Raw genomic sequence first — 131807 nt, forward strand, 5'->3', positions numbered from 1 at the left:
GAATCCCTAATTTAAAATGAAAGTTCTATTATTCTAGTAGTGGTCTTGTAGTAGTCTTGACTACTCTTGACTAAGAAAAATAATCTAAATAAAAAATATATTTTTAAAACCCACGTTTTTTGTAGTGAAGAATAATAATTGAAAAGTAATAATTTTTGAAAAATATAAAATAAAAATTAAAAAAAATTATAATTTAAAATAAAAAAATTCAAAATAAAAAATAATATTTTTAAAAACCACGTTTTTGTAGTGGAGAATAATAATTTTAAAAAAAATTGAAAAACAAAAAACGTGGGGCGCATGAAATACATAACAGTACATATACACATACATATGCACATTTTCTTACTCATACACATGCACAGCCACTTATACATCCACATACATATGCATATACACAAACATATTCCACATCCACATTCAGATACAATTACAATTACAGATATACATACACATATTCTCTTGAGCACACATGCACACACTAATATAACATTACTGTTATGTATTTCATGCTTCCCACGTTTTTCGTTTTTCAATTTTTTTTAAATTATTATTCTCCACTACAAAAACGTGGTTTTTAAAAATATTATTTTTTATTTTGAATTTTTTTTTCTATTTCCTTTCAGATTAGTTTCGGAAAATGATTTCTAAAACTATAAAAATTAATTCTGTATTTTTTTCCATCGACCAATGAGAGTTTTTAAGTTTTCCATTGAAGTTAAATGACGTTCAGGGCTGAATAGCATTGGGGGTCCCACGAACTTTTTTTTTTTGATCGAATAGCGCGTGCATTTTTATTTTAACTGCAGAATGATTGAGGTCCTCTTTATTGTAGTACATAAGATAACTTGGTAGTTATTACAAGTCTATTTTAATATTTTAACTCATATATGAGCAATTATAATTGAATTTATTAGCATATACAAACACATACATTATTTATTTAACAGCAAATTAAAAAAAAAAAAAAAAGATTGACAGAACAAACTTAGTTCTTCACTACTTCCAAATAATTTGAAAATCGAATTCTTTACATTAAACAGTGTGACGTTTAACAAAACAATTTTCTTTATTGAATGCGGAGAAAGTAGGCATGCATTATAGTCAGTTATTAAAAAGTGTGGTAAAAAGTGAAGTAGGAGCTAGGACAGTCTTCTTGTCTCTCCCTATCCCTCGTGGGTGTTGAATAACTTTCCATATGAAAACAAACAAAAGACTTGTCCCTCAGAATTTTCTGAGGACATATGAACAGGAAGTTGGTGGTAAAGTACAAGTAAAAAGAACACATTTTTATTTATTCTCTTTTACGAGAAAGGAAAAAAAATTAAATTAAAAAACTAGATTTTTTTAAGAATGTAATTATATTTCTTTTCAAGACGGTAGCGTTTTCCGGACAACATTTAAGTTCGTTCGGAGAGGCGGGCAAACGATGCCCGACAGGGGGGCAATTGCCCCCTCTGACCCCATACTGGCGCCACCCTTGCTTTTGGATAGTTATGGGAAGTATTTTAGTTTCTGTCTTGATTTTTCAATCAATTAAATTCTTTTATGTTTGGAAGCTACAAGGAGTTCAAAAATGCATAAAATATAGTGCTTAATGGAAACATCATGAAATTTTTAAAACATATTTTTGACAAACCTAATGCGAAAAATATTATGCAAGAGAGAAATATCGTAATGCATCTGAGCAGAGGAGGAGAACATGGAATCTGTCTTCTCCCCAAGAAAGTTTCTGAGTTAGAAACAATTTATATAGTGCCCTAGCCGTGCGTATGAACGTTTAGAAATTACCTACCATTCTCAATGAACGCGATTTTTCCTTACGAATGAGACCAGATCGGTGGAAAATATTGATCTGCGAAAACTTGCCAATCAAGTTCTCGTTTATGTGTGAAAAAACAGCATTAGTGAAAATGGTCCTTAAAGCAACTTTCTTTTGCATGCGTGAATCGGTATTGTTAGGAAGCATGCACATTTCATGTGATCACCCTGGAAGTGCGGGCGAATGTGTATAAAATTACATACTAGACGAACTGTTCTCGCATGCGCGTACTATTTTGAAATACGATCACATTTGCGAATTTCATGTATTGACAATGCTCCGTTACATTTTCCGATTTATTCACGATATAGCAAAACATAAAGCTATATATTGTATTAACTTTTTAAGAAATATATTCATTTTCTAGTGAGGTTATTCCTTCATAATTTTTTCTAATTTTTCCAATACATGCACTAATATGGAGTAAAAAAAATTAAAGGAATAATTTTAAATATTAAAATAAATAGGAGATACAGTCACTCGAAAAAATAGCACTAAAAAGATAGCTAAGCGAACAATTTTCACCGATTGTTTCCATTATTTTTTTTCAATTCATGCCCTATGACTTGATTAAAGTTACAAAATTTGTGTGCCATTGAGTCTAATAATTCACATTAGAAAAAATATATAATTTTTCATGATATACCTTATATTAAGTTATTTTTATATATTAAAGTTATAATTTTTTTTTTTTTTTTTTTTTTTTTTAAAGTAACGAAATTTTGCAAAAGGAATTTTATTAACGTATAAAGTCTTATACATTTTGGGAATACCTTTCATATTATTTAAAGGGTTATTTATGCACATAATAGATTCTAAAATGTTAGATTTGAGTTAGGAAAAGAGAAGCTTTCAACAGTAACAGATCTTCTTCAATGTAGACTTCGAGTGCAACCGATAATAATAAAAGTGTACAGTCATAAGTAATAGTTCGACGAAAAAGATTTCACAGTAAAAGAGCTAAGTATTAAGAACTGTTGAATTTGGGCTTATTTTCACCGACATCGATTTCTATACATATTTGCATGCAGAGTGTTCAGAAATCACTACTCTTAACATATCTCTTTAGTTTCCTTGTATAAATGACGTTAAAAAGAACTGTACATTGATGGTCCCAAATTACTATTTAAGCGAGGAAAATACAAAAATGCTATTGGAATCTGACAAATCTCTATCGAAGAAGACTTCCTTTTGCAATAGTAAATTTTTTCCCCCGGATTAAATATTGATTCATAATCCGTAAAGTACATATTTATTTAATGTCATTTTTGAAAATAATTCTAAAATTATATATTAAGGGTAATCATAACGGAACAAACTGTATGCATGAGTTCAATTCAAAAAAGTTAAAGATCAACAACAGCAGAGGGTTTTGAAAGTGCTGACTGAGTCATTATTTTAATGGTTTGTACGTTTTTTGCTTGCTAGTTTGAAGAAACATTACTAATATCTCCTATAATTGGAATTTCCGGTTTATTTTCGTAAAATTGAAAAAGAATAATATTGTAAGTTATAATTAAACCAAACATTCGAAGAATCAGACTCTTCTCAAGTTTAAACAATCCGAATGGTACAGCAGATGTTTTCTTTCTAAAGCGTCTGAAAGTTGAACGCAGTAGCGCAAGATTGGCTACAAGCAAGTAAGAATTCCGCTCAATTTCCAAAGTCAGATCTTCTTCCAAAGATTTAATCTCCTTACTAACATCATTGCTAACATTAATAAAAACAATAAATTGAATTGTAAACACTGCTAAGCTGATCAAAGATATCATTGATCGAACCAGGTGAGAAAACTGACTCAAAATTAAATATAGTGAAAAACATATCACGACGAACCAAATGCCCATCAGACATACAATCAAAGATGAAATCGAATCATTTACTTTCTTTACTGCACTAGTTAAATCTTCATAATCATTTCCAATTTGCGATAATTTTTTAAATGTTATTTCTTTCTTTAGATCTGCCCTAATTGAGTAGTTACAGCAGCGAATGATGTTCAAGTTTTCCAACTGCGCAAAGTATGCTAAGAAAAAACAACTCGATGGTACGAAAGTGACAAAAGCGTAAGACCAGCAGGCTAAAATATTCCATAGAATTCGAGTCAACTTCTTGGTATAAACGGACAGTAATTTTGGTTCTACTATTTTGAAGAAAGCATTTCGAACAATTTCATCGGTGCTCTTCCTACGCAAAATGAATTCAAAAATGTTAGCCAAATAGCAGACGAAGAGCAAAGAATAAATAAGCATAATTAGTTTGCTAGATGTTTGACAGGGTTGCTTTAAGCAAGCAGGTTTAACTTGATGTAAGAAGATTATAGCATTTAAAATTCTTCCTAAAGCTGAACGCATGACAAAACTCATTCCGAACAAAAGTGACGTTTCTGCGCTTTGCATTAAACCAAACATAAGATTATATTTCAATGCTGATGGGGCTAAAGAAATAAAAACGTATATGAATGGAACAATCCATAACATATAAAGCAGTGTGCATAATTTTTTCGATACATTTTTTGAAATATTATTTAGACACTTATATGATTCTGCAATTCCAAAAACGGTTAAAATATTCAGTAAAATCTTCCAGTTACTTGCTCGAAGCATTTTTGTATAGTGATTGCCTTTATTCATGATGGTTATCAATTTAAAACAGGGGAAAATATCAATGGAACAATTTATAACTTATGAAGTCCTGTGTATAGCTTATTTTATGCTCATTTCTGTGATCCAACCCACCAGTGTTACTTGAAGCTTTCCTGTATCCTGATTCCGTTATTCAATATATTTGTCCTTTACCAAAAACATAAAGTTGATGGAACAATCCATAAGATATAATACCTTTCGCATAGTTTTCTCGAAGCTTTAGAAATATTATGCTTACTCTCATGCGACACTATTTGAAATATTCTAATTTTTGTTTAAAAACTTAAAGTCAGCAATATTGTATATTGATTACTGTTATTCATAATCCATTATCAATATCGTAATAATGTCAGATAAATCCACTGCATATAAAGTTTTATCAACAATTTATTCCAAGATTTAGAAATTTTATTCTCACTCTTATTATGTAACTTTTCAATCACAAAATTTTGTAAAATGTTCAGTAAAATCTTCCAGTCTTAGATTTCAAGCAAAGCATTATTGTATGTTATTTATTGTCATCCATTATGTTTGGAATATAAATTAAAAGAACTTTTTTGATATTTCAATCTGCATCTAAACAATCAAAATAATAATGGAAATTAAAAAAAAAGAAGCCATGTTATATCTTGATAAAGAGCAATTTAATTGCAGCGCATTTCATTTACTATTTATGGAAAATATTGTATTATAAACGAACACAGCAAAAGTAAATTTAATCACGCAAAAAGAGAATTAAAGTTTAATTTTTTTTAAAATTCTTTATCAGAAATCGCGCTTTATGTTAATGCAATAAGAATGCATAATTTATTTTAAACTATCCGACAGAAGAACAGATGAATTTAAAAACATATATTATTTATTACAATTATGATTGTGATGAAAATTATTTTGTATTCATTTTTCAATTTCAGCGTTTCATCATACATCATCAAAATTTTTTCCTATTTCCTTTTAGATTAGTTTCGGAAAATGATTTCAAAAACTATAAAAATTAATTCTGTTTTATTTTTTGTTTTTTTTCTCGACCAATGAGATTTTCTAAGTTTTCCATTAAAGTTAACTGACGTTTAGGGGTGAATAGCATAGGGTGTCCCACAAACTTATTTTTTCATCAAAATGTTTTTTTCATTCAAATTTCATACATAAAAAAGTCACATATTCACCTAACTTTTTCTTAGAAAAATTGAAAGATATAGTCTGCCGGAATGGGCTTTAAATTTTCTTTTTTTATTTAAATATTTTTATTAAAAATTAAATTATTTAAATATTTATAAAATTTAAATACAAAGTAACAGTGAAAAAATAATGTAACGGGAATAGAAATTAAGAAAATTTTATCACTGCATCGTGGGCCAGGTATTAAACTGATAAATCCAATTTAAGGGAATAATAGTTTTTTTTGCAATAAAAAAATTAAGTAAAACCGAGCCTGGCCAAAATATCATCCGATATAAGTCCAGACCCAAATAAAAATGGGCATAACCTGTATCCTAAATAAGGAAACTAGTCACTTGTTCACCACAGCAACTGACGGAAATCTTGTCGGTCAAAGAAAACATGTTTAATAGGGAATATGATCACCTCTAATAGCTACACAATTCTCGCATCTACGTTATATACGTCGCATCTACGTCTTGTCCCTTCACCATAATAGTCACCTGCAGTGGATTCCTTCTCACGTCGGTCTCTATGGCAACGACTTAACAGACAGCTTGGCTAAAGAGGGTTACACCCTATCGCACCCTACCTTTTCTGATCTTACCTATCTTGAACTTTACTCCCAGAAGAAATCCCAGCTTCTCATGGACTCGCTGATTCCCCCCAACCACCACTGGTACAAGGGAAATAAGCCTGGAATTTCCTTGACTCTTCCCTTTGAAAGAAGAGTCTGCACCACCCTCTCCCGCCCATCTAAAATGCTTACTTTTTTCTGAAGGAATTATTAAAACCTACCCTCTTTGCCCTAAATGCCATCTACACAGGGCTTCCGCCGATCATATCCTGGACTGTCTTCTCTGAGATGACATCTACTCTACTCCTCTATTGGTCTTCGATTTAATTCAGGTCAACTGGTTCATAGATCTGGTCTGACTTCATCAGGTCAGAAGAGGATAAGCAACAACAACGTTTTATACTGTTTGTCAAGGTACTTATGAATTCCTGTGGCAACCGCCCCACTGTTGCTTATCAAGGCCCTATAGTGCATTGATGGAGCTGAGCTTCGAGCTGCAATTGAGCGTCCAAAGACGCTCCATGCGTGTTTCATGGGATTAAGGTCAGGGGACATCTCAGGCCATTCTAATCGTTAAATATCTTCCGATTGTTGGTATTCGCCTAAAAATTTTAGCCCTGTGTAGACGAGAGTGATTGTCCATAGAGAGAAAATTTGGTCCATATGCTCCGCGGAAAATTCTCACTTAGGGTGCCCTGTATAATGGAATACCGCTATCGAATACATGAAGGTCGGTATGCCAGTCTTGCACAGACCATCTCGGCATCAGTGGTTCTTTTCCCCAATGTTAGAAGGGTTGATATCTACTCGAGGGTTCTTTCCAGATGAGAACATGGCTAGAGTCGCTGTCCAGACTGAATCACGACTCTTCACTAGAGAGAACTGCCCAAAAATCCTCTGTTCAAGACGAGTATTTTCGGTGGCATATAGGCCACCTGCATAAAGTCTCTGGGCAATTGCTATCCGTGCAATGGATGTTCCTGTTGCATTTTATAGGCTGTGAGACAGTTGCAAACCTATACTTTTGCAACTTTGACCTGGTCAGCGAAATATTGTTCTTGTCTCCGTAAACTGTTACCACAAAGAGGACACCACATTTCTCGAATCTCCGAAGTCCCTACAACAGGTTGCCTGTGAATGTCCCGCCTCGTGTTTTTCAACTGTACACCGTTCTATTGCATCGTCTAGAGTAGTGGTTACCAACTGGCGGCCCGCGAAGCCTTTTTTGTGGCACGTGAACTTAAACATATTAGTTGTCCTTTATTTGCGGACCATTTTCGTAAAAAATCTATATGTCTTTAAAATACTTTTCTTTCGTTAAAAAAAACCTAATTTCTTCGCTTCTGTGAAATTTAACATACCAACGGTGCAAAAAAATTTATTTCTCAGATTCTTCTGTTGTTGTAGTTCATTTACGTCGCACTAGAGCTGCACAATGGTTCTATTGGCGACGGTCTGGAAAACAACCCTGAGGATGATCCGAAGACATGCCATCACAATTTTGATCCTCTGCAGAGGGGATGGCACCCCCGCTTCGGTAGCCCAACGACCTGCACGCGAAGTCTAGCACTTTACGGTAGCATAGTTTAAGGAGGACCAATACCGCACAATCTCGGTCCCTACGCAGACTAATCCAAGCAGTCACCCACCCGCACACTGACCGCAGTCAGTGATGCTTGACTTCGGTGATCTGCTGGGAACAGTGTCTTAACGATCAGTCCACTGCAGGACCTCAGGTTTTGCATCCAAGAAAATATTTATCATTGTTTGTAATTCATTACTTTTGTTTTGTACAACTTGTTAAAAATCTGACAATAATACTTAATATTCCTTCAAACATTAAAGAGTCCTATATAAAATTTGGATAAAGTTGCGGCCCGCCATTTGACTTGTGTTTTTAACTGCGGCCCCCGGAATCATGTAAGTTGGAAACCCTTGGTCTAGAGTCTAGACGGGACTGTAGTTGTTTACTTACTTCACACTAGAGCTGCATAATGGGCTATTGGCGAAGGTCTGGGAAACATCCTTGAGGATAATGCGAATACATACCATCACAATTTTGATCCTCTGAAGAGGGGATTTCTCCCAGCTTCGGTAGCCCAACGACCTGCGGGCGAAGTCCAGCACTTTACTGTAGAATAAGGACCGATACCGCACACTGTCTGTCTCTTCGTAGCCTGATCAAAATGGTCACCCACTCGCACATTGACCGCAGCCGGTGGTGCTTTACTTGTGTCTTATTATCAGTCCACAGTGGGATTCAAAAAACAGGGACTCGGCTAAGACGTTTGAAAACGTCCTTACGTTAAGCTTTGAAGAGCAAATGAGGCGCCACTACACAAACACGATCACAACGCTTCTGCAATACGACATCACTGGCCACTACGTAGCAGTGGTGTCCGTGAAGAGTTTAGCTACCATTTGATACGTATTTGTGCACTGGCGCTACCAATTCTTTTTTTTTTTTTTAAAGTTCCTTTCTTTAATTGTTTTTTTATCAGTGTAAAAGAAATTACTAATCCGTAGATATTTCTACTTGCTCCTTTATGTTTAACTTTTTTTAAACATTTTTCTTTATTAATCATTCAACTTTAATCTTCTAAAACTGGTTCGTTTACATTTGGCTATTATTTTTTTGTAATGAACCTAATAAAGAGAAATAAAAAAAATACGAGGCAATAAATAATGTCACATTCGCAATTATGATGATGTTGTTAATTTACGTCGCACTAGAGCTGCACAATGGGCTATTGGCGACGGTCTGGGAAACATCCCTGAGGATGATCCGAAGACATGCCATCACAATTTTGATCCTCTGCAGAGGGGATGGCACCCCCGCTTCGGTAGCCCGACGACCTGCACGCGAAGTCGAGCACTCTACGGTAGCACAGTTTAAGGAGGACCAATACCGCACAATCTCGGTCCCTACGCAGACTGATCCTAGTGGTCATCCACCAAGGATGGTTTGTAAACTTCTTTAATAATGTAATGTGAGGAAATGAAAAAAATAAACAAATAAATGCAGTAAGTAAATATAATTTGAAGGAAGTTTACGAAGGTCAGGCATTCATTATATTTTTGGGATATGCCTCCCCCCCGAAAAAAAAGGAAGTATTAATTTCGAAAATGCATTTAATTGTGAAAAACTTATACCAGTCACAGTAACATCTTTAGTGTAATGGAAACCATAAATGAGGTGAAGCATACTGAGGAAATACTTTTATTTATTCAATTATTTAGAGGCAATGACCAAATTAAAAACAAAATCAAGAGGCACATAAGACAATGTTTTTTAGAATTTTGCAGGAAAAAAAAAGAGACGATAGAACGAATTTAAATTTAAGTGTAATATTCTTTAGATAAAATTAAATAATTCAGATGAAATTAAAAGAATGAGATGTTGCTAAACTTTCCTTTTTCTCAAATCTCAGTTTTATTTTAACATATTTTTGAAACAGATGATGCAATTGAAAATTACACGGTATAAAGCAGAATACAAAAGTACATAAGGAAATTTAAGCACATACAAAATTCTGCTATACAAATCAGCAATTTAACAAAATAAAATAATCTATTAAGGACTTCTATTGCCTGTCTAACTAAAGAACTCCCCTCGCTAATAGACTAGAGCATGGTCAGTGACCGTGTTAACTCTGGTCGGAGAAAGAAGCATCAGAAGCTCCAACTCTTTGAACTGTTCATTGTCTCGTTTACATACAGTAACATGTCAGCTTTAGACTGTTTGGCGGCGAGAGGTGTTTTTTAGTACACGGGCAGTACACTAATTCATGCTCATCACGTATCTCTGTTACCTAAAATAATATATACTACTCTATGTATCACTTTAATTCTCTGTATAAACAAACTTGGCTTTTGGGCAAGTACATCTTGGCTTTTGGGCATCTGTACAAAATGTAGCACTCCTGTCTTGAGACAGACTGCTTTTTTGACGTCATGTGATTGCTTTCGAGTAGCTGATGGCGATGCCCAAAAAACCTATCTGACTTTGAGAGAGGTCATCAATTTCCTTCTATGCATCTACTTCTCTGATGATAGAACTGTTGAGTAAATTAGATAAATTGAACTTAGCTGAAGGAGTTTGATTGATTCGCTTTATGTTTTTATACCTCTTTCTGCATTAACTCTTCCAGGGGCAATGGGAGAAAAATTGTTCGACTTATTTTAACAATATGGATGGGTGGTCTAATGTAAACAATAACAAGCGTCCTTAAACCGGAAGAAATTTAGAAAATTTCCGGTGTAATCCCTCCGCTTATGTTATGACTACGAGGCGATGTGTGAACAAGCCTAATATTCTATGCAGTTTTGTTATTGTAATTTGGGTTCAAATCTAAACATAATTGCACCATTAATAAGAGCTTCCAGAAATGTATTGATTCTCAGAAGTCGTAAGGCCAAAAAAAATTTTGGAAATTTAATATCTCATTATGAATAATTCTCAAAGTTTGCCATGTTTTGTATTTTATCCCTTATTTGGCTACATTTGAATAAAATGTCGCCAAAAATATCTTTTTAAGTTAGCCTAATTAGAAAATATTCTAATGATTATAATATTAATATGATAATGCTGAAGTTTAAAGGCTGAAAGAAAGAACTTGGTACATGTGAAATACTGCAAAAGATATGATGCAATAATATGATGGGGCGTTTTTTCAATCTGCGGCGTAAAAATATATCGGAAGCAGTAACCCGGAAGTCTTGAAAGAGCAATTTTACCACTAGCGCCTCCACCCTTAGCTTTACACGATCACCCATCCATAAACCACTGAAATAAAAAAACTTTTATCTTTTAACCAGCGTTGTTTTTGATCAACCACTTTTTATTTTGAAAAATGTGAAGATAAAAAGCTAATAGCTCCATCGTGTATACACACATACGAACACCATAATTGTCTTTGCATTCTTTGACTTAACTTTGAACAAAATTTTCTGTCCTGCAAATGGTTAAGACTTAACCAACTGATTGATTTTTTTAACCTTCATGCAAGAGTAGTTTGGTTGGTAGCTAGAGAAAAATACTATACATTCATATAACAAACTATTTGGCATGTTGCCATTCTATTTGTGGTAAAAATATGCATAAACTATGTACAGATATTATGCATAAAATAACAACAAAAACATGCAATACATTCTGGATCTGATTGAGAGATCTTCCACAATACCAATAAAATGATTTGAATAAATTTTATATATATATGTATAAGACTTAAAAAATTTAGTATATAGATCTGTTAACATTCTTTTATTAGACAGAGAAGTCTAGAAGGTGGAAGAAAGAAATCGAACACATTTACTTTATTCAAATTACTGATATCTAAAAGTGATTTTCGTAAGGCCAGAAAAAGAGTTAAGCAAGGTGGATTGATTCACTATGTTTCTATATACTTTATGACATTATCGAGAGATTTATTTTTTGCCAACATAATTAGGTTGGTAGTTTAACGAATAAAAACATAAAACTATGTGGCCTGTTGCCATCTCTTTTGTGATAAAATATGCATAAATTACGCACGGATCCATATAAAATCACAATAAAGGCATCCACTCTATTGTGGAGTTGATTGGGTGATCTTCCATTACCGATCACAATAAAATGATTTAAATAAAATATATAAATGGGTTTAAAAAAGTTAAGTCAAATTGCTAACTGTTTACATCCTTTCACTGGATTTCGAAATCCGGCGGATCAAAAACATCAAATGCATTCACTTTATGCAAATAATAGAATGATAAAAGAACTAGATTATTTGAAGGATTTGGGAAGAAAATTTTTCTCTGTTCTTTCTAAATTCCATCGTTTTTTTTAAACCTATATAAAGAAAGGGTGATTGGTAGATTGACAGATATTCCATTCGCTCAAATAAAACTATTTGGTGTAATGCAATTTTATTTGTGGTAAAAATATGCATACATTATGTACACCTGTACAAAAAAATAACAGCAAAAGTATACATCCTATAATGAAGCAGATTGGGAGACCTTCCACTGCAGATCACAAAAAAGGGGAGGAAAAAAAATAGATTTGAGAAAATTTTATAAACTGCATTTATTTTTGCATACAGATCTAACATAATTTTACAAGACTTAGAAATCCACTGTGTGGAAAATATCAGATTTACTGAAGGACTAAAGCAACGAGATTCTCAACGTTTATAAAACTATCTGGCGTGTTGCCATTTCATCTGTGGTTAAAATATGCATAAATTATGTACACACATCAATAAAATAACAACAAAGGATATCCGCTGGAGCAGATAGGGAGATCATCCGTTACAGATCACAATAAAATAATTAACGTACTCTCTATACATAAAACAAACAAAACAAAAGCAACAAGTGTAGAATTGAAGACAAATGCAGGTGGACGGACTAGTCACATTCTCCGGGTGTGAGGATCTCAGTGGGGACGACTGTGGGGCGATTGAGGACATACATGCTGTAGAAGTAATAGCTGAATCCGGCTGCCGTGAATACAGTTATTGCTAGCCAAGCATTGTAGCTCATGATGATGAGCATGAGTAGATAGCCCATAGTGACCTGGACCATGTACAGTAAGGCATGGATGGCATGGATTCTGAATCTGCAACATCAATTGAAAGTATTATAATTAGAAATGCACAAAATAAGTTTCAGCCAAATCTAATGGACAATTACAGTATCTTTTAATTGTTTATTTTTTTTCTTTATTATTTCCAATTCTAGGAAATTCTCACCTGAATCAGAGAATCTGATTTCCCCCAGATATTTATTTTTTCAATTATTTAACCTTTAAATTGCCTAAAAAGGCCTCCATAAGTGATACAATCAAAATCGATTCCTGATTGGTCATAACGTCACACGTGCTAAACAGAAAAGAGGCATCTCTATCCGCTAAGGCTATTTTTCAATACTCTTTTAGTTTTGATATCACTTATATCGTATGATGTTGTTGTTGTTAATTTACGTCGCACTAGAGCTGCACAATGGGCTATTGGCGACGGTCTGGGAAACATCCCGGTGGATGATCCGAAGACATGCCATCACAATTTTGATCCTCTGCGGAGGGGATGGCACCCCCGCTTCGGTAGCCCGACCACCTGCGCGCGAAGTCGAGCACTTTACGGCAGCACAGTTTAACGAGGATCAATACCGCACACCCTCGGTCCCTACGCAGACTGATCCGAGTGGTCACCCACCCGCACACTGACCGTAGCCAGTGATGCTTGACTTCGGTGATCTGCTGGGAACCGTGTCTTAACGATCAGTCCACTGCGGGACCTTATATCGTATGAACATCCATTGTATATTATTAGTAAAAATTTTGCCACTGAAATTTACAATTTTTAGAGTGTGTGCAAAATGGGAGGAAGATTTTTATAACTTCAAACTGTTTATTTATCACTAAAATAGCTTAAGAAATTATTATGTAGCGCTTCACAGCGAATCAACATTTCTTTTCGGCTGAAATCAGTGGTGTTGGAAGTTCGAAGAATATATTATTTTACTCCTCTTATTTTTAAGTGAAAATAACGCTCCATTACAGCCTAATTACTCAATTAAAATCAGGTGCACATTGGATAGAAATAGATATAGGGTGGAAGATTTTATTATTCGGTATCGCATTAAAAAAAATCAGTGTTTTTAAAAATCTAGTCCATAGAAAAATAACATCCATCAACGTTACAGTCTATGGGCTAATGCTCAAAAATTCAGGTAATGTAATTTAATTTCGCCTTATTTTATTTTATTTATTTATTTTAAATTAATTTTCATTGCTATTAAGGATATCTTTTTGAGTAAATAATTTATTAATGCAGTTTATTTCTTCTCTTTTTTTTACTACGCATTAAATATTTAAAAACACATTAACGCTCGCATCTAATTATTCTTTGAGTCAATAGGAATTTCGCTATAATTAGAAATTATTTTTAAATTTATAAATTTTAATTCCTCTTTCTGCTAACTATTTGTCAATGCTTGCCAAGAACAATTCTAATATAGTAAAATTAATGCCTTATAAATTTTTAACGAATTATTTTTTAATAAAATAGTAATAGGTGAAGAAATCACCGAAAACGAATCAACACTTCCAAGAATAATCCATTGAAACATATTTCTGCCCATTATCAACATCGCCACAATCTAGGTGCTTATACTTAAAATTTCCCTTAATGGAATTTAATTTAACCACATAATGTTAACGAATATTGTTAAGCTAGATGTTTTTGTTTCACTAAAGCTAAATAATTAAAAAAAAAAAAACCTATATAACGGAAGCAAGAAAGTAATGGCTTTCAAACCACAACGATTGATTGGATTGATTGTAAACGAACGGTAGATGAGCACGGGTGACGTCAGTTTGTGAATTATCACGTGACTCCCCGTTTCAGAGGAAAACGAAAGTCAGCATTTTTTGCTTAAGGGGGTTCAGTACCTAAAAACCTTCAAAAAATCGAATTTGAGATTTTGATCAATAATTAAACTAGAAACTATTAGCTTTCTAACGATATATTGCTTTTGTTTGAAATCCACGTAGAAGTGCACTTAATCTTAATTTAAAAAATGTAAACAAACCGAAAACACCCATGCCACGCCCACTTTTGACAGACGATTTCGTAAACATTATAATGTCCATTATTTTTTGCATGTGCTATTACCAAGTCATTAAAAAAAATTTTATAATTTCAACTTTACAATATCTTTAGTTGATTGCAACTTTAACTGGATTGTTTGTTCTTTATTTCCATGCGATTTTCGAGAATTTTGAATATAAAACTGAGATTTACATTAGTTTGATTTGTTAAGTCTATTTTTGTTTTGTTCTTTTATTATACTGTTATTAGGTCATTATTTTTACGTTTTTTTTATTCTTCATTACGTTTTTGTTTACTTACGTAAAAGAGAAGAAAATAAAGTACTGAAATGCAAAAAAAACATTGCTTATGGACCAGGATTGTTTTGAAGCTGTCATTACCGGCATAGATTAGGAATTTCGTTTACATTATTCGAATTTACCTTGGACCGGATTTTTTTTTCTCCCTAATTTCTAGTTACATTATTTTGATTTTTTTTTAAATGTTCTTTACATAATATTTCTAATTTTGAAGTAAATTCTTATTTACAGTTCTTTGTTAATTATTTCTGTGCTTAGAATGTTTTTCTTAAAATATGCATTTTCTTAGATTTTTTTTGTAATATAGTTATTTTTTTTAGCAAAAATACTTTTAACTCACTTAAATTTGAGCAAAACATCTTGGTAAGGACTTGAATATTAAATTTTCATGAATAAAATTTATGGGTGATTTATGAATTATACAATATTATAATTATCGCATTCAGTTTGATCATTTTAAGGGCTTTTTATTCGCTCAAAAAGTGAGGAGAGTATAGTATAAAGACCTATTTTTCAATCAAATAAAAGAAACATTCAAGAGTAATTTGTTTGAAATGTAAGCAGTACGAGATTTATAACTTAGAAACAATTTGATTTTTGAATTTAAATTTTAAATATTGTTGGTAGTCTAATATTTACGCTTTAAATGCGAATAACTCAAAACTATGTTTTTTTTGCTTCAATGTACCTTTTCTTGAAAACTATTGATCACAACACTTTGATATTTGATTTAAAAAGTTCCTTTAGTACTGTAGTTTGTGCTGAAGTGAGCAGTTTTTTAAGAGAAACTTAATTTTTTTTTAAATTCAAAATTTTCGGATGAAAATGTGAAGCTTTTAAAATTTTCTGACATGCTGCGTAATTTATTTTTTTAAAATTTCTTTTAATTCACTAAATTAAAAAAAGTTCACTTCAGTATAATCTAGAATATCTATTACATACACAAAAAAAATTCAAAGCTCTAACTACGATACTTTTTTTAAAAAGGTACATCGAAATATGCCATTTTAACATTGTCAACATAGGAGGTACCGAACCCCCTTAAAATAACTTAATAATTAGCACTCTTAGAAAAGTAATAAAATGTTTTCTGGGAGTTTTAAGGGATACTATATGCATAATTATTTAAAAAAAAAATGAATGTAATTGTCCGTTATGATACGAAGCATGGCTGAATCATTTAATGTTTTGAGATGATTTAAAACATTAAATGAATATTAAAAAGTTAACATTACTGACTACTCGTTCTTCGTCCCGGAAGATACCGGAAGTGTTGCTCATTTAATGTTCCCTGTGGGCACCTGCGAACCTAAATCACGGAGACGAGCAACACACGCCACAGGTGCCTCCACAGGGGAGTAAAAAAAAATTAATAAAAAAAATTCCGTTAAAAAATCTTAATTATAAAAATAACACACAATATTAAAAATTTCTATAAGTGTTTAAGTATTTCTGTTTTATGTACCCAATTTATAAAGGAAAAAGAATAAAATTAAAAAAAAAAAAAAAATTGCATGAAATTTTTTGCATGAATCTATGTGTAGCTTATTATTATTACACTTAAAAGAAATTAAAATACGTCTCACAGTAGTCAGCAAAAAAAAAAAAAAAAAAAAAAAAAAAAGTCAGAGGCTGGTCTTGTGAAAACACAGGTGGGAACAATGAACGCTGAGTTAAGTAAGGTGTGTGTTATGAAAGATAGAGAAGCTGGTAACTTGCGTCACCGAACTAAAAACGAATAGCCACTTTCAAAAAGTTGTTTCCTTTTTAGATTAAGGGGACTCTAAAAGAACAAGTGTTCCAGAAAGCTTTGTAACAAAAAAGCTATAAATAACGCGATTTTAACAAACAATGAAAAGGAATAAATCTTTCAGTTTCCTACACAAATTTGTTTTCTCAAATTAGGAACAGCCACTTGTCATAGATTTAATCTTCTCCGAATGCATCCGTTTCCGTTATTTAGGGAAATAACTTTCAATATTTAAAGTTATGAAGTTTATTCAAAAGAGAAAGAAAATGACTTCTTTCTTTCAACAACGCAGTTTCTAAGTTCTTAATACGCCATATTTTCAGAATAAATATTTAAATTTATTAAAAAGTTAAATTATTTATATGAGCAAAAAAAGAAAAAAAAAAATGCGTTTACGGCGTGTACAATTAAAGTTTTTCTCTTCATAACTGATGTTAAACACAAAAACAGAGAACATTTTGTTAATCGTGTCTAAATGAAAGGATACCCGCATTTGAAGAATAATAAACTATATATATATAAATAAAAAAACAACAACTTAGGAATACAAAATGAGTGACATAATTAGAAACAAATGAAAAGTAATTTTACTTGTAAACAAGACTTAAATCATTATATCAGTTCAAATAGGATAATATTTAAGGATCCAAAGTTTCGTGACCAATGGTTTGACTGAGGCAAAAAGGCCAGCATTGCGCACAAGCCGCTTTTATTTCTCAGGCAAGCTAGAACTGAAGTTAAGTAGGCTTAAGTAGGCAACTGAGGATCGTTCCTTTAAAAAATCAGTACCTTTAACCACTGCATCGCCTCGGGTCAAACATTTTTTTAAAAATAATATTACATTTCATTATTTAATTATATTTCTTTCAGCTATCTACGACTTAAGGATTAAAAGAGCACCAGGTTCTGATTCAAATATAAACATTTATATTTTAACGTATTTTGGTAATATTTAATATAAAAAATGGAACACTCGCGCTACCATAGTTTTTTTCTCTTTTAGAAGAACAGAACATCCTCTTTAAAACAGCGTTAGGCATAAATGGTCCAGCTTTAATTTCTTTTAAATATACTTATTGGGGGTATAAGCCCATTGTTGCACACATCTATTTAAATAGCCACTATTAATAGAATTGATTTTTCATTATTAATATTAATTATATTCATGTTTTTATATTCTTCGGGTGTGTGATGCAGTTGTGACGCAACCTATTACCAGTTACGCATACGTGTCCAACTAATAACATTTTTTAAAACAACTTCTGATTTAAAATTGACTCGAATACAAATATTTATATATATATAAAAAAAAACATAAATAAATAAAAAAAATGAAAGAAGCAAACAATTTTTAATTTAAAATCCCATACTTTTATATGGTTCTTTCTATTCTTTCAAATGGAGAAGTTGTTGCCTCAAAAACAATAAATCAAACGCTATCTTTCAAGAAAAATAATTCAGATTACTAACATACTGTCAATTATTCATAGCAGTCAGCATTTCATTTTCACGAATCATTTAAAAATGTCGTACATGGCGGGCGGACAAGCGTTATTTATTTTCCTTCCTTTAGCAAAATTACAAAACTTTAAACACGAGATAAAATCATTAATGTCGTTAACAAGGTATTTAAAAAAACTTGAAGAACATTTATTTTTTGAAATGAACAAGAAATAAAAATATATTTTTTGAGGAAAAACCCATATCTATGCGAAGTGACTTCACGCTTTTCTTCGACAAATTGTAATATTTATTGATATTTGCAAAATCATCATAGAAACTTTATAAGTCTTCTAATTTTTTTTATCTAAATCTTAGTTCAGAGACATGGCGTGAGCGGATGTTCGGGGTTATATGCCTAAGAAAAAAGGGCACTGGAAGGAACAGAAATTAAGTCACTATTAATTTATTTTTATAAAAATTAAAGTAATTATAAAACCTTGAATACCATGTTAAAATTTATGTTTCTGTAAACGCGAGGGCAAGTAATGTTATGCTAAAATAATCTACCATTTCAACTAATATAATCTTAATTTCTTTTTTTAAAATTGAAGAACAGTTCAATTTTAATTATCCTTATTATTATTTATTTATTTATTTTTTGAAAATCATATTTTACACGCCATAAATTATTTAGCTTGAATCCAGTATTAAACTGTTAAAACAAATAATTTCATTATAGGATTAATAGTAATAGATTAATTCAGATAATGTTAGCCGCCAATTAAATGCCCATTCGTATAGCGGAAAATTAACGGACTAAAAATAACAAATGGCTATTAAAAAATTATCGGATTTTACGCCAGAACACATTTCAAATAGGTTTAACTTAGATGCCATCGAAGCTATCTGAAAGATTGCATAACAATCTTTGGGTTGGGAAGCGTCAACGAACAGACAGTGATGACCACTAGCTTTGAGAAATACTTAAAAAGAAATGCCTTGCATTATTAATATAAAATTTTTTTTAATGCATAAAAATGTTCTAATTTTGAAAAAGAGACGCGGTGATTAAGTAGATAGAGCATTCGTTATCCAATGAGGTCACCTAGGTTTGAATCTCACCGGTGGTCAGTTGATAGAAATTCTGCTTCCGGCTCTTCAGCTGTGCTGACGTAAAAATATTTTTAATAAAAGACATGTGTTAGAATCCCCTTGCCGTCGGGTTAGACGTGGGTTGTTTACGTGGTTTTCCTCTTCATGTAACGCAAATGCGGTTTAGCTCTATCAAAAAGTAATTTACGAAGGCTATTTTCTCCCAGAGCTTGATCCAGAAGTACACTTATCTTCCGGGTCGTGTTCAAAATTACAAATATGGAGTTTAACATTGTTAGTCGTTCACTTAGAATTGTTCAATGCCTGTCATAAAATAAATTTTTTTAAAAGTGGCCACTGTTAAAAATGATATAATATGCCACTGGCTGGAAGTAAAATTTACTAATTTTGTCCTATACCTCTCTGCATGCCACTGTCATGGCTGAATGAAGTGACCCATGCAGCGATATGTTTAGTTTACGTGGTACAGAATACAAAAGGTAACACAACATTTGACTAAATAAAGTGTAACAGAAATAAGTGAACTCGAAAAGTTTTTTTTTGTTCAAGAAAAAGAATGCATTCAGGTATTTGATCGTCATGTTCGTGTGGTTATCATGAATTGGAACCGTTAAGGTCAACAGAATTTAAACATTAAAAAAAAAAAAGCAGTCGTTTAATATATGACTCTTATTTGCTTCCAAGTGAGCTTGACATTGAAATTGACCGAGGAAGAGTCGGTCTGCCGATTCCTTATTTTACTACAGTTGTTTATATTCACGTTTAAAAATGCAAAAAAAAAAAAAAAAAAAACTGAGAAAATATGAAATACAGAGGAACTTAGAATGTTTGAATTGAACAGTATTGTATTAGTATCGTAAGTTTGTATTTGTAACGGAATTTTATATTCTATTATAAATTAGCTTACTTTTGTTTCCTTTTTAAGTTCTAAAAAAACAGGGGAAAAAAAACTCATGAAATAAAACACCAGTAAACGCTATTTCTTTTCGTTAAATATAAATTATTCATTTGTTATAATTATAAAATTAATAATTTGTGAGACTTAAGGTTTTCAAATAAAATGTGGTAATTATCAGTAATTATTCAGTAATCATTCTTTTACTACACTAATGAATGCATACAAGATGGTGGATGAAGTAGTCTATTACTTTTAACTATAACCATTTACTTCTTGACCATAAACCACACGTTCACCTAAGATAAGAATTTAGAAAGTTGTGTCACTCATTGAAGATGTTTCACATTTAATTTGTGAGTTCATCATAAAAAAAAAACTTTTAAATACATAATTTCTTTGAAATTTTCTTGAAAACGAAGGAATAAATTCCTGTCGCTATAATGAAGTGAACAGTTTAATTTGGTCGTTTTAAAGAACATTCAAATAACATAACCCACATAGTAGTAGTAGTTCATTTACGTCACACTAGAGCTGCACAATGGGCTATTGGCGACGGTCTGGGAAACATCCCTGAGGATGATCCGAAGACATGCCATCACAATTTTGATCCTCTGCAGAGGGGATGGCACCCCCGCTTCGGTAGCCCGACGACCTGCACGTGAAGTCGAGCACTTTACGGTAGCACAGTTTAACGAGGACCAATACCGCACACTCTCGGTCCCTACGCAGACTGATCCAAGTGGGTCACCCACCCGCACACTGACCGCAGCCAGTGATGCTTGACTTCGGTGATCTGCTGAGAACCGTGTCTTAACGATCAGTCCACTGCGGGACCATAACCCACATAGAGAAATAGCTTATAATAGCTTATAATTGGCTTATAAAGCCGGGCTAGTATCTGTAGTTTTTTCTAAGTGTTTTTCCTTTCTGTTAATATATGGCATATGACATATTATAAACTGTTTTAAATCCAATTAAATGTTTGAAAAGAATGAAAAACCGTACATTTTTTGTCTCTTTTCATCCATTGATTAAAATAAAACGTCTGTTGTGTTCTAAGCTCATTCCGTAATGATGAATATTTGTTATATTAAGCTTTTCTGTTTACAAAAATACAAAAACTACTTAGAAAATTGTTAGAAGCTTTTTAAATTTTCAAGATATTCAAATTGGATTTTTTCATTCATTGCCAAATGCGATGTACTACAAAATTATGAATATTTCTTTTTTTAAAATTTTTTCGCGCATGAAAGAACTAATTTAAATGCTTTTTAACGAATTTTTTTTCAAGTTTAAAAATAATAATTTTGTAATTCATTAAATATTATTCCGAAAATTTTGTATAATTTTATTAAAAACTTATAAAGTGATAGCAAAAAAAAATGTCCACATAACCATAAATATTCTAGTTACGTAAACGAAATTTTATGTAATATCTAATTGTAAATGACAATCAAAGCAATCGATGCCAGTTAAAAGGTTATTGATATGTATTCTGTCATAGGGTGTTCAAAAATACTTGCTTCAGTTCGTAATATAATGGTCTCTTAAACCTTTGAACTTTATGATAAGTATGAGAGATCGCATGCATTAAATCGAATTTTGTATTTTGTCATTTAAAATTGCATACTTTAAAACGAAGGAAGCATTTGTATGCTTACACTTCATTTTTTTTCGATAATTATGAAATATAAATAAATATTCAGTAAAAATTAGTTTTTACGAGGAATTATGTTTGGATAAAATAATTTTATAATTATGAGCACACATTTTTCGATTCACTTAAAAAGTTGTTGATATCTAATGTAATAAGCAAAAATGAAATAACATTCAGAGGATCTCTCAGTAGACGACATTCATAGCACACTATTTTTCAAGATATTTCGTAACTATTTACAAGGAACAGCCAGCTATCGCAAAATCAAATCACATGCTTACAAGAAGCACCTGCGCAGATTGACTCAGCGGTATTTACCATAACGCTTCAATAGCAGTAGACAATGTCGACGGTGATTTTTTTTTTTCTTCAAAAAAGAGTTTTGCTACCATTAAGCTGGATCAAATGATTTCATATCGTGATATGGACTTAACGACCTTTGAGAACTGTCACAACGGTTGGAGAAGTTCTACGATCAACTAAAAACGGTTGGAGGTCAACAAGATAAGCTTCTCTTACGGCTTAAACGCACTTTTTTCAATTCACACGAATTTATCCCCCCCCCCTTCATGCAGAATTTTTTATGAAACATATTCTTCCTATTTTTCTTTTTTTTTTTTTGCTTTCCTAGGATACCTAGGATGGTTCAGGGCAGAGTTGGCCAAAAATGTAATCGATTACATTTTTTGATTACAGTAATCAATTACTTGTAATCATGATTACAATTTTCAAAAATTTTGATTACAGCTGTAATCATGATTACAATATTGATTACAGTAATCAATTACTTGTAATCGTGATTACAAAGCTTGATTACAGCTGTAATCATGATTACATAGTCGATTACAGTAATCAATTACTTGTAATCATGATTACAATTTTCAAAAAATTTTGATTACAGCTGTAATCATGATTACAATTTTGATTACAGTAATCAATTACTTGTAATCATGATTCCAAGTAATTGCGATTACAAGTAATCACAACAAAAACGATTACAAGTAATTATGATTACAAGTAATCAAAATATATGATTACATGTAATTTGATTACATGTAATTTGATTACATGTAATCATGATTACATGTAATCTAATTACACGATTACAAGACTATTGTATTCTTATAAATGATTATATTTTACAGTAGATAGTAGAATGTATTTTATAATGATACATTTTGCACGTATTAACATGTACTGCATTTTGCACGTATTTGTATACGTACAAATGAATGTAACTGAAATGTATGTACATATGATTTTATCTAGTATGTTCAGACATTTTAGTATCACACACATGTACATACACTTATATTGTAGGTATAAAATATATGTACGTATGTATATAGATAATAATTACGTATGTATGTGCAAACAATGTAGGCATGTACATTTATACACAATGAATATATGCATTTTATGCAAATATTTGTGTAAGTAAAATGTATATCTATGTTCATGTACGCATGTATATACAAGTACTTGTGTTTGTACGAACATACATACATTGTCTGTACAATGTATGTCCCATGCATGTATGTGTGTATGTATTTATGCATGTATTTATGAACAGTACAATATATGTATGCATGTACAATATAGGTATATCTGTAGGATGTACAATATATGTATGTATACATGTACATGATATGCATTTCCAGTGTATTTATGTACATGTATATAATATGTTCATGTTCAATGTAAGTATCCAAATATGCATAATACATTTGTGAACTATTGTACGTACATTAGGCGTATTTATATTTCACATATATTCATACATGCATTTGACATGCATAACGTACGTACACACATTTGAGATGCATATATTGTACAGATGAATATACATATAGCGTACAGATGTATATTCATATAGCGTACAGATGTATATTCATATAATGTACATATGATGAAATGAACATATAATGTTCATATAATGTACATATGTGTGTACATATACAGTACGTATGTGCATAAATATATTGGGCATAATTCTTTCGTACAAATTTTACATGTGTACATGCATGCTATCCCTATCTATGCATATGGTGCAATGTATATATGTACAATGAATGTATCCACACATGTACAATACACGTATGTTCCATGTATGCATATCCATATGTACTATATATGCACGTGCAATACATGAATGTATGTACATACATTGTACATGCGTACATACATTACACGTATACATATGTACATTACATTTATGTCTAAATATGTGTACAATGCAATAAATAAAATGCATGTAAGTTAACTTTTAATGACTCAAGCAAGTTAAATGACAAAATCAAACGATATTTAAATTTAGTTTTCAGCTTTAATTGTTCTATATCATTTTGAAATTCTCTGAATAAAAAATTATTTTCAGGTATTTTAATGAAATGTTTGAAAATACAGATTTATTTTTTTTATAACATAATGCATGATTCATAGAAATTTTTTAAATGGTAAGAAAAACGGTAAATTTTATGTGTGGAATTAATATTTAGAAATTCCAAATAAAATTATCGTTTGCTTTCTAAAAAATATGAGGTTGAGTTTCATATACCTTAGAATAATTTTAAAACAAATTTTAATAATTTTACTCATATAAATTTTTTTAATGTATGCACAATGTATGTGTATATTGTAATTACATATATTTAAATGTACGCACGTATTTGTACATTACTTGTAATTATGTACATGTATACGTTGTATGCACATGCATACATTGTGCATATAACTATTTTTTGTACATTCATGCATTACATGCGCATAAGTATTAACAAAGTATGTAGTTATACAAGTACATACGTAAGTTGTACATAAGTACATACTTTGCGTGCACATATATCGATGTACATATAAATATGCATGTATACATGTACGCATTTTATTTACGCAACTATGTGCATATATTGTACCTTTAAATAACACTTTTACATATTGTACGCAAATACGTACAATTTTATATACAAACGTACATTGTATATACGTGCTATTATCGTAAATTTATACAATATATGCACTTAAGTACATAAAAGCATGCAAACGCATAAACATTATTTTCATATACGTTCATACATACATTGTCTATGTATACAAAGATACAAAGCATTGCCTTTTTGTACAAACTAACATACATGCGTACATGTATCATAAATGCATAATTATATGTACTAAGCATATGCGCATTGCATTAAGTATATTACAATATAATTATGAATATTGTACGTACAAACAACGTTTGTGCATACATTGTATGTATAGGAATCGCAAATTGTACGTTCATGCGTGCGTACATTCTATGTACATAAAAATATGTAAACACATGAATACTTACATAAAAAATTTGACTATAGTATACAATCGTAATAACTTGTAATCGTATAGTTTGATTACAAGTAATCACAATTACATGTAATCAAATTACATGTAATCATGATTACATGTAATCATATATTTTGATTACTTGTAATCATAATTACTTGTAATCGTTTTTGTTGTGATTACTTGTAATCGCAATTACTTGTAATCATGATTACAAGTAATTGATTACTGTAATCAAAATTGTAATCATGATTACAGCTGTAATCAAAATTTTTTGAAAGTTGTAATCACGATTACAAGTAATTGATTACTTGTAATCGTGATTACAAGTAATTGATTACTGTAATCAAAATTGTAATCATGATTACAGCTGTAATCAAAATTTTTTGAAAGTTGTAATCACGATTACAAGTAATTGATTACTTGTAATCGTGATTACAAGTAATTGATTACATAGCTGTAATTATCTGTAATCAATTACAGTTGTAATCGATTACTGTAATCAACGGCCAACTCTGGTTCAGGGGATGAAAAGCTTTCCTTCCAATGAGGTGAACCGGGTTCGAATCCCATCGATGACTGGTCGATTGGAATTCCACACCCGGCTTGCACTGACCACAGTGCTGACTAGGACTGGGCTATAAATCGATATATCGCGATATATCGATTTAACGTCTGTATCGGCAGGCCGATACAGCGACTTTCGTTCCAGGCGATGCATCAGAAATCTGATTTAAGCCTTCGAGTAAAGAAGACGAACGATATAGCGATATACGATACAGCGATATAGAGATATACGATATAGCGATACAAGACATGCAAGGATGCCAACTCGCGCTGGGGAAGACGATGTACGTATCGTTATATTGAAACGGCCTTGATTGATGAGCGGTAGAATCAGATTCAGTTTTGAGAATAGTATATATCGTGATCTCGCATGTTCGTTTCCGCACCTCTTTTCCCTTCCGCACCTTTTCCGCACCTTCCGCACCTCTTCTCCGCACCTTTTTTCCCTTCTTTGTCGCAATTTGATATCGTTTCTTGTAGATTATTTTCAGTGGGACTGACTTTGTGATCGCTTGTTTCTTAATTAATTAGGTAAAATTTTTTTTGAAACAAAACTTCCTTTTTTATTTTTAAATGTGAAAATTAATTTTGATATTAAATGTTTAAGTATTATTTTACATTATTGAATTTATTACAAACGGAAATCTAATTTAAGGTGCCCATAAAGAATTAAATTAAAAAGTAATTAAATTTGTTAGGCTATTTTTTTACTTTATTTTAATTTATTAAAAACTTTTTGGATAAAATAATAATTTAATGGGTTTTTATTACTGATTTTAAATTTATAAATCTTTAGTTGTTTTCATTTTTATGAATAAAATTATAACAAAACTTATTTTTCCTCTTTTGGATTTGGACATAAGTCAATCAACTTTGTTTATTCAAAAAAATTAGTAATGTTTGCGATTGCGATTGCGACTTCTTTTTTTAAAAAGAAGTCGCAAGACTTCCTTATTGCAAGAGTATCTTTCCTTGCATGCACTTCGTTTTATAAAAGAGTATAATCTTGTTTTTTAATTTTCTTTCAATATTGTCAGTTGAATATATTATCGAATATCATAATTCTTTTGTTTTTATTTTTAAGAAATTGAATCTTACTTTGTTTTTTCGTTCAGAATTCGGTAATTATTCAATTTAACTTTATTATTTATGTTAAATAATAATGATAAAAAATAGTGTTTTAAAAGTGTTTTTTTTTTGTTTGTTTTTTTGTTTAATTTATTTAGCACTTTGTTTTAAGCATATAATAATTTTTTACGAACTTATTTTTTAAATTTTCTTTCTATATTGTTAGGTAAATATATTGATAAATTTCAATTTTATTTATTTTTTTATTATTTATCTTTAAACTAAGAAATCTTTCGTTATTTGCGCGATCATTTTTAGAAAATATAACATTAATATCTTTCTTAAGCAAAACATGTACATCAAGTTCATAAATTGATTTAAATCAATCTGAGTATGAAGTTTTGATAGAAATCTGACTTTCTGCGCCTTACAATTAAATGAATTTCAAAAATACTATATCGCGATACATCGCTATATCGCGATGCAAAACTGACGATGCATCACGATATAAAATTTCTTATATCGCCCAGTCCTAGTGCTGACGTAAAATATCCTCAGTGGCAGACGGATCTTGGGTTAGAGTTCTCTTGCAGTCAGGCTAAATGTGGGAGGTTTTCATTGTTTTCCTCTCCGTGTAACTCAAATGTGGGTTAGTTCCATCAAAGAGTCCTTCACGAAGGCAAATTTCTTCCAATACTTGATCCAGGAGTTCCCTTGTCTTCTGGATTGGGTTTAAAATTACAAAGTCATGAAGTTGAACATTGGTGGTCGTAAACCAAAAATTGAGTTGGCTGTTCAACGAAGGCAGGGGTCTGTCCAGACATTTTGTGAAAGGTCCGTTTTTCGTGAAATTGTGAAAAAATTACTCACATTCTTTCAACCAGGGTCCGCTTTTATGAATTTGAGCAAATAGGGTCCGTTATTGCAAAAAAAAAAAAACTTTTTCAAGGATTTTTTAAATTGTAAAGACATACAAGATTACGCTCAACACTGTAAAATTATAATTAAAAAAATTAAATTTTAAAAAATAAACAACAATTGCTGCTTCTAAATTAGAGATGCAACATACAAATATTTGGTATTTAGCCTATACTGCTGAACGCAGAATATTCATTTCGGACGAATAATGGAAGAATCGTCTGCCAAAGTGAAAACTTAATTCGTTTACATCCATCTTTCTTGTTTTCTGCCCTTGAAAGGGTTTATTCGATTAACAAAATAATAATGAAGATAAACAAATTTGTGAAGGGTTCGATTAAAAGAAAAATCATTTTGTGAAGGGTCCGTTTTTAAGTCAAAATATTTTGTGAAGGGTCCGTTTTTAAGTCAAAATATTTTGTGAAGGGTCCGTTCTTATGAAAAGATATTTTGTGAAGGGTCCGTTAACGGACCCAAATTTCTTCTAAACAGACCCCTGGAAGGTTATAATTGTTAGGATATCAACATGCATTCGCAGATATACAGTTGGTAGTAGTTTCAGCAGTTCCTGCACTTACGCAAAAAAAATAAAGAAAAAAAAAACTTTTTTAAGAAAACACTTCCAAATACGGTACATTTCCAAACAACAATTTTTCAAAAATGCACTTATTTGTAGTTATTTAGATCTAAGAGAAACATTTATTCATCATAGAAATTTACTTAATTCACGAAGTTAATTATTGATAAATTTTTAAACATGAAAATAAAAAATAAAAAAATTCAGATTTTTAGTAACTATTACACTGTTTTTCACAGTTCAATAAACCCAAAATATATTTTTACTTGTAACAAGAGCGTCAGAAAAAAATAAGATAAAAAGGAATGCTGGCATCTTATCTACATCAAAGGGTTAAATAGTGACTGACATACACTGGAGAAACTTTTTAAAAAAAAAAAAAAATGCTACTTGAAGATCAGCGCGTCTTAGAAATCTGGCTTTTATTTCAAAAAATAAACTAAAAGTATAGTTTTAATTTATAATTTAAAAGCTATAAATGTGTAAATTTCTAGGTATTTAAAATTTAGTTTTATTTGATAATCATTGTATTAAAAAACAAGAAATAATGATCGATAAATAATTAATCTTTGAATAAAATTATTTTATTGTATAGTTGTTTCATTATTGTGGGGAAACTTTGTTTCATTCACTAAAAAACAAACTCTAGACATAAGGCGAAAATTTAAAAAGTTTCGAATGCTATACGCCATTTTGCGAGTCTAACATCAGTAAATAAGAAATATGTTTATTCAGAGAAAATACGCTTTTGGGTTTCATTTCGAATTGTAAGAAATCGTTTGCACAAATTAATTAAATTACTTAAGGTGTATACCTCTCCACGAATTACGATAGCATGTTAGAACCTGATTCTAATGCTCATAAATTATTGTTTTAATAAGTATGATTAAAATTTTATTTTTTATTATTTTAAGTTCGATGGTGAAAAACATAATCATGCCAGGCAGAGTTTCCATGACAATGCTTAAAGAATAACAGTCATTGAAATCACGCTATTATATATTGATTGATATAAATTTTTTTAAAATGAACTTGTTATGTAAGATAATGGCTGTGTTATTGAAAAAAAATTTTTTTTTCTTCTTCTTTCTATTCTCATTTGCTGTCAGTGGAAGCTTTGTTGTTGGAATCCGTGATTGAGGAAAACGACGTATTAAATGAGTTTCCTGTCCTAAGTGTGAGCATTAATAAGTCAAACGAGTATTGTTTTCCAATACAAATTTTAAAATTTATATTTATTTCTTTATCTTGTGATTTATCACTTATTGAAAAGATATTATTATGTATAAAAAATATACTTTCCTATAATTCTCTTATGCTTCAAAAAAAAAAAAAAAAAAAAAAAAAAAAATGGTGTCGCGTCAATCGCACAAACTTTGTTGTGTGACAATTTATTGAGAGGACATTTCGTCCTGGCACAACTGGTCGCAGTGATAATTCCTCGTAAGCACCATTCGTATTGTATAGTTTCTTGTGGTTTGGATGAAATAGAACCACTAACGATGACAAAAACCTTGCATTGTTTACACATGCTAACTAATTATTTATTTTATGACAGTTCAAATATTACGAAAGCAACTAGGGGAGGGGGGAAGGAATTTATAATTTGCTTATTGTTACTTACAAGTTACAAAAGGGTAGAGGAGTAAATACAATGCATCCGTTAGACACTAAAATCTCTTAACTTTAAATTGTTCATACTGCAAAAAGATTGTTATGGTTAGTCCTTAGCGCCCAGCATATTTTCTAGAAAGATATATATTGATTGTAATTTTTTTTTATTAGCATCTATCTTGGCTGAGTAAAATATTTGTATCAGTCTTAAAATATTGGTCGCAAGAAATATATTTTACTCACCGCCCTTGCTTTTGGAAATATTCTAGATTAAAAACAAAAAGAGTAAATTTTTTTTAGCTTTCTAATTTACTACGACATATTTTTAATAATTATTTCTTCTAAACTTCAATTTCTGCCGAAGTATTTTTTCAATTTAAAAAAAAAATACTAAACTTAGCTCTCATATCAGAAAATAAAAGATTTATTACACATACTTGAAGCGTTTCCTCAAGAAAATTAGGGGTTTTTAGAATTGCTCATTGCCCTCTGCCCCCTTGTACGCAGCATTAAACTAATCTCAAACCCTTAGGTGTTATTGTAATATTTGAACTGTCACAAGTTTAAGATTTAGTTTTTGTAAAAAGGATTTTTTGATGGAACTTACCCGCATTTGCGTTATTTGGAGAGGAAAACCACAAAAACCTCCCACGGTTAAGTTAACGGCAAGGGGACTTTGATACATAGCTGACAACGTATATAGGTAAAAATCCAGTAGATTTTACGAAATATGATTTTCATAATTGTTGAATAATGTACTAAATATTTTACACATACGTAATTTTGAGGATTTTTACAGTCATCAAAATAGAAAAACTGCAATATTTTCCAGTTATGATTGACATTAAATTTGAAATGTTATGTATTATGTATAATGCTTACTCATAATTTAGTAATAGGCAATTAATTCATCAAAGGTAGTTAAGATTTTTTAATTAATTTAAAAACGAAGTTCTGAATAAAAACAAACAGAACATTTTAGAACAAAAAAAAAACGTTTTTAACTGATTTCTATAAATGTGGATCGCTTCATTATGTATAATAGTAATACTTATTAAAATATTCAAGCAAGCAATAATCTGTGCAAAAATTTTATATTAATAGGTATTTTTTCAGGAAACTTACTCAGTTTCAGTGAATTTTGTACATTATGTACAAAAACCAAGATAATTTTTATTAAACCAGTAGGCCAGGAGAAACTGGAAAAAACCAGTAGACTAATGGAAAATCCTGAAGAGTTGGCTGCTATGCTAACCTATGATCCATTTACCACTGAAGATTGTTTTACATCAGCTATGTGGTTGTTGCGAGCCGGATGAAGAGTTTGTATACACCAGCCATGGCTGGGATTCGAACCTGGTTCCCATTGGGATGAGAACACTAAGTCCGTGAGCCACCATGGCTTGAACTACACTTATTATGAAGGAAATTGTTATATTTTTCCAATCGTCTCGGGATTAGGGATGTCACAAATAGTGATTTAAGCGAATATTCGGTAAAAAAATATATAAATAATCGAATACCGATCATTCCGTGGCCGAAGAATCAACTATTATTATTTTTTTTTTTAAATCATTAATAAATATTTTTTTTTAATGGAAATAAGTTCAGTCATTATTGAAAAATAATAAATAAAGTTTAGCTGTATTATTGGTATGGGGTAAAGGAAAAAAACTTTAATAGAAATGCTTAAGATAATAAAGAATAAAAAAAATATATTATTTATATGCTGATTAAGTTATATGGTATTAGATACAAGAACAATTTCTTATAATTAAGCACAAAAACTAACTATCTATTCTTTATTTTGTGTGCTTTCCTTTTAACCATTACATCTAGATCATAAGGAACTGCTAAATATATATATTTGGTGAAGAAATGCTTATGTCAAATGAAATCAAAAATTAAATTTTAAATCTTATATAGAAAAAAAATACTAACTTGAAAATTTTTTAAACCAAAACCAGTATTGTGAAAAATTAGTCGTAACAAAAATTTTAGAGTTTTAAACATTTCACGTTTACATAGGATAACAAATTGCTTACATAATAGACCACGCTGAGAAATTTTTAAATCACTAAATACGAATTACAATGACTTTTAAAATACATCGCGATAAGCAATTTTTTAATTCGCGGAAATACAAATCACGATGTTTGATATTTAAATCATGCTATATAAACAGGGATGAGAGTGGTCAGAAAGTAAAAAAGAGGAAATCCAAAAAAAAAAAAAAAAAAAAACATATATATAAATAAATAAAAAATATATCTATAAACAAAAATGTGACAAAAAAGTGCGATTTTTAAACTTGTAAACCATGTGAATATAAATCCCGATATGAGACTTTTAAATCACGTAAATATGAAACTCTACATCGAATTTAAAAAATGCGAAAATACAAATCATGATTTTTAAATTTTTTGATCACGATGCATAATTTTTAAATCACGCGATATTACAACCACAAAAAAGAATCACGATATTGGATTTTAAGCTCGCGTGAATACGAATTGCTACATAGAGCTTTAAAAGCTCGTAAATACAAATCGCGATATTGATTTTTTAAATCTCGTAAGTAAGAATCGCAATGTACAATATTTAAATCGCCTGAATAAGAATCGCAACGTTCAGCTTTTAAATCAGGTAAATACGAAAATCGAGATTTGATAATAAAATCGCGATTTTAAAAATGCATAAATACAAAATACGATATTGGATTTTTAAATGTCGTAAATAAGAATCATAATACATGATATTTAAATAGCGTAAATAAGAATCGCAATGTGCAACTTTTAAATCAGGTAAATACGAAAATCGATGATTGATATAAAATCACGTGAATAAAAATCGAGATATTTGCAGAGTCTGGACTTGTGATTTCTAAAAGGCTTGTTTGTATTGTTTTTGTTTAGACATAATAAATAAAAATTTACAAGATTAATTAAGTGAGCAAATAAATATTTTCACCGCAAATCCACCTCTATTTTTTTTCCTTTTTTTTTTGTTTGTTTTTACGCCAGAATACAAGAAGCAGCGACGTCTGAATTACGAAAATACGAGCTATCCAGCCGACGGATAAAAATTACGGAAAATCTTATTTTCTGTGTGCGAAATCGGAGAAAATAGCTAAAATAAGTAAAAATGCGGGAGGGTTAGCATTTTCTGTTTATCTTCGAAAATCGTAAATAAATATAATTATTTTACTTCAATGACTGAATTTTAAAAAAAAACGGGATATTTATTAAAAAAAACGAAACAAAAATCGGAGTTTTTGATAAAAAGGCTGAAATCGAGAGACAAAAAAAATCTCATTCCTGTATAAAGGTCAACCAGTTTTATCAGGAAATGATTTTTAGAGAAACTTCAGAGGGAGGAAAAGGGACTTCAATAATTTCCCTCCGTGGAAAATTAAATTCCTCATAAAATATTTTAAATTGTGCAAAAAAAAAAAAAAAAAAAAAAAAAAAATTCAGCGGAAATTAGCGGGAAAAATGGAAAAATCTGAAAAAAAAGCGGAAATCCGCAAATCCGCGGAAGAATCTCATCCCTGTATATAAATCACGTTGTGAGATTTTTAATTATTGTGATTAAAAATATCGATGAGTGATTTTTAAATCGTACGAAATCTGATCATATTGTGTTATTCTTTAAATTGCACAAATGCGGATCAGGGTGTGAGATTTTTAAATCACGTGAATGCAAATCAAGATGTATGATTTTTTAAATCATCCGAACAGGGATCTCACTAGGTGATTTTTAAATCCCACTAATACGGATTAAGCTGTGTAATTTTTTTAAAATTGCACGAATGCGGTTCCTGATAAATTTCAATAATTCTTAAATTGCACAAATGAATCTCGTTGTAGCAATTTTTAAATTGCATGAATATGGATCACATTGGGTGATTTTAAATTCATGCGAATAGTGATAAGTAATTTTTAAATCTCACAGATATAAATAACAATGCATAATTTTTTAAACCGCATGAATTCGAATTGCAAGGTGTGACTTTTAAAATCGGACAAATATAAATTACGATGTGATTTTTTAAACCACACAAATGCGGATCCAGATGTGTGGTTTTTAAATTGCACAAACATGGATCGCGCTAAGTAATTTTCAAACCACGTGAATACAAATCGCAATGTGCAATTTTTTAAATGACACAAATACAAATCATGATAAGATTTTTAAAAATAATGAAAATGCAGATTGTGATAAGGGATTTCTAAATCACGTGAATATAGATCACGCTGTGTAATTTTTTAAAATCCCATGAATATGGATCGGGCAGCGTATTTTTTAAATCATGTGAATACATTGCATGCATCTTATATCTATGTATCCCGCTCGCGAAATATCAAATGACACGCTTCTTCTGACTACTCTTTGAAAGCAACAAAAATAATTTTTAAAAAATTCAGAAATCTTTACGTGTTATCAGCTTGAAAATAATAAAAGTAAATTACATTAGTTAGTGAACAATAAATTATTTAGACGGAAAGAAATAATGTAACATTTACTTTAAATAAATAATTATGTAAGAGTTTGATCATATCAAACTACCAAAGAAATGATTTTTTTAAAACAAGTATCATGAATAAATTACCTTCATTTATCATTTTATATGCTTTAATAAAACTGTATACAGTAAACACTTGCGATATAAAATATTTAATACAAAAAAAAAAAAAAAAAATATGTGAAACTAATGCCAAAAATTTAACATTTTTTTAAAATACCAAAAGAAAATATTATATATATAAAATTAGTAAAATTATTTCACACGTATGAGGTAGGTAGGAATTCCAATTCAGTTCACCTCATTGGAAGGCGAACGCTCTATCCCCTGAGCCACCACGACTCAACTACATAGTCGTTGCAATTAATTGTCTAAGCATAATCAATAAACAATCACACATACCTTTTCCATTTGTAATTTGTTTCTTTCATCTCCACAAGCATTGCTCTTTCAGATCTGATCTCCATTGCAGCATATTCTTGCTGGCTTTTTCCCAACGAAGCCACAAGTTTTTGGCGCAGAGTCTTCACCGTTTCATAGATAAAAGTAAATATTGCCACACATATACACAATCCAACCATTCCTTAAAAAGAAACCAAATTGATTACATTTACAACTAAAAATATTTTTAGGTACTTATCGGTTATAGGGATTTATCGGTTATCAGTTAGTAGTGATGGTGGCACTTATTCATTTATCGAATGAAGGCAATAAAGACGTCAATGCAAAGTCACCAGGTACAAGTAAAAAAATTTTTTTTTCTTTTACAATGTTTATTATCCTTTTAAAATTTTTTTTAGACGATTGCTACTTTTTAAAATATAAATAAATAAAACAGCTGAATTTATTTGCGCTGGCAAAATAGATGCCTCCAACATGACGTACTATAAAAAATATTGATATTCAATAATATATTGTGATATTTTTCTAATTTAAATTATTTTTACATTGGTAAAAGTTTTGGTACAAAAATAAAACCAATGAACACTCACACATATCATGTTTAATAATTATCATTGCGTAATATTTAGATTATTATTTTTGGGATAAGTTACCTCATCAGTAATAATCATGATATTATCCTATTAAATAATTATAGTTATCAATAATTATAATGAGATTATCATATTCCTCACACATTGTTGTCTCTAATTATAACATTATTCTTTTATGTCATGCAACTAGGCATATTATCTGCAGCCAGTACCCATGTGTTGGCTATGTTCTCATACATTGGCAAACTTGGCTACTTATCCCTATAGGTAATAAGTACCATTGTTTAGTTATTTATGTCATTTGTTCATAAAAAATCATATCATGCCCACATCAGAGATCGAGCCGGTTTCCTGAAAGTGTCAACTGTTGCTAAGTTACTATTTAGTTTAAGGAAACCATAAAAAATTCCATAGCCAAAGTAACAAAATGGTATATTTACTGTAAACAAAATTTAATATTAAAGAACTAGGTATTTAGATTCTTGCTACCTTTTTTTAAAATCAAACAACCCAAATCTTATCATAAACTAATAAATATTAAACACAAAATTTCAGATGACTTCTTTATTAGAAACAGAGAGAACTTTTCCTATAATAATAACAAGGATTATTAGGGATTATTTCTGTAACCCAATGCAAGGAAAATAAATGCTTAGTCTAGGTGACTGCTTAACAGTGGCTCGCAAGAAACTTAAAAAAAAAAAAAAAAAAAAACAGACACAGAAAATGACTAACTTGAAAGGTAACCTCTATACTTTATATCTAAGAAAAGATTTATAAAACTAGCTAAAAATAGGCTTTTTGTTAATAGCAATTTGACTATTAAAAATAAACATATTCAAAAATTAATTTATTCAATTTCTTATCTGACATTTAAAAAAAAATAAAAATCTAGCTAATATAGATATACGAGCAATAGCCTTTGTTCGTAATAAAAATTCTAAGCATTGCTTAACAAGGATTATTTGTAATAATAATATCTACACATTTTATGCAAGACTTCAAAGAGAATAAACAAAAATTTAAATAGCTATTTGCTATAGATATATTATCAATAAAGCTATGTTTTAACAATATTTAAGCTATGAGTTATATATAACTCGTAGCCAGCCTCAGACTAACTTTTACATATTATTTTTTAAAAATTTGAATGCAAAATTTCCATTTGATTGCTTGGTGATAGTAGATGGCATAACAGATTTAGATACAGAAATATCCCCAACGGAATTTTCTTTAAAGATCAAAAAAAAAAAAAAAAAAGAAATTACGTAAAATAATCTTAATACATTTGATATTCAGTCATAAAGTTGCTCAAATATAGCTTTTTCAACAAAAAAGCAAAATATATAGCAGATAACCATTTAAATTATCGCTAATTTCCCTGGAAGTCTTCCATAAAATGCATAGATATTATCATTGCAATGATCAGAATTTTTATTATGAACGCAGACAAATGCTTATATTTATAATTGCAGAATTTTTTTCCAAATGTGAGATAAGAAACTGAATAAATTAATTTTTTAATCTCTTCCCTTTTTGGTATTAAAATTGCTATTAGCAAAGAAGCTATTTTTAACAAGTTTTATAAATCTTCATGGATTATTTAGATCTTTCATAACATCCAACGAAAATACTAGACAGATAGGTAACGAGACAGATATAATAAATAAACAGCGAGAATAAGTAGAATTTGTGTTAAGTACTCACCACTAACTGATTCTATCGTTAAACCCTTAAACAACAGATCTTCTACATGAAAATCGAATTCTAAATAAGATTTATGCATATTGGAGGATAGAAGGAAATGCAAGTTATTAAAAATTTAATTCATTTAATATTTCAAAAATAAAGTTTTGCATAAAATGCAAATTTCACGTGAAATTATAATGAATATGACTATTTTATCATCACATTTTCATATGACGGAGTAAAACTAACAAACGCATTTCCCCATTAATTCAAATCTAAACTAATGAGCAAACATTTCATGCTCTGATTCCGTAAAGTGTAGTTGACAGCTGGTACGGCGTATATAAGAGACAACTGTTTACACATCAAATGTTAAATCAAAAACTTTTAAAATAACGAAAAGGAAACCATTCAGAGGGTGCTTTCTAAAACTCAATGTGTTCCGTAACATCTAAAAGTCGAGACAAAGTTTGGTTCGTAAAATAAAAGATATGAATAAACTTTTAAAAACGGAAAAGTTGGGAAGATTTAGTACGGATCATTGCTTGACTTCTTGAAAAACAGTAAGTTAAGAAAACACAAACGGTTACGATGCACATTAAATATTTTTGCATTTATCAAAGTTTTAAATATTTCAATAATCAATAATTTACTAGCCTCGCACTATGTTGTTTTATTTATAATTTCACTGAAAATATGTTTTAATTTTTCTGATTTTTTTACAAATGTAATTCATTATTTTTCGTTTTTATTTGGAATGGCAATGCATAAAGTCAGTCGGTGTTTTTAGCAAATTCTGCGTTTAAAAGCTTAAAAGTTTAATCAGTTTACGTTTGTAAAATATTAAAAAGTTCTATTGATGACAATAGATTTAAGTAAACATTGAAGTTTAAATCATTTATAGCGTTTCAGTCACACCATCAAATGTAAAAGCGAGTTACTGAGTGAATGAAGTGTTTGTTTTTTTCTGACTTATCATCCAAATTTTTCAATTTTCTAAATCATTTCCTCACTATTATGTCCAGTTTATGCTTTATATAATACGTCGATTTATCTCTGTAGCCTCTAATTCTATTAATTTAGTTTCAAAATTATCGAATAAAATGCCAGGTTCACCTGCTTATGAATGTATTGCTGAGATTTTAACTGATGGAGGAGCTAAGTTATCAAAATACAAGTCACATAGAAGTGGGATGACTATATGCATCGCCCAAACTGATGGACCCTTAGTTGGTGGCTATTTGTGTCTTGGTAACAAATTGTCATTTTTTCTTTATATTTATTATTAACTTGCCAACATGCGTGCAATATGAAATATTAGGGTGTGCCGAAAAAGTCGAAATATTAACGAATATTAGTCGAATCTATTGGCGGTAGGGTGGAAAATTGACCACTCTCATCAATAAGAAATATGCGAAATCCTATTATGCGTTGATGTTTTCAGCAGTCTCAGTGGATCATATGTCGAGAAAATTGGACCAAAAACGCTGGAAAGTTAAAATTATGCAAATATTTATGATTTCATTGATCGATAGTGATCACGAGTCACCATTTCTGAACAATATATGTACAGATTTTTTAGCATTATAAGATAATATCTTCGACTTGAGTGACATTTTCTTCCGCATGTTCACTTGCACTGAAAAAAGTTTTCTAGTTTTGTTGACAACAGGGCAGATCCATGTAATAAAAGAGGATATTTCCAAATTGACAACTATGATTATTGATTAACTATGCTAAGTAACTAGACAAGGCTATGAAAAGATTTAACACTTAAATTAAGTGAAGTTTAACTTAAGAAATTAAATTTTTTTTTTATTGCTTTTGCTTTTTTGATGTTGCAAACTGGTCCCTACCTGTTTTTTTATTTTTTCGAACCCCATCTGGAGATTGCTAAAATTTGGCGTTTATTTTGCTGCAGGATCCAATCTAGAATTCTTAATAACATCACAGAAAAAGAGCAACTCAAGGGGTATAACTCTTTGCCAACCCTGGGTAACTATCCACATATTTTTTTAGAATAAAATTTTTTTTCCTCTTTGCATTTCTAAATTGCAAGAACTGGTGCTGAAATATAACCAGAGTTCTCCCTATGTTTAAAAACAGGCTAGGCATTTCCTTACAGAAATGGACACTTTCAGTTTTATCAGTTCACTTATCATGGTATAAATTTATTAAAATGTTTAATATTTTGTAATTACTGAATTTAATCCTAAACAACTTTCGAATTACCCTCTTATACTATTTTATGTTTGTATTTCAAAGAGTAATTCTCACTCATTATTTCAATAAGAGAAAAATTTGTACTCATATTTTTATTTGAAAATTAAAAATTTCTTTTTTATAATTTTCTTCAATTTTTTAAAAATGACAGCCTATTTCGGCTCATATAGGCGACAGAAGATATCAATTATCAGTAATAAAATTTTGTTAAAAGGGTAGTAGATAGCTTTTATGTACTGCATCTTAAAGATTTAAAATAGTTTGAATTTTTTGATCTTCTCTAAATAAAGTAAGTACTTGTTGTGTATGATGCTGTTTCTCATAAAATTTTAATCTTAAGAGACTAAATCCATGTTTTAAGTAGAAAAATAATTGAGGATGTTGCCAAATGTTATTTTTTTTTCTTCCTCTTAAATATTTCTATTTTGTGTGATCAGTATGCATATGTGTTGAGATGTATTTGTTTATCTTTGTAGCAACCGAAGCTCACGATGATGATGGTCTGCCTCATACTTTAGAACATTTAGTGTTTTTGGGAAGTGAAAAATACCCATTTAAAGTAAATACTTTAATTTTATTTTGGCATTATTTTGAATTGTGTTACATATCATTTTAAAGTGGCTACAAGTTTTACCTTTTAAGTTTGCTCATTTTTAAAAATTTTAATTTTTGTATTCCTTTGTTTGGTTTCCTCAAACATTTAACAACCATTCTAGCATATAGAAATCTTCCTTACATTTTTCTAACCACACTGCTAAATGATTTCTCTTAGATACGATGTTGCAATATTATATTGATATCTGTTTGTGTCTATTGATATCTGTCACACGAGCAACTGATGGTGCAACCTGATTTTAGCATTTTAATATAAAATCAAGAATTCCTCATTTTGATGTGTTTTTCTCTTCAAGTTACTTTTTAAATCTACATGTGACATAATTTTATTGATTGCATTTTTCACTATTAATTGTGATAAGTTTCTACATGGTTTTTGGATTTAAATTTTTATATAATAAAATTTCTTACAGTTTTAATCCATTGTTCTAGTTCAGAAATTTCAGTCATGTAATTTGCTAATTTTTTTTATTAAATTGTTAAATATTAATTACTATATCAAGTTTTTACAATAATAAAATGGATACATTTTATTTAGGGTGTTTTAGACTTGCTAGCTTCCCGTTGCTTGTCACAAGGTACAAATGCCTGGACAGATACCGACCATACATGCTACACTCTAACTACAGCTGGTGATGAAGGTTTTCTTAAGCTTCTCCCTATCTACTTGGACCACCTCCTTTATCCGACATTAACTGTATGTTAGCTTTTTTTTAGTGATGTTTTCAGATTATTACACTTTGTCTGTGAATAGTTATGATCAGGGTTGGCAGGTTTTTGACACGTGACAGTTTTTGACGGTTTAAACCATGGTTTAAACCGTCACGTCAAAAACCTCACTGTCAAAAATGTCGAAAATGTCAAAAACCTATATTCATATGTGAAATTTAATTAATACATGAAATTTATATATTTTTTATAAAGGGATAGTGTTTCTAAATATGTTCTAGAAAAAATATATTTAAAATTTTGAAGAAACACTTATATTTTGAATAGTATCCAAAATCTTGTACTTTTGAAAGCTCACATCTTTTGTAATATTATGTATTCATTTTCATGTGTTATTGAAAATCTGCAGTGATATTATTAAGAAATTTATTTATAACCAAATTTAGTGTATAGTATAGATTATACTAAAAATTAGACATTTTTAAAGATAAACATTAGCAGTTTTGTACATTAGACATCTTTTAAAGAAAATTCTTTTTAATATTCCTTTAAATCTTCTTAATAATCTTTTTAACATAAGACAATACAAATTTAAGTGCTTTCTGTTAAATACACAGAGTAGTTAGTGTCGATTTACAGTATATTCAGCCTATTCATTTACTATGCTGAAAATTTAGTTTATCCAAATACTTATGAATTTCATTTTGCTGAATACTATATAGTTTTGTTGAATATCTAAATATTCAGCTGTTGAATAATTACTTCTTGCTTTCAAGATATGCATTATTTGTATTCTTTATACAAGTGGGGAAAAAAATTAAGAGGTAAAAATTGTTTTAAAATGATAAGTGTAATAATTATAAATAAATATAATAAACAATATGAATTATATTTATCATTATTCACAAATATAACTACTTTTAAATTCAAATTAACATACTGGATAATAAAGATATTCGGTATAACATTAAAAAATTTTCTCATACACCTGAATCAAGTTTGTATTTATACAACATAGCTTGTAAGTTCCTTATAAATATTAGTTATATGTTCCTTATGTGTCAAAAATGCATAGTAATAAACTTTTAATTTTCTTAAGTATCAAAAAAAAAATTTTTTTTTTCAAAATATAAATATTTAAAAAAATTTTCTGCACATGCATTTGAATATAAATTTCTGAGATTTTAAATCTGTTATTTTACCTTAATTTTAATTAAAAAATATTTTAAAACCTGCTGATTACCTATAGTATAATTAAATTTCAATATAATGCATGGCAACTGTTGGTAGTTATGAAGTATACATATTTTCTTGGTAAACTCCAGTTTTTGACATTTTTGACAGGTTTTTGACGGTTTAAACCAGTATTATACCCTTGTCATGTCAAAAACCACTTTTTGACGTCAAAAACCACTTTTTGACGTCAAAAACCCAACCCTGGTTATGATTAATACTTTTAAATAATTAGATGGACCTAACCTCAACTTTTTTAGATGCAATTTTGTAACCTTTCTGAGTTTTTTTAAAAAAAAAAAAACCAACACTTTTCTTTATGGCATTAGAAAGTTTTAACCCTTACCTTGACATTCTATTTGACGAAGGTGAAAAAATTTATTAACTTTCTTTTCTAAAAACTTTTTTTTTTAAATAAAATTTTCTATGTTATGGGGCAAAGTAATCTAACTTCGCCTCCTATCTTATATGATTTAGTTGTAGATGGTATACTTTTTTGTAATAGGTTTACTCAAAGCCAAGTAATTTTTTTCTTTATAACGCTATAAAAATGTTAAAAAAAGGTAATCATATAAAGGGTTATATTTCTCATTTGATAGAAATCGGAGCTACGATTAAGTTTCAGAAAGTTGTTTGGAACTCATTTGGAAAGTTATAATATCTATTTAAAATAAGTTGTTTTTTCATACAACTATTAAAAGTTATGAAATTTTGTTGTTTTCAATAAATATGTGATAATTTTTTCTTCTTTATAAGCAATTCAAGGAAAAACTGTTTGATAGAAATGGGAAAATAAAATGATCTTATCCTTTCCCCTTCTAACAAGATATTCTGACACTTAATCTTTTTGATTTATAGAAAAGCAAAAGAACATAAAACTCAAATATGGCATGGTGTGAGCAAAGGATGTTAAAAGGGTAATTAGGGCTAGTTCCAAGTAAATTTTATCATTTTATAAAACTTCAAACGAAGTATAAAACATCAGTTTTTGTAATTTTTAATTTAGTACCTTTATCTATGCGTTACTTTTTGTTTGTGTTTACTATGTTTACTATTAAATACAAACAGAAAGGCTGCAAAATTGTGTTTACTATAGTAAACTCGTGCATAATTTTATTAAGTCTGTATGTCGCATTAAGTACTATATATACTTTAAAATTAAGCTGATAATAATGCATATTTCTTATGAAAAGTGCTGTAAAAATTAAGTTGTTTTTATATCATTCCATCTGAAACACCAGAGCTTTATGATATTTAAGAGAAAAGCTGATTGAATAATGTAGTTTTTTGAGTTTTTATTGACTGTAATTTAGCAATGATTTTTAACTTTATATCTTATTTTAGGATGCAGGCTACGTTACAGAGGTTCACCATATTAATGGCTTAGGCGAAGATGCAGGGGTCGTTTACAATGAAATGCAAACTAGGGAAAACTCTGGTGAAAGTCGTTGTCATTTGGCCATGCTAAGGTCAATGTATCCTGGCCATTGTGGATATAAATCAGAGACTGGAGGACTTGTAAAAAATTTACGAGAAAGCACATCCAATGAAAAAGTAAGTAAAGTACACAGATAATATGTTTACATCCTTGATTTTTTTAATTCTTGTCACTTCTTCTAAAAAAGTTTTATCATTTTCTGTTTTTCTAATACAATGTATCAAAGCTGCAGACCAAAAAGTGCTTCTGTTGTGGCTGTTAACTTATTACTTGCTTGAAAATTTAAATTACTACTAAATTATGTAACTCACATAAAATAGAATTTAAAAAAAAAAAAAATAGTTTTTGTAATTATTAGTTCATTTTTTAAAAAAGAAATATATAATAATGAAAAATTTATGTATTGATATTTTATTTGAAAAGATGTTATAACTTTTTAAATTAAATAATTTTTATTCAAAATTATGAATTTAAAAATGTAATCAATGGATGAAAAAAAATTCCACACTCAGATCTTTCACTCATAACAAGTGCAGTCAAATGGAAAATGTAGTTAAACATGCTATGTTTTTATCTTTATTAATTAGGAAATTTCCTAAAATTTTATGTGTGAAGAATTTTTTATATGTTCAGTTATTTGTATAAAATATTTTATGATTTCTTAGAATGTATTAGATTTCTTTTCGATTTCCTATGAGTAGTTATGTATAGTCAGTGCCCAATATAGCAACTCTTCTCACCTGGGTGAAAATGAATGTTATAACATGAGGTTATATCGTAGAGACACAAAAATAATGGAACTTATAGCTAAAAGAAATTCTTTATCACTTTTAATAAAGCAATGCTTTACTTCAAAAGGTTAAAAATGTGTGGGAGAATAGGGAAAACCTGGAAAATACAGGGAATTTAAAAATCACCTAAAATAACAGGGAAAATGCAGGAAATTTTGATCTTTTCTTTATAAACTGGGAAAATATGGGGAAATTCGTTTCTTATTTGGTCTCAGCATTTTAATTTGCACGTTAAATCTATTTACTAATATTATTTAAACTATTTATTAATATTATTAAAATATGGTTACCACTCAAAGCCTAATCTATGAGATATTTAAGGATAATATTTCAGCTATACTAAACTATTTAATTCACTTTAGCATTATTTAAGTAGGTTCAGCTGTTCCTTTTTTCTCTTAAGTTTTTCCAGCAACTAAAACTCGTATAGTTAGCCCAACATAGCTCATACATGAGTGCAGTAATAATGTTTCCTCCTAATATCTTATGTAAAACAGGGAAAACATATTGACCCTGTGTGAGTATGGGGCTGCCAGTTTTGATAAATAACATATACTAAGATAACTCAAAAATCACATGTTTCAACTCTAAAATAAACCACACAAGGGGACTGATACTTCACTAAAGAGTGAATGCAATTTTCGAAGAACAAAGTATGATTGATTAATTTTTTGTATTCTTTGAGTAGAAATATAAACAGATTAAGAATGACCATAAATTATGAAGATGTAGAATAGGAAATGAGAATTTAAGGGGTCATTTCACTCTTCTTTCATTTGATGGAGGATACAAGGTGCCTTACATTTATTTTGTGGCAATATTAAAGGAAATAATGGTTTAAATAATTTTTTAAAAGACTATTTAAAAATCAAATGACTGAATTTCAGTCACTATATTGGAATAAATGGATTAACTTGGTCATTCTACTAGGCGTCAAAATAGCATTGCGTTTGTGGAATAGCAAATGAGATTTCATGCTTCGGTCGTTGGAATGGAAAATTCACTGTGATTGGCATCAAACTAAAGAGCATAGACTGCATTTGTTTACTTTAGGTATAAGTTTATATTGATAGATTAAGAACGAGCAATAGAAAAATCACCTAATTTTTTTTTAAATTAGATATTTAATATTAATTATAAAATAATGCACTTGAAAGCATTTAATTTTTCATAATTTTCTTAAAATATTAATTGAGATTCAGTTAATTGTTGTTGTAGTTCTTAAACATCATTCATTACTATCTTTGCAGGTTCGCCAATACCATAAAGATTTTTACCGCCCTGAAAATTTGTCTGTTATAATAGTAGGACAAATTGATGCAGATAAAGTATTCCAGGCATTAGAACCAGTGGAGGAAAGAATTATGAAAGATGTAATTAGCTTCACTATCCGTTTATTTGTTTTTGGTCGAATAGACATTTAACACAGTTTTAATGTTTTTGTCAGGGAAAAAGAGAACCATTTGTCAGACCATGGCAAACACCTGTTCCTCCATTGGCTGAATCTGTTTCACTTGAAGTTGAGTATCCAACTGAAGAGGATGATCATGGCTTGTTGATTGCAGCTTGGAGAGGGCCATTAGCTACTGTAAGATTTATTTTAATATTTCTCCTACTATTAAAATATTATTGAAGTTTTTCTTTATTACTACTAACTAGAGTAGCAATTCAGATTTTTTTTTTTTTTTACGATGGAACCCTAATTGATTGAACTTCTTTTGGCGGAACCTTGACTTTAAAATAAAGTTCATTAGCTGGTATGAATATGACAAAAAAAAAAAAAAAGACTTAGAATCATTTGATGGGAAAAATGAGCAGTCTTAAAATTGTGTTTTATGTGTGGCATGCGGTTGAATATGCTTGACTGATGCAACTTTTGGTGTAATTGATGAAGCATAATTTAACTTAAAAATAAGTTCGAATGTTGTTTTTGAAAAAAGAACTGCTATAAGCAGTGAGAATAGTTATCAGGGAAAAATAATTCTTTATACTTGATTTGGGTTTATATGAATTTGAATTTTTTTTAAAAGTTCGATGAGGAATATTGATGTAATTATTTGCAAATGTCTATCATTTTAGTAATTTATTCTTAATGGAAATTGTTATTGGAATTTTTATATTTTTTTTTTTAAATTTTACCATTTCTTTTTATTGGCATTTTACATGAATAATTTAAAAAAGATAACCTAAAACTAAATATTTGATTATTGAAAGAAAAGTCCTAAATCTCAAAACCCCTGTGATTGTTTAATGGAACCCTGGAGTTCCGCAGAGCACCTTTTGGGAACCACTGAACTACAAGTCACAATAGTTTTCTAGATAGTTTTAAGCAAAATAAATTTTTCTATTCTTTTAATACTAGCGTTGTATAGTCAAATGGAATTTTGAACCCTGTTCAGCAGATGAGGTAATAACCGTGTTGTCAGACTAACCATGAGAACCTCGAGCTTTCCATGGTTAGTCTGACAACAAAGGTACTCTAACTAAAGATTTATTTGCCAGTAGGGATATTGTTGCACTGTGGTTGGTGCCACCCCACAGCAGCTTGCAAATTAATCGACCATAGCCTGAATTTGAATCTGGGTCGCCTCACTGGGAGTTGAACGCTCTACTTCGCTATATTATTTCCCAAAAGAACTTTTATTAAAATTTTGACTGATTTTCGACTAGTTAGAATGCTTAAATTTTGCTTTTCAAGTAGCTAGATCAATAAATTTCAATTGTTACTTTGTGCCTGAGGCCAATAAATGATTCATTCTATTTTTAAACCATGCAATTTTTTTTTATGTTCGATTAAAATTCTTATTGAGCAAGTTAATAAGTTTTATATATATTAGTATATAGTTTTATATATATATGAGTATTATAATTATAATTCTTATTAAGCAAGTTAATGTGTTTTCGATGCAGACTGAAAAAGGAAATTTTCTAGTCTAATTTTTCTAATTTTTTTTCTAGTCAGCTCTAAAATAAAAAGTGGTCAGCTTATCACTTCAATAATAAATTTGTGTCTTTAAAAATTTTCCTCTTGTCTTATGAAAGTACAATACCTTACATTTGTAATTTAGGTCTCACAAAAATATAATAATTTTCTTTTCTTTTTTAAAAAATGGAGTTTTTAAAATTTTTTGAAATTTTATTATTTTTTGAAAGTTGTTCTCTGTTTTGATTGTTGTTAGATAATTTAGAGTTTAATAAATGCCTTCCTATTAAATTTTAATACTTATTTAGCAAAAATATAAAGTTGTTTTTACATTTTATTTCTTTAAATAACAATTATTTTTTTCATAATGTTTTAACAACTGTAAACTTATGGATTTGAAAATAATTTCTAAACGAATTTTCTCTTAATTTTCTTAGGATTATTCAAGTTTAGTGTCAATGCAACTTTTGATGGACTACTTTACTGATACCTCAGTATCTCCTCTCAATCGTGACCTGGTTGAGATAGATGATGCATATTGCAATCAGGTATGTAATGAATTAATTATTACAGTTTAGTGCTTCTTTAAGACTTCTTGAAATAATAAATGAAAATATGCATTGAATATTTTGTTAAAGTATTTGTTTTGTTGTCTACAATTTCAGAAGATTTTATCAACAATTTCAAAATGGCAGCCCACTGTTTTAACTATTGCGCCATAGTGTCTCATTATTACATTTTATGTTCTGTTATGTTTGTTATTAAAATTTGTCAGTTTTATGTTTTACGAGTTATTTTATTCTCTGTTACTTTATGAATGACTCTTTAAACCAGCGGCTCCCAAATGGTGTTCCGTAAAATGGTAGGATCCTGTAGAAGAATTAAAAGGGTTCCAAGAATTAGAACATTATCTTTAATCAGTGATTTTTTAAAATTATATTTATATCTAATGTATAATTCACTATCTTTTGATACTTTGATTGTCTTAATGGAGTTATTTAAAGTAAATGCAAAGTGAAAAATGAGAAAAAAGAAAGGCAATATATATATTTAGCACAATAAGGACAAAGAGGATAAAAAGAAAACTAAGAAAATTAATGAGTTTTTTTTTTAAATTTTTATAAATGAAGATAAAACAAAGGAAAATTACAGACATATGAAGAAAATGGGGGAAAGAAAAGTAATAATGAAAAAATAACAAACAACTGGGGAAAAAAAGGATAAAATTTTCTTAAAAAAACCGGAAAATAAAAGATATAATCTTTTTATCAGCCCACACGATTATATCCACAAAAAAGAGTGCTTTCTGATATTGTATCAATATAGCCAAAGCAAAATATATGAATACAATAGTGTGAGGAGCACTAAAAAATTATTGTTTTTCTTAATTTTCTTCGTGTTTTTTTATATTTATTTATTTTGCTCTCTCTCTGTATATAATTTCTCTAATAACAGTATTTTGAATAAAGAGTAAAGAGAACATACATGTATGAAAAATTTTCCATCAAGTTTTTTCAAATCAAAATAAAATATCTTAATTCATTACTAAAATATATGTCCCTAATCACTTTTTGAAATGTTTCGAACAGTTTTTTTAGTTTTCATTTTTTAATGGAGCTATAGTTTGTTGTATTTGTATCTGTTTCATCAGCTCATGTATATAAACCAAAAACAAATTCTAAAGTTAACTAGAAATGACTTCAAGAGTAGGAATTCAACTTGACAATATTTATTATTTTTTGCATAATGAGGATTAAAAAATATATAAATATTTTTCAGAATATTCTGATGAAATAAAACTTTTTTTAAGTATATTTGTTTTTCTTTATTTTTAATTTTACAATTATTTTTTGAGTTTGATTTGTGAAGAAGTTTATTTCTTTACAAAATTTAATTTAGGTTGATTATACTGTGATCGAGAATCAAGTCTCTTGTATATATCTTCATTTTTCAAATGTTCCTGTTGACAAATTAAAGGATATTCAAGATAAGTAAGTGTAATTTTAAGTTTCCTAAATGTTAATTTATGTAAGTGTTTTAGAAATTTGTTTCATTTTCTGTAAAGCTATAACATTTTTGTAAAATGTTTTTTTTTTAATGTGATGATGAAAATTTTAGATATCTCAAATATTTATTTTATTAATGACGCTAATTTTTTAAAAAATTAATCAGGGTGGTAACAGAATGGGATAATAAGGGAGAACAGGATAAAATCAGGAAGTTATATCAATCAGGAAAATGCTTATGTCAGGATCCTGATTCCCCTTCCACGCATTGGATTGACCCCTTGACCTGCGGATCAGAGGGTGAAGGACACTGGAGGTGTCGTCCCCTACCTTGGGGGTGGAGCAAATGACTGTTTCTGAGGAGAAAGAGGATTTTTTTACACTAGATTCGTTTTGAACGCCGAAGAGAGAGGTGTAATTGAACGATGATAGATTTAGTATGAACAAAAAGAAAGGGAGCAGTTGCGCTCCAAAAACATTATACTCAACAGCTCATGTATCTATTTGTAACTTTTCTGTAAATAATTCTATAATCAAGAATTTAATAATAAATAAGCTATAATTGAAATAGTCCTTGGTCATCATTAAGAGGACATAAAAACGAACCAAGAGACAAAATGTCTCACAGCTTATATATGTTATTTTTATTTTATAATAAGAGGGATTAATTTTTTTTTATCCTTTCATTTTAACATTCTCGACCAATTTTGTTGTTAATATGCAAAATATAATTCTTAAGAGTAGTTTCCATTCTCTGCCAATTATGATTGACACATCATGACATATCTATTCACGCTAAAAAAAAAAAAAAAAATATTGCTACTTACAAACTAAATCTCAAGACTCGCATTCACCCAGTTTTTAAAACTAATTTTAAGATTTGTATTCACACATTTTAAAAATCAAATATCAGGATTAATTTCCGTCCCATTTTAAAATCAAACATCCCAGTTCATATTTGCAAGCCTTAAAAATTAAATATCGTGATATGTATTCACGCAGCCTTGATGTGCAAAAAGAATCAATTTTGTCTCTAGCCTACTAATGATTCAAAGCTTATTTGTAAGATTTTAATCCAGTATTACATGGATAATTATAATTTTTTTTTAAAATTGTTATTTTTGATAATTTTTCTGAAACTATTTTAGCTATTATCTAAATCTCTGTAAAGAGGTGCGATTTGTATTGTTGAAAAACTTTAATATTTTAATTCTTATCCAAGTTTTGTAAAATTAGATTTAAAAAAAATAGTGTAACAATTTCTTATTGAAGAAAACTAGAATTTAAAATTTTCTAAGTGCAAAAATTGACAGCTCTTAACAAATTTGCCCCTTACATAAATTTTTTTAATACTAAGATTTCAAGTATGTTTTCATCAAAATTGAAATTTAAAGAAGCTGGATGAGGAAAAGACTGTTATTTAAAATTTTTTTAAGAAAAGAAATTTCTCCACTGGTTTAAAACTGATTAGAACTTTTTTTTTTTTGGGGGGGGGGGAGGTTAGGTGGTTTTTTTCCACTATAGAAGATACATATCATCCCTAGTTTTCTTGAAATCTCAATGACCCCATATTGTGTATATAATGTGTTTTAGGCAAAATTGGATTTCTGTTTTCTTTTCTCAATATTATCCCGTTGTTATTGGAGGAGAAGGAAAATCAATTTTGAGTGCAACACCCGAAAAATATTTATTTTAATCACACATTCAAGTTATAGTTGGTTTCTGTTTTCAGAATCAAAATAAATTTATTGAACTTGAACTTAAAAATAATGTTTTTACTCAATTTAATTTTTTTTATGTCATCTGTGATAGTTTTAAAAAGTAGTAAAAAGTATTGTTTTACTTTTGAATTAGTTAATGATAATTGAAGCTAAAAAGATCTGAGTAATAAAGTTTTGATTTTTTTCTAAATGCCAGAATAATTGATCTATGTTTTAAGTTATCGTATTATACAGCTGTGTCATGTAATGCATTTTTTGAGATGGTTTATTTTAAAAATTAATCAAAAAGCTACTACGTGGGGAAAAAAGTAACTTATGTATTTCGTTGAGGAGACTATTTAGGCTATTATTATTTATATTTCATGTTTCATGAAACATAATAAGTCATTTTATGAAAAAGAAACTCAATTAACAAGTTTACATGACCAAATTTATATGCTAAGGAATTTAGGAGTCTTATGCTTATTCATTGGTTTCGGAAAATGTAATAGCAAAACATATTGGGTAGAGTTTTACAAATATTGATTAGTTTTTTTTGTTGGTCAATTTCAATCAATGATGCAGTGATCATATTAGAGAATTTATAAAATGTGGATTGAAAATCATTGACAGAATTTATAAATTAAAAAATGTGTATGTTTATAAAAAATATATTTGTAAAATAGGAATTTGCTTTTAGGTTTACTGAAATTCTTCAAAATTTCGTTGATGGTAAAGAGGAGTTTGACATGAGACGAATGGAAACATTGATTAAAAAGAAAAAACTACATATTTTAACTAGTGTACGTATGTTATTCACATTTTTTTCTTTTCTTTTTTTTAAAAAGCTTCAGTGAAAAAAATGATAATGCATGAAAAAGGCTGTAATGAATTATTGAAAAATGATGTAAATGTATTAAAATGTTAATTTTTAATCAAGGTATTTGTGATGACCACTCTGTCTGGAAACTGGGAAAACCTGTAATTCTCAGAGAATTTCAAAATACGATTGAAAGGCCAAAATTTCTCTGAAAAATCACAGCACTCAAAATTCTTAGAGTATTAGCAATTGGCAGCTTAACAATCCCACACAACTTTACAGACAATATGTTTCACTCTTTTATTAAGTATTAAAACTATTTTATGTGACAAATTATATTCTAGCGATCGTAATCTAGTCATTCAGAGCTATTTTCATAAATTATAATTAATAATTTAGTCAGTCCCACTTTCTATTAAACAATCTATTATTTTATTTATGATAAATTTCTTAAAATAACGTTTATACTAATTTTTTTTTAATTATAATTTCTGTATCTCCTCTATATTTGTAATAAAAATATGGAACCTGTATATAATAAAGGGCTCTAAAAACAAAAAGAGAGTCTTTAAACCCGCTTGCTGGCTAAATCAGAATTTGTTTTTTATTCCAAAAAAAAGCATAAAAAATAACTTATATGGATTCCTTTATTTTTCATGTATTAACTACATATTCTAATTTTTTTCTCCTTTATAAAGAGTTTAATATTTTGAACTCTGTTTACAGATAAAACTCTTCTTTTTGACATTTTAAATAGTTGAATAAAAAGCGCATTTTAATCAAAAGATAAGGGCTGGAATGATCTTTTCGTATATGTGACTCTGAAGCCATGAATGCTTATGCAAACACTTATTTCACTAACTATATTCAAACCCCATCAAAATTTTTTGCTTTTCTTCTGGAAACAAGACAATGGATTGGTTTGATCTCCAGTCTACCTGCCATATTCCTTTTCTCCGAAAATTGTTCTTGATAACTTTGGAAAACGAATTAAAATTTTTTAAATAACGCTGAAACGTATTTCACAATAGTTATGCATCATAATACCCCTATAATTTTAAACAATAGATGATATTCTGTGTAATTTGATTTTCAGATCTTCATTCATTTTGCTGTTATTAAATTCTTCCAAAATTATTTCCCTCATTGAATCCGAGAAAAAGTTTTTAAAAAAAAAAATTGCTTGTTTAAGAGTACACTCATACATTTAAAACATTGTACCACACTTAATGTTTCATTTTTTCTTGTTTAATTCACATTCTAATTAAATGCGAACTCTTTATAAGTGGGTTTTACTGTTTTTTTGGACATATAGAATTAATAATTATAGATTGAAAAAAATTATTTTAATGTTTTTTTTAGATTCAAATTCTTCAAAATCTTATTGCATAATATGATGTCTATTTAAATCATAAAAATTTCAAATTTATTAAATTTGACTACTGAAATCTCAGAGGATTTATTTTTGTCTGGAAAATGACTGCTCTACAATTGAATCTCTTCAATTTTTATCTTTTTTAAAAAATTTGCATCATATAGTTACATTGTGTTTAAACTTCATAAGTGTTGCTAATTTTGTGAGATTTAAATTAAGATTTTTTTTTATTTTCAGATGGAGGATAATGCACACGATGCATTGGCTAGTTGTCTTATTGGAGACTTTTTGTATGGATCGACATTAGAAGATGTAAGTTGAAATATTGATATTAAATTTTGAATTTTGTTTGTAATACATACTCTACTTTTTTTTAGATATTTCTCTAATTCTGCTCTCCCAGATCTAAGGCAGTAATTCCAGAAAGGAAAAGCCATGGTTTGTTGAAATGGCTGTTCAAAATCAGAGCCCCAATCTAAATTCCATAGAACACCTTAGGAACGAATTGGAATACAGATTATATAACCATCCAAATCAAATATCCTCTCTGCTAGCACTACCTTCAGCTGTGATAAGCACCTAGAAGTCGTTTACTATGGCCACCTATCAAAATCTGATGGAAAATCTTCCCAAATGTTTGCAAATTATCATCGATACAAAAGAGAGACCAATAAATTAAATTTGTAAAAAGAGCAGAGAGATGTGGTGGCTCGGGGGATAGAGCATTCGCCTTCTATTGAGGTGGCTGATCAATAAGAGTTCTGCACCCATCTCGCTCCGATGACAGAGCTGCTGTACAATATCTTCAGTGGTAGACGGATCCTGGGTTAGAGTCCCCTTGCCGTCAGGCTAACCATAGGAGGTTTTCCTCACCATGTAAAGCAAATTCAGGATTTTTTCATCAAAAAGTCCTCAACAAAGGCAAAATTTCTTCCAAGACTTGTTCCGGGAGTTCCTTTGTCTTCTGGATGGGGTTTAAAATTATAAGGCTACAGAGTTGAACATTGGCAGTTAGTTGTAAACTCAGAATTGAATGGGCTGTTTAACAAAAGAGAGTAGAGAATTAAACTTAAATTAAAATAGAAAAGTAAAACGAAGTTTAACTAAAAGAACATGAATACTGTACACGATTGTACACAGTGCGCTGGTTCATTAAATACGAAATTTCAACAAACAATATTTTATTTTAACAATTGTTAATAACCAAAATCATTGCACTATTGCAATGAAAGCCACGACTGGCTCAAACAAGAGTTCAAGAGAAACTGAGCAGTTCACAACAATTGCTACAGATGGCGCTTCGCCTAAGACCGAACATGCCGGCCCCTTGAAATATTTAACATATTTCAACAATAACTAATATACATTGAAACTATAAGAATCACAATAAAATTATTAGAAATATTTGATTTCAATTAATAGAATAAAATGATGGACTGTAGAAAAATATTTGTTCCAATATTAAATGAATGCACAATTCCAAATTTAAAGGAAATTATTAAAATACAAAGATACAATACAAATATAAACAAAAAATAATTCAATGAGGTTACAATTATTACCAAACTATTTATTGTCCTCAATAGGTAAAATACTCAATTTATGAATTGGTCTTTTAAATAAACCTTTAGGAGTTCGCACTAAAACAACCCTAACCTTTTTATCTTTGCCAGCTATAGTTTCTTCAACTCTACCAATTACCCAATGACATACTGGAAGATTATCTTCCCTAACTAGAACCATTGTACCAGGGGTAACATTATCCTTCGAAAATTGCCACTTAGTTCGCTCGTGTAAATTAGACAAGTAATCTTTTTGCCACCTTTTCCAAATATTTTGAGTCAATTTTGTAACTCTTTCCCATCTAGACAATCTGTTATCTGGAATTTGAGTGATTTCGGGTTCTATGGGGGCAGTTATTGGACGCCCTATTAAAAAATGACCTGGCGTCAGAGCGTTCATATCATTTGCATTTGTAGATAATGGGGTAATTGGTCTAGAGTTTAAAATTCCCTCTATCTGCGTAACAAGGGTAAAAAATTCCTCAAGGGTTAGTTTTGAAATTCCAATTGTCTTTTTAAAGTGGGTTTTAAAGGATTTCACTGCTGCTTCCCAAATACCCCCGAAATGGGGGGCCCGTTGCGGTATAAATTTCCAAGTAACCTCTTCTGTTAACAGATAATCAATTAATTCTTGTTCCGGGGATTGAGCTAAATTATATAACCGTTTTAACTCGTTCCGAGCTCCACAAAAATTACTCGCATTATCACTCATTAACATAGAACATTTCCCCCTTCTTGCAAAAAACCTTTTTAATGTGGCAATCAAGGCCTCAGTTGTTAAGTCCGAGACAATTTCCAAATGTACTGCCCGAGTGCAAAGGCACACAAAAACTGCTACATACATTTTTTGAAGACTTATTTTTCTTTGATTTTTTTGCTTGACAAGAAACGGTCCGCAGAAATCTAAGCCTGATTTATTAAAGGTGAATTCAGGATTTAATCGATAAGATGGAAGATTACCCATTAATTGATCAATAGCTACAGGTCTAAATTTAAAACAAGTAACACACTCGTGCACTATTTTTCTGGCAAGATTTCTTCCGTGAATTGGCCAAAACCTTTGGCGAACAGAATTAAGTAATGCCTGGGGACCAAGATGCAAATCTTTTAAATGGAAATACAACATAATTAAATATGTAAGCTTATGACCCGCAGGCAAAATAATGGGAAACTTAGCATCGAAACTTACCTGCGAGTGGGCCAAACGACCACCCACCCTCAATATACCATCTGCATCTAAAAAAGCGTTAAGTGATTTAATCTTACTCTTAGAAGAAATTGCACCTTTCTGAATATCTGCAATATCAGAAGAAAATTCATCCCTCTGTACTTCTCTAATCAAAAACAATTCGGATAATTTTAACTCATCCCTCGAAATCGGTCCCGTAGTTTTCTTTGCTGAGTTTTTAGCATTTCTTACAAACCTGAAAATAAAACTTAAGATTCTGATTAGTTTCATATAACTATTGCTTTTGTTCAAAAAATCAATTATAAAAGTGTTTTTCTCAAAGACAGTAAAATTAAGGTCAGAATTTTTCTTGAGTTCAACCATATATTCATCGCTGGAAGAAGGAGAATGTTCGAATTGCTTATAGTCCTCAGTCTTTAGAAAGGAAGGGCCATTCCACCAAAGTTCAGAGTTTGAGATTTTGTCTGCAGTAACACCACGCGAAATGAGGTCAGCAGGGTTGCTTTCGGAAGGCACATGTCCCCATTTAAATAATCTAGTGATTTCTTGAATCTTGGACACTCTATTCGATACGAAAGTTTTCAACAAACATGGATCAGTTCGTATCCACGCCAAAGTTATGGTTGAATCCGACCACAAGTAGACACTTTGTATATCCATTTGAAGAGCTTTTAACAGTTTCTGTAGAAGTTTGGACATTAGTTCAGCCGCCAATAATTCTAAACGAGGAATCGTCAACTTTTTTATCGGCGCTATGCGTGACTTGCTGCACAGTAAGTTAATAGTCACTTGATTCAATTCATTCTTACATCGTAAATAAATCGCTGCACCGTATGCATCTTGCGAAGCATCGCAGAAGCCATGGATTTCAAAGGAGGAAACAGTTCCATTCGTTACACAGCGGTCTATTTTAATGTCTTTCACACAGAGAAGTGAGGAAGCATACTTCTCCCACTCCTTAACTTTGCAGTCTGGCAGTGCCTGGTCCCAGTCCAGTTTTTGTAGCCAGAGCTTTTGCATAAAAATTTTGGCCTTCACTATCACCGGCCCCAAGAGGCCTAATGGATCAAACAGTCTTGAAATGCACGATAAAACAGTTCTTTTAGTACAGTTCGTCAGATTAGTGCTATCTGAAATTGAAAATTCAAACAAGTCTGCATTTGGGTTCCATATCACACCGAGAGTCTTAACGTTGTTTTTAATATCGAAATGGTACTCCTGGTCTTCATACGGTAAGTTTTCTAACAAGGACTGTTCATTAGATGACCATTTGTGTAAATTCATGCCACCCCGATGAAGAAGGTTTATTAACTGATTTTTTAACTCTAAGGCAGAAGAAATATCATTAGCCCCCGAGACTACATCGTCCATATAACAATCATTTTGGACGACACGAGCTGCAACGGGAAAATCCTTCCCTTCATCAATCGAAATTTGTCTTAAGACACGCGTCGCCAAAAATGGAGCAGAGGTAGTACCATAGGTTACAGTACAGAGCTTGTAAATTTTAGCTTCTTCATCTTTATTCAATTTCCACAATATTCTTTGTAAGTCTCGTTGATTTTCATCAATTAAGACAGTGCGAAACATACCTCTAATATCAGCCGTAAAGGCTACAGGATGTTTCCTAAATCTACACATAATTGAAAATAAATCATCCTGAAGCACGCCCCCCTTCATTTGTATAGAGTTAAGTGATTCACCACTCGATGTTTGCGCACTAGCATCAAAAACGACGCGCAATTTTGTGGTAGTTTTGTCAGGGCGATGTACGCCAAGATGGGGAATATAATAACTAGCGTTTACATTAATATCGGTGTCAACTAGTTGCATGTGTCCTGAATTTTGATATTCAAGCATAAAGTCTTTATATAAGTTACAAAGTTCAGGATTAGAGTCTAACTTTCTATATATATTATTCAATCTCTTTAAAGCTAGTTTCTTTGAATCACCTAAACATTGGGGATCCTTTTTGAGTGGCATTTGAACCACATATCTACCACATTCGTTGCGATAATGAGTTTGTAAAAAATGATTTTCACAATATTCCTCCTCACCAGTAAGCATATCTGACGAAACACTTTCGATTTCCCAAAATTTCTGAAGAGAATCTTCAATATTTTCAGAGGTATGTGTTAAACCGCAAAAGGAATTTAAATTGTTCTCATGAACCTTACCCGTTGCTATCAAACCAAAAGCAGAATTTTGGAATAACAAATTAGGAGAAACTCTGGTTTTTCCTTCCTTTAAAATATCATAAAAGAGCTCAGCTCCTATAATCATGTTTATTTTACTCGGTATCTCAAAATTTGGATCAGCTAATAACGCACGATCAGGAATTAAATGCTCACTAATTTTAATGGGAGTCGATGGAATCAAGCCCGTAATTCTAGGAACTATTAACAATTCAACTTGCGAAGAAAAAGATAAATCCTTATTACAAATCAAAGAAGTCGCCTTCCACTTAACATTAATTTTATTCTCTCCCAATCCACTAACAGAAATGTTTATTTTTTCTCGCTTCAACCCCAAATCAAAACAAGTATCAGAATTTAAATAATTCGACTGACTGCCATTGTCCAACAATGCTCTTATTAAAACATATTTATTTTTAAGCGGACTCCAGATGTTAATTAAGGCAGTAGATAGAAGAACTAATTTATTACTATTTAGACTACGAGTTGAGAATGCGTGGGAGACGCTACTCTCTTTCGATTTCTCTGAGTCAGCAATTTCACCGGCTTCAGAAATATTACTCAATACATTTGGCGCCAGGGTGGGAGATTGTTTTGGCATATCTGCACTTGATTTAATAGTTTCAAGCGGGCGAGAATTATCTCTATGAAGTAACTCGTGATGTTTACAGTTACAAATTTTACAACAAACTTTCGAAAAGCAATTGGAAAGTTTATGATTATTACCAAAACAATTAATGCAAAGCCTTAATTTTTTAACTTCTTCAAATCTTTTTAAAGGGGAAAGATCTAAAAATAATGGACAATTATGCAGTTCATGCGGTTTTTTACACAACAAACATTTCATACTAGATTTTAGAATAAAAGATTTACTTTTATTTACGGGAAGAAGTTTCGATTTATTTGGCTGCACACCTTGTAAATTCTCTAATAACTGAGCTCTTTTATGAAGAAAGTCCAAAAACTTATCCCATTCGGGTAAATCAGAAGTTGTTAGAGACATTTCGAATTCCTTACGTGTATTTTTATCTACTTTTTGTAGAATAATATTCATTAGCAATTGATAACATAAATCGTTACTTTCTAGTTTCAAAAGTTTTAAACCTCTTAAATTACGGTTTAACACATCAATAAGATTTCGTATGTCTTTAAAAGAATCATACGATAGCTTTTCTAAGTTTAAAATATTAGAAATATAACTATTTACCACAATACGTTTATTCTCATATCTATCAATTAAAACTTTCATTAAAGATTCAAATGAATCTTCACTAGTTTCTATATATTTAGCATCGCCCTTAAGCGATGATCTCAAATAAATCAACTTTTGTAAATCAGACAATGAAGAATTATTAGATATTAAACTATCGAATTGTTGTTTAAAGCTTGACCAATGCTCAACTTGTCCATTAAATGTAGGCAAATTAATATCTGGTAACTTCAAATTCACTTTAGTTACAATAGAATCATTGCCTCTCACTTCACTATGTTGAAACTTAAATATAAAGGTTTGCAAGCTTACCTTTATATGTTCTATAGACTCTTCTAAATTGTCCATTTCAGCTTCAAAATTGGGCAAATCTTTTTCATCGAGGGTGGCATAGTAATCCAGTTTTAATTTCTCTAGTTTATCACAAGTGTCCAAAACGTTTTCTAATTTGCATTGAAGCAATAATAGTCCAGCTGTTTCGGCTTTCTCACGAACAAATGTCTCTAATTTGGTTATTCGACCTTTCAAATAACCCTTTCTGCGACTAAGCACAGTCTTTTCTGATTTTTTGTCTTCTTCACTACTACTGCTCATTATGAAGAAAATGAAATGAAGCTACGCATTCCACAACAAACCGAAAGTTCGAAAGTACGACCTCCGGGTCCACTAGGACCACTTTATTATGTACACGATTGTACACAGTGCGCTGGTTCATTAAATACGAAATTTCAACAAACAATATTTTATTTTAACAATTGTTAATAACCAAAATCATTGCACTATTGCAATGAAAGCCACGACTGGCTCAAACAAGAGTTCAAGAGAAACTGAGCAGTTCACAACAATTGCTACAGATGGCGCTTCGCCTAAGACCGAACAAATACTGTGCCGGACTTCATCAGAGGAACTGCATGTATTCAAAAGAGAGATTTTCTGTGAATAAATGTTTAACAAAAGTAGAATGTTATTTATGTTCTAAAGCCAAATTTTTGCAACTGTACATAATAATTTATGCTTGAGAAATCATGATGTGTTATACTTAATAATTATGTGAATCATTGGATCTAATAATATTTTTGGTTCGATAGAGTACAAGCGTTCTGATAACTTTTAATTTTCTAACAATCGTTTTATCGTTATCGCTTAGTTTTAAAACAAGAGCTAAAGCTTTTCTTTTTCTTATAGCTCCAGAACAGATTGCAGGAAATACCAATCATTGAAAGTTTGTTTAACAAGCCTGCTGAATACTGGATCAATCTTTTGAAGACTTATATTCTTCATGGAAATCATGTCATTGTGAGTATTTATCAAAAGTATGTATAAATAGCTTTAAGCGTCCATTTAATTTAGGATTTGAAATTTTTTTTAAGCATGTCAATTATTGACTGTTTTAACCATCAATAAAGCTATTGTGTCAAAAATCAGTAAAATTGCATATTACCAAAAAAAAATGATAATTTTCAATTAAATAACATGGAAAATTATTATTATTTTTTTATTGAGTCTGATCATTTTCTTTTTCTTTTTGAATCATACTATATTTTTGGTATCATTGACACTTTTTCAAAATTCTTTGCAAAGATTAGAGTTTGCTTTCTTTCTGGAAAAAAAAACAACAAACAGAAATATTATATTTAAAAAAATAAGTAAAACAATGAAATAAAATATAACCATAATTTAGTTTTCTTGTCAAAACTATATTCTCTACTTTTATGTATCTGTACAATAGAATTTTTTTACCAGGATACATTTATATTTTTTTATGTACTTATGTCTTAATTTAATCTTTTGAATATACAGTAAAACCTCGCTATAACTATATTTTGGTTTAAATATATTGTTGTAGAGGAATATATTGTTATATCAAGGGCTTACATATTTTGGGGACACAATAATTTTTTTTAAAAATTTTAATGTTATATATGCATTAACTATACATGTATTTAAAAATTATGCAAATATTAATTTACAGAGTGTTAATTATGGTTAAATATTAAAAATAACTGAAATAAATTCAGAAAATTAGATTGTAAACATACCTGTAAACTTTTTTTATTGAAAGAATCAGATATTTTTGTTTGTTTGTTCATTTTTGTTTTAATGTCAAGACAACCAACAAAGTATGCACTGAGTCCAAAGCACGAAAATGATTTTTGTTTGTGAATCATACTCCCTTACCTTCTACAGATTCTTCTCTAAAAAATTATCTTACAGGTGTTAATGTGATGCTAGTGGTCATTTGTGACTCATGATCCGCTTTTAACTTGAAGGAAATGAAATTAGAGAGGAATGTTACATGTGACTTAAGAGATAAGGAAGGCGATTCTAAGAATGGAAGCTCTTGGGGGGAAGGGGTCAGCAGTGAGTCTTCTTCAGTCAGAAAATATGTAAAAAATGGCAAAAGATGATAAAATAATATTTTTTTCAATAATTGAAAATTAATAATACATGGAGAAAATACGGTTGAAATTTGAAAAAAAAATATTTTTTTTCAGGGGTTCATTGCTTCAAAGAATATCGTAATATTGCGAGGAGCTTGACATTAATTCATATGCAAGTTCGTCGGGATCACGAAACATTATCGTAATAATGAGAGTTATTGTTGTATTGGATATCGTAGTAATGAGAGTTCACTGTACTATAAAAAATTTTCATGTGCATTTTGATTGTTACCAGGTTTTTGAATGTTTGAACTGGTTATTTACCCTTGTCGTTTCTAAAATCAGTTTTTGGTAAAAAATCAACTTTGTTATTTGTTTTCACTCCATTACTTTTTCTCCTAATATCGAATGTTTCTGAGAAAAATTTGAATTCATGTTGTAGGTTGAAGGGCGTCCTAGCCCAGCGCTTGCAGCTGAAATGGCTGAGATTGAAAAGAAGAGAATTGAGGAACAGCAGAAGAAACTGGGACCCGATGGTTTGAAAGAAAAAGCACAGGTTTTGAAGGATGCCATTGAACAGAATGAAGTAAGTTTTTGTAGTTTATTAAACCAAAACTCACCTTTATATAAATGTTGTTATTTTTTTTTTCAAAATGGTTATCACTTTGCTTTGGTTATTGGATTTTTATTTTATCGCTCCATAACTACATTATTTTAAACACCAAGTTTAGCATGAAGGCAAAGTTTGCAAAATTTCAAAATAGAACAATCAGTTTAAGTGTTATATGGAAGTAAAATGTCAAACTGATCAGGTTGCTGAACAGAAATGAAAAATAAAGAAACATTATCATCTACTGAAGCTACAATGTAAAGTTTTATTCTCAATTATAAGAACTAAATAGCTATGCTGACATTCCTTCATTCTGTTTTTGTGGTTAAGCCTTTCAATGTTGATATAAAATATTCTTATGTACAATTACATACTATTGTGTGTTTGTGAAGACGATTTTTGTTCACTAACTGCTGTGACAATAATATGGAAATATCTGCTTTAGAAACCCTAAAATGTTAAATATCTTTTAATATCATTAAAGTTGAGAACATAGTGATCTGTATTTAATGCATTAACCTCTGGATTTGTGTTTATTTTATGGTTAAGTAAATGCTCATGGGAAACTTATTAGTTGATGCATTTCATAAAATAAAAAATACATGCATTTCAAATTTCTTACTATTTTTCCTGCAAATGTAACAAAAATTATAAAAATATTGAAAGCTCTGAATAAAATAATTTCTTTCAAACTCAAATTGAAAAAAATCAAAAAACAATTGCTAAATTATGTGTGAACGAAATATAATAGTGATAACATTGCACCAATGGAAAATAGCATTAATTATTTTTAATATTGTTACATCGGTCGAAGTTTTTGAAAATAATTTATCAAAAATATACTTGAAGCTAATTATTGCTGCTTTTCGAAGTTATTTCGTCAAGTAAAATAACACTTTCTACAAAATAATATGCTATATTCTTAATTGTTATGATTTTGTCTCAGTTATTTATAATTGTTCCGTTAAGCTTTGTCATTTTTCTATGATGAATTGTACACAATTTCAAAATGATAAGTCAATTGTCCAAAAAAGGGGAAAAAAATGTGATGCAGTTTTTTAATATTTGTAAAGTAAGTTACTTCATTTGCTGTTACTGCATTTTATGCCCCATAAGAGAATAAGATTTATTTGTTTATTTAATTTGATTTTCATGTAGGTAAATTTTTTTTGCCAAATGGAAATTATTTAAAAGAATCTTACAATAATAAAAGTGTAGTAAAAAATTGTAGAAAATAAAAGATCCACAGATTTGCTACTAATGAAGTTATGGGTTATCTTTTCCTTTAAATAAATATATTTATTTATTGTGTGTTATTTATTGTGCATTTATTTTAAACATAACATAATTTTATATTGAGTTATTCCACATCAGTAGTATATTTGTTTATTAATTTGTATTTTTTTAGATTTTGCCACCAAAAGAAGTTTTGAATTCTATTACCGTGCCTTCTGTTAAATCTATAAAACTGCATCCTTTGAAAAGAATCTGCAATATTGTTGAAACTGAAAGTTGTGGTTTAGATTTCCCGATTAAAAAAATGCCTTGCCGTTTTCAATTAGATGCTATAAACACCAACTTTATCCGGGTAAGATAAATGTATTATCTTTTTGTATTCTTAATTATTTGGTGTGCCGCTGAAAAGAAAATATGTATAAGTCAGTGTTTTCACTACAGCGCGAGAACGCGAGAATCTCGCATATTTTTTTCTTTTCCCGCAATAAAAAATGATTAACGCGAGAAGTTCGCACACTCTTTTAATCTATTTCAAAATGCGCAAATTTTGGAAAAAATTTCGTCTTTTGCCATTTTGAATGAAATCCGTTTCACTTTTCTTCCTTGATCTTTCATTATTTTGAACATTGTTCCTTGTTATCTAGCTTCCCTATTTACCAGTATTGTTCAAAACTGGTGCGAATAGCAGAACACCTCCCCCCCCCCCGAACCACGGAATCCCTTCCAGAGCACATTTCTCTGCAACTACGTGTTCACCGTAGGTAAGGTTTCTTCATGTAAGACGTTTACATTTTTTGTGCATAAATTTCATTTGTCCTTAACGGACAAATGAAAATGAAGCAAATGTCGGTAGAAACGGTCAAAACGAAACAAATACGGATATTTTTCAGCCAAATAAATATAATAACTGATGAAAAAGTAGATATAGAACATTTTCCATATGATGATGCAGCAAAAATATTCAATTAGAAGATGTTAAAAATTTATTATAATTAAAGAAATTTTTTTTTCCAAGTCTATTCGTGTTTTTTTGATTTTTTGAAATCTCACTTAACTTTTTGAAATCTCACCCTGTTTTTGAGAAAGGATGAGAAATTCTCTCAATTTTTTTTCCTGTAATGAAAACACTGTACCGTCTAGAAGAAATATAGCTATGTGTAGAAAATTTTTCTTCAGTTTATTCTCTCTAACTTTTTCTGTCTCTAAATTTTTCTTCAATTTATTTTTTCTTTTCTAATAATACAATTAAAAAAAATTCTATAAATTTTTTTTTATCTAATTTTTTTGCATGTATTGTTATTTATATTTTGCAAATTTTTATTTCTTTCATTGTACCAGAGTATGGTCAATGACAAGATTTGAATATTTGGGTCTGGGAAATTACAAGATATTCCTGTCAGGTCTTTGCTGAACTTTGTTTCAGCTATAAAGCTTTTCGTTAATCATGACTTAAGGTTTGGGTACACTATACCTCTGGTTGATGTGCCCTGCTCTCCACAAAAGCTAGTTCATGTTGGAAATGCGATCAAGATTTAAATATTTTCTGCTGGATTCTATGCTCACTGGTTGGTTTATAGCAGAAAAATTTATTCAGATCATAATGTGTGTTGCCATTATTACTTAAATTTTCCCACTAGTACAACTAAGCTATGCTTTCCTTTCATGTAATTTTATTTTATAACCATCATTGAACAACCAACCCAATTTTGGTTTTACTATTACTAATATTGAGCTCCGTTGCCTTGTAATTGTGAACCCAATCCAGAGGACAAGGGAACTCCTGGATCAAGTACTGGGAGAAATTTGCCTTTGTGAAGAACTTTTTGATGGAACTAACTTGCATTTGCGTTACATGGAGAGGAAAATAATGAAAACCTCCCACATTTAGCCTGACGGCAATGGGACTCTAACCCATGATCTGGCTACCACTGAGGATATTTCATGTCAGCACTGTGGAAAGTGGGAGACCAAGGGTTGGAATTTGTATCGACCAGCCATCGCTGCGATTCGCATTGCAGGAAATTAAAGTGTCAAATGTGAAGACTATATAGTTTCAGTTTTGACGACTATTGTAAATGTATATAAATCAACTTGTTAGTATTATGCTCCACTCTTTCTATTTGGCTTTTACAGTTTTTCTAGTCCTGTCATAGTTCATGCTGCAAACACATGTATAACTCTGTCATACTGTTATGTAATTTAAATGTACTGTTTTTATTTAATAAATGTAATGTTTTTTTTGTCTACTTTGGTCGTAGATGTTTCTCTCCTATGTCAAGACAGTTACAGGAGTGCACTTAATGAGAAAAATCAATTTTATTTGGTTGTTTGTTCCAATCTGGGAGTTACTATGTCATTTGGACTGTGTTCAAAATTATAAGGCTACAGAGTTGAATATTGATAGTTCAAAGATGGGTCGGCTGTTCAGTTATGAAATAAAATATCATGAAATTGTCATTATATTTTATCTTATGTCCTGAGTTTTGATTAAGATTTCCTTTCAGGTCTATGTTATGATGGATACCAATGACCTTCCTCAAGATTTGCGATTGTATCTTCCCTTATTTGTCGAACTTTTAGATGAATGCCCAATCAAGCGTAATGGAGGTAAGCTCTGCACAGTTTTTCAGATAACTCATTAACAATATTTTTTCTCATATGGTAACAGAATTTGTCCCTCTACTTACTCCCGTTGAACTTAATTGTAAAAACATTGTTAACACACTACTGTTTATAGTGGATTTATTTTTCTCTGCCATTGTGAATTGTAGATAAATGAAAAAGTAGTTTAGAATAGATTTCTAAATTTGGCCAATATTTCAATTATCTCTTTTTTGAGCACCAGGTATTTTTGTGATAGTTTTTCTATTTAAGGAGAAGAGGCCAAAGCTTGTTTCGCAATATTCTAAAATTTTAGTATTGTGCTTTATAGTGCAGAGACATTTCACAGGGTTCCCACGGTCCTTGAGAGTCCTTGAAAGTCCTTGAATTTTTTGTTGCTAAATTTAGGTCCTTGAAAGTGCTTGAAAAACGTCTTAGGTCCTTGAAAAACTTGATAGGTCCTTGAATTTGTCCAATACTGCCGGCGGCCCTTTTTATAAAACACCCACGGATCTTTCTGTTTTGTTCCCGAGCTCTCTCACGTGGTTTTTAACGCCACCGTTTCTAACCGGGCCTAGCGTCTTGGTGTCTGCCAAGCGCGCGGAGCTCAGCAGACAATCAATGCGTTCGGGGCGAGACTCCACTTCATCTTCTGTCGCATATGCTTAGATCTTCTTTTTTCTTATCGAAACTGGAATACTCTCGAATTTTGTAACAATATGTACCTTGTAGTTTTCAATAAATTTGCCGTTTTACCATCCGCACTTGTCCTTACGTTTGCGTCATTTCAAAACTTTATTGTAAAGCGTATTCGCAAAGGCACGACTTCGTATTTGTGTTATGTAGTTTAGACTAGTTATGCTTGGGAAGTGCTATTTTAATCCCCAATGGATGGATAATCAAGCTTATAAAGAATGGATTTTATCGATGCCCGAAAAGAAGTTCAGAGCCAAGTGCCGATTATGCATGAAGGACATCGATATCGCAAAAATGGAAGAATCTGCTCTGAAATCACACATCAGAGAAAGGTAAAACAAATAATCAGTCTCATGCCCTGAGTTCTCTTTTTCCAAAGACATGAACATCTAATTCATCTGGTGTAAATACTCCTTCAACATCGTGTGCCCCATGTGAAACAGAAACTTTAGTGGCCGAGGTAACATTGTTTTCTTATCTGGTCAAAAGGAATGTGCTTGATGCTGAAATTCTCTGGAGTCTGAAGCTCATCACTAGTAATTATTCATTAACTCCTGTGAAGGGATTAGTAAATTGTTCTCCAAAATGTTTGCTAATAGCTGTATAGCGAGACAATTTTTTTGTAGTGCCACAAAGTGAGCCTATTTGGGCTCCTTTGGATTGGCACTATACTTCAAAGGGATTCTTATAAGTGAGCTGAAGAATGTTGATTGCTACACTGTACTCTTTGATGAGACGTTAAATCAGTCTCTACAATCTAAGCAGATGGACATTATGGTAAGGAATTGATAATAAAGTTTGCACTAAGTATCTTACCTCCCAATTTATGGGTCATGGAACTGCAGAAAATATTTTGTCCTCTTTTTACAAATGCATGGATGATGGTTAAAAGCTCTCTAAAATACTTCAATTATCCATGGATGGACTCTATGTCAATTGGAAATTCTATTAGAAGCTTCAGTGTGAATTAAAAGAGAAATATTCCCACCAGGTCATATTCATTGGCAGTTGTGGATTACACATAACGAATAATGCTTTTAAACTTGGTCAAAATGGGATATGTTCCTTCTAATTTTTATTTTTAGAAAGAATTGTTGCTGCATAACATTTAGAGAAAGTTGTGTAAATTATGGATGAATAATTTCAGAAACGATGTTTAATGGAGGAGAGGAGGGGGTTATGGAATAGTCATGGAATATGAAATACCTAAGATATAGCTCTGTCTTTCATGCAGCCTTCACATGGAAATACACAGGATTAAAGGATTACACCATTAACACCTCATTACCATTTGATATAGATTGTGCTGAAAATGATTTTGTGAATTAATATGTAAAACCGGTAGGGTTGTTTTTAAAAAAATATAAATTTTAGTCCATAATACATATACTCTCTTCTCTCTATATAGGCAATGCATTTAGGTATTATATTTGAAATTAATTATTGCCACAACAAGCATTGTTGCTTCTAGTAAAATAGAAGAGAATAATTTTTAAAATTGGTCTTAGATTAAGGTCCTTGAAAATTTTGTTGAGGTCCTTGAAAAGTCCTGGAAAGTCCTTGAATTTCAATCTCATCATAGAGTGGGAACCCTGTTTCAGAATTTTTTATTGTTTTGATGGGATTGATACAAAATGGTGTAAAGTCAGTAGTAGGAAAAGTAATACCTATAGTGTGTTGACCAAGTTAAAGTTGGATGTATCAACCATTCTGTACGGCATTGCGACTTGTGAGAGAATATTCAAAAATCCACTTAATTCTGTTCTTCTTTGTCAAAACAAACTTTGGGTAATTTGTTGACTGGGAAAGCAAAACCAGGTAGATTTTTAAAAAGCTTTTTATTTCATATAAGGTTTTTAAAAAATAATGAATCAGTTACTCAGCCTGTTTAAAAAATCAATAAAAAAGCTGTGAAATATATTTCAATTAAAGAATCTGTAAATGTAACTTTTTCAATCTTTCATCTTTTTGTTTATTGTGCTGTGCAATTGTAACCACATGTCTCAAAAAAAGGGTTAGAGGATTTGTATTTTTTGTCCTTCTTGAAAACATGTATTTATAGTTGTCAAAGTGTAATTTAGGAATGGTTATTGCATAGGAATAGTCTGCTCACGTAAATGACACATTGCACAACGAGGCAATTTTTTATTTAAGCAAAAAAATTTTATAACATTACATTTTTCTTTTTGGGAAATGGATAATTTAGCTATACAAGAATATATATTTTTTTCCAATGCCCACCTGGGTTGACATTTTGTCAATTCAGGCATGTTAGGGCAAATTTGTTGGCCACTCTTTCAGAGACACCATATTAGGTTGGCCAACGTTGCTCCCACAGTACAGAGATTGAAAGAACATACATGCCTTGTCCAGGATTCGAACCCAGAACCTTTCTGGTGCAAGGCCAGTTCCCTGACCCCGACACAGTCTGGTTAATGGAAAATGTTTACACAATGTTTGTATTTATCAAATCAGCCAATAGTATTTAAAATGTTAAATTATAATTTTTTGTCTTTTTTTATTTACTGAAATATAGATAGGAATCATTATTGCATATAATATTCATGAGTTCAATTTAACATGTTTGCCTATGTAACATTTCTAGAAATTATACCCTACCAGGATGTGGTGACTGAGTTGGAGAAAGATACCATTTCGATATCAGCTAACTTGGGATTCAACTACCAACGTTTTTTCTGTGGGACATATGCTCAACTTATTTGTCTAGAATTAATGGTAAGCATAAAAACTGATTTAACTCATAGCTGTACCTTTTTAGCGGTTGTTCTAAAAAGCATCATAATCTCTCAGGAAATGTTTTGGATACAAATTTGTTTAAAATTACTTTTAATATTATTTTTATCAATACAGTGCCCGCCGTTTATTAAAATCACTTTCGTTTTATGCTCTTTTGATTTTATTAAGCGGCTGATTTTATTGAGAGGCGATTCAGCATTTGGAAAAAAAAATCAAATTTTTTGTATTCTAAATGCACACACTTTAAAAGCTGAAATAATGACAACATTAATGTTTTATTTTAACTAATTTAATTATTTTAATAAAGTAAAACCCTACATAAGATTAAATTTCTAAAATTTTGCAAATAACCGATCAATGGTTGCTTGAGTTTCAGTATTTAAAATTAACTTTTCAACATCATTTGAGAGTTTATAGAAGTTTTTATAGTTTTGGATATTTCCTCCTCTTTGTTCTAAAGCTTGCCGCACTACATTAAGTGCTTTTCTGACTTCCATTGAAGATGGCACTGATGAGTTCATTTCATCTTCTGAGTCTGATTCCTCCATTTCTTGATTGAAAATAACTTTGCAATTTTTGATGTTTGTAACAATTTCAGAATCAGATTTTTCTCCTGATGTTTGCAGTTTATCGTCAATAGCTATGGAACATGCGCACAGTTTTTGGAAATCCATTCATGTTCTCTGTAGAGATAGATAACAAAAGAAACTTCTCTCCCTTCTATGGTTCATTCAATAAAAAGTAAGATAAGAATTCGACCCCCTGCTGAATGAGATAGGTTTCTCCAAACTTCATTCAAGTCAAGGAATTGACATTGATTTCTATGAACTCGCCGCTTACCACCCACATTTTTCCTTAACTCTTACACTATGAATATCCTCAGGAAAATGCTAGCCACGCCAGCTTCTTCTAACTGTTGCTTCTTCTAAAAAAATCTTTAAACTTCGAAAAAATAAAATTTTATTAATAAGAACAAAAGAAGCTGAAATATTGCACTTTTAATTTATTATGTAGTCAAAACTTTGATCTTAAAAAGCGGCGGCATTGATTTTATTAAAGGATGCTTTTAACATGTATTAATATTGTAAAGATTCGGTTCTTGCCGATTTGATTTTATAAAGCGGCTGATTTTATTATCCAGTGATTTTATTAGCGGCGGGCACTGTAGCAACGTTAGGGTAGGCATCATTCAAATTATAATTTAAATTGTAATTAAAATTTTTTGATTTTTTTTTAAAAATCATTAATTTAAATAATTAGATTTTTTTTTAAAAAAAATGTCATTGATTTAAGGCAAAACAATATTTTATGCAGTATAATTTATGATTACATTCATGTAAAGTTGTGTTTTTTTTTAAAAAAAGTTTTCTTTTTTTATTGGTGTTAAAAGAGGTTTTATGAAGTGAAATAATGAGAGAGGAATGTAAATAACTAATTGATGTTCAAAATAGTGTAATAAATAATAATAAAAAAAAAACGAACAAAAAAACAATGTGGTTGAAAATGATGGGAAACCAGTAGTCCTTTTCCATTCATATGTAAAATAATTTGCTGTTTCATTAACATGTTTCTATTATACCCAAATAGTTTTAGTTTCATTTAAATGTGAACACTTTTGAAACGTAATCTGTTAACTGAGTATGATGAAATATTTTGTAATATATACAAACTGTTACTGCATTGAGCATAGTCGCACCATTAAGTGACAAATCGGGTTTTTATTTTTAAAAATTCGTAAAGGTGCTGTGTGTGAATAAAGATAACTATGATTTTATTTATTTTATGATTATGTTGCAATGATTAAATTTCATTAATTAAATATTAGTTTTATTTATTTTATTTAGAAATATTAAATATTTTAGCTACAATAGTGTTTTTAAAAATATTAAATTAAGCATTATTAGTAAATTTAAAAAAAAAATTATTCATTTAAAAAAATAAGTAAATAATGATTTTTATTAATCTTTGACAGCACATATTAGGCATTTTAATGATAATAGCATTTTTTAAGTCTGGCTCAAAAGTAGTTTTTATGTTTTCAAGTCTGACTTATTTAGAAGAAAATGTTGAATTTTTAAACTAATTCGAGCAAGTATGGATCAGTACAATTCAATTTTAATAAATATCTTTTGTTTTGTTTTACCCTTACATACATATTCAGAATTTGTTTTACGTATTTTTATGAAAAAAATTAAACTTCGATAAACAATTTTTTATTTATTTTTCTTGGGACTGAGTAAATATGAATCAGTGTCTTTAAAATTTAAACCTTTTTTGGTCCCATCCTTGTAAAAAAGTAATCATTATTTTTAACCTTAAGGTTGCAGAAGAAAAGTATGAGAAATCAGTTCAGTGGATACGAGAATTGTTGTATCAAATTGTATTTGAACCATCAAGAATCAAGACATCTATCAATAAAATGGTGACTGCTGTATCTGGTCTGAAACGTAAAGGAGGTACAGTTATGAGAACGCTACTGCATAACTTAATATTTCACCCACACAGTAATCGTTGGACATCCAGTATGCTGAGGCAAGCAAATTTCCTTTCAAAAACTCTACAAACTTTAGAATCAAAACCTGAAGAGGTAAATTTTTTTTGTTGTATTTATTTGAGGTTTTTGTCAGGTTGTTTTAAAAAAAAAACTTTTCTATAGAAACATAACTCATTGCTTTTTTTTATGGATAGTTTTTTAATTCCAATTTAAAAAACTTTTTAAGTTTCTAATATTTTGTTTGAATTTGATGTGACTCTTTTCGAGTTGAACATTATTTAAAAAATTAAAATGTGCTTAGTTGCTTTTTAGAAAAACACAATGAACTAAAATGAAGAGTTTGTTTTAATGTTTAGGAAGTTTCTAAGGAGTATAAAAAAGCATATTTTCTTTGATATTTTTTCAAATGTTGGTTCGTAAAGTATTATCTAGAATCATTGGAACTTTTTCAAGTTCAGAAAATAGGTATTTTAAGTGAATAGTTATTAAAATATGCATTACTTAATAAAATTGAGTTTTGAAAAAATATCAAGATCTATTTTTACACTATCTTTGATTTTGCACAAAACTAGCTTTAGAAAATGTTCCATTTAATATACAGAAGAAAATAAATGTCGAGATCTGTAGTACCCTTGTAATCTCTAGGCGAGGAGCAAAAAAGTTAAAAATATGCACACAAAAAAAATATATTAAATTTGAAAATAAATTATCAATTAAGTGTGTCTTATAAAGCGCTCTGTGAGTAGTGTGACTTTTTATTTGAATTTGATCTCATTTTATGGATTGTTTTCGTTTATTTCAGGTTATTGAGAAATTGAACAAAATCAAAGAATTGGTTGTGAGGCCTGAGAAGATGACTGTTCATTTAGCTGTGAACCTAGACAAATTAAAGTCAAAAGTAAATCCAGAGCAACCCTGGATTGAAGATTTCCTTCCTCCTCATATTCAACCAGGATATAAAAAGTAATAACTCTCATTATTTATTTAAAAATAAATAAATTTACTCTTTTATAATGTTTACATAAAAACTTAAAAGCATCTTCTTAGTTTTCAGTACTTAGGATATAACGATAGATAGAAGAAATATTCTATATGTTTTTTTATTTAAAAATTTTGCTTTTTTGAAAATAAATTGATGAAAGAAAGGGTGAGTTCAACCCCTGTCACTTCAACCGCTCACCATCAAGCTGGAGTCCAAAGTGATAGAAAAACAGTTTCCCAGCAATGCAGAGAGAGAGAGAGAGAGCCATTATTTAATTTATCAAAAAATAGTTGCTATTGAGTTAAAATGTAAATAATGCTAACATACGTTTGAATTATTTATTATAAAAAGCTTACTACAATGGTCGATATTATTCTATCAACTACTAAGAGATTCTTACAAAATGCATCCCACCCCAACAATTTTTTTTAGCAAATTGAGAAGAAGTCAAGAATTTAAATTTTTTTTTTTTTTGGAATTTAAGTGGGAATCATGAAGTGAGTATCAGTTTGTCAAAGAATAAAGAAATATCTATATATAATTTTTGCCAGAAAAAATTAATTTAAAAATCTTATGATTTAAGTAGCAATACTCTTTTAATAATTTCCCCTCTTCATTTATTACTTTTAATGCAGTTTAAATTAAATAAATCATTTTGAGATTTTGTTATCTTAATAGGAAAATCTACAAGTTAAGGAGAAAAAAAGTAGAAGCTTGTGAATTCTTTTAGCAATAGTTTGGATAAGGTTGAATTCCAATCGTTACAGAGAAATCACACAAGTATTTTTTTTTAAAAAATAAATTAAATAAATATGAAAGCAAAAAATTCTGCAGGAATATACTACTTTAGGGTGCAATGTTTAATTAATTTAAAAAAATAAAATATTTCCATCCTACTGTTTAAAAATTTAAGATACTTTACCTTTTTTGGTCTATTCTATTGTCTATGTTATTGATTATTTTCTTTTGAATAGGAGCCCAATTAAAAAGTGCCATGAGTTACTTCAGCTTAAAATGGGTGATGAACCTAGGGGTGTGATTATTGGCCTCGGATCTGTAGAGACCGGATATTTGGTGCAGTGTGCGCCATGTGTCACATCACCCACTCATCCTGATTATGTGCCTATATTAGTTTTAATACAGTACCTTACTCAACTGGAGGTTTGTGTTCCATAATTTTTAGATTATTTTTAAAGCCAAAATGACCAAACAACATAATATCAATTTCTTATGAAGCCTCTCAAAAATTGTTTATTAATCAAACTTAAGATTGCGGGAATAGAAGACTAAAATTTGTGAGGAATTTCATATGATCAAATACAAAAAAGTTAATAGTCTACACTCTTTAGTACAATCTCTTTTTACAACAAACCTTTCATTATAATAATCCATGCATATAGTTCCTTTTTACAAATCTGTAAGTGCAATGTTATTTTAATGTCCATTCGAACCATTCTTTCCAATATAGCAACTGAAATTTATTCTCTATGATTTAGAAAAACTATAAAATTAATTATTTAAATCTTTATTTCCTTTGACGTTACTTAACTTACTTATGCTTGAAAAGTACTAATTAACATACAAATAAAATTAAAACATACAAAATAATAATCTAAGTATCAAAATAATAATCTAAGTATTATGACTGGATTATGAAGTAAGCCTTACTTATTTTTATCACTTAGAATTTTATCAGAATCTTTTCGGTTTTTTCTTTTTCCGAACTATCTATTGTCAAATTGATAGACTGATTATTGTAAAAGCTATGCTGCAATTATCTGAAATGAATTCAGTGTTTGTCATTTTTTAAAATTATGAATTCAAAAATTCAATGAGAATATGAATATTATTTATTTTCACATTCTTTTAATATCAATAATAATGAGAAATACAGCCATTAATTTACTATTGTCTTTGTGTTATATAGTTGTATTTTGTTTTTATATTTTAAAATCAAAAATCCTTAAAATGCCTTTTGTCTAACATGTTTTTAATCTTACACAATTATTTGCATAAAATAAATATTAGTTCATAATATCTGCAAGATTTTTTTCTTCTCATGTTGCTCATATGATTATTTTATAATTTCTTTTTTAGTGTCTAAAAGTTAAAAAGTGGAAAGTTAAAATTTATTTTCTGTTTTATATTCTTTATTTCTTTCTAGCACAAAACGATTATTATATATTAGTAAGTAGTAAACACCTCAATAAATCTCACCTTTATGTCACTGTGTTCTGATAATAAATACAAAGTATAAATACGAATTTCATTCTTATAATCGTTTTTGAAAGAAAATACTCTTTTTTTATTAATATTCAGTATGTAGGGAGATATTATGAGCTTTTTTTGAATGTAATTTTTTTATTAATAATTGATGAGAAAAATGTAGGATACCATTAATTATTATTATAACCTTGGAAAAGTTGTGTTCCTACAACTTAGATTATTTCTTTAATTTCTACTAGTTAGAGTAAAACTAATTATGCCTAAAAGTTTCATTTCAAATGTTTGTTTTTCATTATAGGAAGTTTTAATACTTAATGTGGATTGTCATTTTAGGGACCTGTGTGGAGACAAGTGAGAGGTCAGGGTTTAGCTTACAGTTGCAGCATGTATTTAGATCCTGACTCAGGGTTAATATTTTTCAACCTAACCAGAGCTACACACATTGTTAAGGGATACACAGAAACTTTAAAAGCTGTTGTAAGTTTCACTTTATGTAAGATAGTATTTCTTAATTTGTTTTTCCTCTGCCTAGAAATGTATGCAACTAACAAGGGAAACTAGGGAAGTGTGACTCGCCAATTTTGAAATAAACTAGTGGGATGTATGCCTTATGAGGGATAATTTTAGGGGGCAACATTCGTTTCGGCCCATAGAAGGTCCTGTGAGAGATAAAAAATAATTCAATATATAGAAATATCGGTATTTTATTACTTCAATGCAGACTATTAATTATTGTAATTGTCTCATACTCCAATTAATTTGTAATTAATTGGATAATTAATTAATTTGCTAATTAATAAATTAATTAACATTTGTTTCGGCCCATAGAAAGTCCTGTGAGAGGTAAAAAATAATTCAATATATAGAAAAATCGGTATTTTACTACTTCAATGCAGACTATTAGTTATTGTAATTGTCTCATACTCCAATTAATTTGTAATTAATTGGATAATTAATTAATTTGCTAATTAATAAATCAATCAGAAAATTAATTATTAATTAATTGTTAATTAGTTATTATTTAATTGTTAATTAATATTAATTGATTTGCAATTACATACTCCAACTAATTTGGAAAGTTTTTTGAGAAAAAATTTAAAAAATTTGATGTAAATTTTTTTTTTCTAAATTTACCTAACAGGTTTTTCAGAAAAACTACAGATATATAAAATTTTCGAAATCAATTTTGACAATAAATATGCATTATATAGTATGTGAAAGTACCACAAAATTAATTGGAGTATGAGATAATTACAATAACTAATAGTCTGTATTGAAGTAATGAAATACCAATTTTTCTATACATTGAATTATTTTTTATCTCTCACAGGACCTTCTATGGGCCGAAACGAATGTTTCCCCCCAAAATTATTCATCATAAGGCATACTACCCATTTTCAAAAATCATTATTTCAAAATTGGCGAGTCACACTTCCCTAGTTTCCCTTGTAAGTAAGGCAGAAAGTGTTAAGGAACAAAAATTCATTCTGCTTATTAATTTATCAGGGTGAACAGGAAAAAATGAAATTATCAGGGAATTTTATTTTGACTCTAAAAAGCATGGGGTAGTCAGGGAAAACTGATTTTTTTTTAAAACAAAAACCTGGAAAATTCCTATATCATACCTGAAAAATAATCAGTCTTAGAATTGTCACTAACAGTAATCAGTTATTGAGATTGGAGTTAAATAATTCTAGCATCTATTACAATTATTAGTCCCATTTTAGTGTAACTTCAATCTTACCATTCTCATTCATTCAATTATACTTTTTTTTATCATGTAATCTAATATTTGGGTAGTTACAAATAAATCATTTTGATGTAAAATTGCATAGTGTTGATAAAATATAGTCTGAATTTTCATTGAAAATTGCCTGACCTGGAAAAGTCAGGGAATTTTTTTTCTTCTGAATTTGAATGGGACCCCTGATTTATCCTAATACATTGTATGCTTAAAAGGAAAACTCTGACAACTATGGATCTAACATTTCGCATCATGAGGATTGTAAACAGGCAACTCAAAGCAATTTTCTGGCATCACAAACCTGAGAAAAAGACTTCTCAAATTTACACCATTCTTGAAGTAAAGAACCTCATCTTGTGAGGATTTTTGAAAAATTACCATGTGATGCAATGTGTCTTCTTGTCTTGCCGATCTTCTTTTTGTATAATATCTCGAAGAAAATTTTCAAAGAAAAAGTAAAATTTTAAATTTGTCATAAAATGATCTGCCTAAAGCATAAAAATGAAATTTAAGAGTTTTATCTCGATAGTTTAAAAATATTTGTCAGAATATAGAATGATAAATAAATAAATAGAGAAGAATAAAATGATACAATATCTCTTTTATGCGTTACACTTATCTAGTTTCAATGAATTAAAGATTTGTGGTCAAGTACTGCAGCATAATCTCAAATAGTGTATTGCTATAAAAGCTTAAATTATTTTATAATTTTATTCTATTATATTAAACACAATGACAAGAATGCACACACGAAGCAGTTTTTGTATATAAAAAAACCCTAACTTTTCCCAAGATTGATACATTTTTTGCTTTACACAAAAAAGATCTTTAAAAAAAAAAAAAAAAATACAAAATAAGGCATGCATTTTTGAAAAAACAGAAATTTTTACCTAATGTCAAGATTGTTTTCAGCTTTAAATGTATTTTAAAGGCAGAAAGATACTATTTTTGCTTGCTTGTGTATATGACCCTTCCTCAATAAATTCTAAAACTTTATATATATATATATAAAGTTTAATTTGAAGGTTTCACTTTCTCTCATGTATTGTAGGAGTCTCATTTAAATGGTGAGTGTAAATGGGACAAAGAATTCTTAGAGTCGGCGTGCAGCAGTATGATCTTTGAAATCATTGAGAGGGTGAAGACCGTGTCTGATGTGGCCGAGGAGTCCCTTAGAGCTTATTACAACAATGTTGACATGAACTTCATACAGGAACTGTTGGAGAAGGTTCCCAAGGTCACCTTTCAGGACATGGAGCGTGTAGGAGTCAAGTACATGAAACCCTTGTTTCAAGACGCCACCTCCAGGTGCTCCATTGTCTGCCACCCGAGTAAAGTGGAGGAAATAACGCAAGGATTTGCTGCGTAAGCAAAATTTGTTTGTTTTTTGACTTCACAGCATTCAGATGTTTAAGCATGTGAATGTTTTGTGTTCATTGCAAAAATGAATTAAACAGGTATCGATAAACCCGTAACCTAAATATTCAGTTGAGCATTTGTTAACCTTTATGGGGCTAACTGTGAAGAAAATAAATTAGATTGACTTATATATTATAACTTTTACTAAGTCTTGGTAGCCAATATTTTTTATTTCTCCCGAAAACAAGCTATATATGATATGATTTTTCAGGATTGAGATTGATTTATAAAAAGGAATCCATTTAGTGTGTTATAGGAAATTAGTTTTTTAAGATCCTTTTTTTTTTTCATTTTGTGGAGAGGTAGCTGGGATCCCCCCCCCCCTACTGTGACGAATTAGCTGAAAACTTGACCTGTGTTTTTAACCTCTTAAAGCACGAGTTTTTCCCCCCCTTCTTTTCCGGAAAAGCTGTAAAAAATTCAAAAAAAGTTTGGACATGAAATGAATAAATAGGTTTAATGGTAAGTTATTTTTTGCAATTTCAGTTATTAGGGAGCAGGGGTGGGTGCAAAAGTTATAAAAAAAATTTCTGTACAAACAAAGTTTAAACAATTTAATTACATGTTTCTTTTGAATTTTGAAAATCTAATTATATCAATTAATATTCATTAAATTTAATTAGTATATCAAGTAGCTAATCATCAAAATGCACCATGTTGTTTACACAAGAAAAATGCCACATAGTGGTGTCATCTATGGTGAATCAATTTAATTATAATCTAGCCTATTCATTTTTACTCTCAGGCGGCATTTGAAATAAAATGACGCAAGATTCAAGATTAACTGTGTGAGACATGAGTAGGTGCAAATTTGCTGGTAACTTTCGCCCGTGTCAGGCACAGGCAAATGCATTAAGGGGTTGAATGTCTGAATTTGTAAATTTTGTGTTTATATCTGCAAATAAACTCAAAGAAAAATAATCAAATGAACAATCTCATGTCGCACAAGAGAAGATTGTTCACGGGTTTTCCTCTCCTTTTGTTGTGCTAACCTTTATTGTTACTCAATGTTATGTAAACAAAGCCTATCATTGGTATTCTTTCGTTATTTTGTAATTTGTTAAGATATCAGCAGATGGCAGCACAAAACTGAGGTTGGAAAATAGCATTCCATGTTTAAAAATGAATGAAGTGGGTGGGAAGTATGCTTTCCAGGTCTTATAAAGGATTAACTAAAAGAAACTTTCTTAATTGGGACTTTCATAATTTGTAAATTATGTTACTTTACATTTACTGTTACTTTAAATTTTTGTACTTAAATAATATTTAAAATGTGTGTTATATTTATGCTCAAAAAATTTAAAATTTACATATTTGTCCAATAAAAGGAAACTATAGGCCCACAAAACCTATTTAAGAACATTTTTTTTTTATAAAAATTCATTCTATTTTTCAAACATCTGGACAATCTGATTGAAAATTTTGAACAATTTTTAGGATCAGGGGTTGTAATTACCACTTTCACGCAATGTCCAAATTTAGAACATTAGCTGAAACAGTTCTGGATATATTAGAGAGACCCACAGACAAACTCTTCATTTTATTATTATAAATTCATTGTTTCAAATGCTTTTTCTTTAATGTTACAATGATTCAAATAATTTAATAAATATAAATATCTTTTTTTGTGTGTAGGTTTTCAAGAAATTTACGAATCTTACCATCTCTAGACGATCCGAGTGTCACAGATTTTTAATTTTGTAATTTTGCATAATTTAAGAATAAATTATTTATTTTCATCTTTGCTTGTTGATTTATACAGCTTGTTTACTTCATATTTTTTGAGAAATGAGAGATTTTATGTAAAATTGATCTATGCGTAATGAATAAAATTGTTTTCAATTGCTACAGGGTCTCTATGATTTAAATCAAATAATTGAAACTAGTGAATTAAATATTTAATTTTTGCTATTTCATTTAAAAAAAATTAGTCTCACTGTGAACTGATCATAAGATACGGTTACCTGCAGATCATTGAAGTCAAACTTTGCTGGTCGCAGACAGTGAGCAGTTGGGTGTGCATTATCAGTTGTCGTTAAACTGTTATTTTTGGAAATTGGATTGATAATCGCGTCAAATCAGCCAAATCTATGCTAGTTGTTTATTTCTAGTTAAGTCACGGGATAAGTTCGATATCTGGTGCTCATCGGGAGTGGTAACAAATCACACTCGTGAGACAATGTTTTTCTTACGAGTCGAAGCCATTTACTACTCAACTCTTCACCTACTTGTAAAAGAATTTATGCATATGCAAAATGCTCAGTAGCTTTTGATTGCTCGATGAGGCGGAATCTCGATCATTTGTAAAAGCTAAGATTCTTACAGACATTGAGTCCGTGCTCCGGCATGAATGTGTAGTTATGATTATGTTATCTTTTAATCATTTGTACTTTATTCACATGTCGCTATCGCCAAAAAATATGTTTCTGAAGGAACATTTTCCTGTGTTCTGCAACTATGTAAATTCATTCCTCTATTTATCAATCTACTTATTTAACAATGTTGTCGGGTAAAAGGAGACCCGTACATCGGTTATACCGTGAAGGGCTCGACTTCACACGCAGGTAGTCAGGCTACCAAAGCAGGGTAGCCATCGTGGCTGCAGGGAATCAAAATTGTGATGGTATGTGTCCCGATCATCCACAAGAATGTTTCCGGACTGTCACCAATGGCCCATTTTGCAGCTAAAATGTGACGTAAATAAAGTACTACTATTTCTTATTTTATAGTTATTACGTATTTTATTTCGTAATTATTGCGAAATAAATTTTAAATGTTAAAATGAATATAAGTTTTCTATCTGTACAGGATCTTGCTCACTAACATTTTAACCCGAGAAGACGCGTGTCTCCTGAACGAATGTTCATCTAGTCCAAAATTTAAAGGTTGAAGTTGGCTGGAAAAAGTTTCACCCCCAAATTTTACAATTTAAGCTGTCTTTAACCACCCTTTTTGTACCTCTCCTAATCCCACCACTCTTCTGATTTTGACTCAAGGGGGAAATTCCTTCTCTAAGACAAAAGTACAATAAGATAAAGTAGGACGAATGTCGGAAAGCTACCAGCATCTAATAAACAAATGTCTCTCTATTTTTTTTTTAAAGAGAAGGAAAACTCGCAGCTCGAGCTTTGTGAAAAAATTCGATCTGTTAGAAAAACGTATAAACCGGGATAACGTACGAAACGGACAACATAAAGACGGGGTTCTACTATATATATAATTTAAAAATATAGAGAAATAAAGATTATTGAAAAGAGAAGAAGAAAAATTATTAAAATAATATATTTACAAAAAAAATTTTTTTTAATAAATTTTTCAAAAATATTTTTAAAAATTATTTTAATAACTTTCCTCCTTCTCTTTTCTTTAATTTTTATTATTTTCCATGTTTTCTCTATATTTTTAAATTATTTAATAAGTGTAGTGAAAATATATCTATTTAACAATAATAGTTAAAATTGTGTTCTGTTTCATATTCGTTGTAAAGCACTTCAATGCTGAACTCAAGGACTGAAATAAAAATAAATCGTAGAGTAGATAAATTCTTAAAATACCCCAATAGCCTTTTTTTTCTTTCTTAAAAAAGAAGGTAAAATAAAGAGACATCCATTTGGTATAACCAAATATGAACCTGAATATCACTTTTGATCTAGTGAACGGATTTTTACGTACAGGGACTCAATCTTAATGGAATGAATACTTAACATTAAGTATGCTAATTAATTAGTGCAGGCGGTATATTAGGTTAGCTGACACAAAATAGTACTTTCTCTAAATAGACACATCTTTCTTTCGATGGATTTGGATTCTTGACCCTACAAATACGGAATGTTATCACAAACTGGAAAATAGGGTGTCTTATTTATAGTTCAATCTCTAAAGTGATCGAAAGTTTGGAACCCTTAATAATAATTTTACTTCTTTCGGTATTTTAACATGTCTTTGGAACATTTTAAGCGAATCTAAAAAATTTTGTCCGCAATTATAAAATTAAAGTATCCAAAGATGTATGTAAAAAAAATTTTGAGTAATTATTTTCAATTTTTTATTATTTTATTTAATTATTGTCGAAAACATTTTAAATTTTATTCTATTTTTAAAAAAATCGTGCATTTAAAATTTAATTTCTGAGAACTACCTAAACGGTTTCGTAAAAATTTTACATAAGTAAGATGTCTAAACTCTTAATTGCTTTCCTGACTAAAGTATTGGGACCATACTTTCCAGACTGCGGCTACCAGCCATATTTTGCGGGCCAGAAATCCATCGAAAAAAGGTATGTTTATGTAGAGAAAGTACGTTTTTCTGTTTGATTTCGAAACTTAAAATTACGTTTGCTTCAACTAATCAGCATATTTAATGTTATGCTCACAAATCTTTAATATTGAGGTCCAATGGAGCTAGAAATTCTTTTCGTTAGATAAAAAGATATTTTTAATTTGCTCACTGTACAGCAACATTTTTCGTGAAGAGTTTTTATTTTATTTATTTTTTTAATATGTGTCCACACACGTTTCATTTAACATGCTTTTTTTTTGTGTCCAGATATTAATGGTTCGCAGATAGCTTTTTAAACCATAAGGAAAAATCTTTTGCAGTTTAAAAAAAAAAATAATACCCAAACTCTATCGCTTCATAAAATTGTCGATTGAGCCTTTTTGTTTTAGTAGATTTTCATTACTTAGAACAATATTGTTAGTATTGTTTTAAACAATAATAAAATAAAAATTTCAGAAACTGAATTTTTAAGTAGACAAAAAAATTAGAAAATAATTCCATTTTGTTATTACTGTCTCGTCTAAAATGACAAACGTTTACGTCACTCATGTGTAGGTAGATCTTGATAACGGGAGCCTGTTTTGAGAGCTCGAAACTTGTCCACTTTTATATGAAACAAATGATGATTCCGTTTTGTATTCATTTATAAATTTATCTTTTTGCTTCAGATTCTTGAGAGTATTCAGTTCATTCTACCATTCTTATTTCATTAAATAAATGTAATTCAATTTTGATTCAAATGGAAAAACAGAACTACACCTTTTAAATTCAGTTATTTCCGTTAAACGAGTAGAAACGGAATGTCGTTTGAAAAATGAAGAAATTAACGAAACCTTATACTTCCATAACAATAAATTCTTCCATACGAACTAAAACTTTCAAGACGAAGGATTTAATGCACGCAAAAAGGAGAAAAAAGAATATTGAGGTTTTCAGATTTTATTGATGTAGAAGAAGAGAAAAAAAAAGCGATCAAAGCTGCCATATTTAAACTCATAGAATGCGTTGGCTGAGCTTATTGGTTGTTGCAGTATTGGCGTAATGGGGCGATTTTCGCAACCAGCTGAGCCCCAGCAATTAAGCAAAGGGCTGTGGGGAATGAGAATAAAAGTATTTAGGGTTTTCATCCTGCAGTTGATGATATTTTCTGTGGTAACATATGCTGCTCTATATGTACAGAAATGAAAGGGGTTATCTATATATTATGTGATGATTCTAGTGACTTGTCACGGTATACATGATTTCATCTCACAATGAAATGTATGATTTGTTTTTAAAAAATTCCTGATTTAATTCCTTTAAAAATAATTTGCAAAAACCTTAAATTTTGAAGGGTATTCCTAACTTTAACTAATCTGTGTTTTTTGGTTGCTGAAAATATCGCTAACTGATCCATCTGTGAATATTTATTTAATATTGAAGTTATCCCAAATGATATGTAGTAGAAGTAGTAGTATTTTATTTACGTCACTACTAGAGCTGCATAGTGAGCTATAGGCGGCAGAGTTCGAAACATCTCAGAGGAAGATTCGAATGCTCCCCCCCCCCACACACACAATTTTGATTCTCCGCTGAGAGGAGGAAATCACGGCTTTGATAGCCCGATGACCCGCGTGCCAAGTCGATCACTTTACGGTGGAACAGTTTAACGAGGACCCATACCGCGCTCCCTTGGTCTCTTTACAGACTGATCAAAAAGGTCAACAACCAGTCCACTACTTGTGATCCTAGATTTCGTTGTTCTACTTGGAACCGTGTTTTTACGATCAGCCCAATGCGGGACTTAGAATGTGGGACAATGTGTAATTGAAGAAAAATGTTATTGACAGCACAAGGAAGTCACATCCTAGAAAAATTTTAAAACTGGCAGAAAAAGCTTTAGGAAACAGAATATTTTTAAGCTAATTGTGATTGACCAAAAATATTTGCAAATTAAATATCTGTGTTACAATTGACCAACTGAATTCGTAATATTGCCTTGAAAGTCAAAGCCTATAAGATTTACTGTAATCTCATAAGACAATTGTCACCACTTTTTGAAATTTTCTAGTCCAGATTGTGGCCACCTTGCAGCAGATTGTTAGTAGCATTTTGACGTCTTTAGTGTTTGTAGATGACGTTTTTAATATTTGTAGTATAACATCTGACGTCTTTAGTGTTCGTAGATGACGTCTTTAGGCTCTGTAGTAGAATGTTAGGCGTCTTTAGTATTTTTAGTACAACCTCCGGCCTCTTTAGTGTTTGTAGATGACGTCTGAAGTTTCTAGTATTTGTTGTACAACGTCTAACGTCTTTAATGTTTGTAGACGACGTCTTTAATGTTTGTAGATGACGTATTTAGTGTTTGTAGTTCACCGTCTGACGTCTTTAGTATTTGCAGTGTAAAGTTTGACTTCTTTTTTGTGTTTGTAGATGACGTCTTTGTTTGTAGTACAACGTCTGACGTTTTTAATATTTGCAATTATTAAACTTTTATAATATAATGTCGAGACATCTGTTATTTTTTCTTTCTAAATATATTTTATTTTGATAATTTTTCTCCTTCTCTTTTCATTAATCTTTATTATTTTCCATGTTTTCTTTGTATTTTTATTTGGTGCTGTCGCAGCTTGGAATTTTATATCTTTTACCTTTTTCTTAAATTTTCATTATTTCTGTATCCCTCCCCCTCTCTCTCTTTCGCTATATATATATATATATATATATATATATATATATATATATATATATATATATATATTTAGAGAGGGAGAGAGGGAGGGAGAAATATTAAGACTGATTAATAAAGAAACAGTTATTACGATTAATAAAGAAGTATTAAACACGAAAAGACATTGCTGAATTAAATACAAAGCATTATAATTCACAAAAAATCATCGCCATCTAAAGCAACGAAGTATCATTTAGCAAATACAAGTACAGCATTTAGGCAATGCATGCATATGCAAGATAATTTATGTAATATATATATTTTTCTCATTTTTTGGATTGTTTAACTACCACATTTGCATGGTGGCTTTCTTCGTTTAAATATGAAGAGGTGCTTAATCTATATTTTACGATATCTTCGATTGACGATGGGTTTGATGACGTATATTTTTAATAACATTCTAAAGATAAAAATTGCCAATCCTAAAAAATTGTCCAATCGGAAATTTTTTTATTAATCGAGCAATATAATTTTTAAGTCCTGTAATATAACATTTAAATCACTCACATTTTATTGAGTACTTTACATTAACTGCATATTTATATTACGTTTATGATTTTTTGATAATGATAAACATAAAGGCCACGGTGGCTCAGGGGATAGAGCACTCACTTCCCATTGGGGAGACCCAGTTTCGAAACCCATCGATGACTGGTCGATACGAATTCATCTCTCGGCTTATATATATGACAGTACTGACGTAAAATACCCTCAGCGGTAGATCATGGGTTAGAATCCCCTTGCTGTCGGCTTACCGAGGGAAAGTTTTTGTAGTTTTCTTCTCTATGTAACGCAAATTCGGGTTAGTTTCATCAAAAAGTCCACCAAGAAGGCTAATTTGTCCCAATGCTTGATCTAGGAGTTCCCTATTCTTCTTGGTTGGGTTTAAAACGTTATGACTATGGAGTTGAACTTTGATAGTCGTAAACTTGAAAATTATGTTAAACGAAGGTTATAAAATAAAATGAAATGAAGAGATAAAAGTAAATTATGAGGGCTATAGATTAAAAAGGGGTTTAAGCATATAGTCCCTATAATCTCTCATGTTTCAGGCTATTCTTTATCATTTGTAACTCTCCGCTTTTTTCCCCTTTTTTATACTTATCAAAGTGATTCTTTCCCCTTTCGGCACTGCTGGTAAAATTCAAAGCAGACGATAAAGTTAGCGAGGATAAATTTTTTTCATATTTTCCCTTCTTTCCAATCACTATTGCGCGTGTCTGGTATTTCCGCTTGAGATTTTTAAAAGAGCCGTTCTTTCTCTAACCGCTAGATGGCGAGAATTGGAGGAAACGTGATTCGATTTTCTCCCCAGATGCATTCTAAAAAGCTTGATAATTTGCAAATTTAGGAATGAGAAAGGGGATTTTAAAACGTTTTAGACTTATCACTACGCTGAACACGTATTTCGAAGAAAAGTTTCCGATTTTAATTTTGAGTTGACTCCGAATTTTGATCGAATTATCGCCAAATAGAATTTATTAAAAGTCTCTTGATGCTAATGAGAGCACTGATTAGAAAATGTAATTCTTTAACGAAAATTTATATCTGATTACTGTAATTGAGTTTAGGAATAATTTTTGAGCAGGATATTTTAAGTTTTTTAATAGCTTTTATCGCTGAGCACGGGACTGCAAGGGGTACAATTTTGTACCATATCAATATATGTTCACATATATTGTGTCATTAATTATTCTTGTAGCAGTTTAGTTCAAATCGTTTGAAATTTTATTAATTTCATTTATTTCTTGACTATTCAGAGTGGCAATAAGCAGGAAAAATGTGAAAAGTAGTAAATGCTTTATGAGATTATTGTTAATTTCATAGGCTTCGACCTCGTGTCAATTTTAAGAATGCAGTTAACAGTTTAATTTACAAATATTTGCAGATAGTTAATTTACAAATATTTTTGGTCGATAGAAGTAAGTTAAAATGTTTTATTTCATTGATCTTTTTCTATTAGTCTTTTAAAGTTTCCTATAAATATGACTGCCAGCTTTAGTAAATGTATTTTTTATTATGGTGACTAATTGCTCTGTAGAATATTTTAATCTTCTACTCTTTTAATTCAGATTTTGTGGTTTTAAATAATTGGGACAATGTTTAGTATAGTTTTACTTTAAAAAAAACTTCTAATACCTAGCCAGGGCTGTCAACTATAACTCCTTCAGAAAAATAATATATAGAGTGGTAGAGAATTAAAAACTAAAGCTTTCAGAATTTTTTAGCAATTTTACCAACATTTTAAAAGTTTACCCACGATAGGAGTTCGAGCAAAGTTTCATATGAATTTTTGAAAAATTTTCATATAATGGTGTGGAAAATAACTTTAAATCAAAATTAAAAAGCAAAGAATCTCACATTAAGTTTAACTACTTTGTTGCGTATTACAAATCTTACAAAAATAAATTGAAATACCCGTAAAGGGTTTTTATAAACCTTAAATACAAGAAAACTAATCTCAGCAGAAAGCAACACATTATCCGACCTTCTAAAAATGTCTCGTTCTTATAATTTTTTTCTTGATCTCATAGTTTATCGCATTGTACTGTTTTTAAATTCATATTTGTGTTAGCTGCATATTTTTATGACTCTTTAACATCCTTTATTGATGTGAATGATGTTGACGTTCGCAAATTTACAGAAAAATATTTTTATAATAGTAAATATATTTCAGAAAAACTGGTAGTTTTCAGCTTATCTTCTTTTTTTAATTTTTCTTTTTTGCAATGATTCTGACTGCATACATTGACATTTAAAACAAATGCATAATATATCATCATCGTAAAAGAGCTTTCAAGAGCAGTTATTTTTCCTATTTTTAAAATTTTTTTTTGTAGAAAAATTGCTTTTTTTCCAACTAATTCTCTCTCTGACTTTTCTGTAAAAGTGTTTTCATTGCAAGGTTAGTTATTAGAGGCAGAAACAAACAGCACTCGCGTTGAGGAAAACGCGTTTCTTTCAAATTTCTTAAACAAAATGCCACAATTTAACTGTCCAAAAAAAAAAAAAAATAAGAGATTTTTTCTTATATATACTAATTTTTCGAAAAGATTTAAAAAGATTATCAAATGTAAAATGATTTTAAATATATAAAAATGTATTAATCCTTTCAAGCGCATCAAATTTTTATCGAAAATTTTAGATTTGCTAATTTAGGATGGAAATTATTAGCAGTTCTCCATAAAAAATTGGTCCTACGACTAGTCCTTCTTCCTACGACTAGTGTTGCTACAGAAGTAGCTGTTATGAGCTCAATAATACCGAATTCAAACATTTTGAAGCTCAAATATTAAAAAAGTTTAATGCATTCATTTTTTTCAAACATGAACCTTAATTATTTTCCATGTGTTTTCTCTCTCTCTTTTAAATAATTAAAATTTTTTTTTTTCATTTACAACAAAATAGCTTGTTTAGATGTTCAAGTAAATTTTTAAGTGTTTTATTGTTTTTTCTACCAAAGCATAGTAATTTTAAATCCAATGTAGAAGACAAAGGAGCTCCTGGATAAAGTATTGGGAGAAATTTTGCCTTCGTAGGGCACTTTTTGATGGAACTAACCGACATTTGCGTTAAATGGAGGGAAAAACCACGAAAACCTCCCATGGTTAACCTGAAAGCAAGGGGAATCAAACGCATGATCGGTCTACCACTGAAGATAATTTACGTCAGCATTGTGGTAGGAGCCGGTTGCGGAATTTGAATCGATCAGCCATCGCTGGGATTTTAACCAGTACCATTGCGCATGCGCAATGGTACTGGTCAGTACTGGTTAAATACGCATGCGCCCGTGAAAAAATACCGAAATATATGCAAGTGAAAATAAGGGATTTAGCAAAGATCTGTAAGTTTAAAACGCTAACGTAGTGGAATATCATTTGAACATTGACCACAAAATCAAAACAAACATTTACAATGGATGTAAAGTATTTCTTTAAAACTGTGGCATATGATTTAAGACGCTTTGTTTTACGTAAAACTGCGGATCTGTGAGCAGAATAATTGGGTAGATTATAGATTTTGATGAATTCAGCAATAAAGAATGCACTTTTATTATTATTAATGTGTAAAAAATATTATTGAACTTCTATTGATTATTTAACTTCTTTTAACTAAATTGCATAGTTAAAATAAATATATTTCATAATTTTGAAATAGCGAAAATATATCTAGTTTCTTATGGAACTAGTACAATTATACAACCATAATGTTAAACAAAAACCAATAAAATTATTTTTTATAACAGTAATCCAATGATTATAAGATCATATGATTCATTTCTCAATTTCATCCATACATTTCTTCAAATTCGCATTCCCTGTCCATGTTTTTACTTCGAAGGCAATCTTAAACAGAAAACAAAGTTTAACAGCTATAAACAACGTACTTGTAGATTTGTTTTTGTAGCGCTAATCACGCCAACATAAAGCAAAGATACGTAGCATCTAAAATAAATGCGAGCATGCGCAGTTGCTTCAATCTTACGTACTGGAGAGTACGGATAAGCTAAGGCAAAAGTGCGAAATCTCCCCATTATTAATCATTTAAAGCTAATATATCTCATTTCTTATGTAGCAGTTAAATAAGACATTTGATAAAACTTAATTTACCACAAACCTTTAGAATATTAAAAATTTTCCCTCGCCTAAATGTGTCCCATTATTCACTCAAAGGAACTCATAAACTAATGAATTTGTGGAAATGAGAAACTTACGTTCTTTTTCTTAGATGCAATTTATAATAAAAATTTATGATTGAAACTGCCTTTCTTTTCAATTACCTCAAAAAAAAGGAACAAATTCATTTATTTGAACCGATTCAATTTGCATAATTTTTCTTTTCCTAAAGAGGAGACAATTTTTAAAGGAAGCCAACTTTATTTCACGGTTCTTAATATTTGGGCAATTTATCAAAGAAAACATAATCAAGCCTCTTCCATCGTAAACATGGTGTATTTTGCAATGAACGAGCACTGTTTTATTCAAGAACGTGATCCTCCACTGGGATTTGAATTTAAATGTTGTTGTTGTTTTCCATTTATTTTTTCGTAAAGTCGAGTTTCACGAATCTGGCAACATCGTTCTTGCTATCTCTGAAATTCTCGCGGACAAACGAGATGTCGCGTGAAATGGCTCGCGAGGGAAATCACGGAGAACAGATAAAATTGATTTGATAATTTATGCGACGAGGAGCAAATTTAATTTTATGAGAAATGTTTTTTTCCCTCTGATGTTATTTTTTTTTGTTGTTCTTGTTGTTTCTCCAGATTGCAGCGTTATTAATTCTGGAAAATGAATTGCTGGAGTTAAAAATTTAAATTATGAGGTTTCCTCTTTGAGACTTGAGTTGAGAAAGCCTCTTTCTAGATTTTATTAAAAGTATTAAAAGTTTTATTTCATAAGCATTAATTTTAAAAGATTGAATTTTATCACTTTTAAAGAAAGATTTTAATTGACTAGAAAGGTCATAAAACTAAAAATAAAGCCGAGTTTTGCTTGCTTTTTTGCTTAAAATAGTTTATTTTCTTTTTAAAAAAAGATGCTATTTTAGAGTTATTGTAAGCAATTTTTGGAAACATATTTATAAAATTATAATAAAAAAAAAAAGCAATCACTAGTACGATAAATAGAAATACAAAAAAAAAAAAACCTTGGATTTTAATTACCGTAAGGTGTATGGAAAACTGCTCAAAAAGTACTTTTAAATGATCCTTTCAAAATGTGCATTTGGGGATTTAATTACTTGCATGTAGGGAATTAATTACTGACTATGTCAATTGTCATCTATCAAAAGGTACCTCTTGTTTGAATCAAGTTAACATGTCTTATATACTAGTGATTCGGTATTTCGGTATAGTGGTAGTTACGCCACAGGTATAAGCACTTCAAGAAGAAGATCACGGATACTCCCACATGTGAACTATGACGTCAGCTCCAGCTGATCATTTATAAACAAAATGGCGTGTTAAAGTTGAGATAAGTTTCACCACATAAGGTAGAATGTAAATTTTCCAGACATCAATTAAATACAACGCCATATCGCAAGTCGAATTAGGTGAAATATAATTCTTCCTCGTCTACGTCTTTTACATTTTATTATTATTTTATGATTTATCGTTTGTTTATGTACTTTATTGTAATCGGATTATATTTTCGCTTTGAGTACCTGAAAACTTCAATGCATAATAATTGCGTTTAGAATATGGAATGTGTAACTTACAAGAATTGAAACTTGATGGGCTTGGCTTACTCGAAAGAACAGTTGCTAACGTAAACAAATGCCACATTTCATCAATCAATCAGGATCTAGATACCCACACTATGTTACTTGCAGGTATCCCATTATAATGAGTTCCGATGAGATCAGTGTGAAATCTAAAATAATAATAATAATAAAATACATTTAAATAATTTCTTCAAAATCTGAAATTATTTTAGTGCATTTTCCGAAGCTGTTCTTCGAAGTAAAAAAGGAACTTCACATTTGAGGCAAAGTTATTATTTTAAACTTACATTTTACCGTAAGGACAAATGAATTAATTATTTAAAAAGTTATCAGATTTTTTTTGGACAATTTGACGACTTAATTGGCTAGGTTTTTCGACCTAGATGAACATGATCAAACTAAATGAATGCCACAGGAGAATATGTTTTTTTTCATTTATACAAATGCTTGATACTGCCTGAATCGGGTGTGAGAATTATTACAGGGGATCGCGTAAATGTTGCCAAAAATTTATAGAAGAGTTAGAGCAGATCATTGAGATTAAAATTTAGTCGAGATCTAGTCCTGAAAATGCCGTATGAAGCCAGCGAGGGCTTCAATAGTATGATCAGTTCAGAAGAAGAAACAGTTCATAATAGAGAAGCGCCCTTAGAGGCGTATGACGACATTTTCAGGAATAGGCTCCTGTGCAATTTTAATCCTGATTATGTGTCTTAACTAGTGCCCTTAGAAGTTTGTCGCAACATTAATGCGGCTCTCTTATATACATAATGTCTTGAAACTTGCTCATTTCTGAAAAAAAGAAGGAAAAAAAAGGCTAAAAATGTCCTTTTTGAAAGGAAAAAAAATAGAGAAGGAAATTGTAACTTATAGAGAGAAATCAATTGCAGATTTTAAATCAGTGATACAAAAGTATCAAAAATCTGCTAAAAAATTCATGCAGCAATGAAAACAAAAATTGATCGTTAGGACAGGACTTGAGTCCTTTCCATTTAGTACTATATAATTTGCATATTTATGTACCTTATTATGCATATTATGTACATTTGTTGGATAATTCTCCATGCTTCCAAATTTTTATGATCCTAGATAATGCAGCGTTGAGGTACTTTTTAAATATTAAAAACCAGATGTCAAATGCTTTTCATTTTCACAAAAATTTGGCTTTTTTCCTAATGACATTTTGCGCTATTATCAGAAATAACAAAGAGGATGCTGGCTCAAGGCAGGCTAAAATTGACTAAATGGCTATGAATAACTGCTGCGAATTCACGGCTGTTATAAAAATAGTATATTATTCACGAAAAAGTGTTTCTTAATGTGGTGACAGATCTTTGAAAACACTGCTTTAAATAAGAGATTAGCGAACAAATTTGGAGCTTGATCTAATATAAAAAATGCTGTTATTTAAACGCGAAATTCATAAATCGTGTTCATAGGAATCGCTTTAAGGCATACCAAAAAAAAAAAAAAAAAAAAAAGCACGAATCTCTGTTTGCTTATTGGGCACAATTAGGAATTTTGGTATTGGCTAACGGTCAGTAGCATCATTATTCACAAGGGCCACTTCTGAAAAAGTATAATCATTTTTCAAAGATTTGAAAACCCTGAACTATTAATATTATTAAGACTGATGTTAAAATATCCTCACTCGTAGACGGATCATAGGTTAGTTTTCGCTTTAAGCATAACCTTTCAAATGTTTTCCAACAGTTTTGCCGTATAAAACCTTCCTAAACATTTGCTGCTGAAAGAAGGTTTAGAAGGAATTGGTATAGAAGTGTTTCCATAATTTTGTACAAACTCTCTACATTTTGAGCCGTGGTGGCTAGGAGATAGAGAGTTCGCCTTCCAAAGAGGTGGGCCGGGTTCGAATCCCAGTGATGGCTGGTTGATACGAATTCCGCAACCGGCGCGCACCGACCACAGTGCTGACGTGAAATATCCTCAGTGGTAGACGAATCATGGGTTAGAGTGCCCTTACCATTAGGCTAACTGTGGGAGGTTTTCGTGGTTTTCCACTCCATATAACGCAAAGGCGGGTTAGTTCCATTAAAAAGTCCTCCATGAAGCAAATTTCACCCAATACTTGATTCAAAAATTCCCTTGTCTTTTGAATTGGGTTCAGAATAACATGGTTACGGATTTGAACATTAGTAGTCGTAAACTCAAAAAATTGGGTCTGCTGTTCAACGACGGTTATAAAATAAAAACCCTGTACATTTTGAGCCGTGTTGGCTTAGGGGATAGAACCCTCGCCTCCCAATGAGGTGGTTCGGGTTCGAATCGCAGCGATGGTTGGTAGATACGAGTTTCGCACCCGGCTCTCACCGACCACAGTGCTTGTGTAAAATATCCTTAATGTATAGAGGCCATCTTGCTCCGCTTTGTAAAAAAATATTTTCTAGTGGTAACGAAGTTTAAGTTGCTTTTAGTTCAACAAATTTGGTTCTAATTTTTTTTTCCACCACTACGCATCAAAAATTCAAAGTCTCATATAGTATACAATTTAGTTGCAATTACCTCGTTGCGAGACTTGTGCATACCTGCCAACTTTTAATCCTTTCAAGGATGATTTTTGCCAGTGGTAGTCAAATGGAATATAAATTGCAATTATATGCAGAAAAATACTGTGCAACTTGAACTAGCTTATGTATCATTCATCGACAGTATTGCATTTTAATATATAAACTTAATTTTTTTTGTAGATAGTGGTGGATTAAAAGAATTATAAATTAAGTTTATATATGCCAGAAATATATAGAAAGCATACATTTTACTACCACTTTAAATCTAGAAATAAAATTTTACGCCAAATGCGTAAAAGTTGGCAGGCATGCTTGTGAAGAGTTGGCGAAATCATTACTTACTCTACAAGTTTTACTCTTTAATTCGCTACCAATTTATAAAAACTTTTGTCTACCACTGAACAGTGCATCCCTACTGAATTGTACATGGATGATGGATTAGAATCCCTTTGCTGTTTGGCTAACAGTGAAAGATTTTTGCGGTTTTACTCTGCATGTAACGCAAATGTGGACTAGTTATATAAAACACATTACATCTTTCACACTTTCTCGAGCTTAAATTTATTCTTAGAATAAATGTTAACAAATGTGTCCACTGATATATTATGAAAAAATAGTAAAACCTATTTTTAAAAGAAATGCACAGTGTTCCCCCTCCCTCCAAAATTTAACTTTTCCTCATTGTCAGATCATTCACTGTAGTACTTTAATTGCATTTTAAATGTTATTAATTATGCGTTAATTTGATAGCTTTTAAAAAGATATGTTTTATTGAACCAAAAGTGATTTTAAAAAGTTGATTTATTTATACTTATTTTCAAATTTATTGGAAACTGTTTCAGAAATTATTTAATCTAGAATTAATTTTAATATTTTTATTCTCTCGCCACTTTTTTTTTTTATCTCTGTCGCTATGCTTCGCAAACAAGAGACAAAATGCGTGACACAAGATAATAAAATATCGGGAGTCCCAATATGTCTGGGATTGAATTACGCAATCAAATAAAGATTGGCAAGGAGATGAACGCGTTTCCAATACCTAACTGGATTTGCTCCTCAGATAATTAGCCAAATTGGCGAAGTTTATTGGTTTCACGTTATTAGAAGAGAAAGAGCGCAAATCTCGGCCAATTACGCTCTCTTTTCTTCGATCCGATGATGTGAGTGGCCAATCGGTGGTTGTATTCAAACTCCGCCCACTTCGCGTCTTTTCACCCAATGGAAATTGGATTGCTGTTGTGGAGAAATGATGTAATAGATGCTGGAATCAGATCGATTATTTTGAACCATGTGCGGAAATGGAATTTTTCAAGACATTTTTTTTAAAACGATAATTTATATTTCGTTACTAAATGAACTCAAATTCTTCAAATATGCATTGCTATTACTATTGAGTAGCATACATTTTATAGGGAAAAAAAATGAATGATTTCTAGATTTGTAGAATTTGTTCAAATATTGGAATATCACTTGAAAAAAGTTCAGTTAAAAATAGCTGTTATTGAAAGTTTTTTTTCTTTATTATTTTATGATAAAATCTCAAATTTGTTAATCATTAGTAAAAGCTCTTTTCCCTGTGTTTTGACTAAAAGTGGAGTTATACGGTATACTCTTGATATCTCGAAAACTTGTTATGCTAAAAAAATTTTTTTTTTCCCCTAGCCATTACATAGCCACCTAATGTTAATTTGAATTCCTATGTCGAAGAGTTTCTTCTCAAAAATTTGTTATGTCGATTATTTTACAAAATCGAAAATGATTTTTTTCAGAAAAATCACTATGAAAGTTTATTGTGAACCAAATATTTTCCATTTCAAGCATAATTACCTTTGTCTCACTTTCAAAAATAAAATTATCATTACTGTATTTAGACTTGTAGTCAACTATCATTACAAACATATTTTATAATAGTTATTTTTACGGTTCATTTCTCTACATCTTAGAGTACTATGTTAGAATATATTTTTCTAGTTTTTAGAACATATTTAGTTCTGAACTTGTTATCTCAAAATCTCGCATTTTTTTTTAGCGTTCATTCATCTTTGAGATATCAAGAGTATATTGTAATAAGAAAAACAAATTACAATAAAAATAGTTTTTTTTAAATAAGAAGAATAATTACTATAATTAAAAATTAATTTCATACCTAATTTTTAAAATTTCTTAAAACTACTTATCCAACCATTCACTAGTTTTACAAATAACTTTAACTACTGTTTAAACGAATAAATAAAAAATATTTAGATTAATTTTTAAAAGTAGTTATATCTAAAATATTTTATTGAACTAATTATGTTTTATAAGATGAAAATAAAACATAAATTGCTTAATTCACTTCTGAAATTATGACCGTGAAAAACTAAACCTTAACTGATATATGAATTAAACTAACTAAAAATTTCTGGTTTGCAACAAAATGCTATTTTAAGAAAATATTATGGAAGAAAAGAGATGTATTGCAAATTTTCAGATCACCCGTCTAATAAAATAATTAAACATGCCTTTTGACTTATTCAATGAATCATGGCCACTTTTATCAATTATTGGATATTGTCTCTTCATTATAATTTATTAAACCATTCTTAGTTATTCAGAAATTTTTATTTTTGATACGTTGTTGATAAGATTACTAATTTACATTTAATTATTTTTTTTTTGTATACAATGCTGTATTTTCATAAAAAAATTAATGGTTAATTAACAAAATTTGTAGTAACGTCAGTTGCTGAAAGTTTTCGTTGTAATCAGTTTTCGTTTTAATCATTCGTTTTTAAATTCGTTTATTCTTATTCGTTCAACAGTTCGCTTTAATTTCGTTTTAATCATATTTTCAAAAATAAAATAAAAAATGAGTGACTAATTAACAAAATTGGTGGCGTCACTTGTTAAAAGTTTTCGTTTTGATCAGTTCTTTCTTTGACTATTCTGTAAAAGTGTTTTCTTTGCAAGGTTAGTCAATATGAGCGGAAGCAAACATCGTTCGCATTTAGGGAAATAAAGACGAGCACTATCAGAATCACTATAGCTTTCATTGCAATCATTTGAACTTTTCGAACAATCCAGTTCAGCGGTTCCAAATTGTTTTCCTCTAAATAATCAAACTTTTTTTCTAAATAATTATACTTTGCGAACGTATAAAATAACCTATAGAAAACTATTTTTGAAATATTTATTTAAAGGAATGAAGATTTTTCATCGTCTTATTAATACTCTTAAATTAGATTTTATGTCCGACATTTAAATTTATAGTCCTCGTGGTTCACTTAGCCTAATTAGGAATTTGCTTTTATTGTATAGATGTCACTGGGAATGACAGAAATAGGTGGCTGTTGACTTCCACCGATGCATGTTGGCAATAACATAAGTAAAAGTCCCAAATATAAACTAAGTCTAGTTAAGTGCCACTGACCGGAATACAATCGATCGGTATGCCCAGTACCCAGTATGCATTTAACCGGTACTCTTCACACTGTTGTTTCTCCTACTCTGTTCTCAGCATATATTAAAATATAGAATAAATATAATAATATCAACAACTAAATTATTAGCAAATCGGATATAACAAATATTTGACATTCGCCCTCGGATATAAAAACATTCTATAAGCGACTATGTGATTGTTGACACACACCAATCAAAATGTAGATTCTCTTGTCATTCAGTGTAACATATACATAAATTGAAATAGAACAAAATAAGCCTAATTATAGTTTACTTCGAAATGAAAACTTAAAAGAACTGCTATAAAGGGTGAAAATGGTTATTAGGAAAATGAATTTTTTTTTATTAAGGAATTAAATTATTTTATTTTGATTTTAAAGAAAAGTACTAAATTCTAATGCAACCTTTTATAAAGACTTGTTCTTTTCCTACTTTGTTCAATATAATGTACAGATTAAGAAAAGAATGTGAATGAAACATATTTTCTTCTAAAAAATGTCACTCTGATTTCATTGCCATTTTTACTTGAACTAATTTCATAAAGGCAACCGAAAGATTAAATAAACAATAAATTATTTGTTGGATCTAAATATAATCGGAAGTTTCAAAACTCATCACTGGATTAAGAAATAATGACTCACGGAACCTTTTTCCTCTTCCATGGAACCCTAGAGTTCCGCTGAATACCATTTGGAATTAGCTGATCTACTTCATAGTTTCCATTTGACTATCATAATTATATAATTAATAGAAATTCTCTTATATATAAACATTTCAAATAATTCTGTCAGAAAAACTAACAACAACACAGAGCATAAAAAGCTTAAGAAATATTCATTAATATTATATTCTCAAACTTAGGGAACTGTCTAAATTGCACCAATCACATTCTCAGTTACCAAATCCACGCTCTAAGTAGGGAGTTTCGTATAAACCACACCTTTAATATGTAGCTTTAGAATGATTTAAATAACATAAATAAAATTGTAAACACATTTGGGGTCGGAAATTAATATTTAAAAATAAAAAAAAGCTATAGAAATCTGACAAATTGGAGTAGAAAAAAGCAGAAGTAAACATCGAAAAAAAAATTATTGGAGGATGATTAGAAATTATTTAGGTATTTCCAATAATCATCTTTCTTTTCCTCAGTTATATACACTGTAAAAACTACGGTGAAATACCTGTCCGAATTTGAGGATGAAAAATTCTAATAATAATGTGTTTTTTGAAGTTAATACCGATGAGAGCGTTTAAACACACTTTTAAAGGTGTAGTTAAATTCAAGCCCCAACAATTGATTAAGCTTACATCAAATCAAATGTCCTCCATGGCTGGCAAGTTGTCGTTTTCGAATGCTACGTAACTTTTGGAAATTTTTGGTAAATTGTGTATGAAAAGTGATATAATCAATGACAGAAAACTCCGCCCGCCCATTATGAGGAAGTTTACTCAATTATCAACATTATTTCTGAAAATACGAGCTTTTTTAATTTTCTATCTATACAGGTGGACATCGAAACCTTATTAGGCTTAGCAAGCGACATTACTTGCTCAGCAAGATTATCGTTGATTATTTCAATCTTCTCATCAGATTGATTTGACAAACTGATCATAGCCTATTTAATAGTAAGTAAGTTTCAATCCTCTTTACTGATTGAACGAAAACATTGATTGTGGTCGATTATTTGCCAAGTAATTTCAATATTCTTGTTGGACTGATTTGACAAACTGAACAGAGGAACTGTTATAAAAGGGCTGTATGTTTTTACTGATTTAACTAAAATATTTCGTAAGAAGATTTACATAACTCTGTTAATTGTATAAAATAATTTTATAATATTTAACTTCTATTCACTTCAAGCTCAGCTCTAATTCATATTAGCTTTCTCTCGACGTATGATTGACAAAATTTTAAGAAAAATTATATACATTCATCCTAAATTTATGATTTTTGCTTTAGGCTGCACCTTAAAAGTAACTTTACTGATTATTATGTGTATATCTTTGTGTAATTATAAATTTTAGTGTTATTGAATTTCAAAAATGGTGTTGGCTACTTTATACCAGACATAATGAATATTCCAGGTGTTTTACTACAACAAGAACTATCCTTGGGTTTGGTTCAGCGAACTACTTAGTGAAAAACTACTTTTGGTGCAAAGTAATTGTCACCAATTTTGTTGTGAAAACACACGAAAAATTGTTAATTTTTTTAAAGCTTTTTTATATTACGAATAGTCAGATTTCGATAGCATTTCGTTTTATCCTCACTTAAATAGAGTCAATTTATGATCTCCAATGTGCAGTCTTTCTTGTCTTCATTTTTATAAAGATTCCTAAAATACGTCTTAAGGGCGGACTTTGCGAATCACCCTGAATAAATATTTATTCCTATGGGAAATTTAAAATAAAAATTATAGTCAGCGCATAGCTGGAAAATATTCTCTATTCCATAGTTTGTTATTGAAATATTTAATTTAATTTAAATCGTTTGTTTACCGAGGAAGGAAAAGAAAAACAAATGTACCCTTTCTCTAGTCTAAAATTAAAACTCCTTTATTTTGTTTTATATTTTCTAATGATACATTTACGGTTTTAACCATCAATCTTTGGATTTTTCATTAAATACAGTGAATTTTTATTATAATCGCTATTATGCTGATTATTCAAATTCAGCAGCTTATAAAATTCGTATATCGTTTGTCATTATTATTATGCCGATTATTGAAATTCATCAGTTTATAAGAGTCATTCATCATTTCTAATAATTATTTTGATTATTCAAATTCGTAATTATAAAATTTGTACATCACTCGTGTTTATGATTGCGTTGTTTAATCAAATTCAACAATCCTTCAAAGGAAAATTATTAATATTAAAATATACAAGTTTTTGCGTATACTTCTGCCTTTTTTCAAAAATTTATTTGAGCAGAACTATTTAATCAATTCTCATACAATTCTGATGAATTCTCATACATTTTTAAAAATAAAGTTGCTTCTAAGCTTTGCAACGTAATAATCGATATAGTAACAAAATAAACTATCTTTACATATTTTAAGAAAATAAAAATAATTTTTACGTCAAGAGATAAAAATGCCAATATTGTTTCAAAATTAAATCAGACTTTTATGTAAAACGAGTTATCTATGAATGCGTACGCCAATTAGTTAAGATTATTTTTCGAATAATTAACTGTGCATACTGTACTGCATTTAAATAACAGAAACATAGCCTATGAATATATTCATATTCTCTTTCACGACTTGACAGTTTACAGCAAGTGTTTATTCAAATTCAACTACCTAGCAAATAAAAACCATAAATACCAAATAAACCTCTGCCATTAGACACAGAGGCCGCAATTTTTTCACCTAAACACTATCGCGTGTTTCCAACCAAAACATTACGTCTTTGCCCCAGTTAATAGGCAGTTAGATTACATACCTTTTCAATAGGTAACAGTCAATAGGAAAGGGGGGAAGGGGAATGGAACTTAAACAAGAAAAAAGTTCAAATTTGACACGGGATCTATCTCTGACCGAAACAGCTGCTACTTTTTCGTAATTTCGGATTTGCGAACAGAAAAGTGATGAATAAATAAATGAAAAATCCGATTGTTCGATGCAAAGGTAGCATGTATCACACAATGGGGTTGACTGATAGGAAGATTTGAGTGGCAATTTTGTGGACAAGAAAAGCATTGATTGTTTGGTTACAGACAGCGCTTTAACATCAGCTTATTCTAATTACCACAGCAGGTTTTTGCTTGCAGGTTCTACACATTTGGCGAGTTAGAGCTTTTCAAGGCGTTTTTGCCTAAGGACTAAAATTTATTTTTAAAGTACATATTATTGTCAAGGAATTTTTGATTTTGTACAAAGCTCGAAATTTCATGTTTAATAAAAATGGATAAAGCTGGCAATGCGCATTTGAAAAAAAAAAAAGAAAGAAAAAACATACCTCAAAGTTTGTGTTTTAGAAATAGAATAGTTTTATTTTTATTTTATAACCGTCGTTGAACAGCCGACCCAATTTTATGGGTTTACGACTACTAATGTTCAACTACGTAGCCTTGTAATTTTGAACTCAATCCAGAAGACAAGGGAATTCCTGGATCGAGTATTGGGAGATATTTGCCTCCGTGGAGGACTTTTTGATGGAGCTAACTCGCATTTGCTTTACATGGAGAGGAAGACCACGAGAACTTCCCACTGTTAGCCTGGCAGCAAGGGGACTCTAACCCATGATCCGCCTACCGCTGAGGATATTTCACTTCAGCACTGTGGTCGGGGCAAGCCGGTTGCGGAATTCGTATCGACTGAGATTCGAACCCGGTTCGCCTCATTGGAAGGCGGACGCTCTATCCCCTGAGCCATCTCGGCTCAAATAGAATAGTTTGCACGAAATTAGTCAAATATAACAGTAAATACAGTATACTAAGTTATATATAGTATACTCTCGATATTTCAAAGTTAAAGGAAATCTAAAAAGAAAAAAAATCGAGATAGCGAGCTTTCGAGATTATTAGTTCAGAACTAAATATGCTCTAAGAAAAAAGAAGAATATATTCTAACATGGTACTCTAAAAGGTGGAGTCATGAAACGTAAAAATGATTATTAATAAATATGTATGTAATGATAGTTGGCTACAAGTCTAAATACAGTAATGATAACTTTATTCTTAAAAGAAGTACAAAATTAATCATGTTTTAAGTAGAAAATAATTGATTCACAATAAACTTACAGTGTGATTTTTTTTAAAATCAATTCACTTTCTATTTCGTAAAATATTTGACATAACAAGAATTTGAGAAGAAACTCTTCGACATAAGAATTCGAATTAACATTACGCGGCAGTGTAATGCCAAGGGAATTTTATTTTCTTTGACATAAAAAAGGTTTTCGAGATATAGAAGTTCGAACTATCGAGAGTATAGCGTTAAAAATCGATTTTCTTTTTCAATTTTCATTTCTTGTTAACTGTTCAACTAACTTCGTTTTTATATTGTATTTAGAAACTACATAGTTTAAAATAATGTAAAAATTTGACTACCTTAAAATTGAAAATTGTTCGAATGTTATTAATTAAAACAATAAAAGTAGTGATTATAATGTAGAAATATTTTTGCATGGAATTTTCTTTAGATTTCCTATTTGTGTGCGAAAAACTCTCGATTCCCTTTGACATTTCTCGAGATATGGCAAAAATACACAAGAAGAGAAATTAACATTAAGAGGTTCAAAAACTTCTGGTCATCCTCCTGGTTAAATTATAGGCATCCTATTTCCTAAATTGGGGTTATTCTCATATTTTTATGGTAAAAACAAACAAATTGATCAAAAAATCGGTATGATTATTCCGGAAAAGTACGTTTCTGAGTTTGACATTCTAATGCAATAAATAGTCAGCTTTAAATAATTAGTATATATGAAGTTAACATTTCAGACTACTAATATTGGTTTTGATTTGTGAAAATCAGTACATTAGAAAAAGATTATTCACAGTGATAGTTTTTGATGTTGCTTACAATACCAAAAATAATTTAAAAAATATCTTTACTCGTTATTAAAGAAAAATAAAGCAATTAAAAATAATACTTGTAAGAATTGGCAGTAAAGACGTATAACGATTGACTTATCAATTTTAGTTTATTTTACGCTGCTGTCATTAATGACATTTTAAAGATAAAATCAACTTATAGTCATTATGCTATGTTATTAGGTTAAGTCATTACGTTATTGCATTATGTTAAGTCATTATGTTATGTCATTATGTTATGTCATTAGGTTACGTCATTGTGTTACGTCATTATGTTATGTCATTATGTTATGTCATTGTGTTATGCCACTATGTAATGCCATTATGTTATGTCATTGCGCTATGTCATTATGCTATGTCATTATGCCAGCAAACTAGGCTGTCTGTAGTGGAACACTGCTTTCTTAGCACTGAAATCAAAAACTTCTGTTTCTGATTGAGCAGTATTTACTAATAAATCAACGACTTCATAAAAAGAATATTTTGTAAAATTGAAATACTTTTTACGTAGTTTTAAGAATATAAGTACATTAATATGGCAAAAACGTTATTTGATAATTAATCATTGATATAAATTTAACTTTCAGAATTTATTCCAATTTTCAGGCAAAGTATTGGATTTTTAGGTGCTTCCAACTTTTACCTAATTCTTTCCAGTAAATTTTTAAGTATTGTATTTAAATTTTTTTTTTTTGCATTTTTTTACTTCTTTTCAGATTGATGAAACACTTTGTAGTTGATTTCTCTATTTTGTCGCCATCCTGGTGAAGTTTAGTTCATCTTAAATCAGTTTTGATAAATGAAAATTGCGCAAAACATCAATATGAAGAAAATCCACAGTGCTGTGAAAATGAAAAGCGATTGTTATGCAGTTTCTACTTCAATTTTTCAATTCTGATTATTTTCTATTTTATAAAAAAGTTACTTTATCATTGTATGATTTGAACTCATAAAGATATGAAAAAATAGAGTTAATATACTATCCAAGAGTTAATATATTTAATTATCGATTTTAATGATTTGTGGAAAATTTGGCAAAATTTGTCAAAGTGGTGATTTTTGAAAATAAATTTTTTTTAAAATTAATAACATTTTTCTATTTAAAAAAAGCAATAATACTTATCTATTTTAAAGTCCCATTAGCAAGATATTATAAGTATTTAGAAATTAAGCCTTAATTTATGCGTTAGGTACTTAAACTATAATTTTTTTGACAAATTAATAGCTTTTTATTTTTAAAAATAGTTCTATATGATTTTAAATGATAAAACATTAGTCCGTTTTGAGTCGATTACTACAGTACAATATCGATATCGAATTAAGATTTTTTTTTTTATGTCTGCCATCATATATGCAAGATACAGAAAAGCTAGAACCAATTTAATCAGTAATTTTTAATGTCAACAGTATGTCTAAACTACTTGTTTAAATTTGCAACTAAAACTAAAATAACAATATTCTGTTAAAAAGAATATTGTTATTTCCTTATTTTCATTTTGGGGGAGAATTCTAGACAGCACAGATCCTCCCCTTAACTACACAACAATCTACAGTAATTACAGGAGTTAATGAAAATAATCGAAAATCAACGTCGTTTATTCGGATTAGTTTGAGGGAAGTAAAAGAATATTTCATTTATCTAAAATATAATTCCTTTTTATTAATTTTAAGTATTTATATAAGTAATTTCTCTTTTTCAAATACAGATTTCTATTTTGAAAAATATCCAAATAACATACGATTATGTCAATCTATAGAATGAATGCTATCGAATCAGTTATTTAGTGCACCTTAATGGCAACAGCTGTGGTGTGTCTAGAGCCCCCTCGGGGTCCCCCCATGAGTGTTAATGACTATAACAGGTCGGTGGGGGTGTCCGGAAAATTGGGACTCTTTGACACTAAATGGGGAAGGGGAGAAAGGGAATGATAGGTGTTGCAATTATGTAGACTACGGGTGAGCAAGCAACGGAAAGAAAAAAATGTTCCAAATAGATAACAATGAGTTCATGAATATTAGATGACTTTATCGTTTGCCTTTTATGACTTTTATTTATTAGAAGAGTACTTCGCTCTTAAAATAGGAAATTTGTTATAATAACCCTTAAGTATTGGATACTTTATGCGGGATATTTCTTTCACTGATTGAAATAATTTTTTTATGGAAACTAATTTTAAAAATTAGCATATTGGATATTTTGGAGCTGCTAAATTTCGAATTTGATAGCAGATTTATTGTAATGATTGTTGATTTGATGTAAATGATAATAAAAAATAAATTGAATTTAAATTTGTCAGAAAGTTTTAACAAAATATAGCGCGGGGTGTCTTGAAATTGTTAATTTCAAATTTTTCTATTTTTTCAAGGTACAATTGGCGGATCGAATATCCCTTTGACGAAGATTTGACGTCCACGTCCCTTATATATGTATAAGAGTACAAATATATTTTCGTCTTTCTTAATTATGAAAAATAGTTTAATAGTTACTAAAAAAAACCTGTTTATTGGAATTTTATTTCTCCTAAAATATAAGCCCCTCCCCCCAACAAAAAGTTGGAAATTTTTTTCCCATTCATATTCAAAAATTTATCTATAATTGATTATATAAATGAAATAATGAATAACTGTTTCTCTTATATCCAAATAATTGTGAAATAGGGCAAATTTGAATTATTGTTTGGAAGATTTTACGTAGAAAAAAACATCGATATTCTATGCTGCATTATATAACCATTAATTACCAATAATTACTATTAATTACTAATAATAAATGTACTAATAGTTACTAATAATTACTAAAAATTGCAAATAATTAATAATAGTTACTAACAAAAATCAGTTAGATTACCGAAATTATATTTCTCCTAAAATATAAAATCCAAGTAAGGGGCCGCTCAAAAAGTACGTACACAAAAATGGAGAAATTTCAAACCCCCCCCTTCGTACATTACCGTATATAAGGTCTTACTCCCCCCCCCTTAGAGTACGTACATTTTATTAGTCTACCCTCCTTTTTCATAAAAATTAAAATAATTATGTTTTAAATAAAATTAAATATTTACTTAAGGAATGTGTAGGATAAAGTCAAATTTAAATTTGGTGTATGTTTATAAAGTACGTACTTTGTATAATACCTCCCCCCCTCCCCATCGTACAAAACCGTACATAATAGCAAATCCCCTCCCCCCCCTTCGGGATGTACGTACTTTTTGAACGGCCCCTAAGTAGTTTGGAAAAATGCTTTTTTTTCATTCCTATTCAAAAATTTATCAATAATTGATTATGTAATTTAAATAATGAATAAATATTTCTCTTAGATCTAAATAACTACAAATAGGAGCAAATTTGAATTATTGTTTTGAAGTGAGTCGTGTTTGGAAGATTTTTACTGTTAACTCAGAAAAAAACACTGGTGTTTCTTTTTGAATTTTATAACCTTTATGGTTTAGTAATTCACTGAATATTATATTTGTTTTGCTTATTTTGACCTAAATTAACCCTTTGCACTCGGATGTCCCCACGGAGGCTCCATCAACAGTAAGAGTTAATTCAAAATAATGAAAAACAAATCTGAAAAATATGTTTAAAAAATTTTTTTGCTTCACAAGAATGTAGAGGACAGGGAAAATGAATGAACGTGGTGTTACGAAATCTGATATGTTATTGGTTTTTTTCATTGATACTGATTTTTCAAATAAATTAAGATTTTCTTAGCATAAAACGATAGAAAATCACAACTGATTGAAGTCTGGTCCTTGAAATTCATTTAAAATTGCATGAATTCATTAAAATTTTCTTGTGGTGTAGTATCATTTAAAAATATTCTCAAGTATATCATTGGGACATTTTCAAAATTTTAGAGAAATTGATCTTCCTAATTCTTAAGTTAACTAAAAATATTATGCGTGGTCATAAAGGGAATTTGAAGAAGGAGAACAAATATAAAATTGTACAAATTTCGCAAAATTCAGACGTAATTAGTTTTATTTACATCCAAAGTTTAAGATGGGCTAGACATCTAGTTAGAGCTAACTACTCTAGGACACCAAAAGAGTATTTGTATAATCGAACCAACCAGCACTTCAAAGAGAGGGTGACCCAAACTAAAATAGTAGTTAGACTGTCTCAATGGTCATCCAAAAGCATTGATGGAAAAAACAAAGTTACGATCATTTGCTACTTGCTGCTGATAAGGCCTTCTTCTCAGCAATAAATAAAAAAAAAATCAAGCTGCTTTCAAAGCATTTTAACCATGTGCCCTAAAAATTTTTTTGAAAAAAAAAAAGAGAAAAAAAGGGAAATCTGCAACAGAAGTATCATGTTTTTTTTTTCTAAATTTCAAAACTAAATCTGAGGAATTGAGATAAAATATAATGTATAGATTAAAACTCTTTCTAAAGCAGTAATCTCAACTTAGAGGGACTTTTTTTTTTAAAAAAAAAATTATTAAAAACCACTAGAAATGTAAAAAAAGAATTGTTTCTGTGTGTATCTTTATTACTTATTCCGTAAACCCAGATGGATCTTTCCAATGTTCTTCTCTAATTTGTGCTATCTGTTCTAAATGACAAAGAATTATAACTTGTACATTGTACTGAGCGCATAAGCATCCGTGTGCATGTGCAACAATAAATAAATACTACTGACCTCTGACGCAGAGTTTTAATTAAACATATTTTTCATACTTTTTTTTAATCATTTTGTATTAATTTAGGTCAAAATAAGGGGAAAACAATATATTTATCATATTAATAATTTATGGATATGAAATACGACATGAAATTTCGGCGTCTTTTCCAACGTTCAAGGTAAAATATTTCAAACTCGGCTAATTTCCGAAGAATAATTTTTTAAATTTGCACACAGTTCTTTAGATCTAAGAGAAACAGCTATTCACGAAATTTCCTTAATTTACAAAATTAAGCCGCAATGGCTAAGGGAATAGAGCGCTCGCCTTCCATTGAGATGAACAAGATTCGAATTCCAGGGATGACTAGTTGATACGAATTCCGCATTCGGCCTGCACCGACAGCAGTGCTGACATAAATTATCCACAGTGGTGGACGGATAATGGGTTAGAGTCCCTTACCGTAAGGCTAACCGTGGGACGTTTTCCTCTCGGTGTATCGCAAGTATGGGTTAGTTCCATCAAAAAGTCCTCCACGAAGGCAAATTTCTCCCAATACTTGATCCAGGAGTTCCCTTGTCTCCTGGATTGGGTTCAAAATTACAAGACTACTGATTTGAACATTAGTAGTCGTAAACCCAAAAATTGGGTGGTCGGCTGTTCAATGACGGTTATGAAATAAAATTTGCAAAATAAAAAAATGAATAAAAAAAATATATTTGTAACTATTTTTTTTTCGGATTTTATATTTTAGTACAAATTTAATGACAATAATCTAACAGATATTTTCCAGCAACTATTAGACTGTTTTTTTTAAAATTAAAAATACTGAAATATATTTTTCTTGTAATAAGAACGCCAAAAAAAAAAAAAAAAAAAAAAAAAAAAAAACATATAAAAGGACAACGGTGTCCCATTTTCTGAAAAGTTATAAGTAAAATGGAGGTAAAGTATATTTCTTTCTTTAGACAGAGCCGAATGCGGTTGCAGTAACTAATGTAATATTTGACAGCAGAATGAATAATCCAAATTCATAAAAAACTCAGACGGGATTTTTACAGGTGAATTCGACAGCTCTAAAACAAAACTTCGCAAATGGCATATTAGAAACATAAAATTTTTTTTCACTGCTTAAAAAGAAGTCATTGTTATAATTTCTTTTCAGCCCGAGTATATTCGGGATAAAATTTAATTACAATACATACAATACCCGAAATATCTCGGGATAAAGAGGGCAGCGGTAAAAGCAGTTTTGACTGGCGAATTGGTTAAATGAATTGGTGAATTATGACTAGTGAATCATAATTAAACAAATGTATATTTCATCTATCTTCAACGTATTTATTAATTATTTAAGAAATTTATTTAGTAGAAGAAATAAAGAAGCTTTTATTCATTTATAAATGACACCCTACACATGTCGCCAAACGGTTGTTTGATAGGCCGCCAAATGATCGCATCTGCTGCCAATAGCGCCAATGCATTATTCATGATAAACGTAGGTACATTATACGCTATAAAGAGAAACAAAAAATGAGGACTTTCCCATCCAGCTATGAATTTGGATTTCCCTGCGGGATTTCCCGTAGGGATTTTTCATTATTTCGGGCAGATATCGAAACCCAATTGTTCCATATCGGCCACCCAAAAGTCTGAAGATATGGAGATGGTATGGGGAAAAAATGAAATAACGCGTATTATGACGTAGTGAAAATGGGCCGAACGCTTAGAACAAAAGAAAAATGGTTCCTATGCAGAAGAACAAGTATTAAGCATACGGAGCACGGTTTTTATGGGTGAAAAAGTCCACGAATTCATGGCTTTATTATGCACTTTTGTCGAAGAAGGAAAGAATATAGAATTTGCATTTTTTATACTTTTCCGAGAATGAGTTGGGCTTTGAATTTTGACGCGCTCTATGTGGTTAAATATGCGACTACACGTATTTGTATTATGGCTCCGCAAAAGAGACAATTTAATCTTTCCTTTTCGGAATTTTTCCTGGGCCTTCAAACTGAGCATCACATTGGATAGCTTTTCATATTATCTCCATTTTTAAAGAAATATTTTCTACATCATAGGAACATTTGTTGGCGAATAACTTTGATGTGTTTGTAAAGTTTAGCCATTTGTATTCTTATAAAGAGTAATGGTCGTTCTTTATCGAGATAAACTGCCAAAACCTTATTATGGCGTTGATAGTTTATCAGAATAGAACATTAGAGGTCATAATTATGTACACTTTAGCTTGAATCCTATTCACTTTAAGAATAATTTGCACTTATAATAATTTTTTTTATACAAAAAAGAAATATGATATCTATAGTTCATCAGAATAAAGAATTCGACATTGCGGATGCTAATAATTTGCCTTCAAATTTGTACCATACTTTATTAAAGAAAAATAATTTGCACTCATAATAAATTTATTCCATAAAAAATAAATACATCGTTTACATTTCATCAGAATAAAAAATAAGACACAGTGGATGGTAATGATTTGATTTTTAATTTTGCACAATATTTCTTTGCATTTTTGAATAACCATCGTTGAACAGCCTTACGACTACTAATGTTCAACAATGCGTTACATAATGTTCAACTATGTAGCCTTGTAATTTTGAATCCAATCCAGAAGACAAAGGATCAAGTATTGAGAGAATTTGTCTTCGTCGAGGACTTTTTGATAGAACTCCACGAGAACCTCTTACGGTTAGCTTGACGGCAAAGGGACTCTAACCCATGATCCTTCTACCACTGAAGGATATTTCACGTTAGCACAGTGGTCGGTGCGAGCCGGATGCGGAATTCGCATCAACCAGTCATCGCTGGGATTCGAACCCGGTTCACCTCATTTTAAAGCGAATGCTCTGAGCTATCGCCGCTCCGTATTTCCTTGAATGAAAAAAAATATCACTAGTTAAAAATGTGTATATGAAAAGTAAACCAATAAAAAAGTCTCTTGCAGTTTATTAGAATAAAGAACAACGCATTGTAGATATTATTTATTAGCTTTTAAATTTTCGTTTTTAAAAATAATTTGCATTGATAAAAAATGTGTCCCATAAAAATTCTTTTTAGTTAATCCAAATCAAAAACAAGACACAGCTCATGTTAATTATTTGCTTATCAATTTGGATAACATTTTCTTTAATAAAAATAATTTGAACTTATAATAAATTCACCTCATATAAAAGTTTGTTTTCAGTTGTTACACAAAAAAATTATGATATCTATAGTTTATCAGAATAAAGGATAAGGTATTATGAATGTTAGTTATTTATACTTTAAAATTAAGGAATTGTAATGAAAACAACTTGCACTCATAAAAAGTTTATTCCAAATAAAAGAAATATGCCATTTATAGTATATCAGAATAAAGAGTAATCGGACGTTAAAGATTTGCTTTTCAATTTGGAAAGTATTTTCTGTAATAAAAATAATTTGCATTATATATTTTATAAACAAGAAATAAATATTTATTGTTTATCAGATTTAAAGATAAGACATTGGTGTTCATTATGTGCATTTCAGTTGATTATATTTACTTCAATAAAAAAATTATTTTTATCCTATTTACTTTAACAAAACTAATTTGCACTCGTTATAAATTTATTCCATAAAAAAAGAAATATATCTATAGTTCACCGGAATAAGAACATGACTTCGTGAATTCTAATTGCTAACGGACTGCTAATTTTCTTTTTAATTTTGATCGCATTCTCTTTAAAAAATATTTTCATTTAAATTTAGTTTGTTACACACACAAAAAAAATGTTTACCAGAATAAAGAATAAGACATTGTGAGGGCCCATTAAATGCACTTTATTTTTGAGCCTATTTTACTTTTAAAAAATGCTTGACACTGATAATAAAATAATTTTTAGAAAAAGAAAATATCAAGTTTATCAGAATTAAATTTAATACATTGAAAGTGTCAATTAATTGCACTTTTGTTTGAATCATATTCACTTTAAGCAAATCGCATTTATATATTTTTTTTGTTACATAAAAAGGAAATATGGTATTTATAGTATATCAGAATAAAGAATAGGGCATTGTGGATGTTTCACTTTTGTTTGGATTATTTTCATTTAAATAAAATTAAATTTCACTCGCGTAATAAATTTTTGAAGGTGTAAAGAAATATAAATTTATAGTTCACCAGACTAATTCTATCTATTTTATTTATAAATGCATCGACAAAGTAAATACAAGTATCATCATAATTTTTTAAAATGTTTCATTTTTTCACTAAGACTATATTAAAAAAACACTTTACATATTTGTCCAAGAATACTTCTAAACATAGCGAAATTCATAGGAAAAAAAAACAATACATAAAAAGTTTTAAGGAAGAGAAATAAAAAAACTTAACTTTCTTTTCTTCTTCTTAATTGTAATGAAATTCCTTTTATATAATGTTTCAGGTTACAAAAATAATCTTCAACATAATTAAATTGGTTTACTGATATAATATCGAATGAAATATTTGAAAGAGTTTATTTTTATAGTATTAAAAATTACATTTCATTGTTAAAAATTGTTAAACTTATTGAAGTTTTACGTGGTTTTTCTCTCCACGTAACGCAAATGTGTGTTAGTTTACTCAAGAAGCGTACCACGAAAGAAAACTTGTTCCATGCTTCATTCAAGAGCTGTTTTGACAAAGCCGAAAATTCGATTGTTCAGTGCCGGTGATAAAATTTTGGGTTGGCAACTAAGTTCACGTCTTTTATTTATTTATTCTTAAATTTTAACATTTTGCATGACATTATATAATTTTGACATATTGTGTTAGATCATTCGAAAACGGATGTTTTGCTACACCAAAACCACGCTTTCGTTTCCCCTACTACAGGGGTGGGGGAGAAAGAGAAAAGTTTTCTCTTTTTACTGATTATTGGTTTGTTTTGCACTTTTACACTATTGATAAACTGTACTGTATTGTAAATAAAGAAGTGCCTTTGAGAAACTATTTATATCATCCATGTAAATTAAATCTTCTAACACTTTTCGACGTAGAAAGAAAGAATAAAACTTAGGTTGGCGGGAGGCAGCTTACTTAACCATACATGTAGAGTTGCCTAACAATCAGTTCACAATCGAACCTACTGACAGTCACTTTGGTTTTTATGCGCATGCGCTGTAACTTAGTATAATATGATGCTTTGTTAAATCTGAGTATTATGCCCACCCTGTAAGTTGTTTTCCTGGTATAGCATACCCAACCGAGTAGTTCCCTGCGTTTGTTACGTATTCTAAGAGCTGAACTTCTTCTTTCTATATTCTTTTGGTGTAGATACGAAAATATCATGGATAAATAACGACATTAAAATAATCGAAAATAACAACATTTGGATTGAAAATTCGCGTTGGACAACAAGTGAATTGGCAGAAAAAAACTAGAAGAAAATGTAAACTTTTAATAAAAAATTTAGCAGAAAAGCAGAACTTAGTTTACCAATCCGTAATAATATAAAGTAAAATATCTATAAACTGCATAATGTTTAATTTATTTGCAGAATAAAGAAAAAAAGCCTCAGTTCATGTAACTTATGCAAACAATTCAAACTAGAAATCTAAAGCGACCTCGCTGAACCAATGCCTTTAAATACATATTTAGATCTTCACGTAGAAATTCATTACATAATAATATAAAATAAAATTTCTATGAACTGTATAATGTTTAGTTCATTTACAGAAAAAGGAAAAAATCTGTTCACATTACTTATGCAAAGGACTACTAATACTATAGAAATTTAAAGCGACTTTTCTGAACAAATGCCTTTAAATGCCTATTTAGATCTTCAAGTAGAAATTCAATAGGTCCAAACATTGAGAATGGATATCGCAGCTGTGTTCAAATCATTGAGTATTCTGCCGAATAAGAAAAGAATGTTGGGTTTTCCGAAAAGATTCGAAAGCACGACCTCCCACTTTGCATAATGTTTCGTCACCCGTGTAGGAAACAGTTCTCGTCTGATCTAACGTTGTCAGAACTTTGGCGTTACACTGATACGTGATGCTGAAACGTAAGCTGGTACATTTTCTTTTTCAGAAAAGGAAAATATTTTATTAAGTAAGTATTATGAGTGGGAAAAATATTGTCTAAAGAATTTCATTTTAAAGAGGGATTAATAATGGTGCAAAAATTAAAAAATATTGAATTATAACTATTTAAATTTTTATAAACTAAGAGAAATTCTAGCTAATGTTTTAGTTAGTAAAAAACAATGAAGGCGATGAAAAAATCTTTTACGCAATAGAATCTATATCTGTATTATAGTGTGAGTCGAAGAATATATCTCACGGAATAACTTTTATTTAATGATTGGATTTCCAAGTACTAAAGAGGTTAGAGTTCTCAGTACTTAAGTACAACTCCATGCACTACTTAAGCGTTCATGAGGTTGATCTGAAATATGCCAATCATTTATAATCGTTGTTGAACAGCTCACCCAATTTTTTGGGTTTACGATTGCTAATATTCAACTCAGAAGCCTTATAATTTTGAATCCAATCCAGAAGACAAAAGAGCTCCTGGATCAAGTATTGGGGTAAATTTGTCTTCGGGGAGGGCTTTTTGATTAAATTAACCCACATTTGCGCTACACCGAGAGGAAAACCTCCAACGGTTAGCCTGATGGCAAGGGGACTCTAACCCACGATCTGTCCACCACTGAGGATATTTTACGTTAGCACTGTCGACGTGAGCCGGGTGCGGAATTCGTATTGATCGGCCATCGCTGGGATTCGATTCCGGTTCACTTCATTAGATGGTGAACGTTCCATCCCCTGATTCCCCACGGCTCATGCCAATTATTTAATTCTAACAGTTAATTAAGTTAAAAAAGTTATTTCCCCCGAATAAATATGAAAATAAGAGATGATCTAGCTGGGCAATTGAGACCATCAAGTTGGCTTTTTCTCATCCATACATTGTGGTTAGGACATAAAGTAAAGTCAAATAAAGGGAAAAAAAGTGATTTGCTCGGCAAAACTTCAGAAAAAAGTCTGAAAAAGTCACGAGGAGTTTGAAATGAAGAAGAATACAGGGTATTCAACTTTCATGAAGTCTACTGGACTTAGCTTGAAAAAACTGTTCGCAGTAAAGATTAATTACTTTTCTTAATGAATTAGTTATCATCTGTGGACGCCGATAATAACTTGAACCTATCGTCTGACGACAGATCTTAGATTTGCAGGTGACAACATACTTACGGACAAGCAGGTCCACGAGTGAGTGAAAACAGTTTGACAGCTAAATGTTACTTTCGAGTACCGCATCAGGATTCATGTTCTGTGGACAGTTCGACAATATACACAGTGTTTCCACATAGTACAGGTTCGAGAGCCACAACATCTTGAGCTTCAGTCCTCATACTAGTAAAAATAATGTCCAAAAAATAATTTATAGTCAGTCAAAATCATGACCGTTATCCGACTGGCCAGAATGTACTCTATGTTTAATTACTATATAAATTACAACTGTTTCCTAGAGGTCACAAATAGAAAAATTATCGCCAATCGTAATTTTAACCTCCATCTAACCAAAACAAATTAAGATACACAAAATTGAAAAGAAGATAAATAAGAACTATATTTTTCAAGCGGAATAAAAGGAAAAACAATTCGATTTTTGCCAAACCTCAGGAAACAAATCTCGCATTTTGAAATTGTGAGATCTTGTTCTTTCTTTTATTGATTTCCTTTTCTGTTTAATTTTCGAAACGTACCATAACTGTTTAGGTTCAAGTTCGTTTAACGTAAGAATTAAAAGTTCCATAAACTTTTCAGAATTTTTGCGATCCAAGATAATGGATCAATGTATTGGTTAGTTAAATCAAGAATTAATGAGAAACAAAGTTTTCACTTCTCTACAGAATTCAGAATCTTGGAATATTCTAGAGTGTGGATAATTAAACCAAAAGTTATGGAATAAATTTAATGTTGTTGTGATATTGGTGCCGTCGTATGCCATTAAGACGAAGGGGGTGCCCTTCTTATTGTTTTGCAGTGGCACCATCTATAGCCAAGTACTTGATTTCTGCCACACACATACGTCACAACCCGTTTATAGGGTGGGCCCATTTACGTATATTCATTTATTCTTCCACAAATCGTACTGTTGACCCTAACCAGAGAACGATCAATTTCAAATTCAGTACCCTCAGAGGTATGATTTGTTATGGGAACATGGAGGGCTGTGTGACCGACAGACTCAACTTGCACCAGTCACCATTTACTGCATGGAAAGACTTCGGCCTGCGGGGATCGAATTCACGACCTCTTGCAGATAGGCCCAAAGTCCTACCAACCAGGCAGTCCCGGCACGGCGAACTTAATTTTCACATCTTTAGAATCAGGGATTTAGGATCGGATAAATAAATGAAGGGAAGAAATGATGAGCTTAATTTCCCCATTTTTAGGAATTCAAGAATAATTCAGAATCTAGGATCATTTTAGGGATCGTATATTTAAATCAATAGTTAGATACACTTATTTTTCTCATCTCTCGATTCAAGATCATTCTACTGAGTTTAAGATATAAATCAAGAGGGAGTTATAAGCTTAATTTCTGTCTTCAGAATTCAGAATTTTTCTATCCATCGGATATTTAAATAAGGAAAGAATGATAAGCTTAATTTTCACTTTTTAAGAATAATTTAGAATCTAGGATCGTTCATGGATCGTACATTTAAATCAACAGTTAGAGGGGAACTTGACTTTCACATCTGCAGAATCCAGGATACATTTATAAAGTGCATATTTAAGGACATAACGAGCCTAACTTCTATTTTTTCAATCTTCAGAACTGGAGATAATTCCACTAATTGTATATTTAAATCTGAAGAACACGAGGAGATGAATTTCTTTTTCTCAAGAAGTCAGAATTATTCAGAATCAAGGATAATTCAACACGTCGGGATATTTAAATTAATAGGATGTGCGGAATTTCCCTTTGCACCTTTTCAGAATTAAAACAATTCAATAAATTGGATATTTAAATGAAAAAGAAAGAGCAGCCTATGTTTAATACCCTTTCTATTTCAACGTTAGTGATTTCGAATAAAAACTAATATAAGATCCGATAATTTTCTATGAATAAAAATTACCTTAATGTGCATGTATCTGACCCATTACTAAGTTCTTTTAAATTACCAATTTCGTAGACCCTAACCTTTATTGTGAAAAGCCACAACATATTTCATTGTAATATCTCATTACAAAAACTAATTTTATTTGAAGCACGTGATGTTATGCTAAATCGAAAAAAGAAAGATAAAAAAAATAAATAAACAAACAATTATTTGACTCAGAACCTCTTCGCTGCTTTTATATCACTCTTTCAAATTTGCTGTTAATGTCTTATGTGGTGAAGGAATTACGATAGAAAAACAAAAACCACCCCCTTTGTTTGTTGTAGAATATATCACGAAACGTAATTGACTCTTACCTCACACCGCGCGAGAGTTAGCAAATATTGCCATTCTTCAATAAAGAAACTTCGAGTGAAAAATAAATCTTCTTCACTGCATGCGAAGATATTTTCTAACCATAGCAACCTCAGCCAAAACAGAAAAGCACAGGTTTTTGGAATATGATTTGTGATGAACTGAAATCTTTCTCAAGCTTAAAAGCGAAACAAACACGGTGCTGAAAAAAAAAAAAACTGTTTTCCCAATTAATCGATTCAGAAACAGAAGGGAATCGATGTAAACTAACCACAGACGACTTTTTAGCATATGTCATGCTGATGTATATTTTATACTATCGTCACGATTAGCGGGGGGTAAGGTGTACGAACACCTGTTATATTATCGATATCCCCCCCCCCTCTCACTTGCCTTCCAATAAATCGGTTTGTGTTTTTAGAAAATCGTTTCGCAAACTATTTGAAGTGATTGCTAAATTGAGCATTTTATTTCCAAATCTGTTTCTAATGTGAAAGAAATGTTATTTTTTTATCATTCGATTTTTATAAGACGAGAAAAATAACAGGTGTTTGACTACTTAAATTCAAATTTATTTGTGATATTAAGTTATATGGATGGCTGTAATGCTGCCATTTGTAAAAGTTTTTTCTGTGAAATAATAGAACTGACCTGGAGTTTATGTTGGATTTCATTTATCGAGTGCGAAGCTCGGTAAAAGGCTATTCTTGCATCCATTCATTTATTTTTATTTTTTATTTTAAAAACTTACAACTATATTTTTCTTCGATTTACAAAAATATTAAAAATATAGGTCATATATTGTTTTGTAAAATAAGTCAAGTTGAGAGAAAAAAAATCTTGCGCTCAATCTTTTATCAAATCTATAAAGTGAGGGGCACAATTTCAATAAAACCGGAGTGTTGTTTTTAAATATTTTCTGTTTTCGCCCCCCCCGGATGAATAAATTTTAATGAGAGTTTTCATAGGACCCCTTAACTTAAAACTTTTTGAAAAAATTAAGTTGGCCATGGTCGGAAATTTTTTTAAAAAAGTGGTACAGAGCGATTGAAGAAAAAAAATTTTTTTTTTTACATATTCCTATCAACCAAACTGTGTTTGAAAATTAGCGGAAATATATATATAAGTGGCAATTTCTCATCTTAACCTTTAATTAAACTCTCCAATATATAAGTCTTTTGCTAAATGTTTTTTTCCAGTGATAGCGATCTGGAGAAGAACATTTTAGAAAAAAAAATTTTTTTTTGGTAAAATTTTTATTAGAACTTAACACATCTATTTTTTAAATGTTTTGTATGTCTGTTAAATTATGTAGTGTTAGACAAAATTCTTTTTACTCCGATTTAATAAAATATTCTTACATAACATTTGGTGAAGATAGGATAAATATCCGAGCTGCAATGGATTAGTGGTTAGGGCACTGAACTGTCATCGTGAGGAATCGGGGTTCGATCCTCAGTGGTGACTTGAAGTCCACCCAGGTTCAGATCAACAAGTACCAGCTTGTCCAGGGAGTAAAGGTGACCTGGATGCACATTCTAGCTATTGGTCACGAAATTGTGGGACAAGACCCCCCTGGTGCACATGATTCTGTGGGATTTTCTGAAACTACGGAAATATCGTAGTTGTTGAAGGGTATGCTAAAATAAAAATGAAAATTAAAATCTTCAAAATCTCCAATACCCGTAAGAAGCATCGCCATTACTTTTTAAAGATTTCTCGGTTGAGGTCATCCAAAATATAATCGACGCGATAAACCGTTATATAAAAACATTAAAAAGAATCTTCATTTATTATATACGGGCAACTTTTGAAATAGTATTCCAAAAGCCACAATTTGGTTCTTATAGATTAAAATTTAAAGAAGTGGTAGGCAAAATTTTGACAAAAGTGCAACTTTCTTGATATTACTAGCAATAAGAAGAAAAATTTTCCATCATTTAATATACTTAGTGACCACCTATAGATATTACTTAGCAGTACAATCTCCGATTAGAAGACAAAAATAATGTGGAACTGAGCTACGTTTTAACATTATAAAATTTAACATCAAATTATTAAACACCCATTAGAAATATGAATAATTTTTCAATGTCTATAATAGAAAAGACCATGGTCTAGAATTTCAGCGTATATCGCGATAAAGACTCAGACCAAGACAGAGCTCAAACTAGGATATCACCAAACTACCTGTTAGCGCTTCGCTGAGATGATAATGGAGAAAGAATTGTTCCTTATTGTTTTTAATGCATTACCTTGCTTACAAGTCAAAAAGATATTTTATTAAACTACTTGAATTCCGTAGTAGTTAGAAAGTTTGTTTCCATAAAACGTTCATCAGAACACGAGAACAAGATCATTAGATCAGCTGTTTTCAAAAAGTGTTCCACGCAGCAAAAGGGTTCCTTAGAAGAGTCCCAGCAGATCTAGGGCAACATAATTCGACTTCATTTTTAATTTATGCATACATCAAAATCTAATTCCAAAATGAGAAAAGATGGCGCTCCTGCCCAACTATCTCACAGAAAATCAGTTATTAGTTAAACGGTGGAAATTTCTTATTATTTTTATAAAATATTTAAAAAATGATTAGTATTTTCTCAATGGCTAAAATTCTCACAATTGCTGATACTTCATTTCAGAAGTCGTGGCTCCCCAAAAAGAAGGGCAATCATTTAGAGCTCTGTAACCGACAGAATTTGGGAATGGCTGCTTTAAACTATCTAACCCAGTGTTTCCCAACCTTTTTTGTACCATGCCCCACCTAAGCCTTTCTAAAATTCTTATGCCCCCCTATGTAACATATACATAATTTTTAATATTAAGAAATCGAATTGTTCACTTAAGAAACTTAGGAAATTGTTAGCGAAACAAAGTAAATTTTCAGAACACATAATGAAAAACTAAAATTCAAATTCGAAATAATTTTAATAAAGATTTTTCTATATTAATTTAATATTTTAATTTAGCGAGATTCTTGCCCTTGATGCTTGCTGCACATAGATTTTATCTTAGGTTCCAATTTGGTTAGCTTCAGTCTCAAGTCTCCCCCGTTGTGTTATATCCAGACGATTTCTTTTTTTTTACTAATAAAATCATTTACAGCACTAAATATACATTCAGCTAAATATGAAGATGGAATCGGTAACAATAGTTTTCTTGCACATTTGATTGAATTTGGGTATTTGTTTTCTGTTTCCTCACGAAGCCATGCCATCACTTCTTTCATATTAAATAAAGTTTTAACTGACTCATCATTTTGCATTTCTGCTAGTTCTTCTTGATATATTTGATATATCAGACAAATCCACTAACATGGACTGCAATATCCATGTTGGAAAATAAATTTGTTTTAAATCAGAATATCTTTCTTTTAAATCAGCCGATAGAATTTTCAGATGATAGACAATAATAAGTAAAGCGGTATCATTTACTTCACATTTTTGGAGCCAATGAAACTGTTCAAAGTTTTTGTTGTTAAATATTTCTGACATAACTCAATAAGGGTAATGAAGCCAAATATCTTCGCTTTTGCTTCCACAAGAGTTTTATTTGTTCCTTGAAGTTTCTTATTTAATATATTCAGTTTTTCAAAGATATTGGCTAAATAACTCACAAATGCTTTTCCATCGACTGTAAACAGATACTTCATTTCAGGTTTGTCGCTTAAAAAATCCCTAAGTCACATAATATTTATTGACCGCAATTATTTAAGAATTTGCTTTTTTCTTTCGATTTTGTCACCGAAATCTCGCATTGCATTTAAATGGCCCAGAGCAAAATGTTAAAGCTCATGTCGAGTCCATTTTTGAATTGCCCCCCTTTACAATCAAATTGCCCCCCGGTGGGGCGTGGGCCCCACGTTGGGAAACACTGATCTAACCTATTTTATGTTATTAACGTTTGCGGTTTCATCTTTTTTAATATACTCCGATGCTGCACTACCTGGGCTCATAAAAATTTGAAAAAACTGAAAATAAGGCAGGGATTTTGATAATTTACCTCTAGGTTGAAAAATGTCACCAAATTGGCGATTTTTAAGAAAAGTTTAATAACTTTTAAAATATTTAAATTATTTGTCGGTTTTACAGCCTATATAATTCTTCACGGCAAGATTATAGATATAGTTTAAAACCATAGCATCGCTTCAAGCACTTATGGCTTTTTTTGTTTTCCTTGGCGACAGAGCAATCGAAAAACAGCATTTAATTCAACCAGCATTTTTCCCATCTAGGATTTCTTTAAAATTCACTCAACTGAAAACTAAGTATTCCCATTTTCCAAAGTAACACAAATCTAGTGATGTCTAGTCAAAAAATGATCCAATATTTTACTCTTGTTTATCTAAACGATTCTGAAGCTTGAAACTATTCTCATTGCCTGCATGCAAAACACATATCTACTAAAGAAAAAAGAAGAGCTTAGCTGTAACACGGCGCGGCCAAAATTGCCCGAAGAGAAAATACGTAACAGAGAGACTGGGAAATATAAAAGCGGGTTTGCTCTATTTGAATTACAATCCTGCAGTTTAGGCAGACTGTACTTTATTGATTGACTCTTCATTACATAAAAAAATCTAAGCTCTACATAGTATTAAAGTAAAACAAAATGCGAAAGATTTGAAGATTTAGAAAAAAAAGTTTCTAAAATTCAATTAACAATAAAAAAAAAAAAAAAATAGTGCGTGGAGTCCCTCCGCGCGGAAGAAGTTAAACTTCGCAACCTGCGACGTTAATTGTAAAAGAATCAGCAGTCGTAGAATGATCACTAGTTCTATTCAACGACTCTTTTTCCTGTTCCGCTCGTTTCCGTGCTCTGTAATCACGGTAATATTGTGCATTTTTCCCTCGTGGACCTCTTGAACCAGTGGAAGTGCTTGTGGTTGCCTCATCGTCTCGCCCTGGAAAATGTATTTGTATTAATAATGTATGTGAATGCGTCATAATGTAATTTCAAAAGAGAAAACATAAGGCTCCTATTCTATCAGAGCTGACCTATCAAGCAATATTGGAGCAAAAAAGTTTGCAAGTTAACGTTATGTTAGTATTGTGCTTATGTTAGCTCTTTGGAGCAAAAATAAATGATGAGTCGGCCTGTCAATTGATATTCACAAGAGACGTACCTTGACATAACCTTAAATCCGTCGCATTGTCCGTGGGATTGTTTTCACTCATTTTTCACAATTGTTATCCGCTAAATTTGAAAATAAAAAATACTACCCTATTAAATTATATGTGTATCAAAACAAACTAAAAAAATATTTATAGAAAAACAATACTTTTATGACTTTTATTATTTTTATGCTAGTGAGAACCAAAACAATATGGAAATGAATGAGGGAAAACTGGATCCTACCACGTGATTTCCCGGCCAATAAAAATGTAACGTTAAACGTTTAACGCAACCTTGTTGGAAGTCGCATAAGAAGTATAACTTCAAAAAATTAATTAAATAATAAAAAAGTTAATTCTGCCAACCTCACAATATCTCATCGCAATATTTAAAAAACAAAACAAAAAATTTGTGATAGCTTTATTACGATTACTGGTTACCCATTGGTTAAATGCTTTTTCTTTCTGGATTGATTCCGTTAAACGCCACAACATTTCAATTCATGGGTTGCAAAAACTGTCTCCATTGATTTTCATATCCTGCCTTATGTACGTGTTTCAAGACGTCACAAAATACTTTTCCTTCTTCAGCTTCATTCATATTCAAATTAAAATCACCGTCAATCCAGTAATTATACGTTAATAATAAAAAGAATATAAAAAGTACTTTAAATTATTATGTAAATACACTAAAAATGCCTGCTAGTGAAAATAAAAATAAAAACAGCAGCGGCCGCTATAGCAATGCATGCAGTGACGACGCATGCGCACTGTTTATTTTTACTCCTGAACACAGTTGAAAAGTGTGTGGACGCCAAAAAAATCCAAATCAAGACCCTTTTTGCCAATAATTCAGAGAGCACCCTTTCTCGCATAAGTTTATAAAATATAAAATTAATTTATAAAATAATTGCAAAATTATGTATACCACTTTGAAAAAAAAATCCAAAGGATAATTAATATAATTCATTAATGCAGATGCTCGTTAGTGGATCTGGGTAGTGATGTGCCAATCGATTCATTTAAATGAATCGATTCTTTAGAATCAATTCACTAAAACGAACGGTTATATGAATCGATTCTTTGATTCTTTTTTTAATGGTCGTTATAATGGAAGTCTTTATAAAAGGTGGTCGTACAAATTAGTTTAGACTGTTTTAGTATTTGAATTAGTTGATCTAGGTCAGGGGCTCTCAATATTTTTCTGCCATGGAACTCTAAATAATTAACGTTCTTTCGGCGGAACACCTGATAAAAGTACAATCTCGTGTAGCCGCTGTAACCTTTAAACGGAACCATAGGGCTTTACGGAACACCAATTGGGGACTATTAATTTAGATCTTAGGCTCTAGGGTGCAGAAGCAGAATATTCCAGTTAAGTGATCAGCCGAATGTGGCTAAATAAAGTGCCAACTAGCGGAGCCCTTGCAATTCTTGACGGAACTCTAGGGTTCCATGGAACACCATCTGGGAACCACTCTTTTACATCTTACACTCTAGGGGGCAGAAGTTGAATAATCTACTTGGGTGGCTATAAAAGTACTATCTCGTGTAACCGCTGTAACTTTTCCACGGAGCCATTGAGCTTTCCGGAACACCAATTGGGGACCATCAATTTAGATCTTGGGCTCTAGGGTGCAGAAGCAGAATATTCCAGTTAAGCGGTCAGTCGAATGTGGCTAAAAAAAGTACCAATTAGAGAAACCCTTGCAATTCTTGGCGGAACTCTAGGGTTCCATGGAACACCATTTGGGAACCACTCTTTTAGATCCTATACTCTAGGGGTCAGAAGTTGAATGTTCTACTTTGCTGGCTATAAAAGTACTATCTCGTGTAACCGCTGTAACTTTTCCACGGAACCATTGAGCTTTCCGGAACACCAAATGGGGACCATCAATTTTGATCTTGGGCTCTAGGGTGCAGAAGCAAAATATTCCAGTTAAGTGGTCAGCCGAATGTGGCTAAAAAAGTACCAATTAGCGAAACCCTTGCAATTCTTGGCGGAACTCTAGGGTTCCATGGAACACCATTTGGGAACCACTCTTTTAGATCCTATACTCTAGGGGGCAGAAGTTGAATGTTCTGCTTGGGTGGCTATAAAAGTACTATCTCGTGTAACCGCTGTAACTTTTCCACGGAACCATAGGGCTACCCGGAACACCAATTGGGAACCATTAATCTAGATCTTGGGCTCTAGGGTTCAAAAGCAGAATGTTCCACTTGGGTGGTCCAGTTGAATGTGGCTATAAAAAGTACTAACTAGTGGAACCCCTGTAATTCTAAACGGAACCCAAGGGTTCCGCGAAACACCATTTAGGAACTGCTAATCTAGGCAATGCTAATAATTTTTTTAGAATTTTAATATTTTTATTTTTTTTAATATTTGTTTGATTCATCAATTTTATTAAAAAATAACTATTTTTTTTTAAAAAAATTGTTAATATAAAGACCAATAATGAATAATAAAGATATTCGTAAAAAAATAAAACGGTAAATTCACTTATAATAATGAAAAAAATTCAAATTGTATAACGTGAAACAAAATAAAAAAATAGTTAAATTGCGTTTTAAAACTTAAAAAATTAAAACTTGAAAAAGTGAGAGGATATGAATTGATATTCAATAAGTTTGTCTAAAAGTATTCCTAACAAAAAAAAAAAGAAAAGGGGGAAAAAAATAAATAAATGAAATAATTAAAAATATCCCTTCCCCCAGCAGTAAAAGAATATTTACTCTAAATACTCACATTTTTCGCAATAAACAGTTTTTCAATCATTAAAAAAATAAATATTTTTTTTTATCTTTTCGTTAAAAAAAAAAAAATTCAATTTTTTTTCTGAAAATTTTTAGTTACTTGCCCCTTTTCATAACCCCCATCCCTCTGAAGGCATCTTTTAATTTTAGAAAAAAAGATAATAGCGAAAAGAATCGATTCGTTTCTCAAAACAGTTCTTTTAATGTTAAAAGATATAAAACCGCTCAAATGAATCATTTAAACAGTTCAGTGAATCGAATGCAATGTTAAAGTATAGGAAAACGACTCAAAAGAACTGATTGGAAATCCAAATCAACTCTTTGAGCCGATATCAATGTTAAGAGATACGAAACGACTCAAATGAATCGTTTAGAAGTTCAATTCAACTCTTTGAGCCGATTTCAATGTTAAGGGATAGGAAACAGTTCAAAAGAATCGATTCATTTGGCTTTATGATTCTTTTAATGCTAAGAGATAGGCAAACAGTTCAGTGAGTCTTTTATTCGACTCAACTCATTTTCAACCAATCAGAGGATCGTTCATTTGATTCTCGACTCTTTTTCTCTCATTCAGTTCATTTTCAACCAATCAGACATTTGCATTCATACGTAAGTTCATTACCCAATCAGCGCAACGGTTTCATTTTCTATGGCTCTCGCTCCTGGGCATAGAATAAACGATAACATAAAACTCTGCTTTGCTTCATATTTACTGAAATTTATAAATTGAAAATTAACCGTACGAATGAAAAAATTCGCTCTTTAATATTTAAGGATTGAAAAGTAATATCTGAGCTTTACAGCATCAATATCTTTTTTATTTGAAAGTAAGAACCGAAACTGGAGAAGACAGCTTTTCAGTTGCTGTTGCCATTTTTAAATTGTTGTTTATCAATAGAATTTATTAATTTCGTAGATGAAAAGAAAAAAAAGAGAGTGATGCATACCTTTCACTGCATCAGAATGCAGTATGCATTGCATTAATAGCATTTTCAATTCCCTTCATCCTTCAAGTGAGTTCATTTTATTAATCACCTCCGGAAACCGGTTGTGCGCAAGCATTGACATCGGGGTCATTCTCATTGGATGCGATTTTTCCGCTTGCGAAAACTCTCACACATACGAGTAACTTATTGGCAAGTTGTTCGCATGTAAATATTTTCAACCAATCAGATTGTCATTCACATGATACTCGAGTGAGAATGTACCTGTGTCTATTCGACTGAGTTGGGATTTTAGCAAGCTCCAATTGTATAAACGAAATGCTGTATCAAATGCATATGCGGATGTTTAGTAAGTATAAGTACTAACTCTGAATAAGCTTATAAAGTGTAGAGTACAAAATATTGTCAAAAAAAAAAGAAAAAAAGAATCGATTCTTTTTCAAAAACGAACTTGATGAATCGATTCACAAGAAAGAGTTGATTAAAATATCGATTCGTTCGTTTTTCGCACATCACTAGATCTGGGATGAAAGGTTTTAAATAAATGCCAAGAGATATTGGCATGATTTCTGGAATAGAACAGATTACTCATGGTATTGTAAAACAGGATGGTCAACTTTCTTTGCTTTTTGCAAACATTTATTCTAGTGCATATCTGCTAACTCTTCCGGATTTTCCGGAAGATTTTATTTTCATATTTAAAGTGGTAGTAAGTATATACTATTTTTCTCTTTTATAATTTTAATTTTTAAATGATTTTGATCACCAATATTCTTACAAAAATTAAGCACATATAAAAATATGCGTTACTATCATGGTTGTCAACTTAAGTTTTCTCAAATACAACGTATTTGTTTGCTTAAAAATGAAGTTTTAATTCCATATTAATACTACTGGGAAAAATTATAATGGAAAGGATAGAAAGTTGGCAGGTATGCTAGTGGTAGTTATGCTTATGTTTTAAGACATTTTCTTTTATTCAATTAATCTTACTTTCCTCAACACTGCATGCAAATCATATAAAAGTTTATATGAAAGGCCATATTGTTTTAGCTATCACAAGGGGAAGATTTTAAAATGTTGGCAAAACTGCCAAAAATTCTGAAAGGTTTGGTTTTTAAATGTCTACCTCTGTATAAAAATATTCGTCAAAAAGTAGTAGTTAGCAGGCATAGTTAAATTTCGGTGGAATGCTATTTTATCCATTTGTTTTTCGTAGAATGCAAACGAATATCCATACAAATAAACTACATAACACTGGTGAAGAAATTTATTTTTCCCTGTTGAATGAAATTCTTGAACGGATCTCGTATATTTTCGCCGTGCTGATTTCCAATTTGCAATCGCTTTTTTTTATCTTCAAAAAGCTACAGTTTTTATGCAATTCAATAATATATTCCTAACCAGGAATTTAAAAAATTTATTTGAGTTAAGCATCCCTGTTGATACTAAACAGGGATGCCAACTTTCTAAGTGGAACGAATTCGGAAATTATATCGGAAGGCTTTCGGTTTCGGGCTAATTGAAATCGCTGATAAACTGGATTATGCCGTGCTGAGGCTCACACTGGATAATGACTGATTGGTGAACGTCGACCAGGGTTCATGGACTTTGCATTCAAGATTTCTGACCATTTCATGCTGACTGCTGATCGACCATTTTCCTTTTCGAGTGAGTAATTCGTATTTCATTCTCCTGCAATTATGTTTGGATGTGGCAAAGGAGGTAAAGTTTAGATTTGACCATTTCATTTTAATTACCGCAAAAATGCTATCTCGACGTTGCGGACGTGGCGGAAGGATTACTCACACGCCCACCAAGAGAATTGTAATACCGGTGATATATCCCAACTACATAAAGCCAGATGCTAAGCCCGGTGAAATTTTTGAAGATGAATATGGACACTTCCATTGCTGGTCCAAAAGAGGAAGTTATTGCACTCTCAGCGATTTTAAAGTGCATGAAGGAGCTGTAAGACTATATTATTCGGCCGATTCAATTTTGGTACCTCAACAAATTACGCCTGAAACGCCGACTACATCAGCTGACGCCCCAGCTATGGATGTTAACGACGGAGACCAGCATATGGAACAGACTAAAGAAGTTTCGACCTCTGATTTTGAAAGTATTAACAAAAACAACATAGAACCTCCTACAAAGAAAAGGAAAAATAAGAAGAAAAGGCCAGCGGATGTCAAAAAACCTGATAATTACACAACCACGACTACAAATAGCTGCTCCTCTTTACCGCTAGAGACCGCCACTATCTTAGCACCATCAGAATCCAAAGAGGATTTCAACAAAGCTCCAGATTCGCCCACAACATCAATGAAAGTTCTACACATCAAGTTTACAAAAGTTTTAATCCGTGGACTACCAGTTGACTTCAAAACAGAGGATATTTCCCTTGAATTAGGGAAATTAAACATTGAAACCCACCACGTAATACAGTTTAAAAGAAGAGTAGGAGGAACCTTCAGGCTCCTCCCACTTTTTCTCACAATCTTTAAAGAAGCGGAGAATCACCGGCAGATTTTTACCATCACAGACATACAGCGGATTCCAGTCCAAGTAGAGCGTTTTCGTGGCGGTCAGCGACCGCTGCAGTGTTTTAATTGCCAGGAATACAGCCACGCTCAACGGACATGCAATGCACCTCCCAGATGAGTGAAATGCGCTGATAACCAGCGATCCTTCGAGTATCGTAAGGATAGACTCACACCACCAAAGTGCTGCAACTGTGGAGAAATTCACACCGCAAACTACACGGGATTCAAAGCCTGCCCCAGCAGGAAGAGTCCTCGTTCTGTTCCTTCTATACCAGCCAAATTGGCTAACAGACTCGTATCACTAGTGAAAGAGCTGCAAAACCTACTAAAAAATGAAGAAGTGTTTCGTCTTTTGCAAAGAATCCTAGGAGAGACAGCTCTAGTTCAGTGACATTTTATTTCTCAATTCCGGACTTTTCATTTCAACATTGAACTCTAAATTCTAGACTTTCAATATATATCTTAATTAAACATGTGCTAGTTAAATGCTCGCCAATAGCCCACTGTGCAGCTCTAGTGCGACGTAAATTAATAACAACAACAACAGCTAGTTAAATGCAAAAATTTAATATGTATAAATTTCTGTTAATACTTATTTATGCCCCAGATCAATGTGATTCAAATGTCACACCTTAAACTTGAGTAAATTTCTAGATGTATGGGATAGGGGCCGCTGCGCGGCCCAGGTGCCCAATATTTTATAAATAAAGTAAAGTAAAGTAAAACTTTCTAAGTTTTTCGAAAAAATTTATTCTAGTTGTGGTAGTAACTACGTTTAGGTTTTAATGTATTATGTTTCATTTATTTAAGCTTATGTTCGACGCCACTACATATAAATAATTTTAAAGTTCATATGCAACGGCTCTTTGCTGTAATATTTTTTTCGGGCCTCCGTGGACGAGCGGTATCGCTCGCCAAACTCTGTGCAAAGCTTGGAGGTAGCGGGTTCGAATCCTGCTGTTAACATGGATGTATCTTTGTGCGGTCCTTCTCTGTATTGTGCTATCTGTCCTTCTATTGACAAAGGTTTATAAGCCCAATTGAGCACACAAGCCTGCAGATGTATGTAATTCCAATAAGCAAAACAACCATTTTGTGGCGAGACTCTTAAAATGTTGTCAAAATTACCAGTAATTCCGACGTTGTTGTCGTTTGACAAGTGCAGAAAAGTTAAAGTACAAGTCAAATGGGACCGAAGGCATGGAGCACAGCCCTGGCCACATCTCCGACTTTTTCGGAATAAAGGGTGTCATGGCAGCAGTTGAGGTCGATGTTGAAGAGGGTCGAGGCAACAGAGGTACAGTTGTAGAGATGCCTCGGATCCTGCTGAGCACCCGGGCAGTGCCTGCAATCTACGTAGGTTCTAGAGCCGTCGGGCGAGATCTTCTTCCCTCTCATGTGCCCCGTCCGCAATCTGCTGATGGTAGTGAGTAATTCTGATAGCTTTGGTTTTGAAAGATACGATTGAGTACTTGTGCAAATGCAAGAAAATTTGTTATCCAGTGTTATTCTGATATAGTAGTGGATAAAATTCTTTAAATTATAAATAATTAAAACATCAATGCATTACCGTTGCTTCCATTGAGAAAAATATTTTCTAAATGCATGGAAATCCAGTAGATTTAAGAGTATGAATTTATAGTCAATCCTGGAAGTATTTGCTCTCCACAATATTTAAACTAATCGATAAATAACAGTTAACGGAAATTTAGCTGATTTAATTTTATCAGCACCTAAATTTCTCACTGCATCTTAAATATTTGTTTAACAACGTTGAATTGTTAACACGTTGAATTGTGATTTGTCAACACATTTTACATCGCTTGTCCGTCTGGTCACAACGGTAAATACTTACTTATAAACTATATTTAAAAATATTCGACAGATTTTGCTTGTTTTTTGAAAGTTTTAGCTTGACATATCTGAAAAAAGTGGTGAATTATATAAGCCTACGAATTGTTTAGAAATAATGGTGGGTAAAAATCTACTAAATTGAATTTATTAAACCAAGAATCACAATTAATAAACTACCACTTGAAAATATTTATTCGCTGTACGGAGCAAGTTGGCATCTCTGTGTATATAAAATTATTTTTGTGTGTTCTATGTTGAATTAATTTCTTCAACCCATTTTAGTAACGATAATAGTATAAAAAAATTAAAAATTTACTCGAATTATGTGTTTCTAACAATCTTGGCTTCGTTGGTCACCGGTGACCTCCATGACATTCAACGTGTTAAATTGTTAATAAATAGTTGTGTAATAAACAGATTCTAGTCTAGTGCTTGCTCCTTAAAAATCTTAAATTTGTTTTTCTCAGAATAAGCTTTCATGGGCATGAACTGTTTTCCTCCCTTGATTTTCAATAGATATATTTGAAAAAATAACGATCTATTTCAAATATTTTATTCTGTAAATCGGTTGATCTATTCCGACATAAGCTGTTTTGAAATCAATAAAAATATCATGAGTTTCATTTCCTAAGTCCTTAGTTTTCTCGCATATTTGTCGTTGCTTAAATATTTGTTCTATTGTCAATCTTCCTTTCCTAAATCCACATCGGCAATCTCCTGTAATTTCCTCTGTACAATATGTCAGTCCAGAAAAAAGGATATTTGAAAAAAACAAAACAACACCTTAAAGTGTACAACAAGTTTATACCTCTGTAATTACAGCACTCCACGACATTTATGTATTGCGCATGGTGTACTCAATTTCCATTCCTCGGAGATACTTCATCGCTCCCTCCATTTTAATCATACATTACATCCAATATTTTTGAACCTGTCAGTTTTAAAAATTCTGTTGATATTTAATCTGGACCAAGGAAGGAGCTGGTACCATTTCGTCTAAAGAAGAAGCTGGCACCACTTCAATACCACTTCCATCAAATTCTATTTCCATATAGGGAGAATCATTGTTATCTGCGAACAATTCACCAAAATATACATTCCACCATTCTATAAATTTTACTTTATCGCTTAACATTTCTTCTATTTGTTTCTAGGTTTTCAATTACTATGCTTCGAATTCGTTTGCTCGCCAATTCATAATATGTGCTTCGTTTTGTGACAATGAAACAGCGTGGTCTCTTTTCCCCATAATTCTTCCAATTGATTTAATCTATAGTCATAACCTCAATGGAATACCTGTTCATTTCGTCTGTTAGCAAATTTAATTCCTTTCTTTTGTGAGGGGTTTTCTTTCGATTGTATAGTGTTCCAAATCTCGTATCCTTGATTCGTTTGCGAGTCTATTTCTGATAAGTAAATCCAGATCAGATTTTCTTTCCTTGAAATTTCAAAGCA

At 30.6% G+C, this 131807-nt stretch overlaps 2 protein-coding genes across 3 annotated transcripts; one reads left to right on the forward strand and one right to left on the reverse strand.

Moving 5' to 3' along the window:
- Window positions 1–9408: 9408 nt before the first annotated feature.
- LOC107439220 (high affinity copper uptake protein 1) lies at window positions 9409–37795 on the reverse strand. Its single transcript, XM_016051737.4, has 3 exons — window positions 37252–37795; window positions 34952–35132; window positions 9409–12806 (listed from the first exon to the last, which is right to left on the reverse strand). Exons 1-3 carry the CDS (start codon window positions 37328–37330, stop codon window positions 12596–12598), a joined length of 471 nt encoding a protein of 156 aa, XP_015907223.1. The 5' UTR covers window positions 37331–37795; the 3' UTR covers window positions 9409–12595.
- Window positions 37796–37987: 192 nt separating this feature from the next.
- Window positions 37988–80067, forward strand: LOC107439221 (uncharacterized protein C05D11.1). Of its 2 annotated transcripts, none has more exons than XM_016051739.4 (21): window positions 37988–38484; window positions 39933–40015; window positions 40610–40768; window positions 43318–43527; window positions 45453–45575; window positions 45650–45790; window positions 47563–47673; window positions 49025–49116; window positions 51532–51634; window positions 53264–53338; window positions 60368–60478; window positions 62006–62149; window positions 63582–63761; window positions 65914–66016; window positions 69312–69442; window positions 71784–72050; window positions 72760–72920; window positions 73914–74100; window positions 75499–75642; window positions 77961–78274; window positions 79964–80067. In XM_016051739.4, the coding sequence occupies exons 1-21, from the start codon at window positions 38262–38264 to the stop codon at window positions 80022–80024; spliced, it is 3123 nt and encodes a 1040-aa protein (XP_015907225.1). In that variant the 5' UTR covers window positions 37988–38261; the 3' UTR covers window positions 80025–80067. The 2 variants fall into 2 exon arrangements, with proteins under 2 accessions (XP_015907225.1, XP_087016689.1); XM_087160563.1 differs by having other exon boundaries at window positions 38163–39228.
- The last annotated feature ends 51740 nt before the right edge of the window (window positions 80068–131807 follow it).

The sequence above is a fragment of the Parasteatoda tepidariorum genome, chromosome 4 (assembly GCF_982258835.1).
Source record: "Parasteatoda tepidariorum strain Cologne lab strain chromosome 4, Ptep-v5.0, whole genome shotgun sequence".
Taxonomy (NCBI): domain Eukaryota; kingdom Metazoa; phylum Arthropoda; class Arachnida; order Araneae; family Theridiidae; genus Parasteatoda; species Parasteatoda tepidariorum.

Coding starts and splice junctions, on each gene's coding strand:
- LOC107439220 (XM_016051737.4), bottom strand. CDS start 37,330: ATGCATAAATCTTATTTAGAATTCGATTTTCATGTAGAAGATCTGTTG. Junction 35,133..37,251: donor AACGATAGAATCAGTTAGTG/GTGAGTACTTAA, acceptor TTTCTTTTTAAG/GAATGGTTGGATTGTGTATA. Junction 12,807..34,951: donor ACAAATTACAAATGGAAAAG/GTATGTGTGATT, acceptor TTGATGTTGCAG/ATTCAGAATCCATGCCATCC.
- LOC107439221 (XM_016051739.4), top strand. CDS start 38,262: ATGCTTTATATAATACGTCGATTTATCTCTGTAGCCTCTAATTCTATT. Junction 60,479..62,005: donor TTCATGGAAATCATGTCATT/GTGAGTATTTAT, acceptor TTCATGTTGTAG/GTTGAAGGGCGTCCTAGCCC. Junction 63,762..65,913: donor TAAACACCAACTTTATCCGG/GTAAGATAAATG, acceptor ATTTCCTTTCAG/GTCTATGTTATGATGGATAC.